At 47.6% G+C, this 144,179-nt stretch overlaps 1 protein-coding gene and 1 pseudogene across 4 annotated transcripts; both read right to left on the reverse strand.

Annotated features, from left to right (window-relative positions):
• Nucleotides 1-35,124: 35,124 nt before the first annotated feature.
• On the reverse strand, nt 35,125-60,691 carry LOC308635088 (holocytochrome c-type synthase-like; annotated as a pseudogene). The gene is made up of 2 exons: nt 60,275-60,691; nt 35,125-35,813 (listed from the first exon to the last, which is right to left on the reverse strand). The product of its transcript is annotated as a holocytochrome c-type synthase-like (transcript).
• Nucleotides 60,692-63,511: 2,820 nt separating this feature from the next.
• Nucleotides 63,512-96,684, reverse strand: LOC308634930 (rho guanine nucleotide exchange factor 10-like). Of its 3 annotated transcripts, none has more exons than XM_081269132.1 (10): nt 96,591-96,646; nt 89,778-89,888; nt 80,953-81,113; nt 78,022-78,174; nt 77,406-77,693; nt 74,985-75,048; nt 72,625-72,701; nt 70,697-70,753; nt 65,318-65,481; nt 63,512-64,957 (listed from the first exon to the last, which is right to left on the reverse strand). In XM_081269132.1, exons 3-10 carry the CDS (start codon nt 80,987-80,989, stop codon nt 64,751-64,753), a joined length of 1,047 nt encoding a protein of 348 aa, XP_081125258.1. In that variant the 5' UTR covers nt 80,990-81,113; nt 89,778-89,888; nt 96,591-96,646; the 3' UTR covers nt 63,512-64,750. The 3 variants fall into 3 exon arrangements, with proteins under 3 accessions (XP_081125258.1, XP_081125256.1, XP_081125257.1); XM_081269130.1 differs by having other exon boundaries at nt 74,985-75,051; XM_081269131.1 differs by lacking the exon at nt 89,778-89,888 and having other exon boundaries at nt 74,985-75,051; nt 96,591-96,684.
• Between the last annotated feature and the right edge of the window lie 47,495 nt (nt 96,685-144,179).

The raw sequence follows: 144,179 nt of genomic DNA on the forward strand, positions 1-144,179 counted from the left end.
TGTAAAATTCAAGTATCTATTTTATGATGTTATGAAAACCTCAATCAGAAGATGAGCAAGTTACTTTTTTTCTGTTTTTAGTGTTTTCTTTTAAAGAGGTACCTTCTAAAAATGTTTAGCACAAATCAAGAAATCCCTATTGAATCAATTACAATAATAATTTCAAGTACTGTTCATGCTGAAATGAACTCATCTACCATATTACTAATGTTTGTGGGGGGCACATTTCACCAAAGTCTTAATGATTATTTTTCTTTCCAATATGCTTTGGAAGTAATTTTTGTCCCCATTTCACAAACAGACTGTTTCCCAAACTTTCTCAGCTAATTTCCAATTTCTCCTCTTCTTCCTACACAATCTCCTTTTCTCCATGCAATCATCTCAACTATTCAAGATTCTATATAGCCTTCCCATAATTATTCCCAAGTTCAGTTATGCACTGATCTGAACTCATAACTAATTTTCTATATCGCTCATTTGGTGCCTAATTATACTTTCTCTTGCCACTTACATTGTTAGCCAATTTCTACTGTCTATAGTTGTATCTCAGTATTTAGACAAGGGGTTCTTATTCTGGGATGTGTAGACCCCTTAGGACTTTGGGGAAACCAGGAACATCATGAAGTCATTGTAAAAATTTTTATATATGTGCCTATGTGCCTTTTTAAAGGTAAACATCTTTATTGCTCATCAGATTCTCAAAGGGAATTTTGACTTATAGAATTTAGTCTCCTGGAAGAAAGTAGCTATAAAATACAGTTTATTATATTTCCTACAATGTCTTCAATAACCTAGCTAAGTAATTAAATGAGCACAGGATATATGTAATGTTTCACTCATTTCCTATTAGTTAATTCATTAATTTCCAAACTGTAGAAAAAGGAAAACAATGTTTTCATCTCATAGTTGTTATGGGCATATAGAAAGAGAATAGATGTATAAAAGTTTTGAAAAGTTTAAAAAAATACCTTTTGGATATGATAGCTCATCTAGAGGCATGCAATAGGAAATTCTTCATTTCAGAATGCCTTATCATTTTTATTGAAATCATTGAGATTTTACTCTAAATCTTCTACAGAAGCAAGGCATACGAAATGTCTCCAAATGACACCAACTTCAAATGCATTTATTCCAAAACCACCTCTCACCAACAGCTAGCTAATTAATGAAAATTGCTTTATCACCCCATCATTACTCTCCATTCCTTGAAGATTTTCATTTCATGATTGTCACTCTTTCCAACAGTATTACTATTATAATTCTCAGTGACTTAAAGGCAGAAACAGAAGAGATCAGAATGATGCTCAGTGAGGAAAAACTCTACCTGCTATTGCTAGCTTTGAAGATGAAGGAAGGATGCCATTGACCAAGGAATGTGGGTGGCTTCTATGTGTTGCAAAGGGCCAGGAAATGGTTTCTTCCCCAGACCCTCCAGAAAGAAACACAGTTCTTCCAGTGCCTTAATTTTTTAGCACCCTATGAGACCTATTTCAAAATTCTGATATCTAGAACTGTAAAACAATAAATTGTGTTGTTCTAAGCCAATAAATTGTGATAAGCTGTTGTGGCAACAGTAGGACACTAATACACCTTCCTTCTGTGAGTAGATGAAGTTCAAAATTGCCTCCACTCAACCCACGCTCCTTTCTTTGCCATGCACTTCCTCTAGTACCCAGCCCCAGTATTTTTTTCAATCTCATTAACATCCACAAGCCATTGATGCTATAACTTTTTTCACTGTCCCTTACCCAACTCATGCCTGCTCTTTCCTACTTATACAGCTCAGATTCCATAACCTAGCATCATAATCACTTACTTGCAGTTCTCAAATATATACTCCCAGCTCCTGCATCCCTTTCTCCCTGTATCTTATTCCCCTGAATAAAAATCCTAACTCCAATGAAATCCAACCCTCCATCTCTTTTGTCCTTGAACCTGCTACCTGAACAGGGTTGGGGAAACACCCAGCCAATCGGACGATCTCACTTCAGGTTCATGACATTAATGAATCCTGTAAATCTCTGCTAGGATTCCACAGTCCCTTAACCAACCTACTGTCCTGGAAGACTTCTTCACTTCTCTTCTCTCTGGATCTATCCAAATTTTCTTTTGCCTTCTTCAACCTCTGCTGATGTTGTGTATGAGACTTTAGTCCTTATTCCTTTGAGAAAATAGATGGTCAGAAGAGGATCTCCTTAATCCCCCCCACCTTATCTACCCACCTTCCCACACTCTACTTCCTCCCATAACTGTGAATCATCCCTGATGGCATCTATGGAAGTCCTGCCCCTCTGTTGTACAGAAGACCTCTCCGTTCATATCCTTCCACTCCTGTGGAATCACTTTCCCACTCTATTTTTAGAGGGGCCCCCACAGCCCTCGCTGAAACTGCCATACTCCTCTGCCCCTTGAAAGAGTATCTGCACTCCTCTCCTCTATCTTCTCCTGAACTCAGCTCTAGCTAGGCTCTCATCCCCACCTTTCCCTAGAAACAGCTCTTGTCCAAGTCACCCAGGATCCCTCAAACCTAAATCCACAGATCAATTTTTGGTCCTCATCTTAGTTGATCAATCAGTAACATTTGATCCCATCTCTGGCCTGAATTATTGCAGAATGTCTCTAACTGGACCCCCAACTTCCGCCTTTACTGCCCTACCATCTGTTTTCTACTAGACATTTGGAACATTTCTGATGCCTTTTGGCTTCAGGGAGTCAGAAAGTGTCACTACTCAGCTAATCCTCCAATTGCTTCTTAGCTCACTTAGGTAAAAGACTTCCCACAGTGGCCCTTAAAGTTCTGTGGGGACTGGCTCATCATGCCCCTGCCCTCCCCTGATAACTTACTCCCCTGTGCTCACTGCACTCCAGACTTAGCACAGCACAGGAAACATGTTCTTCCCTCACAGATCCTGTCCACCGGCTGTTCCCCTTGTCTAGAGCAGTCTTCCTGCGGGAGTCAACCTGACTTCCTCCCTCCTTCCTTCAGGTTTCTGCTCAACAATCAACTTATCAAAGTGGCTTTCCCTGACACCATCCAATGTGATAGAATACCAAACTTGGTCTCTACCCCCATCTTCTTTACCCTACTTTACATTTTTCCCCCCATGGACCTATCACAGAGAGTGTATATATATATATAAAATAATAGATTATATCCTGGTATATACTGTATTGGTGTAATATATAATTTTATGTTATATCTGTATATATTTGTATATATTTTTTCTTTATCCAGCAAAATGTGTAGTCTACTGTATCCATAGGTCCCTTGTCCAAAGACTCCACCACATATTGAAAATAATGAAAAAAAAAAGTTGAATCTGTACTAAACATGTATAGACTTTTGTTTTGATCATTATTCCCTAAACAATAGAACACAAACATATTTACATATAATTTACATCATATTAGGTATTATAAGTAATCTAGAGATACTTTAAAGTAAATGGAAGGAGTTGGGGATGTGGCTCAGTGGCAGAGTAGTTGCTTATCATGTGCTAGGCCCTGGGTCTGCTCCCCAACACCACAGAAAATTAAATTAAACTATACAGAAAGGTGAGCACAGGTTATGCTATGCTGTTTATGCAAATGCTATGCTATTTTATTTATTCTTTTTTTGGTGTTTGATATTGAAGTCAGGGCATTGTGCATACTAAGCACACACTTTGCCACTGAGCTACATCCTCAGCTCTACACCATTTTATGTAAGGACTTGAGACTCCTGAGATTTTGGTATCTGCAGGGGACCTTGGAACCAATCCCCTGAAGATACTGAGTAACAACAGTAAATGCCATCAGGGCAGAGAGTTTGTTTTGTTCTTTACCTCTAGTATCTAGAAAAATGCTTAATGTATAACTGAATAAATTTTTTTAAGAAAAAGAAAGAAAGAAAGAGAGATTGAGTAAATATAAGTAAAATTGCATACTCATTGCATAGACTGGACTGTGCTTCTTCTTGTGGCTGTTTGGCAGCAGGGAAGGCAACATGAGCTTTTTCTACCTTCGCCTGTCTCAGCATAAGCCTTTATCAGATATTGATAAGTTTGATCCAGAGAGTTTACCTAGCAAATTTGCAATCTCAAGAGGCATCTTCTCTAGGGACGTCCTGGAATCTTGTGATGTCACCACTACCTAGATTTCTTTGTTGTCTTTTGATAATCTTCCCTTAAATGCACCCTTCTTATGGGATGACAGCAAAGTTAATTATTGATGTTGACAGTGAATGAATGCTCTTTGATATCTGTGAAAATCATTGCCTTTATTTCAAAAGAAGCTTACCAGGGTGAAAAAGCACTGCCTCCCCCATTGTGGGTGGCAGGAGCTCAATTCTGAAAGCACATTTAAAAATCATATTCGCTCAATAAGCAATATAATGATTGCACTGCCCCAATGGCATTCTTATATTTATATATAATTTATATCTGAATTTACACACTCCTAGAAAAATTAAGAGGGGTAAGTTTTTTCTCTTTCATTTTCAATTTTTCTTAAAGCTTCAACAACTTAAGGGTTTCTAAGGCAGTTATGGCTAGGTAATTTTGGCTGTCTTCAGCTTAAACTATTTCACATTTCCATCCTCTCACAAGGAAATGTTTGCCATTCATAGCTAATCAGAGCCATGAGCAGAAAGGAGTTTTTCCCCTTCCTGTTTTTTTTTTTATTTTGCGGGGCATTATTATTATTTTTTTTTTTTTGCTTTTTTTGTTTGTTTAAGGAAAGGACAAGTTGCTGCAGAAACTTGAGTTATGAAAATATTGGATTGAGAGAACACTATGGAGGGTGGAAAACTGGAATTTTGAGCAAACCATCCATTGTATTATGTTTATCAATCACTTTGCATGGAGGAGTGAAAGTAAATACAGCACTTGTGAGGTGTGGGCTGGGTAGTGACGTTTGCTAGGGCTTCAGACAATGTGTTAGTGACAAATTTAAGGGTTCTTATCTGGCGGATAAATTAGATCATTTCTGTTACTCTGAAGTGCATGAATGATGCTATATGACAATTGACCAGCCACAGGGTGTGCTAGGAATTCCATTCATTGGGTATTAATAGCATCAGGATTATAAGGGTGTCTTACACCCTTCCTGATTTCATAATCTATTTTCAGACCAGCCGATTTGGAGGCTCGCCAGGTCTGCAATCTTGTCAGCATTTAATTGGACAGTGGGAGCGAAGCAGGTGAACCTGAAAGATTCAACTGAGGGACAAGGGGGTAGAAAAGAATAAAATGAAGTTTAAGTCTATTGTGAAAGTAATGTATGCGGTACGGATAGCTATTTGGGAGACACTAAGCAGTCAGAAATGGATGATGGCCTGATTAGAGTATTCTCAGAGGAGTTTATGGCAAAGTGAGCGCTAACTAAAAAATGATATCATTCATTCATTCAAGTTTTGTTGTTGTTGCTGCACTAGGGATTGAACCTAGAGGTGCTTTACCACTGAGCTACATCCCCAGCCCATTTTTCACTTTACTCTTTTGAGACAGATTCTTGCTAAGTTGCCCTGTCTGACCTGGAACTTGCCACCCTCCTGCCTCAGCTGCAATTACAGGCTCATGCTACCTTGTTCAACAATTAAGTAAGCATCTGCATTGCTCTTAGCATCTGGTAGCAGGGTGTGTTTGTGTGTGCATGTGTTTTGTTTGTGTGTGCATGAAGATAATTTTCTGAGCTAACAAGTTAAGGAGGCCCACAAGTAAGATGAGGATGTGGTCAAAATAACCTGGGTTTGAATCCTGGTTCCACTTTTTAGCTGCATGACCTGGGATAAGTGGCTTCATTTTTTCTGATTCTGTACAGTAGGCATCGTAATTGCCATGTCAACAGATTTCTGTGTGAACTAACTGAGGGAATTCTGTGAGGAGTAAGTGAGGTGATGTTACAGAAAGCAGCTCCACGTGGCCCATGGGAGACATTGACAATGTGGGGTTCTCTCCCCTTCTCCCAGGAAAGCAAATGGCTCCCAGCCATTCCTGAGGAAAGCAGGGAGGTAAATAAGGAAGCAGGTTTGTCTTTGAGGGCATGGCATTCCTAGACTCTGTGTGTGTGTGTCTGCAATGAGAAACGCTTGATGTTTCCCATGAAATGCATGAATCACCGTTCAAGTTTAGGTCCTCGGACGTTACAGGTCAGCAATGACACCAGACAGCCTTGCTTTGCTGGTGCTCATGGCCAAAGAGGAAAATGTTTGGATTGTGTCTAAGGAAATATCCATTGTAAACACAACCTTTAAAACCAGGTCACACATAAATCAAGGTGCCAAACAAAGACATGCTTTGGTCATTTCTGTCATCCACAGGTTCAGGCAGCATTTTCAGTTGGCATCAGGTGACTCCCTGTTCTAGCACAAAATCATTGTCAGACTGGAGGCTTGTATCTTCCCATGGCACAGCACAAGATGTGCTAATAACAGACACCCCTGGGGGGCCCTCTGCCAGCCACAGCAGGGCTGCAGGAGCACTTTTGGCAAAGCATTGTCTGCACTGCCCTTTTACCCAGTTCCACAAGCCGCAGTCACTTCAGGCAGAGTCAAGCAGATTCACTTTTAAGGCCCTGCCAGAATGAACAGGTATCTACTGAACAAGATCTACCTTCATCCTTTGAGCCAGGGGAAGAAGAGAGCCGTCCTCTGCCAAATCTGTAGCAGAGTCATGGGGAAGTGGTTAGGTCACCAACTCTGGCCCCCTCTGGCTCTTGTGGCTTATAACCCGAGGTGGCAAGTAACTGAGACTCTGCTGGTGACTAGGGCTGGCCTGAGGCTGCTGACCTGTGCAATAAGGGATAAGTGATAACAGTTCATTGCTTACTGAGGGCTAAATGAGTTAATATGTGAAAGCAGTTAGGATAGTCCTCAGCACCTCATTGTCCTTCCTAAGCCTTAACTGACATTAGCAGCAGGACTTCTAGTCCACTGGTGGAGGAGTTTGCTAATCACAATGTGTAGAGTGACTCAGATGCCTGAGGTCCTTTGTGCCACAAAAGAGAAGGTGGTGCTGTCAGGAGCACTCTGGTGGTTTTGAATACCCAGGTTGGCCACATAGTGGCTTTGGGACCTACAAGAGTGTGGTATTTAACCCAGCCTCATATATATATATATTTGGTCTGTGAATGGGAATGGATATATTACTTAGCTTTGTGACTTGGTACACACTTAATGAACGGTGGCCATTGTCATTATCATCACCATCTTTCCCACCTGGAATTCACTTCCCACGTTAGAATTGCCTTTGGTAAGACAGTCTGCACAGAGATGAATAAGGGCAGGCGTATACTCCTTTCTGATTAATATGTGAAAACAGGTTTGTATCTTTAAATACTTGTTTCCATGATTGCCTGGGAGGAGTACACTGGAATAAAAAGGGAAGAGTCCTGGGTTTGGAGACAAAAGACTCAACTTTGAATCCCGGCCTTGCATTTGTCAACTGTGTGCCCCTGAATGCCCTACAACCTCTCTGTGCCTCCCTGGTCTTCCCAGTATATGAGCCCCAGGGCTTCCCTGAGGACCAGCAAGATGTTGAGGTTGAAAGGAAGAGGAAAGGCAAGGTTCTTTTATGGAGCCACAGCAAGGCCGGGAATGTCAATGAAGGTGGGGAGAACCCAGCCCAGGCTGATGTGGCATTGTGTGGCTGCCTGGAGGAAAGAACCTCCTGAAACCTTGACCCATGAGAAGGACACCTAGGGCCCGTCCTGATGACACTGCCATGTCATCCTGAGGCGTTTTTCTTCAGGGAAACTTAATTTGTTCCAGGAGTGCCTGGGGAAGGAGTCTAGGTGCAGAACTCTGCAGACAGGAGGGAAATTCCTGGGCAGGACCTCGAAGAGCATCAAGAGAAAGCAAAAATGTTTCTCTTCCCTTACCTCTTCCCTCCTCCTAGATTATGCAGAGTGGTCCTAATTACCAATAATTTCTTGGATTTTCCAAACAGGATTATAATGGACCCGTTTACACTACCTTCTTGAAAGGCCAGAGAGGGGAGGGTAAACTAAGCCCCATGGTGTTTGCCTTGAGACAATTAAAATGTGCTGCCGCCCCCACCCCCAAGCAGCTGTTGAAATGCCTTGGTCTCCCACGCCTTGGGCCTGGCTGGCTGCCCCCTAAAGTCACATTCCTGGCAGGTCCGGGGAAAAAAAAATCCACCAGAACCAGAAATGGCTCAGTGTTCTCCAGTTACCAGCAGGTGGAAGGTGGGGCTGCTTCTACCAGAAATGGTTTTGACAGATCCGCAGAACTCATGGGTGTTTCCCACTTCGTAGGCAGAGTCGTTTGCCAGTGGCTGATCCTCAGAAACCCAGGGTTTCATCTTGGTGGATACAGGTTCCCCTTTCTCATAGGGTTGTTGCTCTTTTTGCTTTCAGAGGACTGTGCCCACACCGTTGACCTGCCGTGACAATAGAGGGCGTTGTGTGTCTCCCTCTCCTTTCGTCTGCACTGGAATCATTTCCACAGAGAAGCCCACGTTCAAGGGTATTTCCCTCCCTGTGTAACCCTGACCTCATGAACTTGCTTGCATTGTCTCAAAAACGTACAGACATCCAGGAGACACTCAGGGGTTGCTCCATGTTTTTGCCCAGAAATGATGGAATCAAATTTAAATACTAAATTAAAAGTGCCTTTGTGAATAAATTGGGGTGTGGTTTTTGGTCTTTTGTTTGTTTGTTTGCTTAGCTTTTTGCCCCATAGTCTGTCTTCATGGGGGAAATATTTTATAAAGGTTAAAGGATACTGCTTTACAGAGTCATTAGCAAGATAGTTTAGTGAAAATGCTATAATGACATTGATATGTCCTCTTTATTAAATGAGCCAACTCTTCTTGGGTCCTTACAAAGTTTTAGGGGTTGGGTTTTTGTAGGAAATCTAAATCGGACTAGGTTCCAAATAAAATTCTTACTCCCTTCTATTAAAAAAAAAAAAAGCATGCTTATGGTTTTGTACAGCTTAACTTTCTACTTACAGGGCAATGTAAGAACTACCATGTATGCGTCTGAGTCTGACTTCAGCTTTTAGGCCCCAGTCCCCTGCTCCTATTCATGCCTGAGCTTCCTCTGAGACTTGCTCCACATGCTTTCACGGGCCCCCTGGCAGGATTACTCGCTGCCTGCTGTGGTCTCTTGCTCACTTGTACATAAAGATCAGCATCCTTCTCTTCTCTGTCTCATTTCCTATTACCTGCTGCAACCTGGGATTACTCCTTAACATGTCACCAGCCTTAATTTCTTGCCCCAAGTATGGTCCTGGAGGGTACAAACTTAGACATCCTCACCTAAAACAGGTAGGTGACATGAAGGATACTGAGTGTCAGCAAATGCCTCCACTCTGGATGGATACATGCTCTGAAACCCTCCTCCTGTGTTCCCAGGGTCTCCCTCCCTGGCCTCTAGAGGAAGCACTCAGTACTGGATCCTCCACCTTACTGACTACCCAAGCCAGCCCCCCACTCCCTAGAATTCCCTCTCCAACTGCAGCAATTTCCTTCCTGTAACCTACATTGTATCCCAGAAGGTACCAAGAGTTTAGCACTCCATGCTATGGTAATTCCACTCTGTGTCTACTTTGCTGTCCTCAACTAAATTGTCAGGTTCTGGAGAACTGGAGACCATGCAAAATGTTTTCTGTTTAGTTCAGTTTAGTTGTTATGTATTTGTTTTTGTTTCCCATTGTATAGCAATCACATGCTGGTGATTGAGAAGGTACTTAATCAGTATATAGATTCACTCAGCATTCAACAAACATGGGTCGTCTGCTTTATTTTAAGGGTTGGGAATATATTTCTCCCAGATTAACTGCAAAAGTGGGCTATAGGCAATTAGCAGAAGTAAATGATTAATCATGTGTTAAATAAGAAAGCATTAGCAGAAACAGAAGAAATAAAGCAAGAAAGATGATACGGATGGCTAGGTTGAGGACATAAGGAAACCTCAATTTTCTTGTATTTACTTATTTATTTATTATTTTGAGTAAAAATTGTATATAATTTTACCTTGGCATCCATGGGGGATTGGTTGCAATAACTCCCATGGTTACCAAGACCCATGAATGCTCAATCCCTTATATAAAATGATGCTCTATTTGCATATAACTTATGTACATTCTCCCATATATTTTAAATCATCTCTAGATTACTTATAATACCTAATCCAATCTAAATACTATGTAAATAGTTGTTAGATTATATTGTTTAAGGAACAGTGACAAGAAAACATGTCTGCACATGTTCAATCAAGGTGCAATTTAAATTTTTTTGTTTTTGCTTCATGGTTGGTTGAATTCACAGATTCAGAACCAGTAGAAAAGGAGGGCTGACTATATACTTAAGGTGTATAACATGATGTTGTGTTATATCTGTACATAGTGAAATGATTACTATAACCCAGCAAGTTAACATTTCCATCTCTTTACACAATTATCTTTTTTTCTTTTATAACTAGAACACCTGAAATCTACCCTCTTAACAAATTTCCAGTATTTAATCTAGTATTATTAACTTTAGTCATCAGTTGGAACATTAACTCTCTAGACTGATTCACCCTACATGACTGCAACTGTGTACACGTTGACTAACATCTCCCATTTCCCCCACTCCCCAACCCAACCACTCTTTTATCCTTTGTTTCTATGTTTGAAACTTTTCAAAATTTCACAGGTGAGATTATACAGTATTTTTTTTATGTCTGGCTTATTTCTTGTCAGCATAATATCCTCCACGTTCATCCATGTTGTCAAAAATGGCAGGATCTCATTTTTTAAGGCAAGATAATATTCCCTTATTTATATGTGTGTCTATCTATCTCACAACTTCCTTATAAGATAAAGGAAAACAAGAATTGGCAAGGTTGTGGAGAAAAGGGAACCCTTAGATACTGTTAGCGGGAACATAAACTAATACAGTCATTATGGAAAATACTATGGAGTTTCCTAAACAAATAAATAAAAATAGACTTACCACGTGATCCAGCAATTTCTTTTCTGGGTACATATCCAAAGGAAATGAAATCCATGTTGAAGAGCCATCTGCACATCCACCTTCATTACAACATTATTCATTGTCCACAATAACCAAGGCATGGAAACAACTGAAGTTTCAAGTAGTTTGTGAAGAAAGCTGCATTGAAAAGATCACCTCTGAACAAAGACTTGAAGGAGAAGAGGGAGCATGCTCTACAGATACCTGGAAGGAGACTTTTCCAGGCAGGAAGAAGAGCTAGTAGATGGGAGCAGGTCAGGTGCATTCGTGAAGCAGAAAGGAGATCAGTGTTGAGGAAGCAAGGTCGCAATCAAGGGAGGCAGAGACACTGTGGCCAGCCCCAAAGGTCTGTGGCCAGTGTAAGGATGGGCCTTTGATTCTGAATGAGATGGGGGCAAGAGAAGTGACACCATCTGACTCACGTTGGAATAAGATGCACTGGCTGCTGGAGTGACCATAGACTGTGGGTCTACGAAGGACACCTTGGGGAGGTGAAATGAGATGACAATGTTTGGGCTGGATGGGTTTTGAAGACAGAGCCTACTGGATTTTTCTGCTGGACTGTCTGTGGAGCAGGTTAACTCCAATGTCCCAATCAAGACGGTCTCCACCAGATTTTTCTACTGGCAAGTGATTAATTTTCCCTTTGTAATTAGTAAGCAATTTGTGGGGAGATATATTAGGATTATATAGATATCTTCTTCATCAAATCCACTAGTGAAAACCCTCTAGTTTAAGCAGTCTTTAATAACTCTTGCTTTAATTAATTATTGCTATGATAGTTATAAAATGGTGATTTTACTGACCCCATCATTCATTCTTTATTAATTGGTCCTTTATTGTAAAGAATCGCTTTGCCTCCTTGATTATTTATGTGAGTGTTATTTGATTTACTGTGTTTCAATATGTGTCCTTCTATATTTTGATGTTCAAAATGTCCCATATTGGCTGGTGGGAACCATATGAGACTAATTCTTGTGCCCTTTTGCCAAATCCCCATCATTCTTTGAGTATTTCCTGATTTTCTGACATAGTTGTTTCAGGCCCATGGTATACTTCCCTTGTCCTACACTTGAAAATCAACTATTTTTTTCGAGGAGCCCTGGTTCCTTTGAGTGGAAAATAGCATTGAGAAATCAGGACCCAAGTAGACTATGTATTTTTAAATTATGGATTTTTAAGTCCTTTGTTATTCAAATTTTCATATCTTCATTTTAACAGTGAAACTTTAGCTGAGTCCAAATTCAACAGAAAGAAACATGAAATATTAGAAGCTTTTAACCAAGATGTCCCTCATATTTCGACACAAAGTTACACTGGCCATAAAATCCTAAGTGTCCTGCCACATTGGAGTGCATTTTGGTGTACTTAGCTATCAGAGGAAGTGGCATAGTTAATATTCTATGTTCATTCTAGAAAAATTCACCATCTAAAAACAATAGAATAATTTTAACATCTTTTCCATAAAGGAGATATAAATGTTCTTGGATGACTCATTGTATACATACATCAAACTATGACTTTCTACCCCATACTTTTGTACAATTAAATTTCTTTAAGTTACCTTCACAGACCTTTAATATTTCAATTGGGTGTTCAAAATGTACCATGATTGGGACAAGGCTGCATATGCTCAGCAATGACCTTCTCTGGAGGCTTTTCTCTCTCTTTCCAAGTACTAAGGCACTTGTAACAATTATAATAATAAACATTATGCAATTCACAAATGACTTTCACAGATGTTATCTCAGGTAGTCTCACAACAGAACCTCGTACTATAGTCAAAGCCATCCTTCTTATCCACTTTGCAGATGGGGAAAGTGGCAGAGGAAGCCTAAACAACTTTCCTAAAGTCACATGAATGGAAAATATAGCAAAGTGCCTTTCGTAAAATCCTGAGTTTTCTAAAACATCCTTGGAGTTTCCATCCCTGATTACATATTAGAATAAAAAGACTTGGGCCCACACCTCAACCCACAGACTGTGCTTCAGTGTGTGGGTGGCAGACCATCCTTAGTAGCTTTTGCAAGCTCCATCACCAAGCTGATGGGCAGCCAAGGTTCAAGGTGGCTGTACCACACTGTGCTGCCCATAGTTCCTCCATAGAACTGGCAAGTGCCAGACCTCAGGCTTGTGACCTATGAACAAATGGAGCAAAGGCACAAAGGGGCCACAGCTGGGCAGGGCTTGAAAAGGAGAGGCTCCAAGGTTGGAAAGGTGCAGAATGGTTCTGGGACTTGGCCACTGCTTCGATCCATGTTCAGGAGACCTTCTCATCTCCTTCACTCATTCTCATACAAAACCCAGATTCTGGTTAGAGGGAAGTTTGGGGATGGGGCATGGGGCACTAGACGTCCACTCTGGTGCTCCTGGAAAGTGTGAGTTGGCATGTTGTTGTGTCTTGGCAGATCCTTACCTATTTTAGGCTATGTCCCGCTCGAAACTGTGGGAGTCTATATCTCCATGCTAAATGTGAAGAATATTCTGCTAAATCTAAAGAAAAAAAGTGAAATAGAGATTGTAGTTTTTATTTTTATCTGTTTTCTAGATCTTCTGTTATCAGTACTCTTGGGCCTACAAAGTTTCTATCCCTTTCTTTTTCTTACTCTTATAAAAGTCCGGGTTTTTGTTTGTTTTGTTTTTTGCCTTCAACATTTTTGCAAGTCTCATTCCAGTCTGAACCTTTATCATTCTACTCTGACTTTTGCAGTTTTATGCCTCTCTTTTGTTATATTCATTCTTTGTCAGTTTGCCTTACTTGCATCATTTTTGCATGCTCATTGGCAAATGAACTCATAGATGAGCTCTTTCTGCAATCGTATCATTTACTTAGGTGTCTTCCCTTCTGGATTTTCTCTCTCCAATTTGTGGTTATATTGTAAATACTTGGTTAAGGTCTTCTGCACTTCCCCCTTCAGGGCTTCTGCTATTGGAATCTGGCATCCTTGTTTTGAATCTTTGAATTCTCTTTCCATACATTTTGGGACCACTGAAGACTACTAGGAGCTGTGTACTTTAGTCCACAGCTTGAGTCTGATCCCAGCTTGCACAAGACTTGATTTGGCTGAAGTGTAAAAGAATTTTGAATCTAAGCCCCCCATCTGATCTCATTTCTTCCTATTTTCTTTTATATATGCCTACTGCATGCATTTTCTTTACCTGCCTGGCCTCTCTAGACCTTTGAGTTTTTGTGATCCCTCCCTTAGTTGTGAGTGTGCTCTTTCCTGTGTAATGATTTGCCTGGTTCTCTGCCCCTTCTGCTGACCTATTTCAGTGGTGGAAGCTGCACAGCTCCCACCTGAAGCCCTTGCCACCTGGGAGCATTTCAGGCAACAGCATAACATGTACCAAACCTCTACCCTGAGTCAACCTGACTCCTGCGTGTCCCAGAGATCAACTGTGTTTATGGTCACTTGTGCATCTGCCCCTACTGTGCACTCCTTCAGTACATGCTTATGCCCTACACCTCTATATCAAGTCAGTTTATCTGGGCAATACCTCTTTCACTCATTGCACTCTTTTCCCAATTTGGCCTCATGCTTGCAATTCTTTCTTGGAATCCATCCAAGTCTGTGGGACAAGTGCATGGAGTACCGCCTACATGGTATATGTAAGGGTGTAAAAGCCACCCCCCTGTGCTAGGCATGTGAGCAGCAAAACACGTACCCCATAGGCACAGCCCTGGGCATGAGGCCATGTGTTAGAGTCTCTGTGCTTGCTCCAAGGCCCATTCCTCAATTTGTCGCTGTAAGGACAGTTGGCCAGAAATTGCATTGGTGGCTGCCTATAATCTTCATAGCTACTGACTGAGTATATGTACATGGTAACTGCACAATAAAATCAAACCTGCTTCCTGCTTGGTCTCTGGAGGTCTTGAATAGTGACTCTACAGCCACACTCTCCTCTACCCTGCTCCATGGACCTCCTTGCTGGATGAGAGAGAGCCCCCCCACAAGTGTCTATGCTCATCTGGGATGGAATTGGCTCTGTCCTCCACTCTTCAGTCCTCAGCTTCTGGAGCTAGGCTCACATAGGGGTCCCACCAAATACTCAGGTTTCCATGTTTTTCCTTATAGGAGGCTCCTTGGGACATTGACTGCTCCACAACTTCTTTTCCAGCCTTTCCTTGGGACCTAGGATATTCCTACCTGCCTCTCATCATTCAGTTCCCAGGCTCTGACTCTCCACCTTATTCCCAAGGGTAGCTTGCATAATTGGTCAACTTTCTACCACTATAAGAAAAATCCCTGAAATAAAAGAGACAATTTTATATTTTCCTCACAGTGTGGGAGGTTTTTGGTTCATGTTTGGTTGGACTGGTTGCTCTCAGGCTTTTCTCAAGGCGGAGTATCAAGGAGGGAGCACTTGGTGGAACAAAGCTGCTCACTTCATGGCCAGGGCACAAAACAAAGAGAAAGATACTACATCCCATAATTCCCTTTGAAGGTAAACTCCCTGTGACCTAAAGACTTCCTAGTAGGCTTCATCTCTTGAAGTTTCCACCTCTTCTAATAGAGCCATGTTAGGGACAAAATCTTTAACACCTGGGTCTTTTGGAGGACTTTTAAGATCCAAACTAAAGCAGCTTATTCCTTTGCACGCTACATCCTGTTCTTGGCTATTATAAAATCTAAGATGACTGATCACCTTTCTCAAAGCTTCCTAAAATTCCTCCTTCATCAAATAATTATTTCTTGATAGTCACCATTGACCCACTTCTGCAGTTATATGCATGTACAAAAAGAACTGCTTTTCACAGCAAGCTCCTCAAATAGTTCCTGATTCTATCAATGCATGATTGTATGATTTGGGGCACAGTTTTGCTATGTCTGGAGCTCCTAGGCTTTTAAAATTGGTACAAACAGTGATGCCAAATTTCTTTTCCAGAGCATTCAGTTAATTAAAGCATTTCTATCAACCATTCCTTTGCCATGGCTTATTGGCAAATCCTTGTGTAATTATCTTAGGCAAGTAGTTTACAAATTAGTTTATCCCCAAAGAAAAAACCCTGGCATCTTTTTCCAGATGGAGGACAAATCTGTCACCTGGGATAGCATCATGGGCAAACAGAACGTAATAAACTTGATGACTGACACTAATAAATTGACAGAGATCCTATAGAAGCCGTCACCTTAGCACATATCAATTACAGATTCTTGCTCAGAGGTTAAAAATTTTTTTTTAATTTTTTTTTTTAGAGTCACAACCTCCAGTTTACATTTCAGAGAGAACGAATGCCCTGTGCCAAAAGCAGTAAAGTTGATGGGTTCGAAATGTTACATCCTTTAAGGTAAACCTATTCTAAAGGGGAACCCTGGCCCCCCGACTGCTGGTTGCTGCAGGAATTCTTATCTACAGTAGAAGATCACAAACCCCAAAGACTCCTAAAAGGAGAACAGAGAGTTTCTTAGTGCTTTTAATCAAGGACATTTTCACGTTCTTTTCGGTGATTATTGCCTTGCAGTGAATCTGCTTAGTGCCTAATCCCTGGAAATGACACAGATGTCTGAGAGCTGCTGGGAGACAGTGCCTGGGAAAAAAATTAAACAGCGGGTTGATACACTGAAGCTCCTGGTCAGGAAGCTTACAGGGCCAGTATTCGGCTTCTATGCAGCACCCCCTCCCCAATTTAGGTGACAGTTTCAGTCTCCATGGGCACTGCGGGGAGCGGGGGACAGCAAACAACAAGCAGTGAGGACAGCCACTCGGGTCAGGTAGCCCTTAGCTGGGTGAGGCAGGCCAGGAGTGGGCATGCCAAGAGCTCAGTTTATCCTTGCTTCAGAGAAGGTCACAGCCGATCAGGGTCAATTCCAGACTGATTAGTGTTCTTGGAAACTTCTCCTCTCTGCCTGATTACTACCTGTCTTCCTGGGATGAATTTACAAGGCCCAGAGTTCTTTCAGTGCTTGACTGAAAGAAAGTTCATGCAAAAGAATAACCAAAACACAACTCGGTCCATGACACCATTTCCATCATTAGAGGGTGGGGAAGGTTAGGGGGACAGAGTCAGGAGTCAGGCTTCTTCCTGTGCTCAGAGTCCCCTGGTTGGTCTTGTCGCAGCCTCCCACCAGAGATGCATCACTTGTCCACAGTGTGAGATTCCTACACATTCCAAATCATCTGGTCTCTAAAAGTTCTCAGACTGAGTCCAAGGATTAACTGTCAGGACGTTTACAAACTAGCTCACGTCAATGGACAGGAGGTGGGAATGCGGGTCCCTCCTATCTTAAGATTACAAACTACACATCCTTAACCTCTCTTTCTTCAATTCCTCCTTTGTAAGATGAGGAGAATTACAGCTGCCTCTTAAGCTTTTTATGAAGATTAAAAAGAAAGTAAATTCTTATGAATAGAGGTAAATAAATGCTCCATAAATGCTTGTTCTTAGTAGGATTCTTACTCATGAGAAAGTCAGTCATTACAATTTTTTCAATGCTGGTTAATTAAAAAAAAGAAAATTCACTGACATCTCAAGCCTCTGAAGAGGCATTGCCTTTTATTCTCAAGGATAGTTATTCAAATGACAAAAGCTAAGACATTTGTTCTACACAATAACTTTGTGATCATTTCCAGAGAAAAGAAAACAACTAAGTTTCCTAGCCTGCCACCCCCAATTTAAGCCACAAGCTTACCTCCTGAAAGTGCACATTGGTACAGATACAATAGGGAAGTCTGATTCCAGAGAGGACACACATTTATTTAATCTGCTGCTGTGCTACAATGAAGAGGAATAAGTAAGACCTGTCTTTTTCAAATGAGGAAATTTTTAGGAAACATTGAAATAATACTCAGAGTATTAGGCTGTATTTATCCAAGAGCGTGTGTTTTACCACTGCCCACAGAGCATTGATAATAATAGAACTTCATTGTATCACAGTTCATTAAGCTAGACCACAAGAAATAAGTAGTGGGTTAATAGTGAGTTCATAGGTATTCAGAAGAATAAAAAAAGAAAAAAAAAACATCTAAAATAGTGTTAACATTAATTGTGTCCCCCATTTCATTTTTCATTTAAAGAGAAGTATTTTATAAAATACTTGTTTTCATTTTTTCTAATCCGATTGCCTGTCAGGCTTATAATAACAAAATAACTGTTTAGAAACCAATTCCTTACAAAAGAGAAAATTCTAATTCTGGAAAATAACTATCTTGGATATGTTGCTTTAGTTTGCTTCACATATGAATGTTGTTATTGATTTCTAAATGGAATTTCCAAACCAGTGATTCTTTGTTCTCTTTCTCTCTCTCTCTCTCTCTCTCTCTCTCTCTCTCTCTCTCTCTCTCTCTCTCTCTCTTTCAATTAGAGATTAGTAGTTATACAGAGTAGTTGGGTTTATCCTGATACTCATACATTCATGAAAATTGATTTTCAGTTCATGTTCCCCTCTTTTCCCTCCTAATTCCTCCTCTTTCTCCTTCCTCTGCTAAAGTTCCTTCCTATCATCTATTAATTTATATTTGATTGGCTCCTTATGTAATCTTTTTTTTGAGGGGGGTCTACCTGGGAACTGAATTCAGGAGCACTCCACGGCTGAGCCACATCCCCAGCCCTATTTTGTATTTTATTTAGAGACAGAGTCTCACTGAATTGCTTAGTGCCTCACTTTTTGTAAAAAAAGATAATTTACAGAACAAACTGCGTCTATCCCTATAAATCAAACCTAGCTTTGAACCCTCGATTCTCCTGCCTTGACATCCTGAGCTGCTGAGAATACAGTTGTGCTCCACTGTCCTGGTTCTTTATGTAATCTTGTCCTTCTTTCACCTTTCCTTTATTTTACTCTAGCTTCTACATGTAGGAGAAAAACATTTGACCCTTGAGTTTCTGAGTTTGGCTAATTTCACTTAGCATGATATTCTCCATTTCTATCCATATACTGGCAAATGCCATAATTTCATTTCTTTTAATGGCTGAGTAGAACTCCAATGTATGTATATACCACAATTTCTTAATCCATTCATCTATTGACAGGCATCTGGTTTGATTCCATCATTTGGCTATTATGAATTTTGCTGCTATAAACATTGAGGTGGCTGTGTCACTCTAGTATGCTGATTTTAGATCTTTTGGGAAAATACTCAGGAGTGACATGGCTGGGTTATATGGTGGTTCCATCTCTAGTTTTTTGAGGAATCTCCAAACTAATTTCCAGAGGGTTGCACTATTCTGCAATCCCATTAACAATGTACAAGTGTGCTTTTTTTCCCCACAACCTCACCAGCATTTATTTTTGTCATATTCTTGATCTTTGCCATTCTGACTGGAGTGAGATGGAATCTTAGTGTAGTTTTGATTTGTATTTCCCTGAATGCTAGAGATGTTGAACATTTTTTCCTTGTATTTATTGTTCTTTCATGTTTCTTCTATTGAGAAGTTTCTGTTTAATTCTTTTGCCCATATATTGATTGGGTTATTTGTTTTTTGAGTTCTTTGTGTATTCTGGATATTAATCCCCTCTCAGAGGAGTAGCTGGCCAAGATTTTCTTCTGTTCTTTAGGCTTTCTCTTCACTCTCTTAATCATTTTTTTAGCTATGTAAAAGCTTTTTAGTTTAATGGCATCCCACTTATTGATGGTTCATTTTATTTCTTGTGCTTTTGGGGTCTTGTTAAGGCAGTCTGTGCCAGCACCTATACGATGGAGTGTTTACCCTATGTTTTCTTCTAGCAATTGGAATGTTTCTGGCCAAATCAGTGACTTTCATAAAAATATACTGTGGAAAGAAGTAAGAAATAAGAAATAGGAAGGAGGGGAAGAAAAGATAATTTACAGAACAAACTTCATTCATCCCTATAAATCAATAGATCATGTACCCACAGGTCAGACTGCTACAGCAGAATTTGGCCTCATTTTGCTCATCTTGGAGATGGTGACAATTTTTCGGACTGATGCCATGTTATGCATTTGGAAGAATGATTGCATTATAAAACCCATTCCAAGCTGCCCACTGCTCCAACAACATAAATAGTGAAGAATGTTTAGACTGATTTAAAATGTGAAGGATGGAATTCCAATATAATTGAAATCCTCTACCACTCAAACATCCCCCAAGTAGTGGTCATCTGCCTAACTAACCTCTTTATGTTAGGTTTAAAAAAAAAAGAACCACTTTTCTTTATAAAACTATGCAGTAATCAACTTAGGGCACTATAGAAACTCTAGGCTTAGCATCTGACCGAGGCTTTAGTACTCCATTTCCAGAGAGATATGGCTGACAGTATACTCTGAATGATTCTCTGAACTAAAAATTAAAACCCAGATTAACATTGAAAACACTCCCACTGATTTAAATGCATTACTGAGCTGGCTCTAAATTAAGGCATGTGCAGAACCCCACAGGAATCCTGGGTGGTAAGAGAATACCAAATCCCACTTATGTCCTCAAGTTGTGGCTGAACCTGGTGATGTTACTTCTGCTCTGATAACTGCACAAGGTTCAGAGGACAGAAGATAAAGCTGAGGTCTGCCCCTGAGGGGACAGTCTAGTAAGAGGACCCCTAGTATCTGGAACCCTAAAGGCTACAGTCCTAAGGTAAGGAGGAAGGAGGTGCAAACCCTGATATTCAAGAATCAGAAATGAAACTTACCTGTCTCCACTTTGAACTGAGGGCAGGAAACATAAATCCTTGTCCTCCCCTGGAGAATTTGTAAGCACAAGTCTAAATTCATCCTTACCTGGTACAGAGTACCCAAAAAATTTGGGCTGAAACTTTAATTGACAGTGGCTGCAGTTTGGTGACACTGAAAAAAGCAGGGACAAATCTCTAGGGGATTTCAACTTCTACTCAGTCCTCAAAGAATTCCCACACAGTTAACTTTCCAGAACAATCAGGCAAAACTCCCAAAACACTCTAGAAAAGACATCATGGGTGAAATTCACCAGAAACATAAACAGACACAAACTCATAAATACTTCAGATGCAGAAAATATCAGACACAGAATAACTCATGTAACATATTTGAAGTGAATATAATAATTGAAATAAAAAAAAACTCTACTTTTTTTTTGGTAGCAGATTAGACATGTCTGGTGATGGAAAAAAATCTAAATGGAAGACAAATCCAAAGAAATGAATAAAGAAAGAAGAAAAGAAAAATGGGGAAATGAAAAAAAAAAGGATGAGAAATGTGAAGAGACTCAGAGGCAAGGGGTAGGGGGGTGAAGAAAGAAGGTTTGACATGTGCCGATCTGAATTTCAGGGAGAGATAATATAGAGAACATGGAAGAGGCACTACTCAAACAAAGAGCCATTGAGAGACATCAACTTTAGATACTGGAAGCCAAATGAAGTTCAACCAGGATAAATTTTTGAAAAATCACATTAAAACCAAGGAAAAATTGAGTATCTTAAAAGCAGCCAAAGGAAAAAGATATATCATTTACAAAAGAAGTGTCCTTAAACTGGCTGCTGATTTCTGAACACTGGTAACCTGATTTTCATCAGTATAGACTGGTTTTGCCTGTACTTGAACTTCATATAAATGGCATCACGTAACATGCCACCTTTGGTTTGTTTCTTTCTCTCAACTTTAGGCCAGTGAAATGCATACGTGTTATTACATATAACAATAGTTTTGTTTTATTTCTGTGGAGTATTCTATCTCATTAATATCCCATAATTTTTATTTAGTGCTCTGCTGATGGGCATTTGAGTTATTTCCAAGTTTTTGCTACTATGAAGAATATGCTGCTATGACTCTGGTCTTTTTCCTTCTTAAAAAAAAAAAAGTAATTCTTAGGTGTCCAGTAATGTTGTGAACTTTCTCTCTATGGGAAACTAATAAAGATTAAAATGTAAATAAAACATAAAGCTCATAACTGACTTTATTTCACATCCACAAAGTTCCAACACTTAATGAAATCTTCACTGCACTTTTGCTATGGATTTTATAATTATTTTTTTTTAAAAACTCTATTATTCCCTTGAAATTTTTGGCAAAAAAATTAATATAAGGTTTTTATCCCATGTGATTCCAGCTCCATTTATCTAGAGGTGTGTGAAAAATCCTAATTTACTTGAATGATAGCATTGTGTCACATTTAAAAAAAAAAACAGTGATCAACTTTAGATCCTTCTCAGAGCAAATTTAAAAGTGTACAAATGCACATGAGACAAGTGGTTAGTGTTTGCTGGTTAAGAGAAGACAGAAGAAAAAAGATATGTGTCATACTTCTAAGGTAAGGTATTTTATAAATATCCAGTTTTATAAACTCACTACTGTATGTTCTACTATATTTGCAAACTATTTCTTGTTATATGGTGTTTTTTTCCTCATCATGGTCTCTGAAAGTGTAGTTCACTTGTCAATAGGGAGCCTTTGATGGGTGTACTTGGTGTGCCCCAGACTCAAAAAGGCCACTATGCAGTAACCTGTGAAGAGAAAGCAGTCACAAATTAGTGACTCAGTAAATCTGAGATAAATTTGAGGTACTATACATCCACATCATATGGGTTTTTCTGGATTAAGAGTTAGAGCAACACACAACAGGCACATTGTGCTCAATCAAGGTGAACAACTTTAAATACCCATTTTAGTGAATATTTTTTGAGATTCCTTTCAAAACTAACTTTACCTGTCTTGCCAGTGCTTTCCTAGCCTTGTGTGCTGGGCCGGGACAGTTTCCAGGTGCAGCATTTCATGCTGTCCTGACACAATTTCTCAATTGTTCTCTGCCTGAGAACCAACTCCCTAACCCCCATAGTAAATATAATGGTTAGCCCTGCAGACTCTTGTTAGTTCCTCCCAATGTGTCAATCAGTTTGCAATTAAAATTATCAGGTGACTAGTATGTGATTAGAAGAGAGGGAAAGCTGATCTGAATCAAGAATTTCCAGGCTGCAACATAATGCATCTCCTTAGGAGCTTGCAATAAACAAATGTCTTAGGAAATTAGTTCAGGTCCAAAAGAGTGATTCTACTACAAATGTTTTGTATATACGAACAATCTTACAGGCAGTAGTCTAAATAATCAGCTAAAATGCCCCCATACATGACATATTCCATCATGGCAAGTTCCTGCCAGCCATGTAATTTTATCATTTCTTGGTAATGCCTTGAAAATTGAAGTTTATGTGTCAAGTCTGACACAGTATTAACCACACTGTAGGAAGAATAGCACATTAAGTATCCAGAACCTGGCAAACGTCAGTGGTTCACTCGTGCCATTAGAGATCAGCATATCTCCTCATTTTTTTTAGGAGACTAAAACTGGAAACTTTTTGCATTAATAAAGGAAGAATAGTAACCATAGAAACACAGCATTGATCAATTTCCATGGTAAAGAAAGTGACTCTTTCCATGGAATGATCGGAGGTGTTCTAACAAGTTCTTTTACCTAAAGATCTCTCTCCTACAGGTCTGCACTATTTAAAGCAATTGTAATTCTCTAAAAATAATAGGCAATCTATTAATAAAAAAGCATGGTAATTTTGATTAAAAGTTTAAGTATACTTACTACAAAGAAATGCAAAAATTGTGATGGCAAGAGACCAAGCCATCCATAATAAAAAGGGAGAACAGCAAGGGACAAAATCAATCTTAAAATTGGAAATGAGAGGAAACTGACATTTAATGAAAATTTACTCTTTGACAAGCACTTACACTTTATTTCATTTAACTGTCATGGCCATCCTGTAAGTCTACATACATATATGCATATTTGCATCTTTTTCTAATTGCTAAAGTATATATACTTGTTAAGGATTGGATGTGAATGTCCCCCAGAAGCTCCTATGTTAATAAACGCAGGAATGTTTAGAGTTAAAATAATTGGATTGTGAGAGCTATAACCTAATGAGTTCATCCTAGTTTGAATGGACTAATTAGGTAGTAACTGTAGGCAAGTGGGGCAAGGCTGGAGGAGTGTTCTGGAAGGATTCATCTTCTTTGGGGCCTCTTCTTCCTTCCCTCTCTCTACTTCCTGGCCACCAGCCACCTCATTCTGCCATGATGTTCTGAAGCCTCCCCTCAGTCCCAGAGCCATGGCCTCTGCCAACCATGGACTAAACCTACAAAACCATGAGCCCACATTGACTTTCCTTCTCTTCCTCAGGTATTTTAGTCACAGTAATGAAAAGCTCATGATAGAAAAGTTGGAAAATACTAAGTACCAGGAGGAAAAGTAATATCAACCAACTCACCCTGTAGAGAAATACACTGTTAAAACTTGTTATACTGGTATATCAGGGTGTATGTACTTGATATATCTCTTTGCATACTGTTTTGCATAATTGAGATTATGACATACTTCTGTTTATTTTGAACCATTTCCTCCACTGTCAAATATTGTTAAAGTGTAAGTTCAATAAGAGAATGAAGTTTTGTCTGTCTGTTCATTGTTTCATCACCACTGTCTGGAAGAGTGCCAGGCTCAATAAAAGCTCAATAAATACTTGCTGAATGTGTGAGTGTGACTATTTTACTAGCCATCTCTCTCCATGTTTAGACATTTTGTTTTAAATATATAAATCTTTGTTAATAATTTCTGATTTTTGCCTGTAAGACCAATTTCCAGACATGAAATTGCTAGTTTAAAAGTTACAGACCTTTCTGAGGTTATAATGCATATTGACAATTGCTTCCTAAGAATTTTCAAGTTGATGCCGACCATCCTTATGTGAAGGTACTAGATTCAAACCTCGTGGTTTCTATTTAAACATTCTCTTAAATTTTACAGATAAAACAACCTGTAATTTATGTTGTATTATTAATTCACATTAATATATTAACAAATCATCAGCTTTTCCCTTATTACTATAACTATTTCCCCACAATTACTTATTTCCCTTTAGCCCAATTTAGATTGGCTTTTGCCAATAGCAAGGCTTTCCATTTTTATATTGTCAAATATTTCTTTGAAACCTTTTTTTATATCTTCTATGCTTGAAAGCTTCTTCAAGAAGAAATAAGAAAACACATTTGTTTACTTCTAGTTTTTTATGGTTTTATTGTTACCTTTATTTCATTAATCACCTGGATTTGAGATCAAAGTAAGTCTATCCTAGCAGACAAAAGGTGTTCCAGCATTTATTTTAAAATTCCTTCTTTTCTAAATTGTTGTTTGATGTCTTTTATCTTCATATGTGAGATTTTGACATAAGTTAGGTTCTTTTATTTCTTTCTCCATTTATTCTCATGAAAATTCAATTTTTTTATTTTATTGTAATATAATTGTAATATTTAAAATTCATAATAGAGAAAGTGTTAATATTAAAAATTTATAGTCCCTCACCTGCTGCTCCCTTCTCTCTATTGATCTTTCTGCCATTTAGGGAAAGGGAAGGTGAAGGAAAGGTACTGGTGTCTGAACTAAAAGATGATATATTCCATGGTTTTATTATTAAGTCAAAACAGATTCTACTGTCATATATAACTGAAAAGAACCAATATAAGGGGCTGGAGTTGTGGCTCAGTGGTAGGCACTTGCCTGGCATGTGTGAGGCCCTGAGTTTGGTCCTCAGCACCAATATAAATAAATACATTAAATATAAGATCCATTTATAACTAAAAATTTTTAAAAAAAGAACCAATACAAAATAGTCCTCCAATATTTCCTTTCCTACCTATAGTCCTATTCATCAGAAACAAATAATTTTAACCATTTCTGTTTTTTTTTCTGGATTAACTCTAACTCACCATATAATAAAGTAATGTCTTACTCATTGAACTTCTTACTCCATTGAACTACTGCTATGACGAATGATGAATTAGCTCATTTATACCATTTGATCTCCTTTTCCTCCTTTCTAGGTATTTGATAGTTTTAAAGTTGTTTTTGTTCCTCCTTTTTTATTACCTTTCTGAATTAAAACACTATTACTAAACTTCCATTTCCTGTTCCATCAACTTTCAACAGTGTGTCTTGATTTTCTACTATGTAACATGAATATATTGTCTCTACCATCTCCCATGATTTTTAACTCCTACCTTTGATAGATCTTATTTTACATTGTCAAACCTAGTGAGATGCACATTATCTCCAGCCATACTTAAGTATTTCAAGGTTTGCTTATGGATTGATTCCAACATTGTAGATCAATGAACAGTGTTCATATTATAATGGCTACATAATTATTTTTCATTTTAGAATCCAATTTCTTCTCCCTATTCCAAGGTCACAGTGTCATCTGCCTTAAAAGGAAATGATGTAGCACCAAATAAGTCAAATATATTCTTTCTTAATCCTGTCAGTTGCTCAAAATAAAAATGTTTGATAGAATTTACTGGTGATGCTATGTAGACTCAAGAGTTTTTTTTTTTGTGTGTGTGTGTGTGTGTGGAAGTTTTAAATTAAAGATTCAACAGCTTCATTAGTTATAGGACTATTCTGATGTTCTGCTTCTTCTGATGTGAATTTGAAAAGTTATGGTGTTTTTAGAAATGTTCCCATCTGATCTAAGTTTTCAAAAATTTTGTTATAAGATTTTTTCACAGTGAAATAGCTTCTGAAATAGCTTAAGTGATATTTTCTTTTTCTTATGATATGGCTCAAGTCCATTTTATTACTCTTGTTAGGCATTATCATCTCAATCTTTTCAAGAGGTGAAATTACTGGATCATGATTTACTCTGCTTTTATTGTTACACCATTTGATATAGTCCTATTTATCAAAAAAAGTGACTGTTACTGATTTACACACTCACTAGCAGTATATGAGTCTGCATCCTTGCTAAAATCTAGTATTAGTTTTACTTCAGCCATTCTGGCAGATATGTAGTGGTTACTTATTCATTAAAAGATAACTAATTGGGGCTGGGGATGTGGCTCAAGCGGTAGCGCGCTCGCCTGGCATGCGTGCGGCCCGGGTTCGATCCTCAGCACCACATACCAACAAAGATGTTGTGTCCGCCGAAAACAAAAAATAAATAAATATTAAAAAAAATATAAAAAAAATAAAAATAAAAGATAACTAATTAACTTTGAGCATCTGTGCAATGTGTATTTGCCATCTTCTTATGTGAAGTTCCTATTTATGTATTTTGCCATGTATATATTGGCCATCTCTCTCTTTTTAAAGAGTTTTTCTTTTTTAGATTATTTGTGTTGCAAAAGTCATTTTCTTGGCTTGTTTTTTCACACTCTTAATCCTATTAAACCCACAGTTCCTTAATTTTATATAGTCATATTTATCAATTGTGATTTGTTTGCTTGTTTGCTTATTTAGTATGTTTTATTTCTCAGTTTATCTCTTATTGTGAAAATAACATGTAATTAATTACTATCATCTTGTAATTAGTATTAACAGACAGTAGTATAAGTTATTCAAGTTAGCTTTTATTCAAGAATATCTTGGACATTTCTGGAATTTTGTATTTTCATATAAATTTTTGAGTCAGCTTTTTTATTTTCACTTCCCTCCCCAGAAAAAAAAATGCTGATATTGTGATTGAGATTATATTTAGCTTATAGATTAATTTGTAAAGACTTTAAATCTTAATAATATTAGTCTTGCAATCTATGACTATAGCATACATTTATTTAGCTCTTCTTCAATTTATTTCCATGTTTTGTAATTTTCTGCATAGAAGTTTTGTACATTTTTCATGAGATGCAATACTACATACTGATAATATATGATGTTATTATATATGGTATATTTTATTTTTTATTTTAAAGTTATTTTGCTAGTATTATATATACATAAAAAGATCTCCTTTCTATTTCTTTTTATCTCTCTTTCTTGTTTGCAATACTGGGAGTTGAACCCAGGGCCACATATGAGCTAGATAATTACTCTACCACTGAGCAACACCCCTAACTTCCAAAGATATTTGTATTGAACTTTTATGTAATGCCCTTATTAAATTCATTTACTTATGAACCAATAATGCCTTTTTTAAAACCAATGTTAGTTATATGTTAAAATACAAACATTTCTGACTTCCACAAACATACAGTTTAAAAATGCATTCTAGTAAGACTTTTGGCATAGAGGAATTTTAACACACTCCATTGTAGCAGGAACCTGACTTAAATGTGATTATAGCATAAGTGAGAATAGTTTATACATTATTTTGAATTCTGTAAGTATAATTACAGTTTCTTTCTTTCTAACCATTCTTTCTTTTTTCTTGTCTTATCGTAATGGCTACGACTTCTACTACAATATTCAGTAATAGTGAAAATTAATTAGAGATCTTTGTTTCATTCTTGATCTAAGAAGGAAAACCAAGGGGGGTAATGTAGGCTCCAAGAATCCTAAATTTTAAAAAATGAGTATTTTTATTCTCAACTTCTCTGATAGTTTCTGAAATCCAATTTCTCTCTCTGTCTCTCCTCTCTCTCTCTCTCTCTCTCTCTCTCTCTCTCTCTCTCTCTCTCTCTTTCCATGAGACTGTCAAAAATTCCACTGTGTTTCAGATTAGTTTCCTAGCTTTTGTCTTTCGTGGCCTAAGATTCACTAAATGGTTTACAGAGAAACTTAATGATAAATTTTCTTCAATATACTTTTTCTCTGTGATATTGTTAATATTTGTTGAGTTGATAATATTTGTTAAAAATTGGTGTCCATTTGGAAGATTCAAATTTTTAAAAATCAATTCCTTCAATTCTCAGATGCTTCAGTGGGAGCGTCATTCAGCTACAGAAGTCAAATTTTACTCTAAGTTTTGAAAATAAACTCTAAAACTTGTAGAATAATTTTTCTACTTATTAATACATTTCTAGTTCCATCCTTACAATGTTCTGCAAACTCAAGGTCCTTTTTAACTCTAAAACATAGTTTTTTTAAGTTATTGTATTTATCTATCTATCTTAGGCATGATGAATTTCACTAGATGATCTATGGTTATACCAAGTGTTAGCTTGGATTTAAAATGATTTTACTAAACTGTTTTTTTTTTCATTGATTATTTATGGCTAATTCACTTCCTATTAGTATCCATTTAGTAGTACAGCTTTAGATGGTTGTGGAATTGGGAACAAAAGGCTTGGAGCAGCTTTAGATTCTCCCAAAGCAATTATTTCATAATCTCCATACTACTTGAATTTATTTTATAATAAATGCCTTTTAAAAATTAAGCTTTAAAATAGCTACAGGAGAAAAATAGTTAACTTTTAAGCAATCCTTCTTGCAGATTAAAACTCAAACCTTAAAGTCAGAGACAGTTTCCCCCTGAAGAGTTGTTTATATTTGTTAAAAATTGGTGTGCATCTGGAGACTCAAATTTTTAAAAATCAACACAAAAATGTTAGCCTACCAGGGAAGAAACATGCATAAGACTCTGAGCTAAGATTTTTTTTGTCTTGAAGATATATAATATAGAGTTTATTATATAGCACCTTTTTTGAAATGTAGGATTTTACCAATATTCTCTTTTAATGAGTTTCAGTGTATTATTTATCAACTGCTAAGTCTTGGACCATTTTGTTCCTCTGTGTCCTACCATATAAAATTATTTTAGAAAGAAATTTGATAAAAACCAAATGTGCTTGAGTAACAAATGAATTCATTATATTGAAAGTGAATACATGTCTATATTTTAGAGTAGATAATTTAAACCAAACATGACAGTATTAGAATTAACTTTTGTTTTTCTCAATCCTGGGAAATAGAATAGTATTCTCAGGTCTTATTTCCCAGTTACAATAACATGAATAGATATTGATGTAGCCTATTATCTCAGCAATAATGCATATTACAACAAGCCTATTGTTTATTAACAGTAAAATGTTTCTCCAGGGCTTAATTTAGAATGCCTGAAATGAAATAACAAAAATCTCACTCTTAGAAGTGATCCTCTGTACAGTTATTGTTTAGGGAAATTTTTACTGCTTCACAGCAGTTTAAGATCTTTAATTGGGAGTTCTTTGAAATGCAGGCATACATGATAGCACCAAGGTTTTGGAAGGTTGATGTGAATGAACACACATTGTACTGGAAGCCAAGCTTTTGGGGATGGTTGGTAGGTTTCAGTTCAGAGGCAGAAATGGGGATCTCTTTCATACTCAGTGATATTTCTAAGATTTCTGTAAATACTGCTACCCTAGCAGCTGTCATCCATCCCATGATTCTATCTTCAGATGGAGATGTTGGACATGAATGAGTTAATCCACTCAACTCTATCCTCTCAAGATCAGATCTGAGCAGACTGAATTGCAAAACATGGCTGATGCAATGAATTAGAGAGGGGTTCCCTGGAGAACTTCGGCAGTGAGTGAGCTAAATTAACTTTACACTCGAAAAGCAACAGAGGTGCCTGATGTTTGCAAGTTCTTGTGATAGCAAGGCTAGCTTCTAGTTCTGAAAACAATGTGCAAGAGTAAGGGAAGGATGCAGGTCTGGAACTTCTGGGTCACAAGGTGAGACTTGACTGAAAAGAATAAGGTAAGAATACACTTACCAGACTCAGGAGTCATGATCAAAGTAGGCACTACAACAGAGCTGACTCCATGCTGAAGCTCCACATGGACACCTAAAGTCTTCCTACATTCTCCCTGGGCCAAAATGGAATTGATCATAGAGCCTGGGACAGAGGTGAGTCTCGAGGTCGTCACTAGGTGGTTCTAGCCATGGGACAAAAGGCCTTTAGAAGCATGGAATTTCTAGGTCACTACATCTTCTATACTTCAAGAACTTTTATTCTGAGCCTTAATTTTCTAAGAGCCTCAATTTTGGAGATTGACAAAGATCTAGAGGCATTTTTTGCCATGAATATCAGGTATCATTCTTGTGATTTCTAATAGATGCTCAAAATAGTTGGAGCAGGGGCCCGAGTTTCCTTTTCCCTAGGATTTTCCTTCTGAATTTCCTTTGAACCTGCTGACTGAAGTGAATCTGAGGACTGAATAATGGCTGGATGTGCCATGACTGAACTAAAATCTTCACACATCCAAAACACTAAAATGAATCTCCTTAATGGAACTGCTGGCTGGAGGGAAAGCATCTATAGACTTCTAACTTGGACTTCTCTCCAAAGCTTTTGCTGTGATTCCCACTGCAGGCTCTCAGTAGACTTCTCAATTATTTGAAAAGGTGCTGACCTAGCAGGTAGGCTCACTCAGCCCAGAACTAACCACACTGCAGTGGAGTGTTATCTTCACATAAGCATTGACTCCTTCTGGCCTCCTTAATCCAGAATCTCAGGGTTGTGGCTTTGAAAGTAAAGGTACTGGAAAGCTGGGAGAGCCTGAGATGCCACAGCCAGGGACATGCAAAACAGAGAAGTGTGTTCTTATGGACAGGGGGTGTGGGGCTGTGGGGGAGGTTGGTGAGCTGAAGAGATTCAATTGCAGAAAACTCTAGCAAAAGAGAAGATCTGGAGTAATAGACCCCAAATATAGACACTTGAGAGTAATAAAAATTGGGAAAAGAATGATCTTTAGGTTTTTCACAAAGCCTAAATGGTGTGTGTGAGTGTGTGTGTGTGTGTGTGTGTGTGTGTGTGTGTGTGTATGTATGTGTTGGAGAATGAACTCAGGGCCTTATGCATGCTAAGTGGGCACTTCACTGAGATACACTTACAGACTCTTTAAGTGAAAGTTAATGTTTCCATTGATGCTTCATTAATTATTCCATCCAACATTTACTATAAAATACTATGTATCCTGGTGCTGTATTAGACATGTACCAGGCCCAGATTCCATCAGGGGAGCCAGATACTCTAAACACAGGTAGAATAGGATGAATTTTTTTGAAATTTTGCTATTTGTTAAGTATCTATTACATGTTAGACATTTCCATATTAAGGATTTAATTTAATTCATGAAATGATCCTTTAAATATTATTATCCCCAGTTCTGAAGAATGGCAAGAAAAGCACATTTCATGAATGCAAGATACAAAGGAATAAAACCAGAGCAAAAATGGGCATTCATGTGACCTATTAAGGTACAGCCTTAACCTGTGAAACGTTTCCTTAACCTGTGAAATGGATAATTATACCTGTCTTAGAGAAGAGTTGTAAAAGAAGAAATTGCATTAATAGTGAATATGACAGTCTGTACACAGAGTTTGACACTTGGAAAGGTTTGTTAACTGTGTGTGTTCTGTTTCCATCTGAAGTTATACAAGTAGAGGAGGCCTGGAGAGGCTGGCAAAACACAGGTATAGGAGTCTAGGCAGGATAATATACAACAATCCCTGGCTGGAAAGAGGTGACATGGGACATCCTAGCCTCAGAAATCCAGAGTTCTGCCAGCAATCTCAAGACACCTGGAAAACCAAGTCAGGAGTGAGTGGAAAGCAGGACCTCAGTCATGAGCACCAAGCGGAAGCCCAGTCTCTCTGAGGTTAGCCACCACTGGTCAGATGACAAGAGCATTGCTGATATTTTTATTCATTTTTTTCAGATAATGGGTTTTGGTTTTGTTTATACCCTCTTCTATTCCTAATCCAATCACTTATTTTTAATATATTTTATTTCTTTTTTGGGGGGGGAGGTGTGTACCAGGGATTGAACTCAGGGGCACTTGACTGCTGAGCCACATCTCCAGCCCTATTTTGTATTTTATTTAGAGGCAGGGTCTCACTGAGTTGCTTAGTGCCTCACTTTTGCCAAGGCTGACTTTGAACTCTCCATCCTCCTGTCTCAGCCTCCGAAGGCACTGGGATTACAGGTATGTGCTACTGGGCCTGGCAATATATTTTATTTCTTAAAAAGGCATTTTGTGTTGTAAATTAACCTCTAACTTTAGTTGTTTCTTATGTAGTGCATTCATTGCTGTTTAGTGCTAAGTATAATTTCTAGTATGATATCTTCTTTAACAATTGAAGTTTCCAAACATGTTTCCTGACCTTTTATGGTTGATTTGAAGCTAAACTTACTCTTGTCATAAAATGTTTCTAAATGTTAACAATTCTTTAAAACTTATTGTTTTCCTTCATTATTTAATTCATGACCAATAGTTTAAGATAGTTTATGGTTCTTGAAAAGAATATATATTTTCTATGAGAGCAGACATAATCTTTTATATGAAACTATTAGATCAAGCTTATTAATTTTATATTTTATAAGAGAAAAAAATGACTGGAACCCATTACTTGTAGGCAAGGATATATTCTATAGTATTGCAGAAGAGAACAATAGGTAACTTAAGCAACTGATTTATAAACACTCAAGCTTCATTGGGCTGCCAGTGGATAACCCTGAGGCATGTTCTACTCAGTCTCCCAGTGTTCCACAGTGGTAGCTGGCTTGATAACACATCTCTAACTGACTTTCTTCCCTTCCTTTTATCATGTCTCTACTTCCCTGCTAGTGTTTCTTGGGATCACCTTTCAAATAAACTATCTGCCCTTGCATTGTTTTCCCAACTTGTGCTTTTGGGAAAACCAACCCATGATGTCTAACTTTCCTTTGGTTAATAAGGTCATATGTATCATTTCCCACTTTTCATTATAATTTTTATATATTTTCCCCTCTTCTTTTGTGAGAAGTACATAGTTCACTTTTTAAAAAATCAACCTGGAAATTTTTGTCTCTTAAAAGTTTAATCCAGAGGTTAACCAATTACTCCCATAGGCCAAATCTGGCCTGAAACCAGATTTTTATATGGCCTGCAAGCAAAGAATGGTTTTTACATTTTTAAAGGGTTGCAAAAACTGTATGTGATTTAAAATGCCTAAAATATTTATAATCAACTTTTACAGAAAAGTTGGTCCTTTGCCAGCTCCTAGTTTAATCCACACATATTTATTATGATTGCTGCCATACTGTATATATTGCTAACAGTTACAATTTTAATACTGTTTCCCTTGCACTTTTCTCCTTTGCTGTTTTCTGTTGGGTTGAAAAAAGTTTTTGATCTTTTTCTTCTCCTTGCCTTATCAACTAGGAAGCAATAGATGCCATTATTTTTGTTGTTATTGTATTTTTTGTGGGTTTTTTTAGGATAAATTAAATGATTTAATATTATTAACATTTACAAAAACAGTCACTTGTAACATGCTGATATAATTAGAACAACCAGTTTTGGGGTTACTGATACAAGAATTTCAACAACCATCTTAGAGCCTCCTTAAAACATAAAAATTGGGCTGGGGATGTGGCTCAAGCGGTTGCGCGCTCGCCTGGCATGCGTGCGGCCCGGGTTCGATCCTCAGCACCACATACCAACAAAAATGTTGTGTCCGCCGAGAACTGAAAAATAAATATTAAAAATTCTCTCTCTCTCTCTCTCCCCTCTCTCACTCTCTCTTTAAAAAAAAAACATTGTTTAAAAAAAAAACATAAAAATTGAGACAATGAATTGATGCAAGCATACTACATCTCAGAAAAATACTCTTATTGTAAATATTAATACTCAGCAAAATATAATCACTGATATTGTGTCTTGAGCCAGGTTTTTAAATTTGGGTTAGGCCAGTGGGGGTGGGGGGAGTTCCCAATGGAAGAAGGACAATGAGGAGAACTGTTTTGGGGGAGCAGAGTTATATATCAGAACAACAGAAAAATATTTTTAAAATGAAAATATATGTTTCAAAGCATATGCATCAGAATCCCATGGTAAGTTGAAACTTTTTTAACAAGTTCCCAGTATGAAAAATGCATATTAATGAGAATTTAGAGAGCCAAGACACATCTTAGTCTTGCTGAGTGCAAGAGTATGGCTTTGCATTTTGTTCAGTGTCACTACTAAATTGTAGGGACTTTAGAAATGATGATCTATTTTTAAAAAGATATTGCTTATTTAAAATAAACTATTTTAGTTAAAAGATTTGACCAGGTAACAGCTCACGGGCATCACACTGACTTTCAGGTTTTACCTCTCAAATTTCCTGAGAAATCAGTAAGAAAAACGAAGCTTTCCTCACCTCAGTTTTCTAGATGAATACACAGGCAATATTGCAGTTAAAGGACAAACTGAGGAATGCCTCTTACTTAAACCAAATGGGAAGAAAACTTAAAACAATCTGCTATAAACTGCAAGACAAAATGCACCTCAAAACTGAACAGAGCATGGCTCCTTGACTAAGTAAAGGACGAAGCATGATTATCCACTTGAAGTTCCCATAACATCATGAGTGCAATTCAGTTTTGGGAAAATGGTTTAATGTATCTCTCAGAAACAAAATAGTTTATACTTTGCATAACAAACAAAACAGTGCTTATGATGCCCAGTGAACCTTCATTCTGTCCTATACTTCTGAAAGCAAATCCAAGGTGGGGTGGCCAACCAGGACAGTGAACGGGTAGTCCTTAATGACTTTGCCCCCCTGGTACTACTCAATACCATATGTAAATTGTATGCCAAAAACGTCGATGATCCAATCATGTCTGTCGAAAGGCAACTCATACTCCACCCAGGAACGAATTCTTGCCTTTGGTGAATAGTCTTTTGCTTTCCCTTCAAATCAGATAACAATGGACCACAAGGATACTTCAAAATCTCTCTCCACGCCTGTGCATTGTTCTGACTGTGAATTCTGGTGGTATTACACATAGTTTTCTGATTAGTATCCTCATCCTTCCACTTCCACCCTTTCCTAAACTTTTCATTCCAGAGCATCAGTTAGGAAGGATAAACCCGTGTTTTCTCTAAATCTGCTCGTGGAGTGGATGACTCCTCTCTGGCGGTAGACAATGCAAAGGGCTGATCTGGAGCCGGTGTTTGGTTAGGTGGTGGCATCAGATTTGAAGGATTCATGTTCTCCTTACTCTTAGCAGCAGAGCTGGCAATGGGACACACTGTACGTACTCATATGCAGGATCTTGGAGGGCAGGCAGAGTATGTTTTGCTCTCAGAGCCTGGACCAGAGGGTTCTGTGCTCTTCCTACAGCCTTTCATTTTTCCTTCGTGTATCAGCCATCCTGAATTTGAGGATGCTGTCTGAAGATCTGAATTATTTGAGATCTGAATAGGAACAATAGGAGTAGAGGGTGACAAACCCAAGATAGAAATCAGTTTTGCCTCAAAAAAATTTTAAATTTCCAGCTGATTCCTCCCCATTGGCTAATTCAGGCTGCTGGCCCCACTCATAAGCCTCTAACCCAAGCCAGTGGACAGAGACCTGTGGCGGTCCTGCCTTCCTCTCACTGCATCACCGCTGTCTCCTAGATGTTATTTTTTTTTTTTTTGGCGATCACAATTAAATCTTAACATAAATTCCTACCTAATTTAAAATTGTTCAGCATTTTAACCTCTTCCTGTTAAGCATTTCAAATTGTTATTTAGAGTTATAGTTTTTATCAATTTGATCATTCAGATTAAAGGTAGTATTAGACCAAAAATTATATAACAGTAGTTAATAGACTTTTATTTCTATTGATATCTATGTTCACTGTAATCTTAGATTCCATACTTTCTCTCTAGCTTCCTCCTATTTTAAAATAATTCTCCAGTGAGAACCTGTGATTGGCTAATCATTTAAGTCTGTGTAATTATGAAAATGTCTTTGTTTTGTAGTTTTGATGGGTATCGAATTTTAAATTAAAGTTAATTTCTCTGAGTTCTTGAGCACATTACTGTCCTCTTCCATCTGTTGAAATAATGACAAGTCTGAGGGCCCCTTTGCATAGAATCTTTATTTTGTCTCTGATAGATTTTAAGATTTTTCTGCTTGTTCTTTATATTCAGTTTCGCTATGTTATAAACTAAGTCATTCTGCATTTTACTACTGTAATTTTAATATGAGGATTCAGACCATCTTACAATTCTGGAAAATCTCAACTGCAATATATTTAAACAGTGCTCCCCCATTCCCTTTTTAAATCTCTTATTCAGCATGTAATATAGAACTTCTATTAATTTATGTCAAAATACTTACTATGCACACAAGATTATGACAATAATGTCCTTCCAATTCCAAATGAGTAACTAAGATAAAATACAAATAGGAAAGCATTTATTCTTTTCTTAAAGCAAAATGTTAATTTAGGTATATACTGAATCACATTATTTTAAACCAGGAGCAATCAGACTATAAATTAGATTATTACAAAGTCACATTTATCACACAGTAAGGCTAAAAATAAAATTACACATTGAATTTGATAAACTAAAAATCAGAAAAATTTCTGAGTCCTGAAACTTGTGACATTACATAAGGATGATTTCAAACTATTTATATGAATTCTCTAATTTTTGAATTCTGAAGTCATTAAAGAACTTATTGATACATACTCAGAGTAAAAAAACTTGTATAGTCTGTACCTATATTTTTGTGTATGTTTATACATGTATGTATATACATGCATATATGTATAAATGTATGCATGTATATGCATGCATATATGTATTTGTGTATATATGTGTGTCTGTATGAGTATGTATATCCTACATAAAATGACACTCTCCAGAGAGCCCCTTAAGTTTTCTACATAATAATCATTATAGCAATTTTCTACATAACAATCATGTGGTATATTGTTTATTTTTTTGTATTCTTCCTCTAAAATGCCCTTCCATAAAGGTAGAGACTTTTGGGTCATTACTATATTGCTTGGAATATTTCCTAGTATATAGTTTCTTAAGTATTTGTTGAGTTAATGATGGAGTTCATAAATATTTTAAGTCAAACCTTAGTTTGACATAAAATAGAGAAAAATAGATATTTCCATGAAAATTATATAAGATAGGAGAGTCAGCAGTATATTGGGGGCCCAGATGGACCACAGATATTGAGGAGCAGTATACATCTCAAACCAAGGCTAAATAAATTGGGCAATGGTACAAACAGAGGATGCAACCTGCTCTTGTTCTAGACACAGCTCAGGTTAATTGTGGAAAGATTCGAGAGTAAAGCTGGCCAAATGATTGGGGGCATACCAACTGGTACAGGATTAAGCTTAGATGCTTAGATAAAGTATATGAAGCACCTGTAGGTGGTTGCTCTAATAGAAACATGATATGTAGGGTACATCCTTCAACAGGTGCCAATTCCATTCAGACTACTACTTAGCATGGCAGATAAGGTCTTTCATGCTCTGGTCTCCACCTGTCCTCCTCTTCCACCATCATTGTATTAGTACTGTGTTATTGCTCCATTTATGAAATAATCATATTTCTCTGAACTAAATCTTCATGATTCTCGCAGACTTTGGCCCATTCTTTTTCTTCTGCACAGAGTATTTTGTCCTGTCTCCTTACCTTCTCTTCCCTGTTAGGTCTCTTAATCATCTTCTACTTTTCCTTTAGAGCTTTCCTTAACCACAGGCACTACTTGGAAGTGTTTGCTCCTCCCTAAGGTCAGGTATAGTGCCTTTCTGTTGTGTTTCCACAGCACATTCTTTTTTTTAAATTGATTTTATTTTTTTAAAATACATGACAGCAGAATGCATCACAATTCTTATTACACATATATACCACAATTTTTCATATCTTTGTTTGTATATAAAGCATGTTGACACCCAATTCGTGTCTTCATACACGTACTTTGGATAATGATGTCCATCACATTCCACCATCCTTGCTAATCCCCTGCCCCCTCCTTTCCCTCCTACCCCTCTTCCCAATCTAGAATTTGTCTATTTCTCCCATGCTCCCCCTCCCTACCCCATTATGAGTAAGCCTCCTTATATCAGAGAAAGCATTTGGCTTTTGGTTTTGGGGGATTGGCTAACTTCACTTAGCATTATCTTCTCCAATGCCATCCATTTACCTGCAAATGCCATGATTTTATTCTCTTTTATTGCTGAGTAAAATTCCATTGTGTATATACGCCACATGTTTTTATCCATTCATCCACTGAAGGGCATCTAGTTTGGCTCCACAGTTTAGCTATTGTGAATTGTGCTGTTATAAACATTGATGTGGCTGTGTCCCTGTAGTATGCTGTTTTAAGTCCTTTGTATGTAGTCTGAGGAGAGGGATAGCTGGGTCAAATGGTGGTTCCATTCCCAAATTTCCAAGAAATATCCATAGTGCTTTCCATATTGGCTACACCAATTTGCAGTCCCACCAGCAATGTATGAATGTACCTTTTCCCTCACATCCTCGCCAACACTTATTGTTGTTTGTCTTCATAATAGCTGCCATTCTAACTGGAGTGAGATGATATCTTAGAGTAATTTTGATTTGCGTTTCATTGATTGCTAGAGATGTTGAATATTTTCATATATTTGTTGATTGATTGTATATCCTTTTCTGAGAAGTGTCTGTTGAGGTCCTTGGCCCATTTGTTGATTTGGTTATTTGTTTTTTGGTACTTAGTTTTTTGAATTCTTTATATACTTTAGAGATTAGTGTTCTACCTGATGTGTGAGGGGTAAAAATTTGCTCCCAGGACGTAGGCTCTCTGTTCACCTCACAGATTGTTTCTTTTGCTGAGAAGAAACTTTTTAGTTTGATTCCATCCCATTTATTGATTCTTGGTTTTAATTCTTTCATTATAGGAGTCTTATTAAGGAAGTTGGAGCCTAATCCCACATGATGAAGATTAGGGCATACTTTTTCTTCTATTAGACACAGAGTCTCTGGTTTAATTCCTAGGTCCTTGATCCATTTTGAGTTAAGTTTTGTGCATGGTGAGAGATAGGGATTTAATTTCATTTTGTTACATATATATTTCCAGTTTTTCCAGTACTATTTGTTGAAGATGCTGTCTTTTCTCCAGTACATGTTTTTGGCAACTTTGTCTAATATAAGATAATTGAATTTTGTGGGTTAGTCTCTGTGTCCCCTATTCTGTACCATTGGTCTACCAGTATGTTTTGGTGCTTGTACCATGCTGTTTTTGTTACTAGTGCTCTGTAGTATGGTTTAAGGTCTGGTATAGTGATGCCACCTGCTTCACTCTTCCTGCTAAGGATTGCTTTAGCTATTTAGGGTCTCTTATTTTTCCAGATGAATTTCATGCTACAGCACATACTTACTACGTAAGTGCATTTACCATATATTCCTGAAGTTGCCAACTTTTGTGGCTATCTCCCCAGCCAGGCAGTATTATCCTCTGGGGTTTGTTCACAGATGAGTTCCAGCACCTAATACAACAACTGACACACTGAAGACACTTGGTAAATACTTACTGAATAAGCGATGAGTAAAATTAGTGACTGAATGAATGTGGCAGGTCCAAGAAGACAGTTGGAACACAGCAGCCTAAGAGGCATGATGATGCAATTGGTTAAGTCTCAATAGTAACAAAGAAGGGGGTGTGTTTGGTTCCACAGGTATCAGAACCTTAGAGATGAGTGGAAGACCTCAGTATCACTTCATGGTTGTGTTAAGAAATGGTAAGTCAAAGACAGGTTAAAACCATCAAGTGGCCAGAGTTGTCATTAGAAATTCCAGCTTTACCTTTCTGGTGCTTTCACCAGTCCCTGAAAATGGCAGTGCCTTATTTTCAGTGACACCAAGCATCAAATTCCCTCCTTGTCTTTCTCCTTTCTACAACACCATCTCTATAGACATCTTATTTGTGGAATTTAAGGCACTGATTGGTATAGAAGGAGTCATGGATTATTTGAACTTCAGAATGTTCTCAGAGACTCTGGTGTTTTGACCCATAAAAGGCTACCTGCTCCTCTACTGACTGGTCTGATGGGTGTGGGTTTCATTCATTGCTAAGTGGAGAATCAAGGACCCTCCCAGGAGGACATAAGGTTAGCCTGGGAGACACACTGAGGTGTTAAAGAGGTAACTGTTTGCTATAATTTCAGTGATTGAATCTGATCTTTAATGATACACAAATATTTTTTCCACCAGCCAGAATCCATTATTATTCTTTTGAGCCAGCTGTTCCCAGGGCTTTGTTCCCTATAATAGAAGGGATGCCTTGAGATTATACCTTGTCAATCCTACATCTACAGAAATCTATACTGATACTAATAAAGGGACTCAATTCTCCTACAAAAACCCCTCTGTGACAAAAGTATGTTTGGGTATTGCCTAATGCACTCATAATAAATATATACAGCCGTAAAACACAGCACGGTCCTGGTAGCCTGTTATTTGAAGTAATTGTAGATTGCAAGTGGACATTTTAAAGAGAAGCTTACAAGTTAGTTGTACTTTCTGGTAGTAATTACCTCCCACAAACATGACTCACTTAAGCAGCTTAAATGCAAGAGTTGGGTGTCCCAAAATCAACGGTCTTATAAATAAATCTCTGAATCATGAACTGAAGGCATAAATGTTTAAATATTTCTCCCTGATCTCAAAAACAGCTTCAGAGTTGAGATTTTAAAAAAATGCATTAAAATATCAAGGTAAAAAATAAAATCAAAAAGCAAGAAAGACCATGGGAGTCTCTGTATACTGTGGTGAGGCTCTCTTCACTTTAGAAGTCAACATCCTTTCCATAAGACTCACACTCCAGCAAGCAGAGTGTACGTGCATTTTCTTCAACTCAGATGGGGAGAGCTGCTATTTGTTTAAATGAAGCCCGTTTGTTTTTCTTTTGAAATTGTACTCACAGGGCAGACTTTTATGGTAATGTAGCAACATGAATGTTTTGGATGGGACTTCCCAGGAGTCTCACGGGTAAGAGAACATATAACTGAAGAATTGTGGCTGTGTCAACTAGGAATGCTGAAGAGAGAACAATCCATGCCAGAAGGAGACGTTCATTTTTTTGGAATGCTTACTCAAAGACTTTGTGTATCCCAGTGAGCTTTGGTCTTCCAATTGGTGAAACTTATTGTTAAAAAAAATATGAAAAAAGTACACTCTGAAATTATTAACAGAAATTTAGATGCTGACATCATCCACCCACTAGGTTCATTTTTTTTTTTTTTGAGCAAGAAGTCCTAAAGTTTTATTTGTGGTTCATCATGAAGGAGCTAAGTTAGATGACTATTCTTTTCTTGATATATCCATATATTTTAAACTATAGTATCAATTACCTGCTTGGATCTGAGGGTAAAACTGAGAGAATTCTATCATCCGTGTTTAAAATCTGAAATCACACGTCCACCTACCTCTGATTTTTCTGCCTGTTCAAAATAGCCATGTGGTAGCCAACTTATCACTGAATTCTACAGAATGTTCAGGGTCAAAAGAAAACTGCTTTTACAGGAAGACTTTTTCAGTATTTTTTTCTGAATCTGTGTCTATTTTGTTCCCAGTTATTTTCATATGCCCAGCTGCTGCTGTTGCATTCTCATCTCTTGGAAGAATCCAGAAAAATCAGGGTTCCTCTGTGGCCAAGTAGAGAAATGCCTGCCAAGAATGCTGAACTCCTGATGAAGGTCACTAAATACTATAAAACAGACAGAGTACAGCAAATAATATTGTTGGTACACACAAATGAATAGCCAATTGCAATGGCAATTCATGGAGAAATTTGATATCATATAACAATAGGAGTATATCTAGGTAGAAGATCAGAGTAAGATACCTCCAAAGGTATGGTACCTCCAAAGGGCACATAGCAACTCTGTTAGTTAGACAAGGACCAACCTGAAGCTCAGTGTGTCCCAGAATAATCTTCATAACAAATAACTGGAACCTTACACTGGGGCACAAACAAGATCCACCCCAGCAGAGGTGGATCTTGTTTGTGCCCCAGTGTTTATCAGGAATTTGAGAATGCAGAACTTCCTCTGATGGGGAGGGAGAGGAGTTGGGAGGGCGAGGCCATCTGGAATGTCAAATGGCACATGGGCACTGACCTGCAGGGACCCTGTAGGGTAGTCTGTCCCACTCATGATCAAAGGATGGTTTGCGTAAGAGGTGCACTAAAGGCTTTGGGAGGCAGGCGGGGTGCACATGGGACCAGGGGCCACTCTCTGAGGATGGGAGTCCTGTGGCAGTCCGAGATTGAGGCCTGAGTCAGGAGTCTCTCTCTGCCCAAGTGGTGGACAGGAGCTGGCCAAGGCCGAGTGTTTCCCCAGAAGCAAGGTGGTCAGTGTGAAGAGATCAGGACCGTGATGGAAAGGACCAGAACCAGTGGGCAGTGAAAGAGCAGCCTGTTGCAACTCACGGGGAGGGAGATGGGACTAATGGGGACCACTGTACCCACCAGCAGGCTTTCCTGAGGGTCACTCTGAGGCCGCTGGGGAGAACACTGGCTCCCGCACCAGCTTCTCTCTCTTGTCCACAGGAGGTCAGGGCCCGGCCACATGCTCTGCAGCTGGGATCCCAGAGTTCTGCCCCGGGGCTGCAAATCTCTGGGGGTCAGGCCCTAACCCACCCTTTTTCAGGGTCTTCTTGGGTAGCCTCATCTGCCCCGGTGCCTTGAGCTCTATCAGCACGTTGGCACCACAGCTCCCTGACTTGTTGATGCCGGGGGGTGCTCCTGCTGTGGCCAGCTACACCCCCACCTGCCAGGCCTGGCTCACCCAGCAGACCCAGTTATGTGGCCTGTCACCACCTGCTGCCGACCACCCCTCCATGGTGGGGGGGTCTAAACATCTCCTGAACCTTCAGATAATAAATGTGTGTCGAGTCCGTTTGCGACAGCTTCACTGAGTACGGTAAACACCATAATGTGTGCAAGTGTATGTGTGTTTGTGTCTGTGGGTACATGCACAGGTGCATGTGTGTGGATGTGTGTGTGCACGTGTGTGTGTGCATGTGTGTGCATGTGTGTATGTGCATATGTGTGCATGTGTATGCATATGTGTGTGCATGTGAATGTGTGCATATGTGCACATGTGTATATGTGTGTGAATGTGTGCATATGTGTGCTCGTGTGTGCATGTGAATATGTGCATGTGTGTGCATGTGAATATGTGCATGTGTGTATGTGCATATGTGTGCATATGTGTGCATGTGTGTGTGCATGTGAATGTGTGCATATGTGCACATGTGTATGTGTGTGTGAATGTGTGCATATGTGTGCGCGTGTGTGCATGTGAATATGTGCATGTGTGTGCATGTGAATGTGTGCATGTGTGTATGTGCATGTGTGTGTGCATGTGAATGTGTGCATATGTGCACATGTGTGTGTGTGTGAATGTGTGTGTACATGTGTGCATGTGAATGTGTGCATATGTACACATGTGTATGTGTGTGTGAATGTGTGCATATGTGTGTGTGTGTATGCATGTGTGTTCATGTGAATATGTGCATGTGTGTGTCTGCATGCAGGAGACCTTTGTGCACTGACAGAGGGCAGTTGACGTACTGCTGCACCCCTGAGTCAGGCGGAGCCCCCTCTCAAGCCCACAGTGGCTCCTCGTCCTCCACTAACAAGATGTCTGGTCGTCTCGTCGTTCTGCCAACCCTGGGGTTCAGGTTGGGCAGTTTGTCACTGACAGCCACCGCTGGGAAAAGGCAGATAAACCAGCGTCCCCCAGCCTGCCCAGGCTGGTCCCATCAGATCTCACTGGCCATGTTGAAGTGCTAAGTCCAGCACTCCAGAGGGCCCAGCAGTGCCTCTCCCCAGTGCTTCCTCCCTTCAGATTTCCAACCCCAGCCTCATCCACTGGACAGAACTGGACAGTGTCTTTTTATCCCTTTCTTCCCTGTTGAAGTGATCTGTTAAGATCAGTTTCCTCCGCAGCCCAGAGTCTCTCCCGTGGACACTTATCCTGGGAGGCAGCAAGGCAGGTGGGAGGCCCCAGGCCCACAGCCAGCGGCAGGCACTTGTGACTCAGCAGAGTTTACTCGGTGCTTCTGTCTCAATTCCACAAACCAGCCAGGGGGGTATTTTTAGGGGCAGTTTTAAGTTCAAAGAAGAAATGTTTAAAAATAGATCTGACCATGTAAAGTAGGCCAGGGCTTCCTCTCCGGCAAACAAATGCACTTCGGATTTCTTAAATTCCCAAGTAAATGATTTGGAAATTCTTTCCTCCTTAAAGTCTAATCACAGGGAATTCTTGACAGGTAGTATTTATCGCAGGAGCCCCTGCTAGTCCGTGGGCACTCAATGAGGCAAAAACTTATTTAAAGAAAAATAGAAATGTGAACTAGAGTTGCACTGTGTCCAGAGCCCACCCGAGCCCACCTTACCGTGGGCAGTTCTGGGTCGGGTTAGGGCAGTTTAACCCCCGATTCCCTTCAGAGCAGGAATTCAAGTCACAGCATTAAAAACTGTAAGATTACCTGGCACTTTCTGGTGGTTATAGCTGCCCCTCGGCCTCCATGAGGGTGGGTCCAGGAGCCACTCCCTCCCTAGCCCTTAAATCCAATCCCAAGCATATCCATGCAGATAGTTGTCATGCTGGGCTGTGTGGGAATAATGACAAGAAGTCTGTGTCTTCAGTACAGAGCGACCGTTTTAAACGATTTCAAAGCTGCTGAGGTGATTCCCCCCATGGGACCTGCGGGCACAGAGGACCAGCTGCCTCCTGCAGAGGAGGGGGTTTGTGGGCAGGGCCTTGGGCCTTGGCTGGCCAGCGGCTGCCTCAGCTAAGCTGGAATGTCAGGGGTTGATAGTGTGACAGCAGGCTTACACAATCGCTTACCCTTCCACCCCACCAGGTAAGCAGCCGTGCAGAGATCCTCAAAGCAAGGTGACCCCCAGCTCAGTTCTCCCTCCCTCCTCACCCGCCCCAGACCCACCACCAGGGCTGGCATGGACTCGTTCTGGGTGGCACGATGGTTGCTGGGACACTTGGGGGTGGCATCAATCCGCTAAGGCCCTGGCTCACCATGCGCCACTCTCACCGGCTCCGTCCCCGCGCACCATGAGCAGGCGTGAGGGAACCACAGAGGAGCAGCCCAGCACCGGCCATGACTCTGCACCGACACGTCTGCACATGGCCAGGCTGTCTGCCCCTGCAGGCCACCACCTGAGCTCCTGCCACGTGCCCAGACCTGGCATCACCTGCCAAGTGTTCCCAGGACCAAAGTCCTCCTGGCTGTGTCTTCCGATGGCTTTTCTGAAAACGAGAGCCGTGGATGTGATGCAGAAAAACTTCAGACACAGGGGTGCCTGTCCCAGTGGGGACATGTCCCCGTGAGCTCAGACACTGGGAACCCCCACCCTGTGGGAGGGCAGGGCAGGGTGGAAAGGCACACAACGGGCCGTGTTCTTCCAAAGTCAAAGCCATCTGCTTGTCAACTCAGTTTCCCTCCTAGCGTGTCTGGGAGGGTGCCAGGTTCCATGAGGCTGGATGTCTCCTGTTTGTGGGGGCCACTACTGACACCCAACTTTATCAGAGTGCTGGAGGTTGGGACTAGTGTTGTCAATTTGGTTGGATACACGTGAGTGTTGGGTGGTGTCTGCAGTGAGGGGACCCAGGTGGCTGGCTCCTGGTGGCTGCTAGGAGGGAGGTCTCCATGAGCGGGTGTTCTGGGTGCTCAGGGCAGTCCAAGCCCAGTTCCGGAGGGATGCGAGTGAGGTCAGGGTGGTGGGAGATGGGGTCAGCAGGAGAAGCCGAGGGCCTGGAAGGACTGTGCACACACCTGGCCGTGCATGCCGCCTGCTGGCATGCCATGTGTGTCTCCTGAGGACTTTGTCTGCAGTGCCCTGCATTCCCAGCCTGCCCGGAACTCCAGGCTTTGGCAGGTCCCCTGGATCAGGACACAGTACAGGAAGACTCTCTGGGCACTGGGCCCCCAGACCACAGGAAAACCACCTGTCCCCACGAGTGTCCAGCCCCCTGTGAGGGAAGCCCTGAGGCTCACACTGCTGGGTTGACACAAAGGCACATGGGCCTGGAGAGCCAAGAAAAGATGGCTGCAGCTTTCCAGGGTCTGTGAGACCTGAGGAAACAGCTGGGTCCAACCAGAGACAGCTGCGGAGTGACCGGGGCTGGGGGCACACCCCAGGCTCTGCAGGGCCCAGGGGCCTGGGCCTTGCAGGTGGCCCAGATGTCCTGCCCTTGGTGAGACAAGGATATAGAGCACCGGCCCTTTCCCTGCTGAGTCCACCTCGAGAGCTCCAGGAGTGGGGCGTGACCCCACCTGCCTTCCCAGTTCACCCCTAAGCCGTGTCCCCCAAAGCTTCTTAACAAGCACTTTCAGCCCTGAGTAACCTGGAGCTCAGGCCTCGTGTGTGTGTGTGTGTGTGTGTGTGTGTGTGTGTGTAAGCGTCTGTGTGTATGCACAGGTGTAGATGTTAGGTGTGCGTGTGTGCATCTATGCACACCTGGAGGGGGAGACGAGGTATGTCTGTGTGGTGTGAAAATGAGGTACAGATAGTGGGTGTGTGGGTGTGTGTGCATGTGTGTGTGTGTGTGTTAAGCATCTGTGTGTATGCACAGGTGTAGATGTTAAGTGTGTGTGGGTGTGTATGCATATGGGTACTGATACAAATATCAGGTGTGTAAAATTCTTCACCTTGTCTTGGTGCAAAGAAATTTCTAGAGGCAGGTAAAATGAAGTCCAACGAGAGACAAGGTGTGTGTGTGTGTGTGTGTGAGTGTGTGTGTCAGCCTGTGTGTCAGTGTGTGTGGGTGTGTATAACTTGCTTTTATATATGCTTTCATCAGGTTCTTAGGTTTAATCAAGGAATTTATTACAGGGAATTTTATTTAATTTCAGAGATACCAAGACGTTTTGTTTCCATCCTGGCATCTTCATAAAAGGATCTATTTTGAAAAGATAGGCTGACCTGAGGCTGATCTACCTCCAGGCTTAAAGGAGAAAAATAAGATGAGACAAAGACTCGGCCTCCATCCAAGCCTGCGTGCCCGTGCCCTGTGGTGCGTGTCAGCCCCAGTTCTTCATAAGCATTTATTGATTGGTCAGGAAGTTTTCTCGGATCTGCGTCTGTGCCAGCGGGACACCACGTGGGGTGGTGTGAGGGGCAGGGGCAAGTGGGTGACAACTTCACAGCATCGCAGAGCCCATCTGGCTCCTGGGGACTCAATCTGCAGCCACTTACACACATTTCTGTAGCAATTGATTAGAAAATTGGATTTAGATTCTGTTTTAATGCCCTGTTTTCTACCAGCGTCCAGTGGGGTTTCGGCAAACACTAGATGGGAATTTGAAAATGCCCAGGAGGGTTTTGGTCAAAAGTGAGCACATTGTCCTGAAAGCCTCTGAGCTCATAGTGTTGGCGGCTTTGTGACAAGAGAACTTCCAGTTATCAACTCAAATGGCCCATGAGGGAGACAGGGAAGGGCTGCTTGGGTTTTGATGGGTGGCGTGGGGTGTGTGAGACCTGCACCAGTCCCCACCACGCCGACGGGTACACCCCTCCCCCCCCGTAACTACCCAGAGTGACTGGTCACGTGCTGGACCTGCCAGAGAGCAAGAGGGGCCCCTGAGATGAAGAAGGTGGGAAGGGCCACCAGGCTGTCCCTGGTCCACTGCCCTGGGCATCCCTTCAAGCCGTGTTCACGGACCTCCTGCCACGACCCAGACCCGGCTGAAAACTCCGGCTGTTTCTGATGAAGCTGCTGGGCTCCTTGGAGCGAGGGGAATCCCCGGGGGGTCACAATCAGACAGCTAGGTGCACAATTGTCAGGCAAAGGTGTCAGCCTTTCTGTCCCCTGCCACCAGGACCCCTGCCCCGTGGCAGCCCAGCCCTGCCACACCACCTCTGGCCTCTCATCCGCCCCCCTGCTTCCTGCAGCAGTGTCACCTCCTGGGTGACACTCTGTTCCGTCATATGCTTGCTCAGGATTTTCAGGAATGTTAGGGGGAAAGGCCTCGAGCCCGGCTGCTGGACCAGCGTCAGCACACAGCTACCCCAAGCAGACGGAGGTGCCCTCTCCATGACGGTGCTGTGACAGGCCTCCGTGCCGTGAGGACTCGCGATCCTGAATAGCTCCAAGGCACCCTCCACCTGGAAACGCCTCTCAGCGCCTTGGGATCCACTTCCTGTGAGCAGGACATGGGGGCAGGCAGGGGGTAACTGCTCCACTCTCTCCTGAGCAAGGAGCTAAGGGGCTGCGTCCACACTGCCCACCTCCTCCCTCGCCAGGTTTAATGCACAGAAGAAATCCCCCCCACTGAGGTCAAGGTGACATACAAGGATGACCCCTGGCAGAGGACGAAGGGGGCCACGTGTCTAAGTCACCCCCTGATGACACGTGAGCTGGGGTTTCAAACTGAAAAGGGAGCTGCTTTCCTGGATGTTCCTTGGGGCCCTAGGGTCCCCAAGATGATGAAGACACTTCCAGGAGGGCTGCGGCGCAGGGCACTAGGTCTCAGGGATCCCCAGCCAGGTGACATCAGCATGTGGAGCCACCTGAAATTTTCATTCTCCTGCTTCCTAAGAGGACCAGCCGTCCCCTCCCCACACACGGGGAAGGGGGACTGGCCATGGTTCCCTCCTCGGCACACGGCCACCATGGTGCCTTTTCCACCTCGCAGTGACACCGAGCAGATAGTGGTGACAGAGCTGCAGGGAAATGTCACCGTTTCAGATCCATGTGCCACCGAAGAGCTGGAGCAGGCCTGACGTGCCTCGGGGGCTGACACAAATCCTTCACTCCCTCAGCTCCCGACATGCGGCACGAGGGGGTGACACTTCTCTGGATACGTGCAGAAAATATGGGTGGCGATTCTACTGCCGGCTACATGCAAAGATCCAAGCAGCCGTGTTTTCTGAGAGCAGGATCTTCGTGCTCTGAGGCCACGCCTCCCAGGTGGTGATGCTGCCCCAGAACTGATACCTGTGGGAGTGATGGGTGCTTGGTGCAGGTTGACCAGGCAAGGAGAGGCAGCCATGGCTCAGCAGATGCCGCCCTCCACAAGCAGGGCCCGCCGTCCCCTGGAGAGGCTCCCGGCCAGCTCGGTGCAGAGAGGCGCGTGAGAGGCCCACTTCATTCTGCTTCACCTCCCACCCGTCCCCCTCCCGCACACGCCTGGCCACCAGGGATCCAATGTGCTCAAGTGGCCCCACCACACCTGAGTTGTCCTAGAGCTGAGTCACTGTGAGGCCGTTTGCCATCTGGGGTACCTGGCAAACCCCCCTCATGGTGCTCCCCAGAGATGGTGGATGCAGCCACAGAGTAACCCAAGATCCAGGGGCCAGTTAGGGGCCTGGCCAGGCTCAGCCTTGGGATGGTTTCCTTCAGGGACGCCAGTGGACACTCCGGACCTTCCGGCTCAGCCCGCATGGGAAGTGGAAAAGTCAGGGAGCCACCAGGCTGCCAGGGAAGAGCTGCAGCTACAATCATGACCTGGCTAGAAAGCCCGCTTTCCTGAGTCTGTGCTGACCTTGTTGAGTCCAGTCTGCGTCCTCTCTGTGTCTCTGATGGGTGGGGCCTGCACGAGGGAGGAGGCAGTGCAGCCCTCCATGGGTGCCCACACCCGGCCTCCCCTGCTCTGCCTCAGCCTCCAGCTGACCAGCCTGTCCCGGGCTCCTGCAGGTGTGAAGCCCCCGAGGCCCCTGCTGGGCCTTCCGATCCCCTCCTGTGCGTGGGCTTGAGCATGGACCTGTGGGAAGGAGCCCAGCAGTGAGCCAGGGCAGGTCCCCGCCAGCCAGGGGACAGGGGGCAGAGGAGCACACGGAGGAGACCACAGTAAAGCAGGAGGGGGAGGGGGAGGCCGCAGGGGGAAGGGCCAGCAGAGACCCTGTGGCTGTGATGAAGGGTGACCAGGACAGGCGGGGACAGGATCCAGCCGTTAGTCCAAGTGGAAAGGGCAGGGACCAGGACAGAAGCCAGAGCCCAGGTGCTGGGCAGCCTGGGCGGGTCTGCTCACTGGGGTGAATGAGCCCTCTGCGTGGCCCCTGGGGAGGGAAGGGCTCTCTATCCAGCTTCCCCTGTCCTCGGCCCTGCGCTGAGTGGGCCGAGGTGCCATGATGTGCTCGGGCCTGGCCGCTTCCTCCAGGAAGCCCAGGGGGCCTTCTCATGGGACCTCTGTGGCCAACTGGGCTCCTTGAGAACCACACGAAGATGGCAGAGTGGCTTGTGGTTACCCACCTGGTGACCCTGGCAGGGCCAGTGCGAGGACAGAGCAGGGGTGCAGAGGTGGTCCTCCGCCCGCAGCCAGGGGCACCAACATGGTGTGGTGCCTTTGTGTGCCAGTCCTGATGCTGACACTCTGCCACACGTGAAGGCTGGGCTCAGGCCTGCTCCGGCACTGCCCAAATCTAAGCCAGGGGACGCTGACCGTAAGGATGCACTGTCGTGGCCATCTGCGTCTGTGTCTTAGAATCACAGAATTACAAGCTCTACAATGCCCTGCCGGTCCATTCTGGGCCACACCATCAGCAGAGAGGGCCCGGGGGTTTGTGTCTAGCCTCGCAGGTTATTTCTCCCAAAGTGTTTTGATGGACTTTGTGGTTAATCTGCTGCTCTGTTTGACTGAGGTTTGGAGCTCTTGATCTCTGCTACCTTCCTACAAATCATGTGCCTGAAGGGTGGCTGCCACAGCGGGACGTCCCTGGGGACAGTGGGTGCAACGGGGGCTCCCTCTTGCTCGGCCTGCCCATGGGCCACGTCTGTGCGCCATGATTGGTGTGACACTGTGGAATGCAGCCATGACCATGAGAGAGATGACCCCTCGTGCTGGACTTGCACCTTGCTGGGCGGGGGCTTATGGAACTACAGGGGCCATCGGACACTACGGACGCAGCAGGGACCGTGCTGACAATCACTGGGGTTCCTGGGACAAGCTGGGCAGGTGGCCCGGCCCTCCTCCCTGCCCTCATGTGTTTGAGTTCTTGCTTTATGATGAGGGCTGCTGTCTGGGTGGGGACCCAAGGTCTCAGAAGTCCTGCCTGACGTGGGGCCCAGGCAGCAAGCACAACCCACGGGCAAAAGGAAAGGGGCCCTGGGTGTCGGGAGAAGGCGACCTGGCGTTCGATGTGTCAGAGGGTGGCAGTGGCTGCGGCCTCGACTTCCACAGAGGGGGCGCCTGTGGGGTGTAGGTGACCCTGCCCACACAGGTGACAGTGTTGAGCAGACGTCATCTGTCCAGCAACTGCCTGGTGGGGAGGGGCTCATCCCTGAGCCGGGGGTCCCAGGGTGAGGACTAGCTGTGGGCAGCCGTGTCCACCAGGAGAGAGTGGGGTGGCTGGTCTGGCCCTGGAGGGGCTGCTCCGGTGCCGGGATCAGGAGGCCGCCCTTATGAGAGCCCGCTCTGTGCAGCCCCCTCCGAGTCTCGTCGTTTTCTTGTAATTTTGAGAACACGGATTTGAGCCATATTTACTCAGAGCTGCTGTACCTTGTGTTTTCCATTTGGAAATATTAATTCTGACCTTTCAGAACTCCCAATTAAGCCTTCCCAACACAAAGGAAAGGTTGAAGAGCAGTGAGAGGGGGTACAGGGGCTGGGGCTGCCACTGGTGCCCAGGATCCCTCCCTGTCCTTGAGCAGGGAAGAGATGTCCCCTCGGGGGAAGGCCAGTCGGGCTCGATGCCTCCCGCCCCTCCCCAGGCTGAGGCTGGTGTGCTTCGGGTGCCACCCCTCTTAACATCCAGAGGAAGTGCAGCCTCTCTGGGGGCTGGCAGCTGCATCCTGGTGGGTGGAGCATCAGGGCCCCTCTGGACAATCTTGAATTTTGAAGACAAGCTGGAAATACGGATTTTTAACCTGTGAAGTTGCTGCTCTCTGATCTCCAGCTCGGGCAGGGCACTTGGTGGCTGTGGGGGCTGCTCTGGATATTGAGGATATTGAGTGGTATCCCTGGACTCTGCCCACTAGACACCAGCAGCACAACCCCAGCTGTCTACAAATCGTGCCAAATGTCCTCCAGTGCCAGCCAGGGCGTCAGAGGCTGCCCCAAACCCCAGTGAACTGGTGCTCAGCCTCACGGTTGTGGCCCCTCATCTTGGTCACACCTCCACCCTGCACACGCCCTGGGGGCTTCGGCCCAGCCACGCCGTCCTCTCCATGGAGACAGGCACACCTGCGCAGGCCACGGTCCTTGGCCCTTGGACCAGGAACTCCAGGGGACCCGGGAAGCTGCACACCCCCAGCCAGGGCAGGTGGTGTGTGAGGCTCCCCAGGGCAGCCTTGCCTTGCTCTGCAGCGTGGGCCCACAGCCCGGAGTCCCCTCATTGGCATTTGGTTTACGTGTGTGGCAACCTCCTTGTTCTAGGGGCTCCAGCCGGCAGGGCTATGAGGGCTGCAGGTGCTCAGGCCACCGTCCCAACAGCCTCTCTCCATCCTGAGGCCAGGGCCACTGAAGGCTGCTCAGAGAAGCAGGGGCCATGCCTTCTCCCACCGCCACCAGGGTACCTCCCCGAGGAGACCCAGGCTCATGGGCTGAGCCCCGAGGGTCCAGATGGGGTGGATATAAAAGGCAGGCGATTGCCACATTGCCAGGGCTCCCAGCCCGGCTGCCACCAGCAGGCTGCCCTCTCTGCCCACAGCAGCCCTGAGTCTGAAGCAGGGGGCTTTAAATGCACCGACGCCCGCAGAATAGCCCAGAGCCTGGCCCTGCTGCACAAGCTGTGCCAACAGTGAGAACCACATCACCAGCAACAAACCCACGTCCAGCTGCCCACCCCTGCGAGAGGTGCAGGGCGGGAGCCTCCTGTTCCCTTAAGGAGCCTGCGGATTCCCCTGCCCAGCTGGGTGTGGGTATGAGGGGCCTGCTCACCGCAGGGGGCTGAGCTGCTCCCTGTTCCCCCTATGACTGGGGCTTAGCCCAAGGGACTAAGGTACAGCTGGCCAATGCTGCCTTTGGATTGGGGTTACTGGGGGGCATTGAGGGGGCCAAGGAAATCAAGAGGAACCCGAGACCCCCAGCAGCCCCAGCCATCACCCTGAGGCCCTCATCACTGGCAACAGATGCAGTGGCCTTCTGTGGCAAGGGCTCAGGTGTCTGCATCTGGGCCTCCTGGCCCTGCCCCTCCCTCCACCTCTGCCCACTCCCTCCACCTCTGCCCACTCCCTCCACCTCTGCCCCTCCCTCCACCTCTGCCCCACTCCCTCCACCTCGGCCCCACTCCCTCCACCTCTGCCCCCTCCCTCCACCTCTGCCCCCTCCCTCCACCTCTGCCCCCTCCCTCCACCTCTGCCCACTCCCTCCACCTCTGCCCCCTCCCTCCACCTCTCCCCCCTCCCTCCACCTCTCCCCACTCCCTCCACCTCTGCCCCCTCCCTCCACCTCTGCCCACTCCCTCCACCTCTGCCTACTCCCTCCACCTCTGCCCCTCCCTCCACCTCTCCCCACTCCCTCCACCTCTCCCCACTCCCTCCACCTCTGCCCCTCCCTCCACCTCTGCCCACTCCCTCCACCTCTGCCCCTCCCTCCACCTCTGCCCACTCCCTCCACCTCTGCCCACTCCCTCCACCTCTGCCCCACTCCCTCCACCTCTGCTCACTCCCTCCACCTCTGCCCCACTCCCTCCACCTCTGCCCACTCCCTCCACCTCTGCCCCACTCCCTCCACCTCTGCCCACTCCCTCCACCTCTGCCCCACTCCCTCCACCTCTCCCCACTCCCTCCACCTCTGCCCACTCCCTCCACCTCTCCCCACTCCCTCCACCTCTGCCCACTCCCTCCACCTCTGCCCCCTCCCTCCACCTCTTCCCCTCCCTCCACCTCTCCCCACTCCCTCCACCTCTGCCCCCTCCCTCCACCTCTTCCCCTCCCTCCACCTCTCCCCACTCCCTCCACCTCTGCCCCTCCCTCCATTGCTCACTCAGACAGCCATGTCCCCCAGGGCTGGGCACTGTGTGTGCAGGAGCAGCTGAGAAGGCAGACCCCTGCCCTGGCCCTGCTTTATGGAAGACTGGGGAACAAACCTGTAATTCTGAGCACCCCAAGTTTGGCGAAATTGCCAACACTGTGGCACAGAACTCTGTGTTCTGTAGATAATTCTTCCCTGCCCCATGGCTGTGCTGTGTGGGGGTGTGCTGGGCCCTGGATCAGTGACCTAATTCCTATGAAGTAGCCGTGCTTCTTGTGGGGGGTCTGCTCTACAGAGACCCCAGGTGATTCACTGCTCAGTGGCTGCTGTTTGGATTCGAATGCTGGAGATAAACCTGGCCCTGTGTGGCGGCTCTCCTCCTCCATGTCAGTGCGGCTGGATGTCCCTGGGACCCGCCACCACCTTGCCCAGCCTCCTGCGTGGCCCTCAGCAGACCCCTCAGAACCCGGCTCTGGCAGCCTCCTCTGTTGTTCTCCCTGAAACGTGGACGAAAAGCCAGACTAGATCTTGGTGTAAGGAGAAGCCAGGAAGGTGCCCTGAGGCCCTGGGGCGAGTCCGGCTGACCGGTCCCCAGATACCACAGGTGCCACGAGGTGGGGGATGGGGCCGCCTGCTGCTGCCTTGTTGAGCAAGACCCTCCGTCCTCCGGGAGGCGGTGGACTCGGCCTCAGGACTCCCGTCCTTTGTACTTACTGCCCTCCTGCCTGCTAGGCCTGTGGCAGGGCCACACTGATGGCCAGAGCCATTCTGCCTGCCAGGAGGTCAGCGCTGGGACCCACAGGGACCAACCTGGGGGACACGGGCAGGATGCTGCAGGCTGAGGAAGAGCAGCAAGGTGTGAGGGTGCATGTGGGAGCCCCCGTTGGGTAGTGGGGCTCCTCCCGGGAGTGGAGGGAGGTGGGCTGCCTGGCTAGATCCCTCTTTGCGTGGAAAGTGACCTCGTGCACTTACGAGTGGTCGAGTATCCAAAGTAACCCATCACCCCAAAGTTAGCACTTCCGGCCCCCCGACCTGTGCTTCAGGACCTGGGGAGCGGCTTTGTGGGCTGCTCTGGCTCCGGTCAAGCTGACCGCCTGAAGGCTCGGCAGGGCTCAGAGATCCAGCTGCTTCCAACCTGGCTGCTGGCAAAGGCTCCGGGTCCTTCCACGGGGTCCCTGTCCACGGCTGCTTGGGAACCCTCCTGCCATCCAGAGACCACAGGTGGAAGGCCCAGTCTTGCAAGCCATCCGTGGTCATTTCTGTGGACTTCTAGTGGTCACGAGTTGGCCCTGCTTGGTGAGGGGGGAGTGGCACCCTGTGCATAGGAAGCAGGGAAGGGTGCCATCTCAGGGCTGGCTGCCTGGAGCAGGGAGCTGGGTGTTGGCCAGGCTGGTCGGGGAAGACAGTGGGGGCTCCTCCTTTGTCCCACTCCTCTGAGGCTCCTACCCCCTGCCCCGGGTCCCTGTGTCACCTCCTCCAGGAAGGCTTACTGTGGGTGCTTCTCCAAGCCATGCCGGGCCCCTGCCCATAGGCAGCTTGTTAGAGTTCATGACCAGATGGGCACAGAGGTCCAGGGAAGTGCTGGGGGATCTGCTGCAGGGCCCGGCCTGGGATCAGCTCCTGACAATTCACTGTTACCATATATTACAGAAGTGCCAGCACGGGATAGAGATTGGGCATTAAAAGCAAAGGCTGGTCCCCATCGAGATGGACAGAGCATGGGCTAGGGTCTGGCCAGGACCCCTACAGGGCCACCAGCTCCGTGGCTCCCACCCATGAGCATTACCCAATAGTGTCAGTCTCAGAGTCAGAGCCCGGCAAATGAGCAAGGAGACAGGCACAGCCCCAGCACCAGAGGGTACAGCTGGCCACTTCCAGGGGCTTTACTGACCCCAGACCACCAGAAGTGCCATCCAAACATCAGATTGGTCATGAGCGTAGGCCTCATGCATGCCAGGCAGGCGTCCCTCCTGAGCCACGCCCCAGCCCTGGTCACTTCTTCCCGGTAGTCTCTTTGGCCACTAAAAGGTTATCAGGGGAGCACGCAGGTTCTTAAGGAAGAAAAGAGGACACCCACATACGGTGGCATCTGCCACTCCCGAGACCCCCTCGCCCTCCCAGAGCCCCAGGCTGTGGCGTGGACCGGAGGCAGGGGGTCCTTTTTCTCTTTCCACACAGATGGCACGAGCTAATTATTCTCATTTTTGTAGCACCTTACACCTCTGTGGGCTTTTTCAGAATGTTGGAAAACAGATGATCACGTCTGTTTTTGTAGCGTGTGAGGATTTTTCATTAGCAGAATCGGGGGGACCATCTGTGTATTGAAGTGAAAAGTGGCCCCCAGCAGCGAGTTGAGAACTTTGAGACAAAGGCTGAGCAGGATTTTTCTCACTGTCCAGTTATCTTGCCTTGGAGCTGCAGGAGCAGAGCCCACAGCTATGGACTCACGCTGAGGGAGGGGCAAGCCATACCAGGAGGTCAGCGCTGATGCACCGCCCCCAGGATGGCCTCCCCTGTAACCTTGACTTGGTGGTTTTCCCCAGCCCAGATTAATATAACCCAGAGAACTTTCCAGAACAATCATTAGCCCAAGTTCCTCTGCTGCCTGCGGCTATGTGTCCTCCAACAAGTTAGCCACTCTCAGAGCCTGGTGTCCTAGTGAAGTCCCATTGGGGAGTGTTCAGGACAGAAGGTTCCAGAGGGTGAACAGAGGATGCTGGCCATGCACCATCCCCTGCCTGCAGCCCCTGGATCTCACTCTGCATCAGGCACCCTCCCAGGAGCTCTGCCTGATGCTGAGCCAGGGTTGGTGCTTAAAGCCACACAAGGTGGCCAGCATGGACTCTGTCCAGTCACCCCACGCCCCTGTCCCAGGCCCTGGGCTACAGAAGGGTCTGCCTCCAGAAGGACTGTCAAGGTGTGGGGAGGAAGGGACAGGGTCCATGTGGAACAGGCCGTGGAAGAGGCCACCACTCCTGCAGTCCGGGCCACCTGGACCAGGTGCTCATTCATCCACAGACACCGCACAGCACCCTGTGTGCCCAGCCCTGTGCTGGGTGCCACAAGACATGGCCACCTGGAAGGGGCCCAGCCTTGCAGCACCTGCCAGGGGAGGGATCAGACCCCTGCTGCTGCGGGAACGAATTGCCACCCAGTTAAGGGCTTAAATGGCATGAAACATGGCAGTCCTCACGGCCGCACGTCCCACAGGCCACAGGCAGGGTGGGGCCTGGTCCCTCTGGAGGCTGCAGGGCAGATTTTCCTGACTATTCCAGCTCTGGGGCCACCTGTGCTCCAGTGGCTTCCTCCACCCTCAGGGCTCGGAGTAACGCAGTGCCCACCTCTCTGACTCTGACCTTCAGCTTCCCTCTTTTGAGGACCCTGTGGTGACAGTGGCCACCAGATAATCCAGGACGATCTCCCACTGGAAGATCCTTATTTAATCCCACCTGCACAGCCCTCTGCATGTGAGGCGGCAGCCTCTGGTTCGGAGATTACGGGCCTTATCTGGCCTCCACCCACAGATCCCGTAGCACTGTCACGTGCCCAGCAGGAAAATAAAGCAGGTATGAGATTGAGGGCGAGGACAGAGTGGTCAGGGAAAGGGGGCTGAGGGAGTGACGGCCCCCTGGGGGAAGGAAGGGCAGGTGCCTTGAGGGGAGAAGATGCAAATGCCCTGGGGTGCTGACCATGGGAGGGGGCACAGGGACATGAGCCGATGGGAGCCCTGCACAGGGCTGAGGGGCCACAGAGGACCAATATCAGGTGGCTGGACCCTGCAACCAGCATTGCAGGCTGCAGACAGTCACCAAAGGGCCAGTCAGCAAGGCGAGGCCAGTGCGGGGTGGGAGGTCCTCACTGTGGACACAGGGCTGAGAGTTGGAGAAGCTCATGAGGCTGGGTGGCCTGAGAGGCCATCTCCTGTGGGCCAGGAGGGCTGAGTTCAGATCCTGGTCCTGACTCCAGGGTCATGGAGCCCTGCAGAGGCCTTGGGACCATGGGTAGTCAGACAAAGAAGGCTAAGCCATGCATATAGGAGGCCCCCAGAGGTGCCATGGTGGCTGCCCGGCAGGAGGGAGGGCAGCGACGATGGGAGGTCCTGGGCAAACAGGCGGTCTTGGTCCCCAGGCAACACTGGGCTGGATGGGGTGGACCAAAAGGGTAAGCAAAGAAGGGGCAGCCGCTGGTGCGAAGCACCTCTGCCTCCTGCTGGGCTGCGGCTCAGGGCAGCCCCGCCCTGGGACACCTGGACACCTTGGCCTGGGCAACCCGGGGAAGTGAACCCTGCATATCCAGCTCCCTGAGGCGCCCTGGGCTCCTGTCAGGGGGCAGGAAGTCACATGTAGCGTGAGCAGAAGCAGCAGCAGAAGCTTCGGGATACCCCGTCTGCAGCTTGGCAAGTAAGGACAGAAGGTGCCGGAGGCCGGCTGAGGAGGCTGTGGGACACAGCTGCTCTCTCCCTCGCGGCCACTCCCACCTGTTTTCTCTTCCTGACGTCTTGGAGGAGCCTAGTCCCTCTCTGGTGGGCAGATGTGCAAAGTGTGCCCAACAGAGCAGAAAGAAGGACACTTGTGCAAGGCAGCGGCACATCCCAACCCAGCGGGCTGCCCAGCGCCTGGCCCTGGGGCTGCCAGGCTGCAGGTGCACGTGCTCTGCTGGGGGCCCTTCTGGGATGCTGAGCCTTGTCCTGTCTGTGTCATCCCCACCTGCCTCCAGGCCTCCTGCAGGGCGGGACTTTCACCCAGAAGTCTTGGAAGTCCTTTCCAGGGCAGACTCCAAACTGTAGCCCCGCCTCTTAATAATGCCTGCAGCCACATGTCTCCACCCCTGTGTGAGGACTGGCACCATGAGCCCCAGGAGGCTGTCCCCAAGGGCTTTGTTTGGTGATCTGTTTCTGCCTGGGTGATTTTTGTTCATGCCCAGCTCAGAGAAAGATGCAGCTCACCTCTGGATTTCCGAGTGCAACGTGAGGACTTCTCCGTGCCATTGCTGGGTCTTCCAGGGACAGCCGCGGAGGCTGCGAGGCTTCTATTCCTTGATTTCAAACACAGAGGCTGCTTTTCCTCCAGAAAAGGGTGAAATGTGCAAAAACATTAGTGATATTGCAAAGGGTTGCCTGAAATAACTGGAAATATTTCACTAACTACATTAACCTTTGTTTGCTTCTCTTTCCACCCAACACAGAATGCTTCCTCCCAGTCCCTATCTGGGTCCTCTGTGTACTTGCTACTTTAATCACAAAGCCTGCAGAGCTGCACTGTGCTCACCTGTAAAGCCACGGGGGGGCGGGGGGGGGGAACCTGGGGGAGCTGGGGAAGCCCCTGGGGTCCTGTGCAAGCATCTATTAACCTTGTCCCACAGGAAGCTCCCCTGTTCGTTCCTCCTGGGGAGGGGCTGATCCCTGGGAGCTCCTGTTTCCCTTGTAATCGTTCCTTACGTCGAGATGCACTTGCAGCCCGGACTGTGGTGGGAAGCAGCTTACTGCTGGGACGCAGAGGGGCAGCGGGGCCTTGCTGTGTCGGCTGTGCCACTCAGACGCGAAGCCAGCGCTGGGCCGCCTACTGACCGAGGAGCCAGTGTCCTGGTTCCTCCAAGTGCCTCGCATTTCTCAGCCACAGCGACAGTGGAGAGCAGCACAGAGGCCCTGGCTGTGTCACCAGGGTGTGCAGGTGGCTTCCCTCCCGGCAGAGTGCTTTCACAGGAGCCGACTCGTGGGCACCTGTCTTTAGAGAGGCTCCTCCTGGCGAGCAGCCTATCCCGAGCCCGCCCCTGGGTGCCCTTACCTGGCCCTGTCTGGGAGGGCTTCGGCCCAACAGGAGACAGGGCAGCAGTGAGGTGTCACCACCCAGGGGTCCTGGGTTCAGTGTCTCCGTTCAGCACAGAATTGCAGAAAGGCCACAGAGAGGGCGTGCAAGCAGCAAAAGTGACCGTAACAGACACCTCCAGAGAGCAGGGGCCCGAGCGGGGTCTGGTGGGGGATCGGCTTGTTCTTTTCATGGCTCCTGGAACCTCCTCCTTCCCTCCCCTCCTCCCGTCCACGCCCCTCGCTGTGTGCCCACCCGCCGCCCCCATGTCAGCTTTAGTTTCTGTTGGATCCTGCTCAGGAGCAGGAGTGTGTCTGTCTGACTGGGTCCCCACTTGTGTCCCTGAGCATTTTCATAAACCAGGAAGTGGACCTCTTGGAAGACCCCATGCTCCTTGGCCTGGCCCTGCCCTGCCCCCTCGCTGGCCGTCTTGCCCTGGCTGCCTCTGCCTTCTACACCCCCCTCGAGATCTGCCAGGGAGAGGTGCAGGGGCGCCTTCCTGCCCGTGCTCACGGCCTCGTCCCCTGTGCCACGGTGGCTTGCTCTTCTCCGCCGTGTGATGGTGTGGCCATCAGCAAACACGCTCCTCCCTGGATCACCCACATGTGGCAGCACTGTGCTGGGGTGTCCCCGGCTCTGCTCGCCAAACGCCCTCCAGGTGGAGGCCGTCATTTCCACGTGCGTGAGAAGGAGCCGTGGCTCCAGTCTCCCTCACCACAGCGAGTCGGCAAACCTGCGGGGGGCTTCAGCCCATGCCTGGGGGCTTGAGGGCTGGCGCTGGTCAGACATGATGTCCAGAGACGCCCAGCTCCTGAGGCCACACGGCTCTTCCCAGACAGCATGCCTGCTGCTGGGCCTGGTCACACTTGGCGCAGAGCAGGTGCTGGCCAGGAAGTAGGCCGGGTGCCTGACATCCTCCACACGCCTTCTCCTTCAGAGGCCGGGAGGGTGCAGTCTGAAGGCCACCTTTCTCTGAGAGCTCTCCTTCCTAAAGAAAGCCCGGAACCTTCTTCCACCGTCCTGGGCTGTGCCTCAGCAGGAGCCGACAGTCACTGGGACAGATGGAGCTCCAGCTGTCGGTGGGCTGCACTGGTGAGAGGGTCAGGCAGGTGGCCCAGATGCTGGGCTGCACGGTGGGCTGGCCCACCGCCTCAGGGAAGAGCGCACAGGATGGAGGACAGATGGCCGCGCCCTCCCTGTGCCTCCTGCCTTCCCGGTTCCCAGTGTCTGAATAACTGGGGAAACATCACCCTGCTCCATTGACCTTTCTGTGAAGTCCCCTGTCCTCCAGGAGAGCACGCCATGATACCATGTGTTTGGCTGGGCTTCCTCCCTGATCCGCACAGCGGTTCTTCTTCAAGCTCCCCCGTGGGAGCTGTGCAGGTGATCATCCAGGAGAAGCGCCTCATTCGCATCACGCCCTGTGCGCAGGGCTCCCTGGGGCAGGTGTGGGCTGCATCTCTGGAGAGCAGCTTCGAGGACTCTTGGAATGAGGCAAGGACCACACAAGGCACATGGTAGTCGCCACCAGGCTGACTCCCTGACCAGCCACAGATCAGTCACTCGGGCGGAGCTCAGAGGCATGCCCGTGTGCCCTGGCCTGGTGTGGAGGCCTGGAGACGGGCGTCTGGACGCAAGGAAGCAGGGCATGTGGCCTGTGTGCAGGGGCTCTCCCATCTGTGGAGGAAAGGGGTGGCCATGTCACCCAGGGCAGCAATCACAGGACCCCCACCCTGGCAGTCGGGGAGCCACCGGCTGAGCACTTGCTGCCGCTCATGTCATAGTGACGTGTCCCCGACACAGAGCCCACACGGCCTGGTTCTACCTCCTCCTGCCCTGGAAGCCAGGGGTGGCTTCGGCAGTGACATGGGAGAGGAGCGAGCTGTGGCCCCTCGGGCCCTCAGGAGCTGGGTGCGCTGCCCTGGACCCCATGCCGACGCCACTGCTCAGCTGTCACATCATGTGACAGAGCACTGCGGTGAGCTGGCAGCCCTGAAAGGTTCTCCCCAAGGCCCCGGGCTCCTTCCTATGGGCACCTCTGGCTGCCATCCAACATGCTCACCCCAGTCTGTGAGACACCCCCACAGGCACCCAGACTCCAGCTCCCAGCCTGAACTGGGCCATTCTTTCCAACTACCAAAACACGGAAGCCACTCTTGCCCGCTGCACGCCTGCACAACAGTGGACCATCCACAGCTGGCCAGCCTACGTGGCTGGGTGTCTTCTCACACATGCCTCTGCCCCTCACCCTGGGGGGCCTCACATCCACTCACTGCAGGTCCCTCTAGGTCCTGCTCCTTCCTCACTCCAGAGCTGGGCGGCTCTCTGCACCTGGTGCCCAGCCTGACCATGTGTGAAGCTGAGGATGGCTGCTGGACAGGACAGCCCCATGCTGGGTGGCAAAGCAGTGTGGCCTGGGGCTCATCCCTGGCCATATCCCTGCCCAGGCCTCCTGGCTCTGCAGGATTTTCTTCTTCCTGAATGAAAGGTGTCCACCGGGTCTGGTTTCACATGTCTTCTGATCCAAGCTCGGCTAAGTGGGCTACTCTGCACTGCACCCCTTCCCCAGGGCCTGGGACCCCTAGGAGGCCCTGGAGGCAACCCACCATCCCAGACCTGCCACCCTGGCTCTGCTCGGTCCTGTGGAGTCAACCAGAAGGGCCTCCTGCCGCTAGGGCTATTCAGGGAAGGACACGTCACGCACAGCGCAGGGTCAAGATGCGGTTGAGGGGAATTACTTGACAGTGCTCTTTTAAAACACATCCAAAGAACTGACCTTTGCAGTGTCCACACCCAGCAGTTCTGAAACGTCTTGGCCTGGGAGCTATTCTTTACTCCCTTAAAAACTGTCGTTATGAGTATTCTTTGTGGTGCTGGGGCCTCGTGGGTGCTAAGCATGTGCCCTACCACTGAGCTACGCCCCAGCCCTTCCAAGCCAAAGGTGACTCCTAGGAGCATAAGTTTATCTGGGTTTTATTAACAGAAAGTGACTGCAGCAGAAATTAAAACTGAGAATCTCCGACTACTTTTATTAATTTTTATTTAAAAAATAAACCCACGACACATCATCTTCAATGTCGTATTTATGGGAAACTCCTATATTTTCCAAACCGCACAGCAAGGGCCTGTCTTGCCCTTGGGGAGATCTGTGCCTCTGACCCGCTGCCCGGCACACAGGCTCAACACCACCCTTGCAGACCTCCTGCGGCTCCCGCTGCTCGTGAGGCAAGGAGTGTAGAAGGCACACAGAGGCCAGCATCGAAAGCCAGAGGTGCCGGGTGCACCCGAACACTGCTCCAGCCCAGTGGTACAGAGGCCGGGTGCCCGGCGGTCTGCAGGCAGCATCTCTGGCCATGGTTGGGAAGAGCCACACTACCTTGCGCTGGCGCCTGCGCTGCAGCTGCCGCCCTTCCATGGTGCCCACCGTGCTTGCCACCAAGCCTCTCACCTTCTCCTCACAGTGCGCCTTTAAACGGGTGAGGCCATGGGAAAGCTGTGGCATAAAGAGACACAGCTTCAAAACAGGCCCTGCCTGCACAGGGCACCTCAGGGCGAAGGACACTGGCCCCTCTCCTGGGCCCAGCCCTGCTGATGGAGAGGTGAAGGTCTGTGTGCCGGAGACTCCACCAGAGGACACTGCCCTGGCCACCAAGGTGGCAAGTGCACCACACACCCATCAGCACCCGACGTCACTCAGCAGCACCTGGGAGGACAGCCGTGGCCTGGGCAGCACCAGGCCTCTGCATCAGCCCCCACACGGGAACGCTGCCTGTAGGACTGCCTCCACGCCGCTCCGGGCTCTCACTGACCGGCTGGGCTGGGCTCTTTTGCACTGACCAGCATCTCAAATGCACACCCCCAAGCCCTCTGCTCCTCTGGGGGCGTTTCTCATGTCCACCAGAGAAACTGTGACCGTGTTTAACAAAAGCCTGAGATGCCTCCTGATTCCCCACCACTCATCGTTTTACTCTGGCAGTTTTAAAATATAAACTCATAGGCTAGAGACCTGATCTGCCTGTGCACACCCTACCTGGTACTCCTGGCAGGAAACCCAGTTTGGCTGCCTCGCAGGGCTTCACGTCCACAGGCCAGGCCCGTGCAGCCCTGCATGCTCCTCCAAGCAGGGAAGGGCTGCCCAGTCACTGCACCCTCTCTGACATCCTTGCTGGTGTGCTGGGGGCTCGAGTGGGAACACAGTCCCCTCGGAGGGCAGAGCGGTCGCGCGATGCCCAACGGGCCCAGCTGCCACGTAAGCCACAGGACAGAACCAAGTGTTTCCCTCGTGTGCTCCAGGCCACCTTGAATGCTACACCCGAGAACTGCTCTTGAAACCTCAGCTGCTGTCAGGAAGGTCTGACCCAGCCCCGTGCTGCCCCGGTGTCTAGAAGGAGCCTGGTAACAAACCTGAGCAGCTGAGCTGACCACGCTCACAACTCGAGTTCAGAGAACACAACAGCTCCAAGCAGCCCTGTAACCTGCCAGCCACAGAGACGGGAACCGCATCCGGAACGCGGCCTCTGGTTGTGGGGTCACTGGGGAGCGGGACAAACCTGGCCACGGCCACTAGTCACAGGACAAAGGTGTCCAGCCTCAGAGCAGGGCTGCCTGTGGCCTGCCTGGTGACCACACCCTGGTATGTGGGACTGGACAGACTGGTACCCAGAGACCCTCCCACACCTGGCCAGAAGACCCCCACCAACAAAAACTGGGCTCCCACCCATGGTAAAGGCCTCACTGCAGAGGAGCCTCGGGGAGGAGGCTGCAGCCACGCACAGCCCCACCAGCTCTCGAGTTCACTCCTGGAGGGTTCCAAGTTCCTCCCTGGACCCCACCTGTAGGATTTCCACAAAAACATTTAAAGCTCTCCTTAGGAAAAGGTCGTCTCAGGCCGCCTGGGACGCCGGGACTCATCCCTCCACACGTCCCGAGTCCTTCTGCCTGTGGGGAGACATGGGCTCTCAGGACTCCACTGAAGGACACAGAGCGGCACCCATCAGGCCACCGGCTGCATGGGCCTGGCACACCCAGCAAGCAGGAGCCACAGAGCACCACCAGGACCCACACAACGCCTGGACAGGGAGCCTGCCTGGGGTCCTTTCAGCGATGGAGCTTAAGAAGGTGTAATGTCCCAATTACCTATGATCATTCACCCCACGCAAAGATACCTCATGTTCTCCCCAAACTGAATGTCGAGGTCTTAAAAACAATCCCATAAGTGCCCTGTGAATAAAATCCACATCTCACAGCCCGTGCATGTGCCGATGGGGGGACAGCCACCCAAGCCAGACCCACACCTACCTGCTTCTTGTGGGTGCTGCGCAGGAAGGGCCTGAGGACTCCGTTCCTGCATTCTGAGTCACTCTGCTCTTCGTAGCTTTCAAATTCACTCGAACTCCACCCATACTCCAGAGAACTGTTTCCACCTTCATCTCCGTTCTCCACGTCGTCATAAATCATTTCATCTGAGTGCACAAACACCAAGACAACATTAAAATGGAGAGGCAGCACACCAGCCTGGCTGTGATTTTACCTCGCCATCTAGCCCAGGGGCGGGACACATCCCAGTGCCCGACACGCTTCTTGGAAAGGCGCCACTTAGCGGCTCCTCCACTGAGCAGCTCCTCGGTGGTTCTCATAGGTCCCCAACCCCATCCGTTTCCCAGGGATATTGCTCTGTGGGAGCCCCCCACAATGACACCAAGTAACTTGTTAGCAACAGCAAACTTTCCATGAAGGAAAGTCACAGGGAAGTACAGACAGCATAGAAAGATGACAGACATCTCGATGATGGGCAGATGGCAGGTGGGCAGAGAGACGGCAGATGCTGGCTGGGTGGCTAGGAGGAGGGGTGACAAACAGCTGCTGATTTCCTCTACGCAGATGAAATACTGAAGCACCGACACAGTGCACTTGCTTCAAACAACTGTACAGTTTGCTTTTATGCTAAAAATGGTGATAAAACTTATAATCTGCTAGTGTATTTAAATGCCTTCTTCACATAGGTCATTTCAGAATGAGTGAAGACATGTCATATTTATGTCACCAAGTACGATGACAAGGAGCTTTCTGTTAAAACCCCAAGGGCCACCCACAGCATGTGTCCTGTGGATGAAGCTGAGCAGTGCCTCCTACAGTGGGCCAAGGCCTGATGCCCACGAGAGCAAGCCTCCTCCCAGCAGGTGCCAGGACGCCACGATTCCCACTAACAAGCGGCATCAGCAGAACAGCGAGGTGCTCCCCCGCAGTGGTGGCCGCTGGCTCCAGGGCTCCGGGAGGACAGAGGACGTCCTCAGACCCCAAACACATGCCTTCCTGATCCCAACTGTGCGTCTCGGGGGCACACGTGGCTCTGCATGAGGCTGAAGTTTACCAAGGACAAAGGACGGAAGGCAGCCTTCTGCTTAGATGGTCACCTAAGGGCAGTCTACCTGGAAGATGGCATTTCCTGCATCAAGATAAATCCATATCTCTACGACCTCTACCGCGCAACCTCAGTCCTTCACTGCGGTAAAACTTGGAGTAAGAACCCTGAACAGGAGGAACACACTCCTCAGGGGGAAGGCGGCATCTGCCTCTGCTGGAAATGGCCACTTTAAATCCCTGGAAGTTCCAGATCCTCCCCCAGGGCTCCTTCGCCTCCCACTGGTCAGGGCTTTCTCCGCTGGAGGGTGGATGACGACGTGAACATCTACCCTCTGCAATTCCTGGGTTCCGACTCATGGTTTCCAAAACTGAGGACTGAACCCAGCCCCCACAGCGCCCGCCCGCCCGTCCCTCCAGCCGCAGCCCAGGGCCTGCTGGGCCACAAGTCCAGGAGGGATCTAGGTATACACAGCAGCTGCACAGCTTGAGGAGCCGGCACGGGGTGGCCTCTGTGGCTCCAAGATTCTGCTGAGCCCCTCAGTGCCCTCCCACATGCTGGCCAGGCCAACGCCACCAGGTAGACTCTAGGAGGAACCTGGGCACAAGGGCAGCTGTCCTAGAGCCATGAGGCACCTCGCCCCTGGGACTCGGAGTCCAAGGAGGGAGTCTCTGAGCTCACTGCATCGGCTTCATTCAGAGACACGGGAGCGTGGAACTCTGAACAGGTGAAAAGGCACAGGGTGGCGGGCACGCCTGCTGCCTACCCAGACACCTGCCCGGAGGCCTCACTGGTCTCACTAGAGGCAAAAGTGACTGCTGACCATCTAGCTGACCAGCCTTGGTCCTCCAGGTCAGCACAGGTCACTCCTGCTGGTGCTGTCCCGAAGGACACGGGCACCACCAGCGCTGACCCGTGCCCGTGGCTGGACACTGCCCAGTCCACACTCAGCCTGTCTGGGCTCATCTGCGCTGTGCTTCCTGAGCCTCCCCACCTCTTGCCCTTTACCAGTCGGGCTGGGCCCTGGGCCATGAGTTTCTGGAGGTCCACCTGCGGGGGCCACAGGTTCTCAAGCATGGCCTGACTGTTCATGCCAAGCCTCACGTGTGGGCACCGCATCCCCACTGCCATGGCGTCAGCAGGTGGTCCTGAGGGCAGAGTTCTCAGCATGCGGTCAGGGCCCTTCGTAGGGAGACCCAGGGGCAGCCTGCCTCCTCCGCAGAGGACGCAGGGAGAAGGCAGAGTGCAACCAGGGAGGGGGCCCTGACACCAACCTGCACACAAGCGATGCCTCGGGTCTCTAAGACACCTAGGCTACTGCACTCTGTCACAGTGGCCCAAAGGGCTGAAATAGACGTGAGCCACTACCCAGGAAATACCAAGTGTTCTTCAAAACCTCAGGGGCCAGCAGGACACTCGAGGCAAAGAGCATCAGCTCCAGTGGGCAGCATGATCCTGGCCAGGGAAGTGTCATCATGCTGACCTCAGAGGACCATCAGGAACAAGATACTTCCAGACCTTGAAAAAGACACGAAGACACTTGGCTCCCACAGCCACAAGGTTTGGGGAAGGTTTGTGAGCAGAATTTCCTTGCAAAGGAGAACCAGGGGAGTTGGTCCCTGAGCATCAACTCTCTGCAGTGCTATCCTCACAAAGGGGGCATGGGCAACCAGGACCACAGCCATCCCTGGCAGCCACCTCCTGGCAGACCCAGGGCACAGGCTACCTGGCAGGGCCAGTGACCCTACCAGGTAGATGAGCTGGCCTGTAGGCAGTGAGCTGGGGGACCCCCTTATTTGCACTTACATAAATCACCTGCTCCAGGCAATTGCCCTTATCAAGAGGCCCAGGTGGGACTGTTGGCCTGCAGGGGAATCCCGAGGGGGGCACAGCTCCTCCTAGGGTGGACAGGCCCCAGGCACTCCAGAAATGGATGAACTAATGAGTATCCGACACTCCACCTCTGAGAAGTCTGACGGATTTCAGGAACACATTCCTGGTCAGGCTGGGAAAGGCCCCTTCTCCTGTAGTCTTCCCCACAGCCACTGAAGTGTGTTTGCCCTCACCCTGTAGAAAGGACCCGACTCCCAGGACACACCCACTGGGCTAAGTGGGATTCTGCTTTTTTCTGGGACACCACTGGACTCATTTCCTGTCTTATCTGGGACACCCAGATTTCGAGGGAGGGGTTTGCAAGTTTACACTACATCTTGAGTTTAGAGCCTCGCCCGTCTGCCATCACAGGAACAGGGTGCACTGGAGGGTCGCTCGTTCCTGCAGCTCATGGGCCAGCTCTGTGTCTGGGGACTGTTCTGCATGTGAGCCAAGCCATGGATTCAGCATCCTCAATTATTGCAGATTAATGCTTTCAATTTCAGATACAGCTGACTCTTACAGAAAAACGTAACTTAAGGGTTTTAATTTATCGAGGAAAAGCTATGGCTTCTTCAAATACATGCTGCACCTACACTCTGGGTCTTCTACAGTCTTCCCCCTGCTCCCCTTCTCTGCTTCTCCCCCTGAGGGCACCACCAGGGTGGGCCTATCTCTACTTTTCCAAGGACTGCCTGGGCTCTGCTGAAACCCTGCTGCTGTGTCATTCTGTTTTATCACTTTCCGGTATCTTCTTTCCTCCCTCCCACCATCCTTAGTGTACTCTGCTGTCTGTTCTCATGACTGGACTGTACCCAGACTCAGGACTTTGCAATCCATTTTTAACATATGCTATTATGTAGAGAGCTTTATTATCTTAAATCTACCCTACACATTTCTAGATTATTCAAGTCAAATTACTTCTGATTTTCATTGTTTTCAAACTGACCACAAGTAGCAGAGTAGTGATTGATAATTCCCAAATGTCTGTGGTTTTTACCCATCTTATTGGACTGGTACCCAGGGAGGAGACCTAAACAGCAATTCTCTGACACTGTTCTTCTTTGTGGCACACTGGGAACTCGCTCCAGGGCTCCGTGCGTCCTTTCTGTCCCTCAGATTCACCTTCTACGCTCACTGGCCCTGCATCCCGGGTCCTTCCACATGGGAGGGCTGCCCCTCCTACAGTGACGGAACCAGGTCAGAGTGGGCTCTAGGTATCCTGGGGCTATGCCGTCAGGAAACCCGGGCTCAGCACTGCAGACCCGCGACGGTGCTCCACAGCGGCCCCAGTAGTCGCCTCACAGAGCCCGGGCATTTCTTTTCCTACCAGTTACTTCAGAACTTCTGCATCCCTCTCTCACAGCTCTCCATTTTATCCCTCTGAGGACGTCTCCCACTGGCAACTGGATCCAACTCCCGGTTTCCGTGAGAACCAAGGTCTGGACTTCTGCAGTCTCTCTCAGACCACTGCTGCTCTGTCTTAACTTACACTTCTACCTTCAGCCAGAACGACGGTTTGTCATTTCACACTGCATTTCACTCTCTTAGCAGTCACCCATGAAACACACTGGACCCTCACAGGCCACCAAGCGAAAGGAGGCAACCAAGGAGCCCGGCCAGCTGTAAAGGTGGCCTCAGGGCTTGGTGCAGCAGCGCCCTCCCAGCCCAGGGCCACCCAGGGCTGAGCCCCACGGAGCTGCCACCGTTATGGGTGGCCCTGGGCTTGCAAGGCTACACATGCGCCTCGACCTCTTCTTCCCCTCACTTTCCTCTAGGCTCAGCACTGCGTCCTCAGAAGCCTGACATTAAGTATGTCCTCAGCATCCACAAGGGGGCAAGCTCCCCAGGCTGTGGCCAGCAGATCTTCCTTCTTGAAGGAACCTGCAAGTCCAGGTTCAGAGAGCGGCTACTCCCTCACTCCCTGGTGCCGTCTCCCAGATGGAGAGGGCTGTCCCCCTAGGTCCTAATTGCAGTGGGCTGTGGTCCCAGCCGCCCTGCATGTTCCCACTGGATCTGGGGCTCCGCTCTGCGGCATTAGCCTAGTGTGGACTGGCGTTTAACTAATCCTGGGTTGAGTCGGTATTTCTGAGAATTTAGGTCTTCCTGTAACCCTAGGAAATTCTTAGTGATGCCACCCAATCCTGATTCTCCCCATTTTCCCACTGATGTCATCTTCAGACACAGGCTGGGGCTTCTTGGCCACCAAGGGTCTGATGTCTTTGTTCCTACCGTCCACATCTTTCACTCCTGCTTCACGTGCTGTCCACACATATGTGCATGCACACCAGTGTTCTACCACACCACAGCAGCGAGCCACGGACCATATGTGGAAGGTGAACACAGAACACACATGCACCCGGCCCCGGGGTTCTGTGCATGCTCAGGAGCCCCTCCGCACCCAGAGGGAAAGACTGCTAAGCTCAGGTCCAGAAAGAGCAAACCTGGTTCCGAGTCTGAATTCTCCCTGGGCACGTCATTGTAAATGGCTTCCTCTGGATCTTCAACAAAAGGGAAGAAGCTGTAAGGGCCACCCTGAAGGAACCACAGGCACCTAGAGCTCCCAGGCCCACTGTCCCCTGAGAAGCCACACTGGCTTGAAAAGCCACTTTAGTGGGCTTCTTTGGCCCACCACGGGACAAGCACTGCGGTTGGGGAGGACTCTTTTGTTTGGAATGAGAGATGCCACTCTGTGGACAAGCTGTGGAAGGCCACAACAGGTGACCTGTCCTATGACCTGTGTTCAATTATTCACCTCTGCATGGCTCTCCTACACAAGACTGTGGCCGTAAAACCTTCTGATGTACAAAGTACAAAAGTGACGTCCAGAGTTTTGGAAATAAAGGGGGAACCACTTGTGCCATGTAAAACAGGAAAGCATTGACATGACCGACGGCCCCACGGTGCTTGCAAGGCACACGTGGGGGACGAATGTCTCAGCTGGCACCTCGTGCACCACTCCTGCTCCGTGAAGGTGAGTTTCCTCAGGAGCAGGCAGCACAGGCCACATGGTACATGCTGTATAAGACGGCCTCGTCAGAGCAGCAGTGACCTTGGCATTGACTGAAAAGTGTCTGTTTCACAGAAGGACCTTGCTATTACTTTTTTTTTTTTTTTAAGCGGGGGATGGCGGGCTGCAGAGTGGGTACCAGGGATTGAACTCAGGGGCACTCGACTACTGAGCCACATCCCCAGCCCTATTTTGTATTTTCTTTAGAGACAGGGTCTCACTGAGGTGCTTAGTACCTTGCTTTTGCTGAGGCTGGCTTTGAACTGTGATCTCCTGTTTCAGCCTCCTGAGCTGCTGGGATTACAGGCATGGCCATGCACCCAGCCTGGGTTACTTTTCTAAAACACTCACTCACTTAGTGTTCCATTCTCTATAAAGGACCACTCCAACTGCCAAGTCTTCCCGTAGGAAAACCCAGGGTGAGGGCTCCCTGTACAGGACACGAGCAGAAGCTCCCCCTGCACCCTGCCATTGCTGCCCAGAGCTGGGAACATGGCAGCTGCTGTCACTGGCGAGCTCAGGGTCACGAGGGCACTACAACTGCAGCCCCAGCAAACACTGCCCCTTTCTGAGACAGGGGTGAAGGACACTTGTTCACAGCACTACCTTTCAAGTATAACTCTTCTAATTAACTGGACTGTGTAAGTGAGTAACAGGAGGAACTGGGGAAGATTTTGCATTGGAAATAAAACCACCAGCAAAGAGCCAGATGATGATTTAATTCTGCGATGATCGTGATTCAGCAGCTCCTGGCAGAACCAGCTAGTTAAGCCAGGATCTGTGTTCTGCAAAGTCATGAGCAGAGCAGTGTGAGGATTTGCAGGAGGTAATCCAGTGCTCAGCAGCAGCTGCCGAGGTTTCCCCCAAGTCGATGTGCAAGCGTCAGAGGACCAGTGGGTCAGAGAAGGCATAATCAAAAAGCAATCTTTACTTTTCATTAAAAATTAAAGAAATGAATCTATCTAAAACATATGCTAGATGTGGCATGCTGGCGGGCATGCTGAACGAAGGGAAGGGCCTCATCCTGGGACATCAAACCACATGTGGAATTGCAATCTGTCCATGGCTGGCTGAACCACTGCCACCTCTAGTCAAAACCGTCCAGGACAAAGTGGCTCCTAGGAATTGCCAGCAGGAATGCCTTGCCATCCCAGCAGAGTGGCCAACAGGGCTGCAAGTCAACACATTAGTTTCCCAACCAAAGTCCATACCAAGAGGTGCAACGGAGAGGTGGCAAGTGCCAGATGTGATCACCTGTAGAAACGACGGCCTGTCAGGGAACCTAGGGACATTCCCAGCTTTAAATAAGTGAGAAATGTTAAAGCTTCTGATCTGACCAAAGAGAGGGCTTAGGATACTCACTCTCCATCCATGCTGTGTTGGCAGGGTCTGCTGCCCATTGGGCAAGGGCGCTGCCACCTCGGCTGTCTTGATCACCACTGAAAGAAAGCACCATGAAATCAGAACCCGCAGAAGCACCCCACCTCAGAGGAGTGAGCACCCGCCCTGTGCCCGCATGTGCACAGCTGGGCCTACTAACTGTGGTTTCCCTGATATGACTCTACAGAAATCCCATGCCCAAATTCATCCCAACTTGTCAGCAAGTGCTCTCGACCACCTCTGCACGCAGCAACAGGACTAGCACCACAGGACACAAGACAAATGCAGTCCCTGCCAGAAGGCCCGACTCGCCTCTAGGTCTGCACCATGCTGCACACGACGCTGGGTGTACAAGGCCTGAACCTTCACCCCCACTACCGGTCAGGGTCAGAGAGACACAAGGCCACCCTAGCCCATGGGTGAGTCACAGGGCCCGACAGGGACTTGTATCCTGTCCTGGGCCATGGGAAGCCACTGCAACACTCCGATCAGACCCACTGGAGAACCTAAGGGGACAGCTTCAAGGCACCGCTGCTGACAAAAGGAACACAAGGGTGCCAGGCCCAGGACACTTGCATTCTGCTGGCACTTCTAAGGGGAAACTGCAGCAGCCTAACAGGCCCAGAGGAAAGAGGGGACTGGGACAGGGCCAGCATCCACACACAGAGGAGCAGAGCACCAGGAGCCAGGCCATGGAGAGGCAAGGTGCCTTGCCAGAGAGTGACACGGGTGGGGCCACAGCAGACACTGTTTTACTGAAAGCTCTAACGATAGCTGCAAGACTCTGAGGACAAGACTGAAGGCTTCCATCACAACACCATACAGCTGTCAGCCACACGCCCCAGGACATCTCCAGGGCCCCAGTGGCCGCCTGACGCTGCAGGGGCCTGGGATCTTTGCACACAGCTTCTCCTGCGTGACTGGCCGGCATGCTAAAGGAAGGGACCTCAATCATGCTACTCGGAAGCGTGCCGTGTAACACATACGACTGACTCATTTCTAAGTTGTTTGTTTAGTACTTTAGCACTGTGTGTGACTGAGGAGACCTGGAACTGCAGAAGGGAGACCGTGGGGGCTGCAGAGCCCCAGGGTGCACTGCACAGCCCGCCTCAGGGCTGCGCAGGGACGGGAGCCAGGTCCTGCTGCTCCAGCGCAGCCCACACCGAGAAAGGAGGGTCACTGCACCTTTCAAGTGTGAGGATACACCTTTAAAAGGGTCGATTTAAAAAGTAAGCAAAATCCTGAAGGAAACAGGAAAGGTATTTTAAACCATTCTGAGCATTTCCGTGTTTAAAAGTCTTGAGCTCTGGAAACCCCCCCTTCTGTGGGCTCCGCACCTCCTGGTTCCTCCCCTTCAGGAAGACCCCGCCTCTTGGCTCCTCCCCTTCAGGAAGATCCCGCCTCCTGGTTCCTCCCCTTCAGGAAGATCCCACCTCCTAGTTCCTCCCCTTCAGGAAGACCCCGCCTCTTGGCTCCTCCCCTTCAGGAAGATCCTGCCTCCTGGCTCCTCCCCTTCAGAAAGACCCCACCTCTTGGCTCTTCCCCTCCAGGAAGACCCCGCCTCCTGGTTCCTCCCCTTCAGGAAGATCCCACCTCTTGGCTCCTCCCCTTCAGGAAGACCCCACCTCCTAGTTCCTCCCCTTCAGGAAGACCGCGCCTCTTGGCTCCTCCCCTTCAGGAAGATCCCACCTCCTGGCTCCTCCCCTTCAGGAAGATCCCGCCTCCTGGCTCCTCCCCTTCAGGAAGACCCCACCTCCTGGCTCCTCCCCTTCAGGAAGATCCCGCCTCCTAGTTCCTCCCCTTCAGGAAGACCGCGGCCTCTTGGCTCCTCCCCTTCAGGAAGATCCCACCTCCTGGCTCCTCCCCTTCAGGAAGATCCCGCCTCCTAGTGAGCCTCAGGCTGCTGGGGTGCGAGCCCCGCCCTCTCGCAGTGACTCATGGGTCACGGGTTCCAGGCAGGCTTCCTGAACCAGCCTGCACTGGCAGTGGGTGGGGGTCCTGACAGTCTTTCTCCCCAGAAGCCTGTCTGTGGGAGGCTCCATGTCTGAGGTCCTTCAACCCTGAACCCTGAAGGGGAGAACAAGCCATGCTGAAGACAGCACAGCTCTGCCCAGGCCCACAGCCCATCACCCTGGGGCAGCTGGGTGGCCCCATGTGGGTAAGGCACCTGGTGACCATGCACTGGCCTGAGGGAGGCCTGCAGCACTTGGAGGGGCCGGAGGCAGGAAGGGGGCCGGGCCGTGGGCAGCAGGAGTCTGAGGGAAGGGCGGGCACCGGCACATGGGGTCAGTGCACGCGGCCCACCTGAACAGGCAGGGCCTCAGGGTAATACAGCGACCTACCTGAGTGGAGGGTCTGCAGAACTTGGAGAAGCAGGCTGGTGGTCCTCAGCAACCTCCAGAGCTCCTGCTGGGAAAGAAGAACCCATGCTTTACATCCCAGAGTGTGTGAGCGGTCATCATTCTCCTCTCATGATGAGTCCACAGCTCCTTCTCACCACAGGCTTATGGCACCATAAAGATGGCTGGGAGGCTTAAGAACCTCCAGTTCCTAGGCCAAATGTGCTCAGCATGGGGTCATGACACAGAACAAACAAAGCACACGGAGGTGCAGACAGATCAGGCTGCAGGTTGAAGCACACGACCCTCTAGCTCCAGTGTCCGTGGGAATTTACAATCTGATTTATTTGCAGGGGCATCTATGGACCAATGCAGATGGCCCTCAGGGGAGAAAGCGTGACGTGGGTCCAGCCTTATGCACACACACTCATGCCCTCACTCTGCACAGGGCCGACTCAGGCGCCTGGGCTCCACCAGGCATCCTCCTCTCAGCCCTGTGTGGGTGTTGAGAGCGGAAATCATGGCAAAGGCCATCCTACATGAGAAGACGGCTGACGAACAGCCAATCAGGTGCCAGCAAGAGAAATGAGTCTCCACTGTCCACACAGAGCCCTCAAAGAGGACTCATTGATGGGTAAGCAACCATTCCCAGTCAGCTGCTGGACGGCTGACTCAAAGGCCAAGAGAGCTCAGCCAGCTTGGTGACTCCACAGATGAAGGCAGAGTCCAGGCACAGGGCTGCTGCCACACAGCACAGGCACAGGGCAAGGAACTGCACACAGCAGGCAGGACTTCCAGGCCACAGAAGCAGGCCTCTGCCCAGTGCTGCGGGAGCTCAGGTAGGCCTCCCAGCTTGCTCCCACCCAACTTCTCACTGCAGGGGCTTCCACATGTCCCACCCCCAGAAGGTTGCAGTTCCCAGCTCGGATCCTCCTTTCAAGAAGGAAAGTGCAAGTTGGGTGTCCTCCAGAACACGAGAGCTCTGATGTGGGGCAGGGGCCAGGGGAGCATGCTCACCACACAGGGCACTGCGAGCACTCTGCTGGCAGAAGACAACCAGGGAACCAAAGCAGCACCTGTCTCAGAGACCTTCAGGATGGCCTTGGACAGCAGGCCAGGGCCCGGTGTGGGAAGGGGCCAGGCTAGCACAGTGTCCCAAGACAATCCTAAGGGTCACAGCGGTCCCCATGTCCAGGGAAGAATCCTGGCACCAGAAGCTGAAAGGCAAGCAGGCTTTGGACCTGCCCAAGACCAACCCTCCTTGGAAAGAGGTCAGAGTGTTCATCTCTCTTCAAAAGATAAACACAAATGGCCTTGTTCCTCGGCTCCAAGACTCACTGCAGAATTGACCACAACATGACTTTATTACAGGCTCTTGGTTGACAGTAAAAATAATCAGCAGTTGTTTTAAGATTATGCTGAGTGATTTTTAAGCTACTTTAAATGATGTTCAATCGCTAAATAACCAAACAACTTAAATACAAGCAGAGCACTGTAAAAGGAGCACATTTTCTTAAGTGAAAGTCTCCATGACACACTCCCTGGTCTGCAGACGGGCCAGCTTCGTGGTTACAGACCAAGGACAGACCATGGTTCGTGGCCCACTGCAGAACAAAGACAGGCAGAAGACACCTCTCCTACGAGCCCTCTGTGGATTCCAGAATCAAGAGCTTTCTTTAAGGAAGGTGTTTCTCTTAAATTGCTGCTAACTAGAAAGAAAAGGATCTCTGCCAAACTCCCCACACTCTCATATGCCGCTCACGTTGTGAGAAGGCCATCTCTAGCTAACTCAGCCCAGCCTCTCGAGACCCTCGCAGCTTCTGCGCTCTGGGTAGAGAGGAAGGCAGAGACTGACTGCCCCCACCCCAGAACTGAGGACACAGGCTGGAGAGATGGGTGAACACCTGTCATCCCCAGTGCCTTGCTGCACACCCTGGCATGGCTGTGGGGTCCAGGCCTCTCCCCAAGGTCTCTTCTTGCACCTCACTGCTGTGGCCAGCTCTGGAGCATCTCTGGGCCTCCACTGCAGGCCTGCTGCGGGGCAGGGAGACAGCTCCCAGGCAGAGTGTGCCCTTGTCTCTCCTTCCCTCCTCACCCCTCCTCACTGAGAATGAAACAGCTGGACAACAACTCAGAGGACGGCTGGTTTGTGGGTAGACAGGTGTATCAGGACACACGTAAATCCAGCCAGCAGCGGAACAGTGAGTGCCAGAGGAGGTGTGGGGCGTGGTGGCACTGCCAGAGGTCACCTATGGCTCCCTGGTCTTCAGAGGCCAGACTCACAGGCTCAGCCTCAATTTCAAAGCCCTCCTTATCTGTGCCTTGTGGAAGAGAGCACTGATCCCACCCTATGAGCAGGGGGGGTGACTAAGGTGGGGAAGGGAAGACAGCACGCCCTGCTGTGCCAGGGAGCAGGCGCAGTACCTTCCTCCTCTGCAGACTCCGTGCGGATGATGGCGGGGCTGCAGTAGGCTGGCTGCAGCAGGGGTAGGCTGCAGGGGACAGCATAGCCACAGGGCACGGGCACCGAGTACCCGCTGGGCACCTGCAGACCCACGGCTTCCTCCTTGGCGCTCAGGTCGGAGGGCGGCGGCTGGTCCTCCTGGAATGGCGTGATGTCGATGACGGAATAGGGGTTCACTCTGGCTGGGACCGCAAGGGGGGCAGGTTCTGCCACTGCCTCGGCTTCTGTGCTGGTCCCGTTTTCGCCTCCTGGAGGGCGGAAGGTCACCTGTCAGAGCACTCAAGGGCAGGCGGGTGCCCTCTGTGTGCAGGCCAGGAAGGCCTGGGCACGCAGCATATGCCTGGCGTGTCCAGATGGATATAGGAGACCACAGTCCATGCAGCACACTGCAGAACTGGGCTCCACACCCCCTCTGGGACAGGTGAGATGGACACAGCCTGGTGGCTGACCCTGGACCACAGCTCAGGCTCAGCAGCCCCTGCTCAGTGAGCCAGCCCAGGCCTGTAGTCTTGAAGACGGAAAACCTGGGTGACTCCCCGCAGGGCCACGCTGTGAAGAAAGGCAAGTGGGACTCACCAGCAGGGGAGGAGGCTTCACCTGCCTCCTGGCCCTGGGCCCCAGCATCTGCCGGGGCTTGTCGGTCTGCTTCCGGAACTTCATCTCCACTGTCAAAATCGAACTGCTCCCCCTCCTCCTCCTCGTTATTAGCATCATATTTCACTTCATTTTCTAAAATTTAAGAAGTATGAATTACCAGGTTAACCGTTATTCTTGGCACAGGGGCTTGCACCTTCCTGAACAAGGACAGAGACCACGGGGCGCTTCCCTCCTGGGAAGCAGGAGCAAGGCCAGCAGCCAGAGCATTCCAAAGAGGAAGACAGTCTACTTCATGCCCAGGAGTGCCTGGGCCCCAAGCAAAGAGAGAAGGGCAGAACGGAAGCCCAGGCCGACCCTGCACTACTCAGGAGCTTCTGGAAGTAAAACATAGAAAGGACCGTGGAATACTCAATGGCCAAGGGAGGCTAGAGGAAAGAGGAGAGGGTAGAGGAGGGTGGAGGAGGGAGTGGAGGGAGAGGGGAGGGGGAGAGGGGGGGAGGGGGGAGGGAAGGGAAGAGGGAGGAGGAGGGGAAGAGGGGACGAAGGAAGGGGAGGAAGAGAGGAAGGAGAGGGAGAGGAGGAAGGGGGAGGAGGGGAGAGAGGAGGGAGGAGGGGAGGGAGGGGGAGGGAGGAGGAGAGGAAGGAGAGAGGGAGAGGAGGAAGGGAGGGGAGGAGGAGAGGACAGAGAGAGGGAGAGGAAGGAGGGGAGAGGAGGAAGGAGGGGAGGGGAGGGGAGAAGAAGGGAGGAGAGGAAAGGAGGAGGGGAGGAGGGAAGAGGGAGAGAAGGGAGGGGTGAGGAGGGAAGAGAGGAAGAGGAGGGGAGGGAGAAAGGAGAAAGGAAGGGGGAGAAGGGGAGGGAAGAGGGGAAGGAAAAGGAAGAAGGGGAGAGGGGAGGGGAGACCAGAGGGAGAGGAGGGAGGGAGAGGAGGAGGAAGGGAAGGGAGAGAGGAAGGAATAGAAGGAGGGAAGGGAAGAGGGAAAGGGGGAGAGGGGGAGGGGGAGGGGAGGGGAGGGAAGAAGGGAAAAAAGAAAAGCAACAATCTAAAGGCAGGGACCCCGTGCTGAAGACGCCGCACCCCAGCTGGACACTGATGGGTGCTGCTCAGGCCGGGTCTGGCCCCATTTGGCTCATGCTCTCCCTGCACTGGCTGAGGCCTCAGCCCTTGTCCCAGCCAAGGCCTTCTTCTTGTCCCCAAGGACCTGAGAGCAGCCCCCGTGCCCCCGTGCCCCCATGCCCCAGTGCTGTGGGCCATACTCTGTCTCCACGTGGCTCCAGCTCTGGCTACCTCCACCCGAGGCTGCTCTGACCCAAACTCAGGCAGGCTGGGCCTCACGGTGCTATGCACAAGACTGGGTCTGCCATGCCCAGGGCATCCGAGGAGGTCCTGGCCTGGGGCCCAGGGCTGGGTGACCAGGGCGAGAGTGCGGTAGCTGCTCTCAGGAGAGCTGAGCCCTTCCTCCTGAGCTTGCCACAACAAGAGGCATTCAGTCCCTGGGTCTTCATGAACTGAGGTTAATATAGCGACAGTATGATTTCTTTTTCTGAAACATCATCTGTGGCAGAATTTTAGTATTAATTAGAGACAGCTCTTGCTGGTAGTGTGACTTTAAAATCAGGAACTGAGTTTTGCTTTCTGAAATACCCCAAAGCATCTTCCGAGATGATTTCTTTACACGTCTCAGGTGGCTGTCTGAGCTGCTCGTGGGCCGCTGCCAGCCTGGACGCTGGGAACGCTGCAGACACTGCCTTGCTCAGCCCTGTGGCAAGGCTGGAAGAGGCGCTGCTCCATCTGTCCTTCCTGAAGCTGTCTTGTGTTTATAGTCTCCCCCCAAACTGTAACTGTCTCCTTCATATCTCATACAAAAGTACAAGCCTGGGCATCATGGCTGAAAGGCCAGGGCTCCCACAGCTGAGGCCCACACAGGTGAGACCCGCCAGAGGCCAGTGCAGCCGCAGAACCGGCCTCTAGGCACCCATTCCCACATCCCATGCCTCCTGGGTCCTCCAGCTCCAGATGACCCTCAGGGGTCAGTCCCCCACTCAGCAGGAGCTCCTGCAAACAGTGGCACCTGACAGTTCTCTGGGGGCCTCTCCTCCCACTGGACACTCTGGGCAGTTCACCACACCACAGTTGGCTTGGTGTCTCTGGGGCCCTGCTCACTTGTGGGCAGCTCTGCCTACAGAGCTTCTGGATGAGCATAACCAGGGCCAGAGGTCCGTATGGCAGGCAGCGCAGGGTGGAAGAATGCCCGCACAGCTTTGCCCCACCTGCCCCACAGCCCAGGTTTCGCAAGAACAGGAAGCCCTGGGGATGCCTGCTACAGAAATGTTAGGGTCCACCACGGGGCTGGGGCCAGCCTTCCCTGCCATGGGCATCTGGGCAGATGGCTCTGGCGAGATGATAAGAAGGCTGTACCTGGTGTGGATGGACAGAAGAGATCCATGCTTGGCCCTGAGTTTCCCCAGAGAAAGGAAGCAGGAGAGGACTCCCTGGACCCCGTTCCAAGTGCCTGGAGAGGCTGTGTTCTAGTGGTGGAACGTTGGCCCTGGCCACTGGGCCTGCACATGGACGTGGCCTCTGAACAGGAAGCCCTTTCCCTTCCACATCAGTCAGCTTGGGTGGGGGACGGAACACCTTGCAGGAAGCTGAGATGCCCAGGACAGGCAAGCCTGGTGCAAGAGGCTCACTGGTGCACCCCAAGTGCACTGGCCTAAGAGCTGGGACCCTCAAAGTTCATATCCCCTCTGAGCCCCAGCAAGCACCTCATCATTCTCCCTGACACTCTCACCCTCGTCTCCCCCACCACTCGCCCCTGTCAGGAGCAGCCTCGTAATTCCAGAGCACAGAGTGTTCAGGAAGAGCCCCTAGTGCCCCAGGGCTCCTGGACACCCCTGTGGAGGCCACACACCTGTGGGAGCAGGAGGAGGGCCCTCTTGCTGGTCCATGCTCTGTGGCTTGGTCAGGGAACAGAAGCCCCCGCAGGAAGTGGAGACACCACCCGTCACATGCTGGCTAGGCAGATGTCACTTTCTCACCACGTGCAGGGCTTGTAGTGATGGCCTGATGGCCCTGTAAGGAGGAAACACAGCTGTCACTTGCAGCTGGGGTTAAAGAACTCATCCCCTACTGGCTGCAAACCAAACCCAAGAGAGGGTTCTCAGTCAGCACGACTTCTCCTCGGGTCACCCTGAATCACAGCCAGCAGGTAGCCTCACAGCTGGGACCACTGGGCAGATCCCTGCCAGCCAACACCTCCGAAAGTCTTTGCTTAAGTTCATTCAGGGTTCTGAAGGGAAAAATCAGCACATAAGCCAAATGTGTGCTTCCTCTTCCTTCAACTAACACTTAGCAGTTCTGAGTAAAGAACTATCAGGATTAAGGTGCAGCTGACAGTTTTCTAAGCTTCCTTGAGGGAACAAGTAACCAGTCTCTTGGCTAGGACAATCCCACGTGCCTGGATCTAAAACAGGGTGACACCCAGAGCTCATGAGAAGGCTGGCTCCTAGCTCCAGAGGAGGACATCCTGTCCACTGACTCACAGGAGACTTCCCCGCATCCACCTGGCTTCAGACAGGGACAGAGGGTTGAGGAAAAGCCAACTGCTTCCGTTCCCACGTCAGGAACAACGGATGCGATGGACGGACGGCGACGCCTGCCCCCAGCGCCTCCTCCACCGCCAGCTGCCTACCCAAGGCCATCACTGGCTTCACGTGCTCCGCACAGAAAACAGGCCTGGAAAAGCCCTGGGCTGCCAGCGGGCACAGCCTTGGACTTCGTCTGCAACCACCTAAGCCCAGCCAATTATTTTAGCCAAATTAATTAACAAAATGTGGTACTTTCCAGAGAAAGCCAATGTGTTCTCAAACTAAGATGAGCTGGCAGTGCCATGAAGGCTCTCATCCACTGAGACGTGGAGGGCTCCAGGGGCACCCAGCAGGAGCAGCCACCCTCTGCCCCATGCTCCCCTTACCCAACTTTCCCTGACACCCTCATGGGCATTGAGAAGCTGCCAGGACCTGGCCCAGAGCTGCACACTCTGTGTGAGCAGCTGGCCCTCCTCGCTGGCATCGGGAGTCTCAGTTCCCACGTCCCTCCTTCACCAACACTTGCAGCTCCACAGGTGCCGGGAAGCTGCTGGGAGCAGTGGCCTCACTTAGGAGGAACCCAGTCACAGCATCGCCCCAACAAGGGGGTTCTGCCTCAAATGAAGATGCAATAGCTCAGAAAGTTCAAAGGACCTACCCAGGCCATACAAGGGCAGGTGTATGACGTGGAGCCTCAGAGCCCAGAGGCTGGGGCAGAATCTGCTGTCCACATGCCAGGTGAGACCTGGCAAGTTCTGAGATGGTGCAGCCAACTGCTACACCTGGAACTGGTGGGCGGCAACAGTGTCCACCTCCCAGCACGCTGCAGGTGAAACATGGTGCAGGGATGAGAATAGGAGCCTCGTCAGTGCTGGGCACGCACGTGCCAGCTGCCACTGCTGCTCACGGTGGCGGACAGGAGTGGTCACTGCTGCAGTTCCTGCTGCTCTGCGCCAGGCCCTCCGGCCACACCTGGACTCTACATGCTGGACACTGAGGACATCCACAGAAGGGGCAAAGGAGCTCATGCCAGTGGTAGGAAACGGACTTGCTTTCCCGTCTAAGGCAGGCGTGCTTAGGCTCAAGGCTGGGCCACAGTTGGGAGGGCCACAGAAGGGTCCTCAGAGAGAAGCTGAGCAACGAGGACACTGCCTGCAGCTGCACAGGGATGTAAGTGAGGGCAGGCAACGGGCTGCTGTAGTGCCAGTCCAGCCAAGGGCACACCTGCTGTGCTGCAGAAACCCACGGTTCTGAGACAGAATCGACTCGCCCTGCACACACGCAGGTGCACACGAGAGCCCCCAACCACTCACAGCAGCGCACTGCATTCTGGGCTGACACGGCCACAGGCTTCCTCCAGCCTCTCCCAGGGAGGGCGCAGGGCAGGGAAGCAGAGTGGACAGGACTGGACTATGGGAGGCAGGCCTGGTGACCCCGCGCCTCTGAGGCTGAGGGCAGTCTGCATAGCCAGGAGAAGAAGGAGGTGCTGGAAGGCCAGCCCAGGTCCCACAGAGCCTACGGGCTCCCACGTTTCATGGAACACCGCATCGGGCTGCTCACATGATGCCCATGCAGCTGCAGAACAGTTGGGGTGCGTAAGGAAAGGAGCACGGAACGGCACGGTGGCTCCCACTGGGCCCAGGCCCCGGGTTCATCCTCCAGAGTGCCAAGGCCTCAGGAACAGGACAGAGAGGGCCATCAGTGAATGTCCTTGAACTCTAGTCCAGAGAAACGGGGAAAGAGACACAGGCATCTCCAGACACTGCCACAGGAGAGGCGGCTGCCCCGCAGCACTGCCCAGTGATGGCTGAGGCTGAATCACCCACCTAGGAGGGCATGGGACAGAGACCAGCTCAGCCTGCGGTGACCCGAGCTTTGCTGTGTGACTCTGCAGACCTCGGTGCTCAGTCTGCCCTTGCCAGGGCTCGCCTTAGCAGACTGAGCGCCGAGGTCCGCAGAGTCGCACAGCATGGGTTGCTCTTCTCTAGAGGTCTTCCTGTCAGCAGAGAAAGCAAGCACCCTCTGCCTGCATCTGCTCAAGACAGAAGGTGGGCACGCTGGCCCACTGCTGGCAGCCACAAGGGCCCGGTGTGCCCTCGCTTTGGCTAAACATTTCCTAACCATGCTGCGTGGGTCTGGCCTCACTGATGCTCTGTTTTTCTGCCCAGAACACCTGGAAAAAGGGTCAAGCCAACCCATCTCACCAGTGTGACCGGTATGATCAGGATGAAAAAAGAATAAACACCCGAGTCTTCCAGCAACACCTGATCTCTGAAGTCACACTGGCTCGCACTCACACAGCACTTACACCCGTCAGCTGAACTGGGGCTTCACACACACCAGGCCACTTTACCCACACAACTCTGCCATTCCCCTGAGGCCAGAGGGCCCGCAGCAGGCCTGTGGCTCCCTGGCTGTCAGCGGCTATCAGGACTGCTACCCACTCCCGGCATCCCAGACAGTGTGTCAAACAGATGAGCCAGGGCTTCAGACCTTCTCCTGCATGTGAGTGCCCCTGGACACTGCACCCCGGAGCAGGGGCTTCTGGGGCTGGCCCTCGGGTGGAGGTGGTCCTCACTGGAGCACTGGGCAGGAGCTCTGCCTGCTGCGAGCAGGTGAGACAGACTGACGCCAGGCAGAGCCCAGGGTCTGCTTTCAAAGCACCCTGTGTCTGACCTGCGTGCAGCATGAGCAAGACCAGCCTCGGCTGCCCAGCTTTGTTTTCATGACTGCTGTCATCGTCCAATTTAAGCATCTTAATGAAAGATCTCATTGTACATTTGGATTGTGGTTTTAAACAAAAGTAGAAACGGTCAGTTAAAGAGCCCAGACACTAACAGACTGCCTCAGCCTTTTGTGTTCAAACATTGTGCTCCCTTTCATACAACTGGCCCTGGCCAGCATGGCCACCCACCCGAGTTGGTGAAGGCCCCTGATCACCACCCCAGTGGTGGTATTGGGCAAGAGCTGCTGCATTCAGGCAAACAGGAAAGACCGCAGCCAGAGACCTCAGGAAACTGGGCATGAGCCCATGTGCACAGCCCGTCTGGAATCCCCTGGCCGAGGCCCTCACTGAGCAGAGGGCAAAGGGGCTGGAGGCTCTGTCTGGTCACTGTTCCTGGTCAGACAAGGATCTGACCCACCCAGCCTGTGTCCTCTGCTGCAGCTGGGCTGCTGACGTGGCCATCCCACTTCTGGCAGGCTGGCAGGAGCACCATATCTGGTAGCACAGGTGTCGTGCCTGCCTCAGAATGCTCTGCCAGATTCATGCGACAAACACAAGACCTGCGTACCCTGAGCCTCCTGGCCCCTCAGCCCTTCAAAGGTGAGAGCTCACGGAGCCCTCATGAGTCGACACCACACATCACACTGGAGTCCCACCAGAGGCAGATCCATGGCCGTCCATACCCGGCAGTCCCTGGGCAGAGGGAGGCTCAGGAAAGGCTCAGGACCGGCCCTCTCCAGGTTTAAGAGGAGGCAGCCAGGGAGCAGAGAGCCCGGAAGCGGGTCAGGAGCATGTGCTGCTGCAACACCCACAGGTTCTTGGTGGCTGAGCAAAACCTGGCTGCCTGCTGGGAAGGCTATGTACCCATAAAGAACCCATGAGGGGGTGCAGACATAAGTACAGGGTGCTCAGCTCACCCCATTGCAGAGAGAGACAGTGGACATTCCTCTCACTGTCCACGGGCACAAGCAGACAGGATGCTTACAAAAACTGAAAATCCAAACATGCTTTCCACAGTCACTCTTCTCCAGGACTAGAGAAGCCTAGCGTGTCACAGCTACTGTTTGGCTGTGTGGACAGGTCACTCAGGGACTCCAGGTGGTCTATGCATCAGAGCCTGCGCCCACTCCAGGAGGGACAGCAAGCAGCCACATCCCTCAAGGTGCAGCTTCAAAGGGCTAGCCATGTGCTGGGACAGCTGCCTTCCCAAGGGCTACCAGAGCCCAGGATCATACCCCCTGCAAGCACTACTACAGGACCAGACCCCCTAAGACCACTCCTACAGGACCAGACTCTACAACCACTCCTGCAGGACCAGACCCTACAACCACTCCTGCAGGACCTGACCCCCTACAACCACTCCTGCAGGACCAGACCCCCTACAATTACCCCTGCAGGACCAGACCTTACAACTACTCCTACAAGACCAGACACTACAACCACTACTTCAGGACTAGACCCCTTACAACCACTCCTGCAAGACCAGACCCTACAACCACTCCTGCAAGACCAGACCCTACAACCACTCCTACAGGACCAGACCCCCATAACCACTACTACAGGACCAGACCCGCTACAACCATTCCTGCAGGACCAGAACACCTACAACTACTCCTGCAGGACCAGACCCCCTACAGCCACTCCTGCAGGACCAGACCCCCTACAGCCACTCCTGCAGGACCAGACCCCCTACAGCCACCCCTGTAGGACCAGACCCCCTACAGCCACTCCTGAAGGACCAGACCCCCTACAGCCACTCCTGCAGGACCAGACCCCCTACAACCACTCCTGCAGGACCTGACCCCCTACAACCAGTCCTGCAGGACCAGACCCCCTATAACCACTCCTGCAGGACCAGACCCCCTATAATCACCCCTGCAGGACCAGACCTTACAACTACTCCTACAGGACCAGACACTACAACCACTACTTCAGGACTAGACCCCTTACAACCACTCCTGCAAGACCAGACCCTACAACCACTCCTGCAAGACCAGACCCTACAACCACTCCTACAGGACCAGACCCCCATAACCACTACTACAGGACCAGACCCGCTACAACCATTCCTGCAGGACCAGAACACCTACAACTACTCCTGCAGGACCAGACCCCCTACAGCCACTCCTGCAGGACCAGAACCTACAACCACTCCTACAGGACCAGAACCCCTACAGCCACTCCTTCAGGACCAGACCCACTACAGCCACTCCTGCAGGACCAGACCCCCTACAGCCACTCCTGTAGGACCAGACCCCCTACAGCCACTCCTGCAGGACCAGACCCCCTACAGCCACTCCTGCAGGACCAGACCCCCTACAGCCACTCCTGCAGGACCAGACCCCCTACAGCCACTCCTGCAGGACCAGACCCCATACAGCCACTCCTGCAGGACCAGACCCTCTACAGCCACTCCTGCAGGACCAGACCCTCTACAGCCACTCCTGCAGGACCAGACCCCCTACAGCCACTCCTGCAGGACCAGACCCTACAACCACTCCTGCAGGACCAGACCCCATGAAATCAGAACTGCAGGACCAGAACCCCTACAACCACTCCCGCGGGACCAGACCCCCTACAGCCACTCCCGTAGGACCAGACCCCCTAGAGCCACTCCCGCAGGACCAGACTCCCTACAGCCACTCCCGCAGGACCAGACTCCCTACAGCCATTCCTGCAGGACCAGACCCACTACAGCCACTCCTGCAGGACCAGACCCCCTACAGCCACTCCTGCAGGACCAGACCCCATACAGCCACTCCTGCAGGACCAGACCCCTACACCTACTCCTACAGCAACAGACCCCTTACAACCACTCCTGCAGGACCTGACCCCCTACAGCCACTCCTGCAGGACCAGACTCCCTACAATCACCCCTGCAGGACCAGACTCCCTACAATCACCCCTGCAGGACCAGACCCTACAACCATTCCTACAGGACCAGACCCCCATAACCACTACTACAGGACCAGACCCGCTACAACCATTCCTGCAGGACCAGAACAACTACAACTACTCCTGCAGGACCAGACCCCCTACAGCCACTCCTGCAGGACCAGACCCCCTACAGCCACTCCTGCAGGACCAGACCCCCTACAGCCACCCCTGCAGGACCAGACCCCCTACAGCCACTCCTGCAGGACCAGACCCCCTACAGCCACTCCTGCAGGACCAGACTCCCTACAGCCACTCCTGCAGGACCAGACTCCCTACAGCCACTCCTGCAGGACCAGACCCCATGAAACCAGAACTGCAGGACCAGAACCCCTACAACCACTCCTGCAGAACCAGACCCCTATAACCACTCCTGCAGGACCAGAACCCCTACAGCCACTCCTAGAAGACCAGACCCCCTACAATCACCCCTGCAGGACCAGACCTCCTACATTCACCATGCAGGACCAGAACCCCTATAGCCACTCCTACAAGACCAGAACCCCTACAGCCACTCCTGCAGGACCAGAACCCCTACAACCACTCCTGCAGGACCAAAACCCTACAACCGCCCCTGAAGGGCCAGACCCTACAACCACTACTCCTGCAGGCCAGACCCCCTACAACTGCCCCTGAAGGGCCAGAACCCTTAGAAGTGCTCTGCCTTGATGGGCAGCTGCCACCTGCATGGGCACTGCTGGAACCTGGCCAGCAGTACCTGGGCTCTGCCCCCAGTGCCCCCTGTGCCTGTGTGCCTGCTGTCTGTGGTTCAGCACTGCCACCACATCCTCAGGAAGGCCCCCCGGGCATGCTGAGACATCTCAAGTGACCTCTGAGGTCGAGCTCTCATTCGTGGACAGAAGAGAAAGAATGCAGGACTCTCCAGAGGACACAGGGAGGGAGACAGGAGAAAGGCAGCGTGAGCAGCAGGGGCTGCCCGGGCTGGAGGATCAGAGCTCTGGCTGGGGGTGCACCTGAGGGCATGGAGGGGCACTGCCCATCAGGACTTGCCCTGGCCTGGCTCCCACTGCCTGCCAGAGGCACCAAGCTCCATGTCCCCAGTCTTCCACTCCCTGCTGTCCTCCACCCGCCCTGGCCCAGCTCCCAGGGTGGCCCCTGTGGACTTGGCCACGTCACCTCACCTGTGTGTGCCCTTCACGCCCCCTAGGCCAGCAGAGATGGAGCCATTAGTACTGTCTCCATGTTCCCTGTTGTCCCCCACTAGAAGCCAGACTCCCCAGGACAGACAAACAAGGGGGAGAACGACAGGACCCTGCGCAAGCCCTCCCTGGCAGTAGGCAGATCAGCGTGCAGCCACTCACCTGCAGCCCCAGCACACAGACACCTGCTGCACAGCCGACTAGAGCGCGTCTGCAGGGGTAAGAGCGGGGACAGCAGAGATGGGTTATGTGCTGGGCACTCAGCAGCATGCCCGCAGTGGTCAGCTCTCAAAACCAGGTGTGGAGGAAGAAGGCAGGCAGGAGCGCAGGGAGAGCATCCCCGGATGCACAACCCACCTAGACCCCTGCCAGTCTGCACTGGCCCTCAGGAAATCCCGCACCCGAGCTCCCTCACACAGACCCCAGCAGCCAGCGGCTGAACTGGCGGGAGGTGGGTCTGTTCCACTGCTTTCCTCCCCCCTGCCCCCAAGCAATCGTCCCACTGCACCTGAGATCATGGCACCCAGACCAGGGTAGCCACCACATCACAGCCCTCCCAGGAGCCTCTGCGGGCAGACGCACACCAGGTGTCACCACGCCAGCCCAGGAGCGTCCTCTCTGGGAAAAGCCAGCCAGAAAGAACACCATCGCTCCCACTGCCAACTGTCCCAGCACCTGCGTGGGTGCCACCTTTACCTGGGGCGGCCCGTCTTTGCAGCTCTTTCTCATGACAGGAGAGGTATATTCACAAAACAGAGCAGAAAGCCCCCCCCCCCCCGCAAGAGTCACCAGACCTGCCTCGCGTCCCGCCTTTGCTTGCCCACACTCGGTTGTGTTTCCAGGGCCAGTCCATCCAGAAGGAACAGAATGGAACAGAAAGTTTCTGACTGGACCAGAAGACCAAACGGAGCTACGAGTCAAACCAACTGTTCTCAAAGGTCAGAAGGAAGAGTGGGGTAAAGAGGAGAAGAGCACCTGCCCAAGTCCCAACATTGTACCCAGGGATTTCATGCACACAAGTTCAAACTTCCAAGTCACTTTTATTTGGTACTGGGGATTGAACCCAGGGGCACTTAACCACTGAGTGACATCCCAGGTCCTTTTTATTTGTTAACACAGGGTCTTGCTAAGTTGCTGAAGGTCTCACTAAATTGCTGAGGCTGGCCTCAAACTCATGATCCTCCTGCCTCAGCCTCCCCAGGTCACTGGGATCACTGGTATTTACACACATGCGGGGTGAAAAGTCACTTTTATAATATTAAGGCTATGGGAGTTTAAGTAACTTGTGAAAATCCCCCCAGGGCTATAGTCCCTTCCTGCACTTAGATACCTGCTGCTGAGAGTTCACATCCCAGTAGAGGGGCTGGAGGAGGAGTGGGATGCCACAGTGGTCACACTCCTAGCTCTGGGAGCTGAGACATGCAAGTCCAGACTAAAATCCCTACAAGGAAGGAAAAGAGTGAGGACAGGTCAGACCTTCTGCCCAAGCCAGGAGGCAAGGATCTTCCTGGAAATGCCCAGAGTCCAGCTCGAGTGCCGGGCTGGAAAGAGCCAGGAGAAATGCAGGGGGCTGGCGTCTGGAACTTGGGAGAGGGGTGGCCTGGTCACTCCTGTCCATGGCATGGGCAGGCCTTAGAACAAAGGAAACCCACACCTGCAGTGTTGAACAGGGGCTGACTGGGGGAAGGGAGGCCAGGGCACGGTGGGTGTCTGCAGGAAGGCTCTGTGGCTGGGGACAGGATGAGCAGCAGCAGCAGCAGCAGGTGTGGGGGCAAGGCTGTAGCTGTCGGCCCTGGGCAGACTCCTTCAGGGCAGTAGGTGGCCCTCAGCATGTCCTGTGCAGCAGTGCTGCCCCTCTCCCACTCACCTGCAGACTTAGTCCCATGGAGCCCTGGGGAGGATGTCCTAGGTGGCCACTCTGGTTCAAGGCCAGGGGCCAGTGGGATCCCTGTACGAGGATTATTAAGACCATCCTCAAACATCAGGAGGAGGCCCCCATCCAGCAGGCTCCAGATAAACACGTGCCCCTCGTCCCTGCGGCGTCCATCCCTCTGGTGGCCCTTTCCCGGATCCTGGACCACTGTCCACGTGCAGGGGATGGTCCTGGCTCTACTCCTGCCCTGGCTGGAGGGGCGGCCTCAGTCCTGAGCACCAGATCCAAGGGCCAGGAGGCAGCATCCACGCCTTGGTGACCACAGCGCACACCCTCCTTCCCACCCGGGCCCTCAGGAGAGGTGCCAGGAGGACAGCAGCCACTCCACAGCAGTGAGGCTCACCCTGCGGCAGCGCTCCCAGAGCGGCACCTGGGGAGCAGCCTTCTGAGGCCTCAGGGTGGCTTGGCAGGAAAGGTGCCACCAGGCCACACCTGTGGTGGGTGCTGGGCAGAGCCCAGACTCGATTTCTCTCCACTCACTCTGAACTGACTGCTGGTCACCCCACCATCCCTGCACCCTCAGCAGCCTGCTCTTGTCCATGTCCAGTACTGGGCTCAACATATCAACAGGAACTGATATCCCGTTCTGCCAGCACCCCTCTGCTGGGCCCCAGCATGCCACGCTCTGCATTCCTCTCTCCACCAGTCCTGCCCTCTGCTCCCCTGCGGGCCTGCCCCTTCCTTGGTGACCTCAGTCAGCCTGCAGCTTCACCGCCACCTGGACAGGGTGACCTCACCAGCACTGTGCTCCTCAATGCAGCTGCCTGTAGCACGTCCCCAGGGGCACCTGGAAAGTTCCCACCATGTGACCCAGGCCCAGCTCCGCCACCCACTGCCCACCAAACCAAGCACCCTGGGAGCCGTCCCCCATCCTTCCTTACTCTCAAGCCCAGGACCAAACCAGGAGCAGATACAGTCAGCAGCCTTCAACTCTGTCCACACACCACTGACCCTGGCTGCCTCCCAGCATGCACCACCGCACCTGTGCCCAGAGCCATGTGAAGTCTCAGGTACACCTCCAGGCCTCCGTCTGGGCCTCTGCAGGGTCACTTCTCAGTAACCCAGAGGACAGTCCTACAAAACGTGAGCTGACTGGCTCGACACCCTCCAGGCATTCTGTCACAAACCCTCCACTGCTCTGTCGCTCTGACCTTCCGTGGCTTCCCGTCACACTCGGAACCTCCACGGGCCTTCTTCATCTCTACTGCCCAGCTGGCCACAAGCCCAGGCACGCTGCCCCAGGATGCCCTTCACTGGCCTTCCTGTTGACTTTGGGCATGCCTGGCACCCCCTCCCCTGGCCCTATACTCCTTCTGCAAGGAATGCCCTTGCCAGGGGTACCAGTTGGACCTGGCCACTTCCCTCAGTGTTTCCACTGCCCCACACAGTTCTAGGTGGCCAACGTGTGGGACAGTAGGCATGCTTGGGAAAGGATGTCCACCTAGGTCCACCTGAACCCCCAAGGGAAATGAGCCATCTGCAGAAGCACTTGACTATGAAACTAGCAATCTCCAGACAAGTGCACACAACTTCTGTCCCCCCCAGTCCACAAGGTCACCAGAGCCCCCATCTTCTGCGGGCCTGCTCCTGTAGACACACGGGGTTTGGAAGCAGCTCCTTACCACAAGAGCCACAGGCCAACCCAGCTCTCCCACGGCAGACTGCACATCCTGGAAAGCCGAAGACCAGCTTTCCAGGGACTCTGTCTGGCAAGGCTGCACCTTTCCTTCCCTCCTATTAAGTCAGAGAGAAACGCAGGTCTCCGCTGTCCTCCTGGAGCAGAGGGCCTCCCTCCTCCCAGCAGGCGCCTCCAACTTCAGACCCTGGGGCCTGGGCCAGAAGCTGAGAACTGTGCCACTCTGGGTCCTCCCAACCCCACAGAAGAGCTCAGACTTGAGCTCCACTAAGAGCGGTCACAGGGCCAGAGCTCCCAGAGCCAGCAATTGTCCTCGACTGCACTCTGCAGCGCCCTGCTGGCTGAATTCAGAGCCCACACGTGACATCGCGAAGCTCCTCTGAGGATCAGCGGCATGCTGGGCAGGGATCAACACTGCTGCTGGGCGTGGGCTGCTTCCTACTGGACTGCTGAGTCCAGGGCTGGAGAACAGTCATGAATGGGCTTCCTCATCGCCTCTTCAGCAAGAGGGCCGCCCTGCAGTGGGAAGGAAGCAAGCGGGCCTGGCCAGAGCAGAGGCTACCACACGGCCCTGGCAACATCCTGCCCACCTTGCCCCCGACAGAGCCAGGCTCAGGCTGTCCACACTGTGAGGAACAGACCTGCAACATCCCCATGCAGAAAGCCTGGACTTGAGGGCCATCATCACCAGCTCTGGGTACCCTGGGTGGGCTGGGCTCGCCCAACAGGCTTCCTACCACCCTCCTGCACACGCCCTGCATTCCCAAGCCACTTGGAGCCACCTCTGCAGGGAAGAGGAGCACAGCCCAATTAGGTGGGACCAGACCATTGCCCAGATGTGCTGGAAATCCAGTGGTCCAGCCTATCCAGAAACCAGAGCCTTCAGCCCTAGCTTGCAGCTTCTGCTCCAGTGGGCATGGAACACCACCCAGCGTACCAGTGCCTTTTCAAGTCACCTCCTCATGTTCCTAAAGGTAGCCAGGAAACAAACTGAAATCCTTGCTGTTCTCCTTTCATAAAAAATTAAAACATAAGACGTAAGTGTGCACAGAACACTGAGAGCTCTCAGCTGCTCCTTGTTTCCTTCCTCGCACCTGGGCTTCGCGCTGAGCCAGCAGGCCCAGGTCTGCAGCAGTGCCACGAGGCTCCAGACACACTTGCTCACAAACAGCCAGTAGGTACACTTCCCCACCACACAACGGTCTGATAGTTCTCATATCAGAAGGTGATAGAAAACAAAAACCCTCACCTACGATTTTTAAAAAATATTTTGCATGTTTTCCCACTTTTAATAAAATATCAACAACCACTGAGAGTATTTTCTATTAGCAGGTGTCAGTTCATCATGCAAAGAAAATCAAGAAACACCCAAATGGAAAGAAAGAATAACACACAAAATGACTGCTCCAGGGCTGGGGTGGTGGCTCCAGGCAGAGCGCTTGCCTCACACCCACACGGCCCTGGGTTCCATCCTCGGCACTACATAAGAAATATGAATAAATAAAAATAGATACTGTGTCCATCTACAACTAAAAATATTTTTTAAAAAATGACTGCTCCATTTTGTAGTCAAGATTTTTAAATTTTACATGAAGGAAGGAAGGAAGGAAGGGAGGGAGGGACGGAGGAAGGGAAGACGGAAAAGAGGAAGGGAGGAAGGGAGGAAAAGAGGAAGAGAGGAAGGGAAGACAGGAAGGAGGGAGGAAGGAAGAAGGGAAGACAGGAAGGAGGGAGGAAGGAAGAAGGGAAGACAGGAAGGAGGGAGGAAGAGAGGAAAAGAGGAAGGGAGGAAGGGAAGACAGGAAGGAGGGAGGAAGGAAGAAGGGAAGACAGGAAGGAGGGAGGAAGGGAGGAAAAGAGGAAGGGAGGAAGGGAAGACAGGAAGGAGGGAGGAAGGGAGAAGGGAAGACAGGGAGGAGGGAGTAGAGAGGAAGGAGGAGGAAGGAAGAGAGGGAGGGAGGAGGAAGGAAGGGAGGGAGGAGAGAGGAGGAGGGAGGAGGGAGGAGGGAGGAGGAGGGAGGAGGGAGGAGGGAGGAGGAGGGAGGGAGAGCAAAGGGAACCTCCAGGCCAGGCAGCTCTGGAAGCGGCCAGGAGGGAGAGTGCAGGGGCTGGCCACAGGCCTCCCAGTTGCAAGTTGCACTCGCAGGGGTGCTGGTCTCTTTGTGGGGCACAGGTAGGACCTATCAAGGCCAGCACCCTCAGGGTCACACTGACCATGGCTTCCTGCCCGGCCACGCCCTCCATACAAGCACTCATGGCCCACCTGCCTTCCACTCTGGACTCACCTTAAACCAAGCCAAGCAGGTTTGGACCTGGAACACCCCTTCCCTCAGCAGTCTCCCATTCTTCCAAAACTGCACCCCTGGAGGCTTAGTTAATGAGAGCTGAAATTCTATCAGTGATGAGAGCTCTGTTCCCCTCTAACTTCACCACACTTACTATCTACCTGGGCGATCCACACACGGGGTGTGAATGAATATTAACATGCTCTCAGTACCCAGACCCACACCTCTTGCTGCATCCTTTCTATCGCATGTTGTGCAATGAAAGATGATGTACAGCCAGGCACAGCTGCACGTGCCTGGGACCAGCAGCCTGGGAAGCTACAGCAGGAGGGCTGCAAGCTTGAGGCCAGCCTGGGTAACCCAGACCCTGCCTCAAAACTGAAAAATAAACAAACAAGTAAATAGATAGATAGGGCTCAGGATGTAGTTCAGCAGTACAGCATCCCTGGGTTCAATACCCAGTACTGCGCAAAGAAAGAGAAAGAGAGAGAGAGAGAGAGGGAGAGAGAGAGAGAGAAAGAAAGAGGGAATGACTGCTCTATCAGGCAACATGGGCTCTCCTTTTTATTATGCCTCCACACTTTACCTATAGGCTAATGCGGTCGCAGGTGCTGTTCCCACTGCTGTAGCACCTGCAGAAGGTCTCCAGTTTAACTCCCAGCAATGTCCTCAGTGGGCACACCGAGTCCTGTAGAGGGCTGCTGCTTCCCAAGGCCACATCTCCATCTAGAGCTCCCAGGGTCTGCCCCTACCTCACCACAGAACTGCACAGGAGAGGCAGCGAAGTACCAAGGTGACAAACCGGAGGTCTAGAAAGTACACCTTCTGAAACAATAAAAAGCTCTTTTGAGCTGGGGGCGTGGTCGGCAGTAGAGCCTTGGCAAGCGGAGGCCCTGGGTTCCAACCCAGCACTGGAAAAAAAAAAAGTTCATGTTGAATAACTGAATCTTGCCTCATCCCTCACTGTCCGCAGCTCCTCTCACAAGTGGTGTGTACAGAGAGACAGCAACTGTGAACAGCACCTCACACAGGGTCAGGAAGTCCTGCATGGCTGTGAACAGTGGCAGCACGCAATGTAACTGCAGACGCTGGCACCAAGGCCCATCAGATAAGCACTGGTAGTGCGGAGGGACAGGGCATCTTCTTAAAACATATACAAAGTGTGAATCTCAGTTATCTTCTCTTCTAGTAGAAGGAACTCTCTAAAAAATGGGTTTCAAGATATAAAAATGTTATCCCTCAGGGAAACTAAGGAACCCCTGTACCCAACGCAGCTTTAGGTGCCACCCAACCACAGGGCCCTCTGTTTGAAGTCAATGAGAACTTCCACCTCCAGCCAAAGCAAGGAAAGGAACACTGGGGTGGGTGGCACCAGGCACCTGTGTTGCTTTCCACGAACCTGACATCCCATTAAAATCCCAAACGGCTGGACTAGGTGGCCCGCACTTGTGATCCCCAAGACATTGAGGCAGGAGGACTGCAAGTTCAAGGCCAGCCTCAGGCCAGCCTCAGAGAAGTAGGAAAACCCTGAAACCCTGACTCAAAAGGGGCTGGGTCTATCTCAGTGGATCCCTGGGTTCAATCCCCAGTACCCCACACCCACACATTCATCCAGACTTTTACACTTTCACATTCAAAACTTCAGGGCCCCACAGAGGGGAGAGTGGAACCAGGTGGAGTTAACAAGGTACCTGCTGACCAAGCAAATCCACTTAAACCCTGCCTGCATTCTTGGGCAATGGGGGCTGTGGAATGCAGGAGAGAGACCTGCAGGCCCTCATTCCGCAGTGGACAATCATTATCCCCACACAAATACCTGCTTTTCCTCACATTCCGCCCCACTGCGTCCCGTGGGACGTGGGTTCACCCCAAGTCTCTGTGGGTGCCCTGGAACACTGGCCCCAGGACAGCTGTCCTGAAGGGACTGGACACTGCTGGAGTTGAGGGGTCGCCGTCTCTGGCTCCTGGGATACCTTCTGGAGCTGGGGGGGCTTCCCTGTCTGTGCCCAGGAACAGCCTCTGGAGTTAGGGATCCCCGTGTCTGGAGACACTAGCTGGAGTTGGAGGGTCACTGTCTGTGCCCAGGGACAGTCACTGAGGTTGGAGACTGCCCTATGTGACCCCAGGGGAGCCACTGGAGTTGGGGGGCTGCCCACCACACTCCGTGCATCCCGCAAACCTCGGGTGGGATTTAGCTACTTAGAGGAGCTGGACAGACGCGCAACTTTTAAAGCAAACAAGAAAGCCCGCGAGAGGCCCAGGCGCCCAGGACCCCTGCCCCGCACTCACCGTGGGCCCGGAATAAGTCCGCCGCGTCCGCATCCGGGTCCGCCGACAGTCCCGAGCCCCCCCACCCGCGCTGTACCCCGCCCGCCGTGCGCCCAGTCCCCGCCCACGCCGGAGGGAGGCCCCGCCCACCACGATGGAATTGGCGCATCCCAACCGTGCCGAGCACCCACTGGCCGGAGCTTCTGCCCATTTCCCGGCCGGGCCCCGCCCTCGCGCCCGCGCATTCCTGCGAGGCCACGTGGCCATCGCACCCCCACCCGCGACGTCCCAACGCCCCGCCAGGGCTGCACACGTGTGGGAGGGGGCGCAGTGAGGCTGCGCGTCACACTAGGTGAAGGCAGGGCGCCGGCGAGCACACGCAGCCTGCGGGAGAGCCACCGCCTTTCCCTGAGCGCCCCCAGCGCGCTTGCGCGGGACCTTCACCCTACCAGTGACATGCCAGCATCACCTCCTTCCCGCGCCACTTAGGTGGGGAGCAGGGCAGACTCTCCCCTCTCACCCCACCATTCGCCCTTCGCTGAGGACCATTCCCGGGGCACTCAGCCAGTGATCCCCTTGCATTCCCTATCCAAGGTGTGCTCACTAGGGCAGGGATGCCAGGAGGACACCACACTCCACGTGCATCATCACCCTCCCTGGAGGGGGGGTGCACTCGATGTGTGCAGGGTTCCCTAGTCTTAAGACCCCGACCCTGCACCTGTCCATCAGGAGAACCTTCCCTTCCTCGCTCCTGGTCCCCAGCTGTTATCAATGGGCTTTTGTGTATTCCCCCCCCCCCCGCCTCCCCGCCCCCCCCCCCCGCATTCACCTCTCCCTGTGGATCACTCCCCCAGCTGCCCTCAGGGGTACAGGGCTATGTCCCAAGTCCCAAGCCAGCGCAGCTTGCGCCCCTCCCCGCAGGGCCCCGCCCTCTGGCATCAGCAGCTCTGGGACCCTCCAAGTGCGGCTTTTACAGATCCCCGCCTGTCACTAGAAGCCCTCCTCTGACCTAGCCTGTCAGCCCTAGAACTGCAGCAACTACGTGCCAGAAAGTCCTGCTGCAGAGGACTGCTCCAGTCTTGCTGACCCTTTGAGGAGATGGTGCTTCTGAGCTGGGAAAAGCCACAAATTATTACCACATTATTAAAGGAGGAAACTGAGGCAACACTTTTAACCCAACGACTGAAAAATATTACCTACTGTCTGGTCAGTGCCTTCAGCAAACGTATTCCATTGCCAGGTCCTCATGTTTCCTCCCAACCAAATCTCTCAAAGCATGGGAGTAAATTAAAACCAGAATTTTAGAACTGTCAAAATTCTTAGAGATCTCTAGTCCATTCATTTGTTTATGAGAAATACAAAAAGTTATTTGGCATCCTAAAAGTCATAATATTAAACATTAAGAAGCTTGTATGCTCTGTAATAATTTATATCCCTGAAATTTCTATTGTAAAAACTCATAGCTCACAAATATAGGCTGGAGGTGGTTGGGAATCCGGAGGTACAGGTAGGGTGATGCTTTAGCACTTACTGCTTTTGTAGGAGTGCTCTGAGTTACTCCTGAATGCTGTCAGACCTCTGACTGCACATTCCTCTCAGTGACCTTGAGATTATAACTCTTGTACCAGCCTGGGTTCCTGGGGTTCTTCTGAGAACCTTCCTGGAGCGTCTCCTACACAAGTATTAAACACTCCTGGTCAACAGAGGTAAGAAGGTCAACTGCACTAGTGCTTGTTCACTAGTTGGCATTGATTTCTGCTCAAATAGACCAGAGATGGAAGACAGTCCTGGGTGGAAGGAGCCACATGTGCCCCAGGCTGTGAGGGGCCCTAAACATAGCCAGGAGAAGCCACTGGGAAGGATCTAGGAAGGGCCTGGGAGAGGGGGCTGGGCAGGAAGGACTCTTTGGTTTGGAACTTGAATCCAGTGTAGTCTGTTCTCTGGACACAGGACCACACTTACAAGTCCTGAGGTGGAAAAGTTGGGATTTTCCACTGTGATTCCCCCTTTGTCCCTCACTGATAGAATATTTAGAAATTTAGGATATATGTGTTATTGGGGATCAAAACCAGGGCCTCGGTGTTCTATACTGGACCCCTCTCCCAGCACTGTGACTTTGGGGATGCAGTTTTCAACACATGAGCTTTGGGAGACACAAACCATAGCACTTGTAAATAAAGAACTCTTGTAAATTAACAATACAGATGGCCCAAATAAAAATGGGCAAATACATAAATGCTTCTTAAAAGATTTACTGATGGCCAATAAGAACAGGAAATGGTGCACACTGTTGTTATTTTCAGGAAAACCCAGGTTAAACCCAATAGACGCCATTGTACCCAGATGAGAATGGCTGACACTGAGGATTGAAGCAGCATGGGTTGGTGAAGAGCAGACCCCGTGAGCTGCTGTGGCAGGAGGGTGGTGCCCCCTTCCAGTGGTTGGCTGGCAGGTGCTTACCTAAGGCAAAGGAAAACTTAAGCCACCAAGAGACTTCTACAAGCATTCTTTACTCATCACAGTTCAAACTGGTTACAACAGTTCAAAATTAGAAGCCTGATAAAGGCATGAACTCGTGTGGTGACAGACACTGCCCCTGACAACCAGGCAGAGTGACAGTGCATTCAGCAACAGATGTATCTCAAGAACATCACACTGCCTAAAAAGTCAGAGGAGAGGGCACGTGTGGCAGATGAAATGAACTAAATGTGTATGGGAGACCAGGAGGTCCTGCTCTGGGGGAGTTGCCTGGGAGAGGACATGAAAGAATTCTGGGCGGGGGCGGGGGGCGATGAAAGTGTTCTGAGATGCAGACACTTTGATGTCTTCACTTTGTGAAGTATTAGCAAGCTGAGTGCAAGAGTAAGGGACTTCATGAGGTACATCCTATTGCTGTGGTCTGAATTCGCCCCCCTCCGGCCCCCACCACAGTCCACATGCTGAAACTTAACCACCAGTGTGATAGTTAGGAAGAGGAGAGGTCTTGGGGAGGTGATTACATCATGAGGGCTCCCTCCCCATGGACAGGATTAGATCCTCCCCCCTATTTGCCCTTCCTTCCCTCCCTCCCACCATCCCAGGACCATCATGGAAGTAAAGACGGACCCTTACCAGCCCCTGACCCTGCAGGCACTTCAGTCCTCCCTAACTGTGAGAAATGAACTACCCAGTGTAAGTTGTTGTAGCAGCAGGAATAGACTAAGACTGTTACCTATCACTAAAAAGAGATTTTAAAAGCTGGACTGACACTTTTTTAAATTAATGATTCTCTTTATCAATTAGACACAAATGTCCCCTTATTAAGCCAACATGTAAGATCCACACACAGTCAGGAGGTAACTTACACCTGCATTAGGACATTCAGAAAGCAAAGAAATGGCAGATGCCTCATGGGCTCTGGGTCTCCTTTCCTGCACAGTCATCCTCAGGCCCCACACAGGGCCATACGGTCATCTGTGGCCAGGTCAAGGGCTTGGCTCTGTTATCAAATAGACCTGATGTGACTTCTGCCTCTTCTGCCACTCACTGGGTGAACTTGGACTGTTATTTAATGTCCCATGCTCCAGTTTCCTCCTGAAAACAGAGTAATTGCAGTTTTGAAGACCAGGTGCACAGATCCTCAGGACCTTCAGAAGATGCCTAAAGTGCTATCAGGTCAGAATCCTATGTCCACACCTGCAGCCTCTTCCCAGGTCGGACCCTAGGCGCCTCCCTACCAGCTGCACCACCTACATGGCAGTGCCTCAGCTCCTCTTATGAAGAGATGGAAGACAGCAGTGCTTGCTGTGGTGGTCCAGCCCCTCTGTTCCGAGGTCCCTCCTCAGGGGCCTTCCACTAAGGAGCTGATTCTGAAGAGTCCAGGTGGCTTGACTCAGGCATTAGGCACAGCCCAGGCCCCATCCCAGCTCACCCTCTGCTGCTGCAGCTCTTTGTGCCTGCTCCTGCCGGTGGCTCTCCCGCTGATGCTGATGGACCTGCTTGAAGAACTTTGTCCCTGCAGTGTTCCATGGTGCCTGAACTCAGCAGGTGTCAGCAGCAGGGTTCTTACAGCACTGGGCTCAGAAGACATGGCTGGCACTGCCCAGAGCGCACCAAGCAAGCGGAGGACTTGGAGTCAGTGGCCAGCGGACTGCTCACGGTGAGTCAGGGGAGAATGGTCAACAAGGCTGATGGTCAAGGCACCCAGGTAAAGACTGGGGTGGAGAGACCTCCCTCAGATACCCCAGAGCAGTATCACAGCTTCCATTGGTTTCACAAGCCCTTTGCAAGCCCAAACGATATGTCCATCCTGTGCCGCTCTGAATTGCCCTTAGAGGCCCCTGTGCACAGGGGAATCTGCAGGACTGCCCTGCACACACCTCCGCTGGCCCTCAGGCCTCTTAGATCCTGCACACACCTCCAATGGCCCTCAGGCCTCTCTGCTTGGCACAGGCTATCTAGGCCCCAAACATAGCTGGGCAGGTGGGTCGCACTGGACAGGAAACCCCTCCCCATTGGGGCATGCACTGCTCACTGAGCCTGAGGCCCAGTGTCCTCCTGCCCTCCACAGGTCCCTTCAGCAGTGCTTTCCCATGAGCGCTTGGCTGGACGTGCTCTCCCCTCAGGCGCGTGCTGTCTCCTCACTGTGGCCCTCCAGCCCCTGTTTGCATCCTGGCACCAGTGGGCCAGGCCGACAGAGAGCAGGACCACCCAGTGAGACGTCATGAGGAAACAGGAAGGCTGCACCGGACTGAGGTAGCCACGACTAGGAAAGCAGCCCTGAGCTGAGCATAGGGGGCCAGGACACCAGCTGGGCCCACTGCAGCTGCGGCTCGGTCAGCCTGCGTCACTCGGGATGTGACCTTCTGGGCCACTGATCAGTGTTCCTCCATACAAAGTTCTAAAAACAACTGGCTACTTGGAACAAGAGGACACTGCGGTGGCAGGTGTGTCCAACTCACGAGTCCCCGTGAGCACATGGACATCCTGGTGGGCACTTTACCTTTGTGTGGTTCATCCAACACCCATTACACTAAGGCAGTTGTTAAAATACAGAAACAAAGATGATGAGGCCATGATACTGCAATATTTTTCTGAAAAGGCCAGTGAACTGACCTCTCTGAGGTCCAGCAGGACCCAAAAATTGTCTCGTGGATCCACTGTTGTGTTTGTCACTGGGGTAACAAGGAATTAGGTTGTGGAGTCAGATAGTGGCCAGTAGGTGACATCATGGGATACTAGCCAGCAGTGCAGATATGGGCAGCTGCTGGATCCCTGGACCGCAGGACGTGAATGTCCCAGGCCTCTGCCTGCCAAGTGCCCCCAGCTCCATTTCTCTCCACGCTGGGCATCGCTGTGGAGGAGACCCCTCTCCTTTATTCACCAGGCTGCTCCCTGGGCTGGGCTGCTTCCCAGCTCTCTCTCAGAACATGGAACAGGTGGGGAAGTTCAATGGGAGAAAGCAGCAGGTGGATATTACAAGGAAGCAGGCTGCAAAGATGGGAAAGGGAGAGGCAGGTAGAGCAGGAACATCCAGCTGCCCAGCGGAGCACTCTGCTCACATGTCTGAGCCAAGGGAGCCAGGGCCAGGCACGTGTTCAGCCCACCCTCCACAGAGCGCCAGCCCTGGCCTTGCAAGGGCAGGTCTGAAGCAGCTTGCGAGCTTGCGTGTCCTCCTCCACAGAGCATCTCTGTCTCTGGAGGTGTCTCTGGGTGTGTCCCTCAGCCCACGACTCCTGACAGTACACATGGGTGAGCTTGGAGAACGGCTGGAACACCCCCATGCCTGAGCTCAAACTGCAGATCTCCGGGACATACTCTTGAGATTGCTGGCCTTAGTCTCTCTAGTTCCCACCCGACCCCTACCAACTCCCTTTGATGGACAGGTCAAAGAGAAAAGGGGTGCCTGTGTTTAAAAAAGAAAGAGAGGAGGCTTTGGGACCCAGCAAAGACAAGGCAGGACTCTCACTGATGGTCTGTCAAAGGGCCCCTGTAATCTGGTGGGAGAAGGATTCATTGTTCCCGAGGGTACAGTGGCTTTTTGTTTTCAGAGCTCTTGCAACAACTAAGCCTGTTTTCTGGCTTTGCCCAATCTGAAGTAGGAGGTGGGGGAGGCGGAGGTCAGGGAAGTCTGAGAAAGCAGCTCTCCCAGTGACCAGAGGTACACCTTTTGGGGGCAGGGAGGGATGGGCAAAGCTCTGATGTAAACAGCCCCCACCCATGGGTGGGCTTCCCTGGCCCCAGTGACCAGGAGACACTGCCTCCTCACACAGGAGTGCTGCACAAAGCCCCCCATCCCTCCACCCCTCCCCGCCTCCCTCTCATGGGCTAGGCAGCGCCTCTGGGAACACACCAGGACTGGGCAGCTGGGGCAGAGAGGAATATGGCAAAGGACAGGGCCCGCATTCGCATTCGATGTGCCAGAGCAGGCTGGAGTCTGCGTGCTGCAGCGGGTAGAGGCAGAGCACAGCAGGCAGGCGGCCTGCACGGGCCATGGCTCAAGGCACACCCGGGGACCACGCCCTCACCCCAACCTGCGTGTGCAGAGGTGTCTCTGTTGCTCATAGTGGTGGCGATTAAAGCCCAGGACATGGTAGGCATGTTGTGTGGAGTCACACAGTTGTGGCCGGTCTACCTAAGAATGGCCTTCAGCCATTACCTGATTCCCGTTAGTCACACAGAGCCTTCCGGGGCAGCCAGAGCACAGGCAGGTTCAGATGGGAAGGACGGGTCCAAAGGAGGCTCCAGAAAGAAGGTCGGACGTGGCGCTGAGTGGGGCGGCAGGTAGAGGAGAAGGAGCCCCGGGAGCAGGCCCTGTATTCTGACTTCCACTTCATCCAGAAGGAGGGCCAAGGCCCTTGCTTGTCTGCAGACCACGCCGCCCAGGAGCAGCTTGGCCTGGCTCACAGCTACCCATCCTCACGTCACCCAGAGTGCAGCTGAACACCATCATAACTTCACTACACCAAAATGCACCGAGCCTCAGCGGCTCGCTCACAACCCAAGCTCCAGCTCCAGAAAGTGAGTCAGTCACTGCTGGTGACCCTCCATGATGTCATAGCATGCTCCACAGGTCTGTGCTTCCTCCTGCACACTGGGGCCTTCACGAGTCTAAGTTGTTGCTTATCAGGGGAGTCTACAGTAGCTAGCTGAGCACTTCTACTCCTTCCATGATCCAGCATGAGTTATCATGGAAGAAAACACAGTCACAATAAAAAAAAATAACAATTTTCAGCCAGGCATGGTGGCACATACCTATAAACCAAGTGACTTGGGAGGTTGAAGCAGAAGGACAACTTAGTGAGACTTTGTCCAAAATAAAATAAAAAGCTCTAGGGATGTAGTCAGAGATAGAGCACTTGCCTATCACATGAGAAGTCCTGGTTTAATCCACAGCACCACAAAACAACAAAAATCAAACAATTTTTACTATTCTATTTAAAGAACTATCAAAGAATTTTCTTAAGAAAATTATATTGTATTTTTCTTAACTTTGCTTAGTTGCTTAAAAAACTTTACATTTTACTATGAAAAGAAGCACACAAAGAAATTCATAAACCATACATCTAATGAAGTGTTATAAAGCCAGCAGTGTTTGGTCAGGTCACAGGGCACCAGGCCAATGCCCAACGCCTGCTGGGCCTCTCCACCCACAGCCTGCCCCAAGGGGACTTGAGTTCTTTTTGCACTTTGTCCTGCAACCTCACCTCGTGTTCCCAGAAAGCCCCAGAGCAAGAAGAGACCAACCTGTCCCACCATGTGGGCAGCATTGTTTCAGGACACATTTAAACTTCCCCTGTCCAGGGGCCACCTGTAACTGACCCCAGCTACTCTTGGCCTCAAGCAGGCAGGGACTCCTCATAAGCCTGCCCATCAGCTCCCAAGAAATTAGAGACTGGGGTGAAGTCAGTTAGATAATTTATCAACCAACCAAGCCCAGTGATTCCCTGTGACAAGGACACAAGATGCTGGAGGTGAATGCCACTCTTATGAATAAAACAAAGCAGAACCCTAGCAAGGGAGCAAAGACTCTGGTTAAACAGGGCACAGCAGGCACCAGTTTCCTTCCTCCTGAAACCTGGCCTAATCACTTGTGTTTCTAAAGTAGAGAGGGGGGGAAGGTCCTCAAGAACCGAGAGGGCAGGCCCAGTCAAGTCCAGGGCAGGAGGCTCCTGCACTATGGTGAGGTAGTAGGTGAAGCCCACTTGGGGCTTACTAGGGCCAGAGGAGCACTTGGTGCCTCTGTAGGGGCTACTGAAGAGTGTGTGGGATACTCCATGCCCAGGGCTTCTTCCACCCTAGGGAGGCCACTGAAGAAGGGAAGGCCTGGCCGTCTGGACACAGTCTGGAGCAGGTGCAGTGCGTGGACAGTGAGCACTCAGCACAGGGTCTGTGGCACTCCTTGCTGGGAGCACACAAACAAGCGGGAACGGCTGGCGTGCTGGAGTCAGCTGTGAGAAAGAGCTGGGAGCAAATCCAGAGAGCCGGCTCTCGCACTCGTGCCCTGTGCCAACCAGCCTCTGCCACACAGAGGGCTGAGCTCCGTTTGCATCCTGAGGGGTTTGATTTCATGATTACAACCGAGACACCTGCTTTCCTTTCTCCAGAAGCACAGGTGTAGACGCCCCTGATTTAGTATTAAAATACACCTACCCACAGTTGTCATCTGTTTTCTGAGCTCTTGAGAAAAGGGGCAGCCCCAACACCATGACAGACTTTGGGCAACCTGGAGAGGACTAAGTTCTCTGAAGACTTGCAGCACAAGGCCACAGGACGAGGACCCAGCAGAATGCAGTTAATGGAGCACAAGGCAGGTCTGAGACACAGGATCGTGTGGGGGCAAGGCCAGGACTCATACCTTTGTCACGACCACCGAAGGGAGAGAGAGAATGCTGCATGTGGCTAGAGTGGCCACCACACACCTAAGTCTTCAGAGTTCCCTGGACAGAAGGCCCTCCAGGCCTCTGAGGGCCGAATGGCTTGGAGGGCTCTGAGCAGCAGCCTCAGGGGATTCAGCTGAGTGTGCATATGAAGCAAAGAGGACAATTTGGTACTGACATCCCAGGTCTTAAAGGTGTGGCTGCCATAACATTTCCAGAACTCCAGTGTGCAGGAAGTCAGGCCTTTGAACCTGGAACAGGGGAAGTGTGGGAGGGACAGGTCAACCAGTCTTTGCTTAGACAGCTGCCTTGAGAGCTGAGCCAGAGGCGAGACCCCAGGCAAGGTGGCCCAGGTCACCAGCAACTAGCTTGCACCTGGCTTTGCTTCAGGACAGAGAGGGGCTCACACAGCCTGAAACCTGCAAGTTGGCTGCATGCTGGGCAGGGGGAGGCAGGACTTACCTCACAAATCAGGCCAGTTAAGACTGAGTTTCTTTCAAAGAAAGCTGCTTCCTATCCAACATCAAGCAGAAGGCAGGCTATGCCATGAACCCACATCCCTTCCCTGCATACTCTGCACCCATCAGGAGAAGAGCAGGGCTGGGGACCCACCTGACCAAATGCTGGCTGATCCACTGAGAGGATTAGGGGCTGAGGCCAGGTAGGAGGACAGGGGGCTGTAGCTCTGGACAGTCAGTGCATCACAAATCAAAACCAAAACTCTTTAGAAGCATTAGCTTGTTTAAAAATAGTGATAGGGCTGGGGATGTGGCTCAAGCAGTATGCTCCCCTGGCATGCGCGGGGCACTGTGTTCGGTCCTCAGCACCACATACAAATAAAATAAAGATGTTGTGTCCACCGAAAACTAAAAAATAAATATTAAAAAAAATTCTCTCTCTCTTTTAAAAAAAAATAGTGATAAACCTAGTACATGTTTACTTGTTTCCCCAAACAAAATAGTCTGGCAAGAAAGTAAACTGCATGTTTTTCATCTTCTTTGTCTTCTGCAGCTGAGCAGAAGCTGGGAGGTGCTGCAGCGGGAGGGGTGGCTTGTGGTGACCCAGGCTCCAGGCTTGTGTGAGACATGCTGGACAAGACGTGTGTGTCTGTCACTGACACGTATGAAGGCCTGAACAAAATCCCCAGTGCTGAAAGAAAGAGAGGGAAAGGGAAAGGGAAAGGAAGGAAAGCTCAGTTCTGAACGTAGCAAGCTCCATGGCAGGGATCCAATGTGTGGCCAGGGAACAGAGTGCTAGATGGAGAAGATGTTAAAAGACAAAGGGACCCAGGAGGGAGATGGAGGAGGGCCACAGCCCTCTGCAGGATTCCAGGAAAGAACACACTCAAGGAGAGGAAGAGCCCTGCGATGCTGCCACCCAGCAGGTGCAAGCAAGCTGGAAGGGCACCTGCCACCCAGCATTTGGGCGATGGAGTGGCTGTGTTTGAAGACGGAGGCCACACAGAGCTAGTGAGGTGGAGAGAGCAGGAATCGAGGAAGTGGGGCAGTGTAGGCGAGTGGTTTTCTAGACAGAGTAGATAAGGCAGTTGCTGTGAGGACCAATGGGTCTTAATGACGGAGACTTACAGCACCTGGGAGCAGCCCCGTGCCTCCACAAGTAGAAGTGAGACAACTAGGCCAGAGGGCCCATGTCATCACTCGGGGATCTCCCAGTGCCTAGCACAGTGACACTGGCGTTGCCACCATCCCAGGTGGTGGCAACGCCCACCAATGTATGGAGCAACGAGTGCAGAGGTTCCTCACAGTGACATCTTCTCTACTTGCAGTGACTGGAAGGCACCCTTGGCGCGAGAGATTGCTGGAGCAAGATACATCCAAGGTGTGGACTCCGATGCCCTGCTAAGAAGTCGAGCTCCGTGAGCACTGCCACGGAGGAGGAATTTCCTGATCACAATGGACTACAACATCAGAAGCCAAGTGGAAAGAAGATGCTACCTCAGTGGTCATAAGGGTCAATGAGAAAACCTGGGCACGTGCTTCATTTTGCACAAGGCCTAAACAATCAGGGGTTCACTGGGTGCGATGGCACACACCTGTAATCCCAGCACCTCGGGAGGCTGAGGCAGGAGGATCGTGAGTTCAAAGCCAGCCTCAGCAACAACAAGATGCTAGGCAACTCAGTGAGACCCTGTCTCTAAATAAAATACAAAATAGTGCTGGGGATGTGGCTCAGTGGTCCAGTGCCTCTGAGTTCAATCCTCAGTACTCAAAATAAATAAACAAACAAACAAATAATAAATATCCAGGGATCCTATGCTCATGTATAGAAAGCCATGAAAAGTACTCCCAAACTCACCTGTGAGTTCCATGTAATAACAGTGCCATGCCAGGACAGGGTGGGCAGGTGAGGAAGCAGGGGCTGGACTAAGTACAGCCATCAATGCTCACAAATCGCCCTTCTACCTAGGTTTCCAAATGCTATTCCTCACCAGAGAAGCTTCCAGAGGGCAGAGGAAGGCTTCCTACTGTGTTAGAAAGGGAAAAAAGAGGGCCCTGAAGCAACTTGAGCAGGCCCCACTGCACAGGTGGGCATTTGCACAGACAATAATGAATCTAATCTTGGACAAAATGAACCAAGTCAGGGTAGAGGAGAGTGGAGCTCTCCTGAGGCTAAAGAGCTGGCCATAGTGAGCACAGCGCAGGGGTGACAGGTGAGTGCCATCTTACTGAGCTCGGTGGAGACCAATCCAGAGCACCAGGGGTCTCCAGGAAACAAAACACTCAAAGCAGTCTCAGCAAGTTAACTGATAATGTGGGAAATAGTGACTGACCAGTGGGGGAGCCAGACAACATCCTAACTGGGTGACCAGCAGGGGGTAAGCAGACAAGTGCCCTAGGCATGATACCCCAGGAAGGACCATATTTACATAGTGCCCCAGGCAAATGTATGTAACTTAAATCCATCCCGTCAAAAGGGCTATTCTGTGACATAACAGCTAGTATTCTTCAAGATACCAATGTCATTGAAGACAGGCTGCTCCTGGCCCTTAAGTCGGTCCCCGTGGCAACAAGAGCTGGTGCCTTTGCAGGCATGTGACTTCGTTTTAGCCAAAAGGAGGCTGGCGATCAGGAAAGGCGGCTCACGCTCAAGGCTCTTGGCATTTGTCAAGGAAACACACCCTTCCAAGAACACCCCCATGCTCACTGGCCAGCCCTAGGACATGAGGACACCAGGGTGGCTAGGGAGACAGGAAGCCCCTGGGAAGGGAAACTGAGCAGGGTTTCACCGCGACTAAGCCAAACTACTAGCTACAAATTAGAATGTAAAAGTCACTTTTGGCGAGTGAGCTTTTTCCTGAGCTGCACTTTTTCCACGACCACATACTTTGCATCTGAGACAGCTGTGAGCTAAGAGAAAATGCACAGTGGAGTACTGCCAGGGCAGTCTTGCCCCACCCAAGCTTCAGCTCTCTGTACAAAACTTTGTGGGGCCTGAGGTCCTGTCCTCCCTGTGTGTGCAACAAACTCTCTGGGGTGGGCCAAGTTTGCTGAGAAATTCCTTATGACAAAAGAAATTGTAGCAGAGAAGGGCCAAGTTCCAGTTGGAATTTTATATGTCATGTATTATTTTTTATAAACAGCACAGTAAGTATTACAAAAAGGATTATAAGTTTTTTGTGCAAACTTTCATCAGGTACTTTTCAGACTAAAAGACCTGACATTTAATACCTTTCTGTAATAACTGAGGATTTTAACTAGGGGTTAATTTTTGGAGTCGGGGGTGGTGGTGTAAACAGTGAAGTAAGGTGAGTGGGGCTTCAGGCAGATTAGAGAGTAGCAGTGAGAGGGCCAAGTACAATCAGAAGGCCAATTCATCCCGAGAAAGGCGTCCACGTGGGGGGTCCAGAGGTGAGGCCAGGACACCCCAACCACCTGGGGAGTGCAGAAGGAAGGCCGAGGTCCTGCTTCTGGTCCTGGCTTGTTCAGCACTGCAGGGAAGGAGACTGACTCATTAAAAAAAAGAAAATCGAGGTTTCTGAATTTTTCACATCATGGCACTAAAATATGACTAGGAAAGCAAGTTTTTGCTATCAAAACAGTAATATGCAGAGTATGTATTAATTACTGAAAGAGGAAAGTTTATTTCAGAAGGAATGGTGACTGAATAAGTTCTCCTAACAAAGCAGACAGTGACTTAGAGACAGAGGCGACTCGAAAGCATTGGTGAGCATCAGTCAAAGCCAGGTTGTTTCTGTTGGCGTCCTCTTAGGAGGAGCCATGCACAGCCAGGCTCCTGGCTCCCTCTTCCTGCAGTACTGGGCCCCCAGGCAGGCCCATGAGAGCCTCAGGCTATGGGCAGCCTCACAGGAAGGCCAGCGCACTGCACTCCCCATGCTGAGTGGGGTCTGAGGCAGACACGGGCGGCCTGATTTTGAGGGAACCCAAAGAAAAGTCAGCAGCCCAGTGCTCCCCTGTACTCTGACCCCAGAGGGGCAGCTTCTTCCCATCTAGCCTGTCCCAGGCGCCTCTGTCCAGCCCCCTGCTGCTGATCTCCTGGCACCTAAGGCACAGCAGGCAGCGCCAGGGAGACCCTGGCACGCGGGAGCTGGACTCTGCTGTCCTCTGTGCCTGGGCACCACCCACAACTCATATGATGTATGTCCAGTCTGAGGCCAAGCAGAGAAAGCATACTATGCAACGGGGCACTTCTGACTGGTACTTCTCCAAGCTCGTGCCACTGTTGCTGGATGGGGCCCATGAAGGCAGCCCACAGCACTCCTGAGGCATGGTGGCGGTCCATGAGCCTGAGGTCCTGCTGTCAGCGTTACTAGGCACCCCCAGTGTTTCTCCACTTCTTCAATCTGCACGACAGCATTCGTGTGGAGTAAACGCACCGTCTTCAGTAAAACACCCAAGACCTGTCTCACAGAAGAAAGGTTTAGTATGCCGTCAACTTATGGGCTCCCAGTGGGGGAGGCCAACCCCAGCAGACCTCACCCAACCTTGTGCCTGCCGCCATTTCTCCCCAGCTCCCCCTGGCTGGGCCAGTCCTCAGTGACTACAGTTCTCTGCAGAGTATGTCACCTACAGCCACAGGCCAGGTGGGACACTGCATCAGGCGAAGCTGGCCACCCTTCCTTGGTGGATGTGCCCTTGCCAGATGTTCTGTTGCCCTCTGGGGTTTGCATCTGTTTTCTGACGGTGCCTGCTGGGCTGACATGTGACAGTCACTCCCTGCTCGGACACCCACCCAGTCATTGGGCGTCCTCCCAAGCTAGGCATGGCAGCTGCTGGAGACGTGCCAGGAGGCCAGGCAGGCACCACCCTGTGAGCCTGGAGCCAGTGACATCTCCTGCGGCAGGGGCGTGAGGGTGGTTCTGTTAATAGTACCTGCCACTGTGGGTGCTGAGTGACAGGCTCTTGCCGTCACCAGAGAAGCAGTGCCTTAGAAGGGCTGTGGACCAGCCTAGGCCCTATGCTATCCTTCCATCCCTTCTGCCACCTGAGGATCCAGCCTGTTCCCTCCGGGGACGTAGCCACAGTGCAAAAGGAGGCTGGGTCCCTATCTGACACTGAACCCACTGCTTCTTGACCTTGGACTGCCAGCCTCCAGAACCAGGGCAATCAGCCTGGGATTGTGCTGTCATAGCAGCACAAGGACTGGGACCCACAGGAAGTGCCCACCAGGCTGGGCACCAGACATAAGTCGGCTGGTGCTGATGCACCCAGGAGCAGGCCTGGCACGTAGGGCCATGTCACCATGCGTAACCACAGCGGCTCCCAGCCTGGAGCTCCCCGGCTGTGCAGTGGAGGCAACGGTACTTCCTGCAGGGCTGCCAGTCAGAGAAAGAGGGACATCAAGAGACCCATGGGTTGAGCTGAAGCATTGCCACCATGAGCAGAGCTACACCAGCTGGGCCACACTTTGGGGAGTGGTGGGACACTGAGAGGAGCAGGCTTGGTGCTAGATGAGAAGGGGTGGTGGACAGGACAGTCCCCCTCCCTCAGTGAAAATGCTTGTCCCACGTTCTGAGTCATTCGGGCTTCCTGGCCCATTTGGTTATCCAACTTTGAAAAAAAACAAAAAAACATGGACACCAAGAAATATGTCCTACCCATCAGAGAAAGCACAGTGCCAAGGTGCGGCACCATGGCAAGCCAAAGAGCCAGGCCGGCCCACGGAGTGCTTTCCTCCCATCATCACCAGGGGAGATTTAAGGCCAACACTGCCCCATCTTGAGTCTTTCAAGTGATTGCAGAACCCCTGACTGTTACCTGAAGCCTCCCAGGTAACGCCTGTTCCAACTCCACCAGAGGAAGCCTGAGGCATGAGGCATGGGTCTTGATGGTAGCCAGCGCGGCCACTGAGTGGGCTGGCAGGCTCACACCAGCAGGCTGCTTGCCAGCACTGCCAGTACCACACGACGTGTCAGGTCCGCTCTCACGCTGGTGGGGGACAGGCACCGTGCGACCTGGAGGGTGCTACCATCCACGGGGCAACAGAGGCACAGGCTACTGGGTTCCAACATTCCAAAGCCTTGTGCTCCTCACTGACAAGCCCCTACTCAGAAAGGAGCCATGCGTGCAGGACACCCCACTGAGCGGGTAGGCTGGCGGTCCCATCCACCAAGAAAGAGGGCGTCAAGTGTGGACCCCTGAGGAGGACAGACTCCCAGTGAAGTGCAGAAACCAGTTCAGCCCAGTGCTTGAAAGTGCTTCTCGAGCACGTGAGGTTTGACCGTCACATTTGTTTCCAAGACAACATATCACCAGGTGTGCAAATACTACCTGGGTACAGCGTGGTAAAAGCCAGGTGCATTGGAGACCCCTTCTCAAGAGCTGGTTGCAGGTCCTGGTCAGTGAGGGAAGTTCACTTTAAGAGAAGGAAACTGACATTCATTCGGGTTCTGTAAACATCAGTCACTTTATTAAACTTCTGCCCAGTGGAAAACCACTAGTTTATGCTGGTTCCATGGGACAGGGCAGAACAGAGCAGCCATCAGGAGCAACAGGGTTCTTAGTTAAGGATCTTAGCAGGGACATAGCTTAAATAATTTTAGGATGAGATAAATAGGCATATATCTTGATCTAAATACAATCAATAAAGTTAAAGCACCAGTCATCAAAATACACTATCCCAAGAGTTCCATGATGCAAACAAGCAGGGGTCACATGATTTTAAGAGCAATAAAAACATATTTTCTGCAAGCACTTATTCAAAGGTGCTTTGGTAAAAATATACTTTCACTTTTAATTATGTACTTATGGGGAATAAAATGTTTGTAGGTCTGTCAACACTGCTAAGTTGGTGTGCAAATTCTACCTGGGTACAGCGTAGTAAAAGCCAGGTGCATCGGAGACCCCTTCTCAAGAGCTGGTTGCAGGTCTGCCCAGGCCAACTAGGGTCAACCACACACCTCAGGGAAGAAGTCCTCAATAACTTGCCTTAAAGTCCACAGACAAATATCAATCAAGGATTCAGGGTCCGGCCTGGGTACCTACAGGCAACAAGTAAAAACGGCTCTGAAATCCAGACATATCTGCTTGCTGAACACTTACCTTATTTTGTCAATTGAGAAATATAATGTCAATAAAAATTATTTAAAAATCCTTCTTGATTAAAAAAAAAAGTGGAAGTTTTTATAACTTGCACTCCCGTCAGGGCAGGTGGCATCCTGGGTGGCAGTCTCCTATCCAGGGCCACCGCAACGGCTCCACTGCCCCTAGGTGGTACCATTACACACCAGCTTTAAAAGGCCATACACTGGGACTTCCTTAGGCCAAATCATCCATTCCTTCCTCAGGCCAATCCTTTCCAACAAAAGGAAAATGTCTTTGGAGCACACCCACCAGGAGCACTGCAGTGTGCCTGCCACCAGGGCTCCTCCTCCGAGCTAACTGCCTGCAGGAACAAGCCAGAGGAGTCCAGGAAGTCACAGTGGCAAAGATCTGCTCCAGAAGGTGAAGGAGGCCTTGTAATACTCTGTGGCTACTTCAGAATTAACACTAGTGACTAGAAAGTCAGGGTTTCACTTAGCTTAGATAGTCAAGACCTTATTTGTTACAAATGTCACTGTTCTCTGAGCTGTGGAACCCATGTGCTGCATCCACAGACACAGTGGCCCGCCTGGTCCCAACTACGGCCACTATGGCTGCTTCTTCGGCAGCACCTGACCGTTGGTCCTCTCTGGCCGGCTGCTCTTGGTCTCAGGCTGTGCAAAGTTCCAATCCACTGGATTGAGAAGCTGCTGGGTCTTCTTATGGGTCCAATATGGATTAATGATGAGTGTGAGCAGAGCCAATCCAACAAGGAACAGTGCGAAATGAGGCAGGTACAGGCTGCTGGCGAGGCGTCCCCAGTGCCAGAAGCACACCCACCACATGTGGTAGGTGAGGACCATGCGGCAGTGAAACATGTGGATCATCAGCCACTGGTTGAGCTTCCAGAACAGCGTCTCGGACCAGCCGGCCTGCGGACCAACAAACGGGTGTCAGCATGCAGCCAGCCAGCCTGCTCACACCTAAGGAGGCCTCATCCTCTGCCAGCAGCGGGCTTTCTGGCCAGGGCTCCGTGCTCCCTGTGTTTCACTCTCAGAGCACCTGGCTCTGAACCTGAGCACCTGAGCCCTGGTGAGCCCTGCTGGCACCTCACCTGCCAGCCTTGTCACTCTTGATTTCTGCTCCCTGAAGCTTTGATTTACCTTGAACTTGCACACATTGGGAAAATCAGCTCTGCTTATGTAGCAACAGCAGAAGATAGATGCCATCAAGCCCTGCACCTTGACTCAGGAAAAGAACTTTCTAGAACAGAGAAGCTCAGGGTAAAATGCAGGTCCTGGTTCACTTTTGTTTGTTTGTTTGGTACTGGGGATTGAACCCAGGGGGGTAACTACTGAGCCACACCCCCAATCCCCAGCCATTTTTATATTTTATTTAGAGACAGGGTCTTGCTTAGTTGCTTAGGGCCTTGATAAGTTGCTGAGGTTGGCTTTGAACTTGTGATTCTCCTGCCTCAGGCTCCTGAGATGCTGGGATTATAGGCATGCACCTCTGCACCCGGCTCTGCTTCAATTCTTAATATTTCAACGTCATGAGTCCTTGGACACAGGCCAAAATGGACTTGCCTTAACTATGTTGAGTGACCACTGAAGCTAGTTCCAGCATAACTACTGGGCCTGACCCATCAGACCAGGAACACAAGGGGCAGGGCCCTGCCCGATGCAGGCTAAGGTACTTCCTGGTACCAGCTCCTTCCCAGGACTGGGATACTGTCCTGCACTTGCAAAAGGACATCAGCAGCTGGAGCAGCCACACTGGATGCAGGGCAAGTGAGAGAGACAGGCAGGGCCAACCTCAGACACACGTCACTTCAACTTCCACAGTCGCTGAATAAACAAGACACGTATGCTGCTCTCACGCTGGCCTGAAAGTGTGCACACCACACTGGCAAAAAAACAGGAGATGGGATCAAGACACAAGGAATTATCTTGGTGATACACAGGAAAAATAGACAAAGAACTTATGTTTCATTCCAAACATTGTGAATGTGCCCCTGAAATAACCTCCTCAGAAGGCAGCAGATCAGACACACCTGCTCTTCCTCACACTAGACGATGGAGTTACTACCTTTGAACAGGAAACCTGCATGTGGAGCAGCCTGGGCTTACACACCAGTGTGTGCACGTGGCCGTAATCCTAGAGGTTCAGAGGCTGAGGCAGGGAGATCATGAGTTCAAAGCCACCCCTGGCAACATAGTGAGTACCTGTCTCAAAATAAAAAACTGAAAAAGGGCTGTTGCTCAGTGATTGGTTAAGTGTCTCTGGGTTCAATTCACTTCTTTGGCATCCTGGGCTGTGGTGTGGAAGTTCGTGTCCCAAAGACTGAGTCCTGAGGCTCATTTATTACGGATTCTAACCACATCTAGACCCAGCCCGAGGCATGAGCCACCCTGTGAGCCTGGCAAGGCCACCTTAAGTCAGGCTAGCCTCTTGTTTTGATTTATATCCTTTAGTCCTGTCAAGTCAGACTCAAAGATGGGAAATTCCAGGATCCAGATGCTCTACTCTGCAACAATCCACGAGCTTTATTAGGAGCTCAAAAGAAGTTGGATATTTTAAACACAGCCTTTACTTATAACACTTAGTATTTGAAACAGGACAATAAAAAAGCAGAGCCCCCGAGTCATACTGACCCTCAGCTGCATTAACTCAGGAGGTGCACTTCTGGGGTGGGTCTGCTGGCCGTGTGCAGTTAACTCGAGGAGGGTAAGAAGTAAATGCTTGTCTCCATCCTTCATAAACTGCACCCTCAACACCAACCCCAACAGTCTCTCACTAGTGGTCACTCCACCTGTGACAGTGTCCCCGAGGTGCTGAGGGCTCCAGGGATGGCCCCACCACACCTGAGGAGCAAGCACCTGCAGAAGCCCCTCGCTGGGAGGCAGGCCCTCCAGGAGGTGCAGGCCACTCTTGTCTTGGCTGGAGGGACAGGATGTGGGGAGCCCAGCCAGCCCCAGCCCTGACTTCCTGAGGAATTCAGACAGGAAGACCTCCATGTCTGTCTGCCTTCCTCTCCTTTCCTTGCCATCCCCTTCCTTTCTCCTGTTTTTCCTCCCACATTTTTTGGTGTGTTATTGTACATTTTTTGGTGTGTTATTGTGAGATCTGCTGTGACACATTCGTCCATGCACACAACGTGACAATATAGTTGGCCAATATTACTCTCTAGCATGTCCCCTTCCCTCCAAGCCTCCCACCCCTTGCCCCTTTTCCTCTATGGACCTCTCTTTGACCTTTAGGGGACACTCCCACCTTTGTTTTCTCCATATGTAAGAGGAAACACATGACCCTTAGCCTTCAATTTGACTTATTTCACTTAACGTGATGGTCTTTAGTTCCACTCATTTTCCTGCAAATGCCATAATTTCATTTTTCCTATGGCTGAATAAAACACAGTTGTGTATATACACCACATTTTCTTTTTCCATTCTTCCCTTGATGGCCACCTGGGCTGGTTCCATAGTTTGGCTATTGTGAATTGTGCTGCTATAAACATGGGTTTGCCTGTGTCACTATAGTACAATGCCCTGGGCATGGAGTATCCCACACACTCTTCAGTAGCCCCTACAGAGGCACCAAGTGCTCCTCTGGCCCTAGTAAGCCCCAAGTGGGCTTCACCTCCTACCTCACTATAGTGCAGGAGCCTCCTGCCCTGGACTTGACTGGGCCTGCCCTCTCGGTTCTTGAGGACCTTCCCCCCTCTCTACTTTAGAAACACAAGCGATTAGGCCAGGTTTCAGGAGGAAGGAAACTGTCAGGGACCCTGTAGGACCACAGGTCTGTCAGAAACCCTGGAGGACCACAGCTCTGTCAGGGACGGTGGAGGACCACATGTCTGTCAGGGACCCTGGAGGACCACAGGTGTGTCAGGGACCCTGGAGGACCACAGGTCTGTCAGGGACCCTGGAGGACCACAGGTCTGTCAGGGACCCTGGAGGACCACAGGTCTGTCAGGGGCCCTGGAGGACCACAGATCTGTTAGGGGCCCTGGAGGACCTCAGCTCTGTCAGGGACCCTGGAGGACAACAGATCTGTTAGGGGCCCTGGAGGACCTCAGCTCTGTCAGGGACCCTGGAGGACCACAGCTCTGTCAAGGACCCTGGAAGACCACAGGTCTGTCAGGGACCCTCTAGGACCACAGGTCTGTCAGGGACCCTGGAGGACCACAGCACTGTCAGGGATCCTGGAGGACCACAGGTCTGTCAGGGACCGTGGAGTACCACAGCTCTGTCAGAGATCTTCGAGCACCACAGCTCTGTCAGGGACCTGGAGGACCACAGCTCTGTCAGGGACCCTGGAGGACCAGAGCTCTGTCAGGGACCCTGGAGGACCACAGGTCTGTCAGGGACCCTGGAGGACCACAGCTCTGTCAGGAACCCTGGAGGACCACAGGTCTGTCAGGGACCCTGGAGGACCACAGCACTGTCAGGGATCCTGGTGGACCACAGGTCTGTCAGGGACCGTGGAGGACCACAGCTCTATCAGGGATCCTGGGTCACCACAGCTCTGTCAGGGACCCTGGAGGACCACAGCTCTGTCAGGGACCCTGGAAGTCCACAGCTCTGTCAGGGACCCTGGAGGACCACAGGTGTGTCAGGGACCCTGTAGGACCACAGCTCTGTCAGGGACCCTAGAGGACCACAGGTCTGTCAGGGACCGTGGAGGACCACAGGTCTGTCAGGGACCCTGGAGTACCACAGGTTTGTCAGGGACCCTGGAGGACCACAGGTGTGTCAGGGACCCTGGAGGACCACAGGTCTGTCAGGGACCCTGGAGGACCACAGGTCTGTCAGGGGCCCTAGAGGACCACAGGTCTGTCAGGGACCCTTGAGGACCACAGGTCTGTCAGTGGCCGTGGAGGACCACAGGTCTCTCAGGGGCCCTGGAGGACCACAGCTCTGTCAGGGACCCTGGAGGACCACAGCTCTGTCAAGGACCCTGGAAGACCACAAGTCTGTCAGGGACCCTGGAGGACCACAGGTCTGTCAGGGACCCTGGAGGACCACAGCTCTGTCAGGGACCCTGGAGGATCACAGCTCTGTCAGGGACCGTGGAGGACCACAGCACTGTCAGGGATCCTGGTGGACCACAGGTCTGTCAGGGACCGTGGAGGACCACAGCTCTGTCAGGGATCCTGGGTCACCACAGCTCTGTCAGGGACCCTGGAGGACCACAGATCTGTCAGGGGCCCTGGAAGCCCACAGCTCTGTCAGGGACCCTGGAGGACCACAGCTCTGTCAGGGACCCTGGAGGTCCACAGCTCTGTCAGGGACCCTGGAGGACCACAGATCTGTCAGGGACCCTGGACGACCACAGCTCTGTCAGGGACCCTGGAGGACCACAGCTCTGTCAGGGACAATGGAGGACCACAGCTCTGTCAGGGACCCTGGAGGACCACAGCTCTGTCAGGGGCGCTGGAGGACCACAGTTCTGTCAGGTACCCTGGAGGACCAGAGGTGTGTCAGGGGCCGTGGAGGACCACAGGTCTGTCAGAGGCCCTGGAGGACCACGGCTCTGTCAGGTACCGTGGAGGACCACAGCTCTGTCAGGGACCCTGGAGGACCACAGCTCTGTCAGGGACCCTGAAGTACCACAGGTCTGTCAGGGAACCTTGAGGACCACAGATCTGTCAGGGGCCCTGGAGGACCACAGCTCTGTCAGAAATCATGGAGGACCACAGCTCTGTCAGGGAACCTGGAGGACCACAGTTCTGTCAGGTTTCCTGTAGGACCACAGGTCTGTCAGAGACCCTGGAGGACCACAGCTCTGTCAGGGACCCTGGAGGACCACAGCTCTGTCAGGGACAATGGAGGACCACAGCTCTGTCAGGGACCCTGGAGGACCACAGCTCTGTCAGGGGCGCTGGAGGACCACAGTTCTGTCAGGTACCCTGGAGGACCAGAGGTGTGTCAGGGGCCGTGGAGGACCACAGGTCTGTCAGAGGCCCTGGAGGACCACGGCTCTGTCAGGTACCGTGGAGGACCACAGCTCTGTCAGGGACCCTGGAGGACCACAGCTCTGTCAGGGACCCTGAAGTACCACAGGTCTGTCAGGGAACCTTGAGGACCACAGATCTGTCAGGGGCCCTGGAGGACCACAGCTCTGTCAGAAATCATGGAGGACCACAGCTCTGTCAGGGAACCTGGAGGACCACAGTTCTGTCAGGTTTCCTGTAGGACCACAGGTCTGTCAGAGACCCTGGAGGACCACAGGTCTCTCAGGGACCGTGGAGGACCACAGGTCTGTCAGGGGCCGTGGAGGACCACAGCTCTGTCAGGGACCCTGGAGTACCACAGGTCTGTCAGGGGCCCTGGAGGCCCACAGGTCTGTCTGGGACCCTGGAGGACCACAGGTCTGTCAGGGTCCCTGGAGGACCACGGGTGTAATCTGTCTCCTTTCTCTTGTAGCTTTTAATATTTTCTCTTTGTTCTGTATATTGGATATCTTCATAACAATGTGTCCTCGCGTTGGTCTACTGTGATTTTGTGTGCTCGGTGTCCTGTATGCATCTACAATTTGTATATCCAGTTCCTTTTTTATTTCTGGAAAGTTTTCTATAATTATTTCATTCAGCAGGTTGCTTATTCCCTTGGTTTGAACCTCTATACCTTCCTCTATCCCGATGACTCTTAAATTTATTTTTAATGTTATCTCATATCTCTTGGATGTTTTTCTGGTGATTCTTTACCATCTCTTGGATGTTTTTCTGGTGATTTTTTACCAGCCTTTCTGAGTTGGCTAGACTCTTTTCAAGATGATATATATTGTCTTCATTATCTCACATTCTGGCTTCTACTTGCTCCACTCTGTTAGTGATACTCTCAGTTGAGTTTTTAATTTGGTTTATAGTTTCCTTCATTTCTAGAATTATTGTTTGATTTTTTTATAATCTCTATCTCCTGATAAAGATGTTTAATTTCTTGTTTTATCTGTTTATGTAATTCATTTTCAATGCATTCTTTCACTCTTTGTCTCATATCCTCTTTAAGATTCCATTCCATCTGTCTAAGGTATTTTTTGAGTTATTTGTTTGACCAGATTTCTGATGCCTCTAGGTCCTCCTGAATATTTAGTCTGTCCTGCATTGTTTGTACTCCTTTTCTTCCTTGCTTTTTCATGCTGCTCATGTTACTTTTTGTTCTGTTTTACTGCTAAGTTACTGTTTACTCCTATAAATTTATTTGATGCTTGGGAGGAAAGGTATTAGAAGGGAAGGGAAGAAGTCACTAAACAGAATGAGAGTAAGCAGGTAGAATTCAAGGAAGGGGGAATAAGGAAATTGAAAAGAAATGAAAACACAAAAGAAAAAAAGTAAAAAATATAAAATGAAAAAATTTTAAATAAATAATAAAAAAATTAAAATTAAAAATAATAAAAAATTTAAAAATTTAAAAAACAACAACAAAAAAATGAAAATGAAAAAAACCAAAATAAAAATAAAATTAATAAATGCAGTCTTAGAGTTTGATTAACTTCTCTTCCAGTAGGTGGAGCTGTGCCCACCGGGCCAAGCTTCTCCTCTCAATACGCGGGAACCAATCACTGTGAGGCAGCTCCTCTTCCCAGACTGGGCGGGTCTTCATTCCTGAGTGCCTAGGGCCTTCTCTTGTGTCTAGTCACTTCCCCACTTTTCCTCAAGCCAGGCCCCGCTCACTGGTGACGCTCACCACAATACTGGCTACACGCCAGGTCTGCTTCTCCCGGGAGCCCTATTTTCATGAACGACTGGGCACACTCTACCCGTTTGCTATTCCCTCAGAACCTAAGTTTGTAGAGCTTGGGGCTGAGAACCCTCAGTGAATTTTGCTTGCCCTCCGGTAGCCACGCCCCCGGTAGCTGGTGCAAGAGACCTCAGTTGTCAGCACTGGTGGGAGCGGTAGCCTGGAGTTTCACGCCGTGGGTCCCACGCCACTCCTGATTCCCTCGGTCTGGCTATCGCGCTCACGGGAGAGCTGGGAGGGGTTTCCCCACTGTTTGGGAGGAAAGGCTAGGGGGTTACACACCTGTCGCAGCTGGTTTCAATGAAGTTATCTCCTCCGCCACATTCTGGTGACGTCAGTTCTCTGCCATGGCGGTATCCCATGCAAATGGTGACAGTTCGTTCCCTTTGCCAGGTGACCAATGCAACGAGTGGGTCCTGACTGGCTCTCCCAAGCCCCATTTAAATCCTGCGGCCACTGCCTATGAAGGCTCAGTTGGCATTAACCTCTGTAGGTTCATTTATCATGTAGGCTGGGTATTACTAGTAACTGTGCTATTCTATCTCCTGGTGAAATTACTGATATACCCTTTGGAGAACTGGCTATAATTTTTATTTCACCTTCATAATCGGGATCAATACCTCACAATAACACTGCACAATAACACTGCATGCTGGAGGCAAAGCCTTTAACAAATGGACATTTAGGGAACATTTTTATATCCAAACTATAACAATACTCTGATATATTAATATATCAACAGCTACTCTAGAAATTCCATGACAAAATCTAGGACAAATCCCCCAAAATATTAACTTCAAGTTATTTAATTCCATATCAAAACAAATCCAGCTCTTTATAACAATGCTATTCAGGCAATCAGTAAAATGAAATTCCCTTGCCTAGTGTACAATTTAAAAAATTACTAGATATACCAAGAAGCAAGAAATGTGACCAATGTTTAGAAAAAATAGGTAATTGAACAGACCCCAAAATAGTAGAAATGATGGAAATGGCAGATAAAAACCTGTTTTCATAACTACATTCAAGTACTAACAATCATGAGTTAATAAAATATGAACAAAAAGAAATGAATAGTCATAGATTTGAGAAATATAAGAAAACCAAAATTCACTTGGTAAAATTAACAATCAGATATAGGAACAAATTTAGTGAATTGAAGACATAACAATAGACACAGAAATGAAACACAGTAATCATAGTGATCATAAAGTTGAAAAAAATGAGTAGAGTTTTGATGAACAGCATAATGTTTTATAGCTGTATTAACCACCAATTATGTAAACATTAGATTTAAAATGTAAGAAATGGGAACCTAGGTTTAAAATAGAAGAACCCAACTATATGCTTTCCATTAAAAACTAAGTCCATTAAGAAAATTAAATGCAAACATGTAGAGTTAAAAGAAAATGGATTTAAAAATGTATACCAGGCAACAAATAAAATGATGGTCACTATAGAAAATGGTCTGGTGTATCTGTAATATTAAACATAGAATTACAATATGTGCTAATCATTCTACTACTAGGTATAGACCTTAAATAACTGAATGAATGTACTCATGGAAACTCTTGCCCGTGAATATTCATATCACTAGTACTGAAGCCAGATTTAAAGATAGGTAGTTAGGGTGGTCAGGTAAATCAGGTCTAATATTGAGTAAAATCGAAAATGAAGGCCATGTTGAGAATGGAGCCCAGGAAAGCAGAGAAGCACTTGGGAAATTGAAATGTTAATGTTCCCAAGGCCCAGAGCCCATCCCAAAGAAATGTTAATGAAACAGCTCCCAGCAAACAGGAAGATGCTAATCAGAAGCAGCCCCAGATTACTCCTCAGGCCTATCTGCCCCTCACCTTTTGGGTCTCCTCACCTACATTCTATCACTGCAAGATAACAGAACAAAGGACAGAAACACTGACAGAAATGCAGGAAAGCTGAAAGAAGACCTTAGCTATAAAAAGGGGAAAACATCTGCCCTTCCAAGGATTCCACCTCTTGGGTCCTCTTCTTCCTCCCGGGAGAAGTCTTTTCTGCTATCCTTTAATAAAGCTTCTACTTTCCACTCTAAACTTGCCTCCGCATGCTTCTCTGGTGTTATACTTAAGCATTGAGGAAGCAAGGACTCTTCACCAGTAAACAGTGGTAAAAGTACTTCCAACAGCCAGAAGGTTTAAACAACCCAAATGCTCCCCAATCCATGAATGGATGAAAAAAACATGTTATATTGTAAGGGTCAGGCGAAACGTCGGAGAAAGAGACCACGAGACTAGCTTCATGCAATGGCAAGGGGGATTTATTGGATCCATTCCAGCGCGCTGGGACTCCGTGCTCACTCAAGAAGGGAGAGCAGCCCAGAGCCCAGAGCAGAGGTCAAGCAGAGCTTAAGTACACTTTTTGGAGAGGGTGGGGGGCTTTGCATACATCAGAACAAATCATCATGAGGCGCGGGAAAATTGAACAACAACTCTGATACATGATTAGTCCATTCATTGGCGGGAACAGGCTGGGCAGGGGTGATTGGTCACTTCTAAACTGGGTACACATTCAAACTGATTGGTTCGGGCCCTGTGACGAACTGCACAGGGCCCTAGGCTGAATGGCCAGTAGGGCGTTGTCTTAACTATCTCAGGAATCTGGGTGTAACAGAGGAACTTAATAGTACCTAATCTTTTACATTTCAATTCAAGGTTTCCAGCTTAGAAACTTTACCCTTTCAATATAATGGAGATGGAGAGTGCTGAGGCCAGAGGAAGCTTGAACAGGTTGAGCTGTAGATATTAATTATCTAAGTGGAGATGTTGAAGACACAGTGGGATGTACAAAATTTGGCTTGGAAAACAAATTTGGTAGCCATCACCATAAATTCAGTATTCAAATTCAAGAGACTAGATGAAACAAAGAAGCAAGTGAAGAAAGGAAAATTAACATCAAGGACTGAACACTGAGTTCCTTCCACATTAACAAATCTGAAAAAAAGGGGGTCATCAGCATAGGCAACAGAGAAAGAGGGAGTGACCTATGTGGCAAGAGAAAAGCCAGGATATTTATGAAACAGCACACACTTTGGGAACTTCAATATGCTTTCCTATTACTTTATGAAGATTTTCATGATAAGCAAAGAGCTGTGGTCTATGTGTTACAAGAAAGAGAATAAAGTGTGGAGGCCAATGACCTGGATTAAAATTCTTAAATTTCACCTATATGTGATGCTGTAAAGTTTCTTATACATCTTGGACCCTCTGTTTTTCACCTGCAAAATCTGAATAAGGGAATTGAAAAATGCATGAAAATAATACTTTTTATTTTTATTTAATACACATCATCTCACCTCTTTCAATTGTTCTACTTACCATAAATGATTTGAATGCTTCCTCATAGTTCAGTTTGTTTGCCCCGGTAGGGGAAATTAGATAGTGGGTATGTTCTATAATTTCTTAATACATATTTAACTTCTTTGATGCTGGTGTTTTGTCTTTCCTGTTTATAAGGAGGAAATGTTTTGTTCACTAACTTAAATTCTTTCTTTTCAGTTTTTACCTATTTTGGCACAATGTCATTTGTATAGTTTATAGAATGCTCTTCTCTTTTGTTTGAAATGGAAATCAATGTAGTGTTGTGAAGTTTTCACAAACCTGGAATCCTAAATTCCCCAAAACCCAGTTTTGTGTTACCATCTTATATTCATTGACTTTTAGTAGCCTTGGGAGAAAGCTTCCCCAGAAAGAAAAACAAAGTACCTGAGGCATGAGATATAAAATCTTCCTTTTATATCAATTCAGTTACCAGTATTTTGCCAAGATTTCACCTTACTGTGTCAGAATGGCAATGATCAAGAATACAATCAATAATAAATGCTGGGGAGGAAAAGGTACACTTGTACACTGTTGATGGCACTGCAGACTAATACAACCACTCTGAAAAGCAGTATAGAGATTCCTCACAAAACTAGGAATGGAAACCCCAGCAATTCTAAAATCACATACTACAGCAACACAGCCACCTCAGTGTTTACAGCAGCACATTTCACAACAGCCAAATTATCGAATCAACCCAGAGTCCTGTCAATAGTCGAATGGATTAAGAAATTGTGTCATATATACAAAATGGAGTTCTACTCAGCCATAAAAAAGAATAAAATTATGGTATTTATCAGTAAATGGATGGAAATGGAGAACACGTGCTAAGTGGAATTACCCAAACTAAGCAACTCCAAAGTCACATGTTTTCTCTTATATGTGGAAACTAGAGTATAATAAAGGAAAGGAGGGGAGGATAAATACTATACAGATAAAGGGAAGATCAGTAGTATACAAGGAGATCTACAGACAGAGTAGAGGGATAGTAAAGGGGAGGCAATGCAGAATTAATTCTTAGAAAATCATGTTATGTGAATATATAACTATTCCACAGGGAACTTATCTTTATGTATAAGTAAAAAGAACCAATCAAATATAAAAAATAGGTGAGTGAGAGGAAGTCTAGTACAGTAGAGGAAGGAAAACAGGGAGGGACAAGGGGAACGGGAAAGGAGTGATCATGAACTGAAATCCAGTTCTATGTATGAATGAATTTATTGGGATAAACCCAATTACTATGCATAACTATAAAGCTCTTATAAAAATAAAATTAAAAAAAGAAAGAAAGAACCAGTGTTTTGGACTTGTCCTGTTAAACAAAATGTCTTAGTAAGCTTACACTGCTATAATAAAATATCACCAATAACTGGTTTAACAATAGGTGTTTATTTCTCACAATTTGGGAGACTGGAGAATCTGAGATCAAGATGCCACATTGTTGGGTTTTGGCTTTTAGACACTGCCATCTGGCTGTATCTTCAAGTGGTAGAGAGAAAGAGAGAGTGCTAATACCTTTCTATTCTTACAAGGGCCCTAAATCCCAAAGGTCCTCCTTGCTAACACTATCATACTGTGAATTAGGGGGTTAGGAATGCAAGCATTCACTCCATTATGACATATGATTATCAGAAACTCATCCTAAACAAGTATGCATTCAAACTTCTTCCCTTACACCTTCTCTCAGGCTCTGCTCTGCACCTAAGCCATTAATAAAAGTCTGTAAATCCCTACAGACCAGTATCTCTCATGATGTTAGATGCAAAAATAAATAAATAAATAAATAACAACATTTTAGAAAACTGAATCTAGAGAGAAATAAAACGCATTAAAAATCATTACAAGTGGAATCTTTTCTATGATGGAAGGCAAGTATGACATTTAAAATCAATCAATTTAATCACATAAGCAAGCTAAATATGAATATCAAGTGATTACATAAATTGAAACAGAAGGAGAATTTGATAAAATCCAACAATAATTCATGACTAAAACTCTTCATACATGTAAACAAATTAGGCTAGTTCATTAATTAAAGCATACCTACAATTATACTTAGTATCCCAGATAATACCCTATCTAAAGCTGAGAGATTGTATACTTTCCCTTCAAGTATTGTTTTCACTGCTCTGTTCACCTAGAAGTTCTAGTCCTTGCAGTAAAAGTAGGGAAAGAAATGCAAGGCATTATCAATTGGAAAGTAAAAATAAAATTATCCCCATTTGCATATATGATATAATTGTCTATATGAAAAATCTTAAGGAATCTATTTTCACAAAGACAGAATTTCCTTCTTTTTAAAGGCTATGTAGTTTTCATTGTACACACACACATATCACATTTAAAAAAAATGTTTATGCATTAATTGTATGCTTTAATGGGGTTCAGTATCATATTTTAACACCTGTATACCAGAAACACTGATCAAATCTACTTTTCTTCCCAACCTCTCATGATTACAATTGTATTTTTTAAAATCATAAAACTGTTAAGTGAGTTCAACAAAATTTCAGGGTTTACAAATAAATTACAAAAATCAACTACACTTTTATGTACTAGAAATAAAATTTGAGACGCAATTGACAATAGCTTAAAAAACATAAAAGGAAACATTATCAAGCAAAAGTCTAATATAACAGAGGATTTGCATCCTACAAATTACAAAATGAGATTGGAAGAAATAGAGGACCTATATAAAGGAAGAGGCATAGAATGTTTATGGGTTATAGAACTCAATATAATAAAGATGTCGATTTTCTCTGAATTATTCTCTAGGTTTAATGCATCTCTTTAAAACAAAATGTGCATTGAAGATATATTTGACATTTAGGCTGTGTTAAGGTTTAGATATAAAGTGTTCCCCCCAAAGCTCCTGTGTTAATACAGGAGTGCTTGGAGGTGAAATGATTGGATTGGGGGAGCTGTAACCTAATCAGTTTATCTTTGTTTGAATGGACTGACTGGGTGATAACTGAAGGCAAGTGGGGTGTGGCTGGAGGAGGTGAGTCACTGGGGGTGTGCCCTAGAATCATGCATATTTCCCTTGTGCAAGCTTCCCCTCTCTCCAGTTCTCTCCCCCTCTCCCTCCCCCACCCCTCTACCTCTCTTTCCTGACCTTGCCTTGTGTTGAGCAGCATTCCTCTGCTGTGCATCTTCCCCCACGATGTACTGCCTCATCTTGGGTCCAGAGCAATGGTCAGCTACCAATGGACTGAGATCTCTGAAACCCTGAGTCCCAAATAAACTTTTCCTCCTCTAAGTTGTTCTTATCAGGTGTTTTGGTCACAGATGAAAAAGCTGAATAAAACAGACCAGCTTATATGCTGTACTTGCATTACAGAGAGTGATAAGTACTTACCTAAGTTTTCATGGTTTAGCCTTATTACCATTTAGTAAACTTCTTTATACATCTCACACAGGTATGTCTAAAAAATTAACTTTTTCTTAAATTCAAGGTTTTAATATAAATCATCATTTGAGTTAAAGTGGTTTTTTTCATTTTTGATTGATTTCCAACTTATTGAATTTCTAAAAATGTTATTTAACAATACTCTTTATGTTGTAAATTCTGATATTTATTTCTTCAGCTTTTATTTAACAATATATGACAAACAGAAATGGCAGAAAGCAGTGATCAATGAGAGGTCTTTGGCTAGGTAAGTTGGGAAGGGTCCTTGTCTCATTCTTCTCTCCTGATAGTAGATCTGGAGTTTATTGCCTTGTGATTTTTTCCAACAAATGGAAAAAGCATTTATCTTTAAATGTTTGGAATGACCTAGTCTTCATCTGACCTTCAAGATTTATATTAAGAAATCTAGGTCTTTGAAATAAAATATGTCCAAAAAGCTGCCAACAGTAAAAGATGAAATCTGATTTTAGTTTATTTGGATTATATCTCTTTACTGGATGACTATTGTCTTTAAAATTTACCTCTATTTAAATTTAAAATACTACTAAGTTTTTGGCTTGCATGAGAAAATGGTTCCTATTTACTTAGCTCAATTTATTCTTACTAATGTTCTGGAATGTGAGATAATCAGTTAAGTGAGGTAATCAATTAAAGTAACATAGCAACGTTATTACTATAATAAATTTATGTGCATTATTTTTCCAAGTCCCTGAGTTATTGAGGGCATAAATTACATGTGAGCTAATGTCTCATTTTGTGACTCAGTAAATCAGGAGATGATTTCATATTCAAGCCCATTCCAAAAAGAAAAGGAAGTTCATTATTTCACATAAGTGTTAATTCCAGGGATCTCTATGGCTTCAGGGAATATTGAATGAATGATGCCAACAGAAGTTCATCGAAGCTCTGTTGTCTTCTGTGCTGGTTCTCTACCCTAGGAAAGTTTCACCACACATCAGCCTCTGGCAACACTGAGTTTATATTCTACAGCTCTGCAGGCCTGACAGAGAGATTGCTCCTCTTATCAAAATAATCCAGTAAAATTTCTAGGATTGAATGTTAACAATGGTGCCATTTAATGATCCCTAATCCATTTACTGTAAACAGAGTATGTGGCACCCTGATAAGATATGCATGTATTAACCCCACCTAAATTCCTAGATGGAGTGTGATATTAGGGCAAGGGAAATGGAGAATGTATTATTTAAAAATAAAAAAGTGTTAGGCTGGCCCAGAAAAGAGGTATCCACTGCAACCTTGCAAACACAACACTTTCAATACAAATATGTTAAATGAAATAATTAAAACAACTAAATTATTTTAAAATTAATTAGAAAACACTGGGGTTATATTTTTAAAAATCAGTATAGGTGTTACAGTTCTGCCATGTTTAAGCCCTATAGAGTTCAGTGAATGACAATATCTGTGAACTTTATTTTTTGTGTTTTTTAAATTATTTTTTAAGAATGAGCAAAAATTTTATGAGCTACTGTTGAGATAATTGTGCACAAATAAAAATCCAAACATATTTTTACAAATTAGAATTTATGTAAAAGTTCTGCAAGTTATTGGGATTTATCCAAGACACTAAAATTAAACAAAACTTTATGCTTTAGCAAGAGTTCAAGACTGGATTGTGGAAAGCATTTCATCTAAAATAACATTATTGATATCAAGCATGTAGGAATAAAACTCCCATTAGTGTGTATAAGACCTACCGACAAAGTCGGGTTTATTGGTTATAATTCAAATATGATAGAATTATCTTTTTTTCTGAGTTCAGTTCTATAATTTTTAAGACATGCACACAGCCATACAAGAACTATCAAAATTAAGAGAATAAAATTTTAAAATTTATTTATTTTTAGTTATACATGAATCCATTTTGGCATAATTATGAAAGCATGGAATATATCTTGTCAGTCCCCAGTGTCTCTCCCTCCCCATCCCTCCTCTCACCCCTGTTTCCTTCCCTCTTCTGATCTTTCTGCCACTTACCCATAGTGATTTTTTTAAAAAATTAATTTCTTGTGGATGTACACATAGTGAGATTCACCGTGGTATTTTTCACTTATGTACATGGGAATGTTATGTCAGATTCATTCCACTCTTTCCTTTTCCCATCTCCCCTCCCTTCTCTCATTCCCCTTTGTCTACTCCACTGAATTCTATTCTTTTTTATCCCTCCACTTTTATTGTGGGTTAGCTTCCGCATATGAGAGAAAACAGAGAATGAATATTTATATCACCCCACAAATTACCACATGCTCTTTTGTAGTCAATCTACTTCCTTCACATTTAGTCCTTTGGCTAAACTGTTTTCTTATAGTTGTAACTTTTCCAGGACATCACATGAATGGAATAATACAATTTGTAGCCTTTTGAATCTGTCTTATTTTACTTAGCATGATAAATCTGCAGTTCATCCATGAAACTTCATGTATTAGTAATTACTTGCGTTACTGCTAAACAGCATTCCAATGCATGTATTCCATAGTTTATCTAGTCAACAGTTGATTGGCATTTGAGTTGTTTCAAGATTTTAGCCATTATAAATAAAGTTGCAATAAACTTTGCCACCCAAGTTTTTTTAAATAAATACATACTTCATTTCTCCACTTATATCAAATTATCAACAAAATTGCAAATAACCAAACTGATTTCTTAAATGTCTATCAATTTGTATTCCATTAATAACATATACATGTTCTAGTTGCTCTACACTCTCACAGGTACTTGATATTATCAGTCATTTTACTTTTAGCTATTTTAATGAATGTATAATGATAGCTCATTTGTTGATAATACATTACACACTCATTCACATACACTGATTAGGTTTGCTTAACTTATTCAATATAGTTATATTTATGTAGATAAAGCAAAGTTATTCTATAATTTTCTTACATTGTCCTTATTTCTTTTTAATATCAAGTTATTTATAGACTTATAAAGTAAGCTAAATATTTTCCTCTATTTTGCTTCTCTGAAATATTCTGTCTAAAAGATAGCATATAATTTGATTGTATCAATTTATACTTTTATCTTTAGAATATCCTTTCTTCTATGTACTTTACAAAATTACTCTATGTGCATGCATAAATACACCACAATGAATTCCAGCTGTATGTATATCCATGAAGCCTCAATTAAAAATAAATAAGTGAGTGGAAGGTAGATCAGTAGAATAGAGGAAGGCGAATAAGGCGAGGGAGGAGGGGAGAGAAAGGAGAAGCAAGCATATGGGACAGAAATGGAGTAAAGTCAATTTCATGCATGTATGATCATATCAAAATGAACCCAACTATTATGCACAACTACAATGCACTAATAAAAGCAAAGAATAATATTTTTAAAAAGTAATAGCAAAGATTGGAAGCAAAATGTCTATTTAAAAGAATGTATGAAAAAATATAATTTATTTCTAAAATTAGGGATAGAGTGCTAAACACTAATTAGTTAAGCTTAATTATAGATACCATGAATATAATGTTGAATGTAGAAATTTCCTTTTTTTTAAAAGGAAATGCATAGAGCAAAATAATTGAAATTTAAAACACAGTAAACTATATTATATATTCTAAAAACAAACATGAATATCTGGCTAAAAGGATGAAAAATTTGCCAAGTTATGATAATGTTTACTTCTGGAAGAGTAGGGAAGAGGTAAATTGTGCTGTGGTGAAAACAGAAAGGATTCTGATTTTTCCATAATCTTTAATTTTACTTTAAAAATCCATATTATGCATATGTGGGGAGCACTGATGATAATTTTATAAATTGTACAATTATAGATTATAATTTTTATTATATTTATATTATAAATTTATATTTGCATTATAAATTATAATTTTATATAATCCTGTGCATTTCCCTGTGATTTTAAAGATTTTGAACTAAAACAATATTTTCCATTTTTGTTAAGATCAAGGTAACCTAATAAAGGTAAAACTCTTCATAAAATTGCATGCATACTAAAAACATTACAACCCTTATTCGATCAAAGTTTAAACTAATGTCATGCACCCATCTCCCATAAATGGTGGCTTGATAAATGAATGTGCTTTTAAAATGCTTCAAATCTTTTCATCATGTGTCATGTCGTTGGTAATTATTAAGTGAATAACAAGCCAATGACCAACTTCAAAGTGCCAAGAAACATGACAATAATAAAATGAAGGAACCAGATGGAGGTGGGAGGGGGAATGTGCAGAAATGAATGTCTTTCCAATGTTCCACACCAGGCTTAGCACACTGTCAATATTCAATAAATGTTAAACAACAATTGTAATGATGGGTACCACCTGCATGCCAAATTTAGAGTGGTAGAAACATACAGGATTGACAGCCCAAAGGCCAGACTCCACTTTCTGAATATGCCCAGTGTGTACAACATTTTTCTTAGTGCAATTAATAGCACAAATATTCTTTCACTCAGAAAAATAGTTTCAATTATCCCTAACTCTGCTCTCTGCATTTTCATTCACAAACCCTTTTTGAAAAATAACTGTCTTCATTTTGTCCCTCCTAAGTCATGCTTAACATTTCTGTCAATTGTTTCTATAAAAATTTCAAGTCTATGTATTATTTCATACTCAGAAAACCTCTGACCATGCTATTTTATCTACAATGACAAAAACTTAATTTTTTAGTTCTAGGTGTAAAATTTTGTAAGGCTTTAATTCATGTTAGCAACATAATGTTATATGATGTAAGAACTCCATTTATCTATCTATCTATCTATCTATCTATCTATCTATCTACCTACCTACCTACCTACCTATCTGTCTGTCTTATGTCTGAACAAGGAAAAATGACAATCATATTTTTTTCAGTCTTTGCTTCCCATGAATAGAGACTAAATAGGCCTTGGGATTCTCTAGTTATAAGCTGTTTTCCCCATGAGAATGATTAATAGCCATTTTGTGTTTCCTATCTGCAAGCTGAAGGTTGAAACTGCTCTAAAGATATTCTCAAGATGCACAAGTTCTTTGGAAGCCTAAGGCCTTTGAGAATGTAAGGACGAATTATCCAGAAGGAAACCCTGGGGACTGTACAAAAAGAAAGTAGCCCTAGAAACTGGTTTGGTGTGCTTTTCCTGAAAACTAAAAAAAGAAACCACATGGAGGGGTGACATCAGCAAGATTGCTGATTAGAGATGTCTAGTGTACTTCCCTCCAAATCAGAAGAAAAAAACAAAATAAAAATAACACATATTCCACTGAAGCATTTGAAGGAGAGTGCCAGAGTACACTAGGAATGTGACAGAAATGCTATGGAGAACAGAGACCCAGGATAGCCTTGTAAAGAAGGGAATAAACCCAGAACATCTATCATCTTAACTGCCTAGTTGAGATAAACCCCCAAACACAAGAGATTTAATATGAGAATCCGTAATCAGGAGGCCCCCAGCAGCCTCCACTAACATAATGAGCAACTGACATATTTGCCGCTGGAGAGACCTATAGTCCTCACAGCTCCTGCGTTCAAGTTGGGGTGCTTCCAAGGAATTCAAGCTGCTACATTACCCAAGAGAAAGGGGTCAACCTATGCTGTATCCTTTCCCACTAAGCTCCTGCTACATGAACCATTTTGGAATTCTACCAACCCATGGTCCCAAAAAGCAGGCCAACCTGCCCTCCTATACATGGACCTAAAATGTACTGAGGGGGCTTTCTTTGAGTAGCACAGCCCACAGAGGCCCTGAAAAACTAGAAGACAGCCTGAATTACCTACTCACAACTGAAGGAATAACCAAGAGACCTGTGAGTGGCATAACCAAAGGCAATCAGCACAAACAAAGGCAATCAACACAGTCCTCTGACACTGACAGGCTCCTTCTGAGCACACTGGTGAGGTTGGGTCCCTACACTGTCCTCTGACAAAGACAAATACACCATCCCCACTGTTGGGGGCACTGTTTCATGCTACCCAGGGCCACGAGAGTGATCTGGCTCCATGCAGTTCTCAGACATCAGTGGGTACCCCATCCCTACTACCATACACACAGTGCCAAACCCACCTGGGCCTTCCAGAACAGCCCCACACCCATGGGTTTATTAGTAACTGACAATTTCTTGCTTCTGTTGTCACACCAGTCACATGGCACATGCCTAGGCCTACCAGAGTGGCCCCATTTCTACATGACCTACAGAAACTACAAGTGCCTTTCACCTATGGATGCAGATACTGTGTCCAGAGCCACCAGCAAACCTGCCCTTCATAAGAAAGCTGAATCCCAGATCACAAAGCAATTCTGTAAACCACCCAGACATCCACAAGCATCACTAGCCTGATTCTAGCTGGAAACACTACATAGAGACCAAACTGCTGTGCCCACCTAGAATTAAAGTGACAAAAAATATGAAAAACCAACACAATGTTATGCTTCTAAAGGACAAAATAATTCTAATGACAGATCTCAGGGAAAGGGAAATTAATAAATTACCTGAAAAATAATTTGAAATGGTGATTTAAAGGAAACTCAATGAGACTCAACACAAACTAGACATCTTAACAAAACTAGAAAATCAGCTCATGCTTTCAGTAAGAAAATTCAGCAGAGATCAGAACCAAACAGAAATCTTAGAACTAAAGCAGTCAACAAATTGCATTAAAAAATGTAGTCAAATGCCTCAACAATAGACTAGATCAAGCAGAATAACAACAACAACAAAACAATTCTCAGCTTCAAGGCACTTCTCTGAAATGTCTTCAAATATCTTTTGAAATATCTTTTTTTACTCAGATGAACAAGTTAAAAAATAAGTAAAAAGGAATAAGGAAAGACTATGACACTTAAGGGATAATACTAAGCAAATACTTGCATTATTATGTTCCAGACGAAGAGGAGAAGAAATATAGAAAGCCTACTTAACATAATAATAGCTGAAATCATTAAAATTTTAAGAAAAATGTGAAAATCTAAGCCCAAGGAGTCCAAAAAACCCAAACAGATTTTCCAAAATAAAAGTCTTCTTTGAGGCATAATATAGTCAAAGTGTTAAAAGTCTAAGAGAGAATTTTAAAAGCAGAAAGAGAAAATCATCAGGACATATATAAATGAAAAGGTGATTTCTCAGAAGAAACTGTAAAGATAAGGAAAGAAAGTCAAAACATAAGGAAGGGAAGAAGGCAGGCATGCATGCAGGCATACTAACATTTAGAATTAAAAGATAAATCTTTTCCAAGATAAGCAAAAACTGAGAAAAATTGCCACCAGACCAGCCTTAAAAGAAATGCTTACCACAATATAGAGATTCCTTTGAAAACTTGGAATGAAACCACCATTTGACCCAGCTATTCCACTCCTTGGTCTATACGCAAAGGACTTAAAATCAGCATACTTTAGTGACACAGCCACATCAATGTTTATTTATAGCATCTCAATTCACAATAGCTAAATTGTGGAAGTAGTCTAGATGCCCTTTAATAGATGAATAAAGAAACTGTGGCATATATACACAATGGAATATTGATTACTCAGCATTAAAAGAGAATAAAATTATGGCATTTGCAGGTAAATGGATGGAGTTAAAGAATATCTTGCTAAGCAAAGTCAGCCAATCCCCAAATACCAAAGGCCAACTATTCTTTCTGATAAGTGGATGCTGATCCATAATGGGAGAGGGGGTGGGCATGGGGAAAATGGAAGAACTTTGGACAAAAGGGAGGAAGTGGTGGGGAGGGGACATGGGAGCAAGAAAGACAGTGGAATGAGATGGACATCATTAACCTAGGTACATGTATGATTACACATATGGTACAATGCTACATTGTGTACAACAAGACAAATGAAAAGTTGTGCTGAAATTGTGTACAATGAATCAAAATGCATTCCACTGTCATATATACCTAATTAAAATAAATAAATTCTTATCAGAGTCCTATTTCCAGATGTAAAGGCTTTGTCATTAAAACATGTAAAACTACAAAACTCACTAGGACAGCAGATATACAAAAGAGAAAAAGAATCACCTTATCCATACAGAAATCACCAAATCAAGGATAAATAAGAAAGTAAGGAACAAATGAAATAAAATGAAAGCAACCAGGAAAAAAATAATGATTTAATAGCAATATGTTCTTAATTATACAAAAGTTGAATGTAAATTAAACTACCCAATTAAAAGATTAAGACTGGCAGAATGAATAACAAAACAAAATCTACTGTTATGCTGCTACAGTTCATGTGTTTTTAACTGTGCAGTAAAAACTTGTGAATTGAGGGATGAAGGAAGGTATTTCATGCAAACAGAAATTTAGGGGGTAGAAATAGCTATACTTATATTAGATAAACAGACTTTTAAAAGTAAAAATCTATTAAAAGAGACAAAGATGGGCCTATAAAATGATGAAAGGACAGTAATAATTATGAAAAATGAAAATATAAAAAGCTTTAAAATTTAGCATTTAAAACATAATCTTATCACCTGGGACATGCTGGCATAAACTGTAATCCCAGTGACTGAGAGACTGAGACAGAAGGATGGAAATTTCAAAGTCAGTCTCAGCAACTCTCATAATAAAAAATAAAAAGGGCTTTAGAAGTACCTCAGTGATAAGCACCCCTGGGTTCAGTCTCCCGTACCAAAAATACCCTGGTACAAAAAAGATTGGAGTGTAGCTGGCCATGATGGGGCATGCCTATAAATCCAGTGACTCTGGAGGCTGAGAAAGGAGAATCACAAGTTCAAGGCCAACCTCAGTAACTTAGGTCCTCTGCAATTTAATGAGACCCTAACTCTAATAAAAAGTAAAAAGAACTGGGGATGAAACTCAGTGGTAAAGCATCCCTAGGTTAAACCCCTAGCACACAACCTCCCCCCCAAAAAAATGTCATATAGGTGATAGTCTGACTCATTATTTGGGGAGATGACCAAGACTGACCCAACATCATGCAGGATCTCACCTTATTGAGCACATGCTCAAGAAATGAATGCAAGATACACGTCAGACTACATCTCATCAGATCATTGCAAGAATTGACAATACTGGTAATCACACCCATGGTTGGAGAAAAGCACTCCAGACTCCATAATTTAGGCTAGGGTGGAAGAGTTTGGAAACAAAAATTGGATATTGCCACACAGAAGAGTTGAAGGTTGCTAGTAGTTTACCCTGAAATTTGGAGCACTATTTTCCTAAACTAAGAATGGTTTCTTGCAGCTAACTACTATGTGTAGAAAGATTTTATATTATAAGGTGCATTCTTATGACATACCATGTAGTTAGTTTATGGAGTGATTTTTCCCCCAGTTTCTTGAATATAGTATCTTAAAGTCTTGACCCTGGTCTTAATTATTATTAAACACTATAACTTGGAATAATGCCAATTATCTAGTAAACTACACATTAATAGTGAAGGAAAAACTCAACATAAACATTTGATGCAGAAAAACATTTGAAAATATCTAATACCTTTCCATAATTCAAATACACACACACACACACACACACACACACACAACAAAGACAAAAGGAAACTTCTTCAACATGATGAAGGGCATTTATGAAAAACCTAACATTATATTTATTAAAAGTTACAGCCAAAGAAATTAGGCAAGAAAAGAAATTAAATATCTGGTTGGGAAAAAAAAAAAGGAGAAAAATTATCTATTTGCAGATCGCAAGATCTTACATATAGCAAATCCTAAGCCAGTTATGACACTGAATTCCTGTAAAGTCTTGGGAGGCTGTGTGGGAGGCTAAGAAAAGAGGACCACAAGTTGGAGGCCAGCCTGGTCAATTTAGTGAGACCATGTCTGAAAATAAAAAAGAGCTGGGACTGTTGTAGCTCAGTGGGTACAGTGCATGCGTAGCATGCAAAAGACCCTGGGTTGGATTTGATCTCCAGTACCACACATAATAACTCTTAACACTCTCTCTCTCTCTCTCTCTCTCTCTCTAACACACACACACACACACACACACACACACACACAGACACACATGCACACACACACACTCCTAAAGAATACACACAATTAAAACTAATAATAAGTTCCATTTCTATGTTTTAGGTGCACTTGGTATTATCCTGGATGATTGGTTTTCTCTCCTCTCATCTCCAGCCCTTGCCAGGAAGCCAGCCATGTCAGTCACTGTGATTATTACTGTCGCCATATTTTAAGGATGAGAGAAATGTTAAGTGTCTTGCCCAAGATCAAAGAGCCAGACAGTGTTGGTTCCTGAGCTTGGGTCTCCAGAGAGCAAGGATCTCCCCTTCCAGGAGGGCTCTGTCCCAGCCCCTCAGAGCCTCCCCACACCCTCATGAAACAGGTTTCTCTGAATGTAGAATAGGCAGGCAGGCCAGGGATAAATAATATATATTATTTATGAGGGGGAAAACATCATGAAGGAGTGGGTGAGGATTCAGGCCCCAGAGGCCTCCATGTGGAAAGTTGGATTGTGAGAGTTGTAGCCTACTCAAGTAGATGAATCTACTGATATGGATTAACCCAGTGATATCTGTAGAGAGATGGGTCAACTAGGGGCATGCCTTGGGGCTTGTATTTTTGTTCCTGGTGAACTGAAGTGCTTGAAGTGCTTCTCTCTCTCTCTCTCTCTCTCTCTCTCTCTCTCTCTCTCTCTCTCTCTCTTTCTCTTTTTCCTGGCTGTCATGTTCTGAGCTGCTTTCCTCTGCCACCTTCTGCCCTCATGTTCTGATTCAGCTTGAGCCCAGCACTATGGAATCAGCTGACCATGGACTGAACCTCTACAAATGTGAGCTAAAATAAATTTTTCCTCCTCTAAATTGTTTCTTGTTAGGTATTTTGGTCACAGTGATGCAAAAGCTGACTAAAACAGTGAAATTATTCTTCAAAAGTGAAGCAGAAATAGAGTTTCTTACATAAACAAAAACAAAGGGTATTTATCACCAGCAACCTGCTCTGAGCCAACGTTCAAACAAGTTCTTCAAGGAGAAGAAAAATGATGTAGGTCAGAAACCTGGATCTACATAAAGAAAACGAGAGCACTGGAGAAGAAATAAATGTGAAATGCCATATTTCTTTGTCTTATTCCTGATATAAAAGATAACCATGTGTTTAGAGCGGTAACAGTAACCATATATTGGGTGATTATAGCATAGGAAAAAGTGAAATTAATGAGAGCAATATCATAGGGTACCTGCCCTACACGTGAAAGGGTGGAGTATTATTTGAGGATGTTCTTATATTCTTATGATGTACATTGCAAACTCAGGGGCAACCACTAAACATCTGATAAAGGAGAATAGTTGATATTCTAAGAGAGGGAATAAGTGAAATCATATAAAATGCTCATATAACCAGAGAAATGGGAAAATGCGTAAAGAACAAAGGCAAAATAGAGAAAGAAGTTATAAATACAATAAATACTACTCCTACTCTACCAATAATCACTTTAAATGTGACTACTCTAAATATGCCAATTAGAAGAAAAAAGTGTCAAACTGAATAAGAAAGAAGACTCCACCATATATTGTCTGTAAAAAAAAAGCCACTTTGATTAGGAAGACCCAGTTACAATTAGAGCCAAATGATGGACAGAGATGCACTATACCAACTAATCAGTGGGCACCTGCAATAGCTATATTAATTTTACATAAAGTACATTTCAGAATATGGAAAATTATCAGCAATAAAGAGGGACAAACTCCAAGAAGACATAGCAATTCTAAATATGTAAGAATTTAGCAACAGAAATCTAAATATGTGACACCGAAACTGATATAACTCAAGGAGAAATTGACAAAATTCACTACTATATAGTTGGAAACTTCCAAACACTTCTGTCAGGGCTTGATAGATGAAGCAGGCAGAAAATCAATAAGGATATAGTTGACCAGAATGGTGCTGTCAATCAACCTGATCTTATTGGAATTCTGAAATACTCTCCCCCAAAAGAATAGAGTACACATTCTTTTCAAGTTTACATAAAATTCAGAAAGGCACACTGTGTCCTGTATAATAAAATAGTCATCAATAAATTTAAGAGATTGAAAATCAAATAAAATATATTCTTATATCACAATGAAATTAAGCTGAAAATCACCAATAGAAAGAGAAATGAAAAATCCCCAAATATTTGGGAATCAAATAATACATTTGTAAATAACAAATGAGTAAAAATAGTCCCAAGGGAAATTTTTGAATATTTTGAATTCAACAAAAGAAATTACAATTTATCAAAATTACACAATTTATCCAATAAACTGTGTAAGCATTTAGTGCACTTAGGGGAATTTATAGCACTGAAGACACAGACGAGAGAAGAAGAGTGAGCTAAACTCAGTAATCTAGCTTTTAAAAACCAAAGCCAAAAGAGCAATTTAAGCCTAAAGCAAGCAAAAAGAAAAGAAAAATCAATAAAATTAAAAACAATAGAAAAGTTACTACAAACCACTTTATGTCCACAAATTTGATAACTCAGCTAAAATAGATGGGTTCCTTGACAAACTAAACTACTCACACTCACACAGGGAGAAATAGACAATCTGAATAGGTCTGTTTCTATTAAGGAAAATAAATGAAAAGCCAACAACCTTCTAAAAGAGAAAACATCATGTTTCTTTGGCTTTGCTGGTGAATTCTATGAAAAATTTGAAAAAAAAGAAATAACCTCAGTGGTGTACTATTTCTCCATCATCTCTCCAGAATATACTGCTTCATCAATTCTAATAAGTGTGCCATACTAACAAAAGGTGTAATAATAAGGACAGCTGGGTGTGGAACATAGGAGAACTATGTCTTTATATCCATGCAATTTTGCTTTAAATAAAAAATGTTCTAAAAATAGTTTAATTTTTTAAACAGGAGCTGAAAGGAAAAATTGTCAAACCAGAATTCTATATCAAGCCAAAAAACCCAAATAACTTCATAAACATGAATACACATAATGTGAGTATATATTTATATAATTTATATATGTATACACTTTGTATATTGAAATCAATATATAAAGTATTAAGAGAAAATGGGGAAATTTTTTTATTTTTTTTAAAGAGAGAGTGAGAGAGGAGAGAGAGAGAGAGAGAGAGAGAGAGAGAGAGAGAGAGAGAGAGAGAATTTTTAATATTTATTTTTTAGTTCTCGGCGGACACAACATCTTTGTTGGTATGTGGTGCTGAGGATCGAACCCGGGCCGCACGCATGCCAGGCAAGCGCGCTACCGCTTGAGCCACATCCCCAGCCCCCAGAGAGAAAATTTTTGATAAAGGAAAGCTGGGCAAACCCATCACTAGCAGACCTGTACTCCAAGAAACACTAAATGAAGGTCTCTGGACGAAAGGAAAATGGTACCAGTAGATGATCAGATCCTCAGAAATATATGAGTGCCAGAAATGGAAACTATGTAAATTATGCAGGATCATAGTTTCAAACTATCACATTTTCTCCTAATTCATTTAAAAAATATCCTACAGTTTAAAGAAAAATGACAGCATTGTATGGTGGGATTTATCAGGTATGGAAATGGAATTCTTCTCAGAACTGTGGCATATAATAGGAGGTTAAAATTAGTATGGACTAGGCGAGTGTGGTGGCATGTGTCTGCAATCCCAGAAACTCAGGCTGAGGCAGAAGTATCAAAGCCAGCTTCAGCAATTTAGCAAGGCCCTAAAAAATGTACTGAGACCCGGTCTCTAAAAATTAAAAAAAAAGGGGCTGGAGATGTGGCTCAGTGATTAAGTACCCCTAGGTACCCCCCTGGTACGAAAATATATATATATATATAAAGTAATAGTGTATGGACTTAGAAGTTTTTTACATTTTAAATAAAAACATTAATTCTAAGTTGATGGTTAAAATTTAAGATTACAGAAAAGGAAGAACAGAAGAGCAAAGGTTAGATGGTACAAACAGGAAACAAAGAGCAAAATATGAGGCCTAAGTCCAAATATATCAGTAGTACATCAGACAGAATGAATTAAACACCTAGTTAAAAGGCAGAGATTATCAGAATGGGTTAAAAAATCAAGACTTAATCATGTCTACAAGAGATGTGCTTAAAATCTAAAGATACAGATAGATTGAAAGTTAAAGAGTCAGGAATAATAATGCAAAAATAAAGAACGAAAAGTTGGAACTGCTGTATTAATATCAGATAAAATAAACTGCAAAAGTATTAGCATAAATAGAAATCCCGAAGAAAGATACGACAATAATTAATGCTCTTGCACTAAGTAACAGAGCTTCAAAATATATAAAACAAAAATCAACAGAATGAAAGGGAGAAATAGTTACCAACCATTGTGGGAGATTTTGATACCTGTCTCTCAGTAAATACATTAAATGGGCAAATAGAAGGTTGGAGGAACAGTATCAACTACCTCAGCCTAACTGACGTTATAGAATACAACACCCAACAACTACAGAACTCCCGTTCCCTTTAAGGGCACTTCATAAATTAATTGAAACAGATCATATTCTGGGCCATAAAACAATATTCCTTACCAATGAATGGGATGGATTCAAACTCAGAAGCTTCTTCTCAGCAAAGGGAATGATCAATAATGTGAAGAGAGAGCCCACAGTGTAGCAGAACATCTTTACTACACGCATATCAGATAGAGCACTAACTTCCAGGATATATAAAGATTTCAAAAATCTTAACATCCCCAAACCAAATGACCCAATCAATAAATGGTCTAAGGAACTGAGCGGACAATTCTCAGAAGATGTATGTTCATCAACAAATATGTGAAAAAATGTTCAACATCTCTAGCAATTCAAGAAATACAAATCAAAACTACTCTCAGATTTCATCTCACTGCAGTCAGAATGGCAATTATCAAGAAGACAAGCAAAAATAAATGTTGGGGAGGATGTGGGGCAAAAGACACACTCATAGACTGCTGGTAGAACTGCAAATTGATGTAACCATCATGGAAATCAGTATGGAGATTCCTAAGAAAACTTGGAATGAAACCACCATTTGACCCAGTTATCCCACTTCTCAGTCTATTTCCAATGGACTTAAAATCAGCATACTACAGTGATGCAGCCACATCAAAGCTATAAAGTAGCTCAACTCACAAGAGTTTTACTATGGAACCAACCTAGGTGTCCTTCAACACAGGAACGGATAAAGAAAATATGGTCAATACGCACAATGGAATATTACTCAGTTTTAAAGAAGAACAAAGTCATGGCATCTGCCAGTAAATGAGTGGAAGTTGAGAATATCATAGTAAGCAAAATAGGCCAATTCCAAAAACCACAGTTTAAATGTTTTCTCTGATATTTTGACACTAATTCACAATAAGGAGTGTGGCTATGGAAGAATAAAGTTACTCTGTATTAGGCAGAGAGGAGGGAAAGGAGGGGAGCCAGGTACGGGGTGGGAAGAAGAGTAGACATTATTACCCTAGGTGCATATGTGACCACATGACTGATGTGATTCTACATCACGTACAACCAGAAACATGAGAAGCTATACTCCATTTGTTTATGATGTGTCAAAGTGCCTTCAACTGCCATGTATAACTAATTAGAACAAATTAAAAAAAAGAATGGTGGCAGCCAGGGGGTGGAGGAGGAGGAATGGGAGTTCTTACTTACATGGTGGCAGAGCTTCTGTTTGGAGGGACAAAACTGTTCTGGAAACAGAAGGTTGTACAATATTGTCAGTGTAATTAATGCCTCTGAGTTGTCCACTTAACATGGCTAAAATGGCAAATTTAATGGTACCAGTCCTTTAAAACAATGAACACTTTAATTATTAAAATTTTTAACATTTTCATTTCCAGAAAATTAAAAGAGTAGGATGCCATTCATAGTTTTTCTGGAGAACCTCCTTGGCTGCCAAGATGTGAGACATTAACTTGTGAGCCGTTTCGCCATGTCCGGGAGTGGGTACTGCAAAGAGAAAATAAAAAGTGCATAATTTAGAAGCAAAACGCTTTATGTTCTTTCAACTAAGGCCTGAAGACTACTTATGAATACAATTGACTTACACAACCCATATTTTAATACCTGCCACAAACCTCTCTTAGTCACAACCATAACATTTATAAGCTGTTTGGAAAACAGCTGTTTTTAATTGTTCTAAATTCTAAAAGTCAACAGTTAAACAGCCCATTAATACACTCATGTCAGCATCAAAAGGACACGATATTTGATTGAACCCAGGGTGGCTTTACCAGTGAGCTACATCCCTAACCCTTCTTTTTAATTTTTCAGATAGGGTCTCCCCAACTTCTTAAGGCTGGCCTTAAACTTGTGATCCTCCCTCTTTAGCCTCCCCAGTCACTGGGATCACAGGTGTACAACCATTGAGTATAGCATTTATGGCATTTTTAAGGTAGCTCAACAAGTTATAATGTAATTTATCAAGTTAATGGAACTAATTTGTGTGTGTGTGTGTGTGTGTGTGTGTGTGTGTGTGTGTGTGTGTGGTGTTAGAACCAAACTCAGGGCCTTGTGCATGCTGGGAAAGCACTCTACCACTGAACAACATCTCTAGCCCCTCTGCATTCTACAAAGAAAACCACTATAAATACTACAGTGAGTAAAATAAGGTTATCATTATCTCTTCCTGCTTGAATTTTGTATCCTCCCGCCTTCCCCTTCCTTTATTGTTTCTCCTCCTCCTCATCCTCCTCCTTCAACTTCCTTCCTTTCTTCCCTCAATTCTTTCTTCACCAACTCCCCCCACCACCGCCCTTTCTTTGTAGGAGGTGGTGCAGGAACTGAACCCAGGAATATGCTAGGCAAATAAGTGCTCTACCACTGAGCTATACACCAGACCTCTTTTCACTTTATTTGG

Source organism: Spermophilus citellus, assembly GCF_964194105.1.
Source record: "Spermophilus citellus genome assembly, chromosome: 16".
NCBI lineage: Eukaryota > Metazoa > Chordata > Mammalia > Rodentia > Sciuridae > Spermophilus > Spermophilus citellus.

What these genes read in the sequence shown, in the direction of transcription:
- LOC308634930 (XM_081269131.1), bottom strand. Translation starts at nt 80,989, where the DNA reads ATGGACCAGCAAGAGGGCCCTCCTCCTGCTCCCACAG. An exon ending in TCTGCAGACCCTCCACTCAG is followed by an intron (nt 72,702 to 74,984) that starts GTAGGTCGCTGT and finishes GCTTTCTTTCAG; the next exon opens with TGGTGATCAAGACAGCCGAG. An exon ending in GCAGCACCCACAAGAAGCAG is followed by an intron (nt 64,958 to 65,317) that starts GTAGGTGTGGGT and finishes GTCTCCCCACAG; the next exon opens with GCAGAAGGACTCGGGACGTG.